This window comes from Dermacentor variabilis, chromosome 5 (assembly GCF_050947875.1).
Source record: "Dermacentor variabilis isolate Ectoservices chromosome 5, ASM5094787v1, whole genome shotgun sequence".
Lineage (NCBI taxonomy): Eukaryota > Metazoa > Arthropoda > Arachnida > Ixodida > Ixodidae > Dermacentor > Dermacentor variabilis.
Window position 1 is genome coordinate 6,573,370 of NC_134572.1, and position 144,179 is coordinate 6,717,548.

At 45.0% G+C, this 144,179-nt stretch overlaps 4 protein-coding genes, 1 non-coding gene and 1 pseudogene across 20 annotated transcripts; 4 read left to right on the forward strand and 2 right to left on the reverse strand.

Annotated features, from left to right (window-relative positions):
* Window positions 1-1,483: 1,483 nt before the first annotated feature.
* On the reverse strand, window positions 1,484-1,556 carry TRNAR-CCG (transfer RNA arginine (anticodon CCG)). The gene has a single exon. It is a non-coding gene; the product is annotated as a tRNA-Arg (tRNA).
* A 4,867-nt stretch (window positions 1,557-6,423) lies between these two features.
* On the forward strand, window positions 6,424-50,941 carry LOC142582212 (oligoribonuclease). Of its 4 annotated transcripts, none has more exons than XM_075691633.1 (7): window positions 6,424-6,629; window positions 7,981-8,064; window positions 15,021-15,098; window positions 24,889-25,109; window positions 29,307-29,363; window positions 35,699-35,763; window positions 39,316-40,186. In XM_075691633.1, exons 1-7 carry the CDS (start codon window positions 6,486-6,488, stop codon window positions 39,438-39,440), a joined length of 774 nt encoding a protein of 257 aa, XP_075547748.1. In that variant the 5' UTR covers window positions 6,424-6,485; the 3' UTR covers window positions 39,441-40,186. The 4 variants fall into 4 exon arrangements, with proteins under 4 accessions (XP_075547748.1, XP_075547750.1, XP_075547749.1 ...); XM_075691635.1 differs by lacking the exon at window positions 39,316-40,186 and adding an exon at window positions 40,762-50,941 and having other exon boundaries at window positions 6,425-6,629; XM_075691636.1 differs by lacking the exon at window positions 6,424-6,629 and adding an exon at window positions 6,636-6,760.
* LOC142582213 (uncharacterized) lies at window positions 39,305-69,833 on the reverse strand. Of its 10 annotated transcripts, none has more exons than XM_075691646.1 (8): window positions 69,674-69,833; window positions 68,857-68,902; window positions 66,732-66,801; window positions 65,160-65,266; window positions 60,143-60,268; window positions 50,858-50,941; window positions 46,730-46,787; window positions 39,305-39,500 (listed from the first exon to the last, which is right to left on the reverse strand). In XM_075691646.1, the coding sequence occupies exons 2-8, from the start codon at window positions 68,867-68,869 to the stop codon at window positions 39,437-39,439; spliced, it is 522 nt and encodes a 173-aa protein (XP_075547761.1). In that variant the 5' UTR covers window positions 68,870-68,902; window positions 69,674-69,833; the 3' UTR covers window positions 39,305-39,436. The 10 variants fall into 10 exon arrangements, 9 of the variants coding, with proteins under 9 accessions (XP_075547761.1, XP_075547760.1, XP_075547758.1 ...); XM_075691645.1 differs by having other exon boundaries at window positions 68,857-68,909; XM_075691643.1 differs by having other exon boundaries at window positions 68,857-68,909; window positions 69,637-69,833.
* Window positions 69,834-70,616: 783 nt separating this feature from the next.
* LOC142582211 (uncharacterized) lies at window positions 70,617-96,286 on the forward strand. Its single transcript, XM_075691632.1, has 2 exons — window positions 70,617-70,681; window positions 93,728-96,286. Exon 2 carries the CDS (start codon window positions 93,738-93,740, stop codon window positions 95,826-95,828), a length of 2,091 nt encoding a protein of 696 aa, XP_075547747.1. The 5' UTR covers window positions 70,617-70,681; window positions 93,728-93,737; the 3' UTR covers window positions 95,829-96,286.
* Window positions 80,285-80,460, forward strand: LOC142583823 (U2 spliceosomal RNA; annotated as a pseudogene).
* An 11,485-nt stretch (window positions 96,287-107,771) lies between the features above and the next one.
* LOC142582214 (uncharacterized) lies at window positions 107,772-134,533 on the forward strand. 4 transcript variants are annotated; one of them, XM_075691647.1, is made up of 4 exons: window positions 107,772-108,350; window positions 114,030-114,170; window positions 121,715-121,826; window positions 132,568-134,531. In XM_075691647.1, exons 1-4 carry the CDS (start codon window positions 108,098-108,100, stop codon window positions 132,671-132,673), a joined length of 612 nt encoding a protein of 203 aa, XP_075547762.1. In that variant the 5' UTR covers window positions 107,772-108,097; the 3' UTR covers window positions 132,674-134,531. The 4 variants fall into 4 exon arrangements, with proteins under 4 accessions (XP_075547762.1, XP_075547765.1, XP_075547763.1 ...); XM_075691650.1 differs by lacking the exon at window positions 114,030-114,170 and having other exon boundaries at window positions 107,772-108,642; window positions 132,568-134,532; XM_075691648.1 differs by lacking the exon at window positions 114,030-114,170 and having other exon boundaries at window positions 107,772-108,404.
* Window positions 134,534-144,179: the final 9,646 nt, after the last annotated feature.

Consider the following 144,179-nt stretch of genomic DNA (forward strand, 5'->3'; position numbering starts at 1 on the left):
CAACAATTTCGGCATCCATTTCTCGTAATACGAGCACATGTAACTGCCGCTACCTCTGTTTCAGCACGTAGCATGTTAAGCATAGTACATGTACAACAGACAACAAAGTTTCTTCATATTTTTTTCTTCCTTATTTTCATCTAGTCGGGATCTTGGTTCCCTTTGGTTCCCAGAGAACCCACGTACCACTATAAAAATAAATGCAAGAGAGTGAACACACAGTTTATCCACTTATCCTGTGAACATATCATTCATATAAGAATAAAAGCATTGAAAGCACACATTTTTCTGTGTTCTGTTTTATTTTTCCCATCTGTTCCACCAACGTAGCAGCAACAACCGCGTTGGCTTGAAGTATTCATCTAAGAGCCATGGACAATTGATAGTGTGAATTTAATTCGTTGAACTAATAATGCGATAAAGGACGGCAGATTATTCAACTCGTTTGAACAAATAATGAAAAAATTAAATGGAAACCAGCAGCTAGTTCCATTACGCCTTTGCACACAACGTGCCTAATTTGCGGATGTATAAACATAATTTATTTGACTCCATATTATTTAATTACTGTAAGAACGCGTTTATAATTTGTTTCATTTTCGTTTTTGTATTAAATATAGACTGCACACAAGGCGTTGCAAAGCAGCACATAAATGCTCTCGATAATTGAGATATTTTTTGCGCAGCAGCAAAATATTGTTGACAATTCTGTCTTAAGGCACGTCTTCTGCTTCTTTCATTCATTCCTCTCGTGGTTGCTAGCTCGAAGCTCGAAGACACGAGCCCGGAGCACTCGATCAGGTCAAAGAGGTTCAAGACAGTCACTTTTTACCAAGTCATGATTGAGACACGCGCAGATTACGAACACGGCCTTTATTAGTGTCTCAGTTATTAGTGAGGTTTAGCTTGTCCGGTATTCCGGTAAAACGCAGGCGGACGGGGCGTTGGGGCGAAGGCGTAAACGTTAGCGGTCTGCATGGTGCAGCTAGGTGGAAGCGCAGCGCTCAAGCAGACAGAAACAGCTAATATTGCATTAACCGAGAGCATTTTTCTCCACCGCTGGCGTAAGTTTTCGGCACTGGTGTAATCGTGTTACTGCAAAAATTTGCACCCGCAACAAAGTAAAATACACTTGGTTACCACAATATTAGCTGTTTCTGTATGTTTGAGCACTGCGCCACAAGGTGGCTGCACCATGCAGACCGCTCACGTTTACGCCTCCGCCGCAACGCCCCGTCCGCCTGCGTTTTACCGGAATACCGGACAAGCTAAACCTCTCTATTATGCATTTAGTATTCGCCGTGTAACATGCAACGCAACATGTTTAGTCCTGATTAGTGGCAGAGTAATACGTCACAATATTCACGCTGTCAATGAAGCCGTGCTGAGCTTTGAAGAAACTATATATATATATATATATACCAGCGAAGTAACACGTGATATAAATACATGCGCTGACTGGAAATAAAAAAGATCGCCGAGACGTCCACGACAGGACTCGAACCTGCAATCTTCTGATCCGGAATCAGACGCCTTATCCATTAGGCCACGCGGACGAGCTGCGCTGTACTTCTGCAGAAAGTGGAGTCATGCAGTAGTTATTTTTTTTTATTGAAATGTTTTATTTTTTTATATAGCATTTAGTCTCCTTACTGTAGAGGGCGCTACGCGCCATGCGTTCTATATATGTGGTTGTGGAATAAAGGTGTGGGCATTCGTTCGGTCAAGGGGCTCCGAGTCACTTGTGTAGACGCGGCTAGCGTCTGTCAGCACCCCACATCGTACATGGTGTCAGAAGTGGTCGCCGTTCGCTCTCTCTAATGGCGAACAAGCCGGACGCTGCGTTTGCCGGGGTACCTGGACTGCAGCAGCCATCGAGCTTCGACTTCGCCGACCCAAGTGCATGGTCTACCTGGATTGAGCAGTTCGAGGACTATGCCTACGCTACAGGATGGCACCAAGCTACCGACGAGGTTCGTGTACGAACGCTTCTTTATTGCATGGGTGTTCAAGGTCGACGCGTGCTGGCGTCTTTAAACTTGTCGGCCGAAGAAGTTCAGTCGTACAGCGTTGTTAAAAGCAAGTTCACCTCGTATTTCGTGCACCCGTTCGAGACCGATTTATTGTTGGTCTGCTGGATAGCAGGTTATCGGAGCAACTCTGCCGTACTTCTGACTTGACGCTCGATAAAACGCTTCTGCATGCACGGCTGCACGAAGATGCGGAACGAGAAAAACGTGAACGAGAAAGCCAGTTATCTGGGCCAGTCGCCGTTGACGTAGCGAAACACAGGCCAACGAGAAGGCCGTCACGTAATCAAGCGTCGGCAGCAAGAGAAACGCTCCTCGCCGGCGCGCACAGATCGTGTCACTTCTGCGGACGAGATGAGCATCAGCGGAAATTTTGTCCTGCCACAAAAGCTGTTTGCAAGTTTTGCAAAAAGAAAGGACACTTCGAAGCAGTTTGCTTAGCCAAACAGCGCACGCAAAGCCGACAGTCACATGCCATCGAGATGCATGCTGTCAAGAGCAGTCAAGAGGCAAAGGCTAAGTTTGTTTGGGTCCACGTGAATGGAGTTCCACTCAAATTCAAGGTCGACTCAAAAGCAGAAGTTACCGTCATTCCAAGCACTTTTTCAGGAGTACCGTCGCGACTCGAAAAACCGGAGGGTCTTCTCACCGGTCCAGGAAATTGCCCTTTGAAAGTAACAGGCCAATTCACAGCTACGTTGGAGTGGAAGAGCCGCACCTGTGTACAGTCAGTGTACGTCATGCCTTCGCAGTCTACACCTCTACTAGGCTACCCTGCTATCCTCGCATTGGGAGTCGTGAAGTTCATCGACGCCGTACAGCGACCTGAAAAGCAAGCTAGCTCTGCAAGCGACGCAACTCCTGGCCAGGACATCTTCGAAGGGCTTGGTACTGTAGGGGAGGAGTACACTATTCGACTCAAGCCAAATGCCAGGCCATTTGCTCTCAGTGTACCTCGCAGAATTCCCATTCCTCTGTACAACCAGGTAAAGGAGGAGCTGGACCAGATGGAAAAACAAGGTGTCATCAGGCGCATTACCGAGCCGACGCCATGGTGTGCCGGTCTGGTCGCAGTACCGAAGGCATCAGGCGGAATCCGAATATGTGTGGACTTAACGAAGCTCAACAAGGAAGTTCTCCGTGAAAAGCATGTGCTTCCAACGGTCGAATGGGTACTCGGGCAACTGGGTGACGCCAAAGTGTTCTCAAAGCTCGACGCGACAGCAGGATTTCACCAAGTGCGATTGTCCCGAGAATGCCAAGAGTATACCACATTCATCACACCATTTGGACGCTACTGCTACTGTCGTCTACCTTTTGGCTTGACTTCAGCACCAGAATATTTTCAGAGAGAAATGGCTCGAATTCTGGAGGGGCAACCAAACGTCGTCAACATGATAGATGACATTCTGGTTTTTGGCAAAGATCGAGAAGAGCACGACAAGCGACTTGCGGAGGTTCTTGAACGTCTAAAGACAGCCGGAGTTAAACTCAACAAGTCAAAATGCTGCTTCGGTCAAGACAAAGTAGAGTTTCTGGGTGTGGTGATCGACGCCAACGGTATCTCGCCAAGTCCCAGCAAACTCGAGGCACTGCGAAACTTGGAGCCACCTAAGGACGTCGCCGGGGTTAGGCGATTTCTCGGCATGGCTAATCATATTGGTCGCTTCCTGCCCAACCTTTCGCAAGCAACCGCCCCTATTCGCGCCTTGCTAGGTGAGAAAAATGAATGGCAATGGGGACCGCTTCAAGAGACCGCTTTTAATCAGGTAAAAGCGATGCTCACCTCGGACCTGTGCGTCGCTAAGTATCATCCCGGTCGTAATACCATTGTCTCATGCGACGCGAGCTCGTTTGGATTGGGCACGGTTCTTCTGCAGGAACAACCATCAGGCGAGCGACGCGCGGTAGCGTTCGCATCCAGGTCGCTTACTGAAGCGGAAAAGCGCTACAGTCAAACAGAGAAAGAAGCGCTGGCGGTAGCATGGGCAGTGTACCGTTTTGACCAATATGTGCGTGGCCTAAACTTCACGGTAGAAACCGATCACCAGCCGCTGGTAACACTACTTGGAAACGCTGACTTGGACACGATGCCCCCACGTATTCAACGGTTTCGCATCAAACTTATGCGCTACCAGTCTAGCGTGGTCTACGTTCCTGGCAAACAGCTAGCCACTGCGGATACTCTTTCTAGGGCTCCGGATGAGAAGCCGTCGATCAGTGTGGTGGATGTGGTAGAGGAGTTTGTTGAATTTCAAGTCGCTACTGTCACAGACACGAAGCTGGTTACCGTAGATGAGGTTCGCAGGCACCAAGAACTGGACTGGGAATGCAACCAGCTCGTCAAATACTGCACTCAAGGCTGGCCTCGTCGGGACAGGCTTCCGGAGCACCTCAAGAAGTACTGGAGCCATCGAGGTGATCTCTCTTTGTGCAACGGCATCCTGCTAAAAGGTAATCGCTTTGTCATCCCAGCTTTGCTGCAGAAGGATACACTCGAACTTATCCATGAAGGCCACCAGGGAATTAACCGATGCCGACTAAGGGCGAAGGATTCTGTGTGGTGGTATGGACTTTCGCAGCAAATACGTGATAGAGTCACCCGCTGCAGACAGTGTGCAGTCACAAGAGCGCAAAGAAGAGAGCCTTTGGTCGTAACGAAGACTCCAGAACAACCGTGGCAAGAAGTAGGAATGGACTTGTTTAGTTACAAGGGACACAACTATCTACTAGTAGTTGATTATCGTTCTCGATACCCTGAAGTCATCTACATGCGAAGCACGAACTCTGAGGCGGTCATCAATGCAGTCAAAAGCATTTTTGCTCGTTTTGGCATTCCCGCCGTAGTACGAAGTGATAATGGACCGCAATTTGCTTCACGAGCCTTTGCAGCTTTTGCGAAGTACTATGGCTTCCAACACATCACCTCAAGTCCAAACTACCCGCAGTCAAATGGGGAAGTGGAAAGGATGGTGCGTACGATCAAAGAGTTGTTTGCAAAAGCAGACGATCCTTTTTTGGCTCTTCTGTCGTACAGAGACACTGCAGGCGTCACAGGGTTCAGCCCAGCGCAGCTACTGTTGGGTCGCAGCTTGCGAACCAGGCTTCCCAAGACAGTCGACCGCCTGGAACCGAAGTGGCCTGCACCAGACGATGTGAAGTGCCAAGACGAAGAGGTGAGAGGGCGGCAGAAGAAAGACTTCGATCGCCGTCATGCTGCGACCGTACTTCCTCCGCTGCAACCGGGTGATACGGTGTGGGTTCGAGACATCAAGGATACGGCGTCTGTTCTCAGCCCAGCCTCCAAGCCGCGCTCGTACGTCGTCGAAACACCCAACGCGGTGCTTGTGCGTAATCGGATACATCTAGTGCCCTATTCAGACACAACGATGAGCCAGCTCAACGAGCCAGCTCGGAGTGAAAACCGTGAGGAGCATGAAGAGCAGACCACGGCAACAGACGCCACGGCAACAGCAACACCGCAAGTTTCCAAAGATTGTAGAGTGAGAGTCACCAGGTTTGGTCGTCGTGTCAAGACTCCGAGAAGACTTGACTTGTGAAATGTATGGTGTTTCTTGTGTGCATATCTCGGGGGAGAGATGTAGAGGGCGCTACGCGCCATGCGTTCTATATATGTGGTTGTGGAATAAAGGTGTGGGCATTCGTTCGGTCAAGGGGCTCCGAGTCACTTGTGTAGACGCGGCTAGCGTCTGTCAGCACCCCACATCGTACACTTACAATGGTCTGCACTGAGACAGTACGGAGCGCTGGCCACTGTATGGCATGGTATGTTTTATTTTAAAACATACCGTGCTGGTTTACAAGGGGCACTTTCGATCGCGATCGGGCCCGACCTGGTTCGAATTTCGCTATCGCGATTGGCTCCCTTCCTCAGCATGCGCAAATGAACCAATAACAATGGAGAAATTCAATCCCGATCGGGCTCGATCGCGATGGAAAGTGTCCCGTGTAACATCGCTATTCGCTATATCCATAGCTTGAGTTGTACACTCTACTTGACGCTTACATAAATGCGCCCTATCTTAAAGGGCATGCTTCATCATTCTACTCAAGGAGTAATACTTCTTTGTCAACTTTTAGCCGCTTCATCATTCTACTCGGGGAGTAGAATGATGAAGCAGCTAGAAGTTGACAAAGAAGTAGTCAAAATGCCGTCCCTGTCTTGACAATCCCCAACCGACACCGAACTTAGCGCCGTCTCACAGCCGAGGAGTCACTCTAGCTCACTCTACTTTCAGGGCGGGGGCAATGGAGCTGCGACCACAGGGAGGAACTCCACCACCACCATAGCTGCTCCAAGAGCGTGATCTGATGGATCTGGCAACCTGGCCACAAACGCCGAAACGGCAGAAACAAGGAGGCATTGGCCAAAAGCGATTTAGAATGAGCCGGAGCAATCCAAGTCACAGCCAGAGTTAACAGCAGTTGACGCTCATGATTCTAAGGCCGCTGCTTGCGCTTCACTTGCGGGGTATTAGATCAATCCTGTCCTGGGTTAGACCAGCTGCCACAAAGATGGAGAAAGGAGAAGGCGGCAAAGTGCTTTGCAGCGACGGGCTTGTTTGGATAGACATGGAAGTAAGCTTCAGTGCTTTTGCAGAGTTACAAAAACTGTGCTAGTTATGTAAAGTGGATGCGCCGGCGAAGCGGACTACTCGGCGCGTAGAAAGCTGCTACATTCGCTTTGAGCACCTTTGGGGCCTGCACAAGTAACGTATATGCCATCAGACGATATCCATAATAAAACCGTGCGCGTCCTTCCCATATCCCCACCCCATGCATGGAGTCGTCGTTGCTTGGCTTAGTCGTGTGTGTATTGCACAATCGCGCACAGTTCAAAATAATCTTATAAATCTGTGATCAGAAGAAAGAAAAATCGCTCCGTAGTTTCTTTCTTGCAGTGCGTTTTTCGTGACTTCGCCTCGACTGCATACCCTGCGAAACCGTTCGCAGAAACCGCGTGGTACTTTACTGCTGTCTGGTATAGCACGCGTTCACTATATTGCGGATAATGAAGTTCACGTCTCTGATTATACAACACGTAAATAGTACCTTTGAGTTTGTGTTCCATACGCGTTCCATAATAATGGCTTTACCGCAATACAGTTACCTAATTCTTATTTTTATTTTTTGAATACTGCAGTCAAAAAATGACCAAGCTGGAAAGGCAAGAGGTGTAGGACACAATGCGTGCACAATAACAGTTGAATATTATAAAAACGCTAGTAATGAAAGCGAAATTAATGCGCAATACGATGTTTCTGATACTCATGTGACATTTCATAACAGCCAGAGAGGGAAGAGAAAGTTTAGATACTACAATGGATTCTGAGGTCTCCGGAGAGTGAAGGCTTGCGTGTGTAAACTTGTTATATCCTGCAATGGTTCGGGGAAAATGGGAAAACTTGGAACAGTTTAGTTCTGGCAAAGCATAGACTTAAGGCCAAATGACTATGACAATTGTTGAGTTAATGGGGCTACATAAAAGGCAGGGTCCAGGATGAGTTTGTGATTGAACAGTAAGTATAAAAACTTCAGGCGTAAAAATTTCCTTCTATTCTGAAACAGACATCGCGGCTGTACCTTGATAAAATGAAACGCTGATGTTTTAGAATATAAGCCCCAAACGACACTTGAAAATTCCAGTTTTAGCATTATTAATTACATATAAGCTAACTCCTTTACATGGATGAGTCCTTCTTTAATGCCGCGAGTAAAGAAAGTGACAATTAGCACAAGTACTAATAGTTTCATGACCGCGTGTAATATATAGCTCGATCCCGGCATTCACAGTCCAAAATGGTGCACTATGCGATTTTTGACACTTCATTTTTATTTTTTTGATCATGTGGAGTAATCGACCACAGGTTTTGCGAGTCTATGAATGCATTACTCATCCTTTTTGCCATTGTTTCTTGGGAATTCACAGCTAACTGGCCTGAACCTGGAAAGAGACCATATCATGGAGGTGGCTTGTATGGTGACTGACAAGGATCTCAACCCAATCTCAGGGGTCAGTGGCCTCATTCTTCATACAGACCTGCATGCGAAGGCTGTACCAACACTACAGTCGAAATCCAAGCCATTTGGTTAAACATTATATTCACAGGGAGCTCACATCTCATCACTCGGTGTGTATTTGCTCCTTGGTCATATACCAATAGTTTCTTTACATGGGCCTTGTACTTTATTACAGGTTTAAGTAATACATCCCATGACACTCTAGCAGTTGCACACATTACATAAAGACCTACTGTATCGACCAATTTCTAGTGCAATCCTTTGTCCAAGTTGCCCAGAGGAAATGTAGCAGACTACACAATCAACGACCCGCCGGGGTTGCTCAGTGACTATGGTGTTGGGCTGCTGAGCATGTTGCAGGATCGAATCCCTGCCATGGCGGCTGCATTTCAAAGGGGGCATAATGTGAAAACACCTGTGTACTTTGATTTAGGTGCACGTTAAAGAACCACAGGTGGTCAAAATTTCTGGAGTCCTCCACTATGGCATGCCTCGTAATCAGAAAGTGGTTTTGGCACATAAAACCCCATAATTTTACACAATCGACAGTCAAAGAATTCAAAAATGGATTTCATTAAGGTGTCTCTGAAATTATTTAGACAAATTTTGTGGACGTGTAGGGTGCAGCTACAGTAAAACATTAGTGCCACAATTTAAGTGAAGCATCTCATATTAAAAGACTATGCATGATTACAAGTTACCCTCCTCCCTAACCATGCTTTTCCTCCCCAACTTATTCGCCAAGTGATCAGGGCTAACGTCCGCTTTCACTGGCTCTGCGTCATGGTTTGATTTCGTGTCGTCTACTTCCAGATGTCTTAGAGACAACGTGTGAACCCTCTCCAATCTCACTAGCCGCCTGGTCATCGGCCCCCACAAAAGCTATTCATGCAGTGTGCATTGCTAGCATTCTTTTACAGCGCTGAGCCTGTCAGGTATTCCGGTAGCCGCAGGCGAGCTAGGCGTTTTGGCAGACAGGCGGAGGCATAAAGTAAAGCCCCTCCATACTATTACCACTGTGATGAAGGGGCTTTAGCATAAATGCCAGTCGCCTGCATGGTGTAGCCACCTGGTGGCACAGAGCTTAACCAGCCAAACACAGAGGTGCTACTGCTGTAACCAAGTGTAAAACATTTCAAACATTTAAAAAGACAGTATGTTCACTATTGCACTCCTGCCGAAAAGTTACACCAGCAGCAAAGTAGAATAGACTTGTTTACTGCTATATTAGCTCTGCGTTTGTCTGGTTGAGTTCTGTGCCACCAGGTGGCTGCACCATGTAGGCCGTTCATGTTCGCACTTGCGTTTACCCGAATACCAGACATGCTAAAACTCTCTATTCTGGTGAAGTGACAGTGATTCTGGTGTGAAGTGACAGCCGCAAACATGTAGATCTGGGCACCAATCAGACACCAACAGTCCAATGCGCTGCAACCACTCCGGTCGTCTGCTGCCTTGCAGAGGAACATGATGCCGCAGCTTGACATATTGCCGATCGCTATGTTTGCAACCCACAACGCAACAAGAGTGAACCGTGGTGCTCGTGGAAAGAAAGCTCAAGACCAACACTGACTGTGCAGCTTGTGTCAGCACGGAGCACGTTATAACACAAGCAGGCGGCATTTGCTGTATACCAGAACTGCATGAGTGTAATGATAAATTGTCGCTGTGTATTCTCCTTCTGTTACATTGGTTTCTATAGAAACAAATTAACCACATTCCAACTATTACGAACAACATTTGTTCATCATAAGGTTGGAAGAATTATTGATTATGCAATGTTGGTCACCAGTCAGTAACCAATCGAACAGCTTGCCCAACTGAAGTCATTTGGGCTAAAGGTTTCAATTAGAATGGGGCTGCTGAAAACTCGGGGGAGCGGTGCGTCTGCAATCGGTAGCGATGCACATTTTTAAAACCTTATAATAAATTGCACACTTTATGCAGAGTGCTTAAAGGGACACTAAAGTGAAAATGATTTCTTCTGCATCAATAAATTACCATTCTACAACATCAAAAACACCACTCCTACAACGATAAGATGTTTGGTAAGCCAGAAAAAGCGAAAGAACGAAATACGGGTGGCGACGCCTACTTAACTTCCCGCACCTGGGGGCTGTGATGTCTTGGATTTTTATGGCATCCTCTAGAGCCTACTAATTATATATAGCGGTGCAGATTGCCTACATTGTGTTCTAAAGGAACCAAATATTAAACATGGCAAGTTTCGGGAGCCTTTATTCAGCCAACGCGGCCCAAATGCGAAAACATACTTTGGAATCTCTGACGTCACGGTGACGTACCGGTGCTGGGGTTACGGCGCGAAATTCAAATACTGATACTTGGACCTTCATTTTCTCATCTAATAATCAAACTATTTTTTTTTAAATGACTGCCTGCAGGGTTCTCAAACACTGCTTCATTAGTCTAAAGTGATTTATTGTTTTGCTTTAGTGTCCTTTTATATGTGTCTCCTAATGATCAGAAGGACCTACCCTAACAACTCAGTAGGTTTGTACAAAATCATCAAAATGGTTTCACGGTCCCTTTAAGGTTCAACAGAATACCCCAATAAAAAAAATATTACCATAATTATCAGGTTATAGATACCTATAAGGTACCTATAACGATACCTGTAAAGAAAGGGGTCAGACAAGGAGACACAATCTCTCCAATGCTATACACTGCTTGCTTGGAAGAAGTATTGAAGCTACTAAATTGGGACGGTTTGGGAGTAAGGATCGACCGCGAATATCTCGGCAACCTTCGGTGTGCAGGTGACATTGTCCTGTCGAGCAACAGTGGGGACGAGTTACAACAAATGATTGAGGACCTTAACAGAGAGAGTGTAAGAGCGGGGTTGAAGATTAATATCCGGAAAACGGGAAACAAAGATAATGATGAACAGCCAAACAAGGGAACAACAGTTCAGGATCGCCAGTCAGCCTCTAGAGCCTGCGAAGGAATACGTTTGCCTAGGTCAATTACTCACAGAGGATCCTGATTGTGAGAAGGAAATTCACAGAAGAATAAAATTGGGTTGGAGTACATAAGGCAGACGTGCTCAGATCGTTACTGGAAACTTACCATTATCGCTAAAAAGAAAGGTGTACAATCAGTGCATTCTACCAGTGCTAACATATGGGGCAGTAATTTGGAGACTGACAAAGAAGCTTGGAAACAAGGTAAGGATCGCACAAAGAGTGATGGAACGAAGAATGATAGGTGCAACATTAAGAGACAGGAAGAGAGCGGTGTGGATCAGAGACCAAACAGGCATAGCCGATATTCTAATTGATGTTAAGAGAAAAAAATGGCTCTAGGTAGGTCATGTAATGCGCCGATTAGATAACCGTTGCACCATTAGGGTGACAGAATGGGTTCCAAGAGAAGGGAAGTGCAGTAGAGGATGGCAGAAGACTAGGCGGTACGACGAAATTAAGGAAATTTGCGGGTGCTAGTTGGAATCGGTTGGCGCAGGACAGGGGTAATTTGAGATGGCAGGGAGAGGCCTTCGTCTTACAGTGGACATAAATTGGCTGATGATGATGATGATGATAAAGACTGATTAACCACTGCGCTGTGAAGCGCAATTACAGTGTGAAGACTGGAAATGTGAAGGCAACCATTGCTTCACCATGGTCATGAAGCCTATGCGTCATACAGCGATTTTCAGCCGCTGACATGTAGCTTTTGAATAATGAGCTCCATTCAAGAAGGCCAGTTTTCTAGTGATTTATCTAGCTTATAAGTTGCTAAACTGTTGCCGATTGGTTATTCAAGTCGCCAAAAAATGTCATTGGTCGCTAAATAGAAAAGTTTGTCGCTAAACAGACAAAGTCACTAAACCTAGCGACAAAATAGGATAAATAACAACACTGATTACAGATCCTTAAATTATTTTTAAAAATGCCAATTTTCATGGTGCTTAGGTTAGACGACCCCAACAAACACAGGATGATGCAAGCAGTAGAAGACGAAACTTCGTTTGGATCACCCGACAAGAGGCCTCCTTGGCAATGCAAGAGTACAAGGCGCGTTGCGCATACGGCTTGCACCGCGAAGAACCATACTCTGCTTAGCGCGGCCGGCTGAGGGCCATCTGCAAGACGGGAAAGGCAATCCTCGCTGACAAAGCAGGAAATACATTGTAAAAAAGCATACTTGCGGGGATACTATTCTGAAAGACAACTCTGTGGATGTTTTGTTGGACTTTCCAGTGTGCAGCTGACAATCACCGCTTTCGAAAGTGGGGGGAGGGGGGCCAAATGGCATACTTTGCCCCGCCCCACTTCTGATGGGAGGGCAGAATGTGCCCCCCTCCCGCCCCCCTTGATAAATACACTTTGATATAATAACGTGCTTTAATGAGAATTTGGGTGCTGTAAAGAATTTCCTTTTTCAATACTGCAATATCCCATAAATTTTGGCGATTGTCAAGTTTGATACCCAAAAATGAGGTAGATAGAGTGCAAGTTGATGTAGGACCATTATTGTGGATTTTAGAATGTGAGCTAAAGATCATAAATTTTGTTTTGCAGAGGCTAACTATATATACATATTTTTCACAACAACAGACAAAATAATTTATATCATGATGTAGCTTAACAAATGCTTTTACATTGCGACTTGAAGAGAATGTGGTCATGTCATCAGCGTAAATAATGCATTGTGTAAAAGGGGACAGGCAATTCAAAAGATGGTTAGCTAAACTAAAGCTAACTGTGGCCCAAGAATGGATCCCTGAAGAATGTCTATATTGTAATTGAGATGCTGGAGAGGTTGCTTGATGTACTTAGACATTTCTTGATTCAATGTGTAGCTTTTTATTAACTAAAATGGAGGACCTACTATACCACTTAACTGTGGCTAGAAAAATTATAAACACAGACCCAGCAAATTGCTTTCATCAATGCCTATTTTAATATTCGCTACTGAAGTAAGAGTAATTGGTGCCTAGGTTAGTTGAATATCCAGAACAGAAACCAAACTGCTCAGGAGTCTATGCGTTAAATTTTTGTATATGTGATGTGATTGGAGACGCAACTAGTTTTGCTGTAACCTTATTATGACAATTTTAATGTACCTCTATATTTGTGATAAAGTCCTATCCTATGTTTTGAATATTGGTCTTATTTTACTGTTACCTAATTCACTTGCGAACAAAACTGACATTTGGGCAAGTGGTTTAGCATCTGTCCTATCACTTCTTTAGCTCTTGCGCCTGTGTTGCACTGTTTAGACAAGACGATTTGAAACGAGCAGTTTAAAAGGTTAAGTTGATTGTGTACGTGGGTGCATCGGCTGAAATGTTTACTTCTTCGGTACGGCTAGATGGATCACCCGTCATGGTGGTTTAGCGGTTATGGTGTTGTGCTGCTAAGCACGAGGTTACAGGATCAAATCCCAGCTGCAGCGACCGCTTCTGGATGGGGGTGAAATTCAAAAACGACCATACATTGCGGACACCTTCAAGATTCCTTGGTAGTCAAAATGAATCTGGAGTCTCCCACTAGAGCGTGCCCCATAATCAAATTGTCATTTTGCCATGCAAAACCACAAAATTCATTCATTCAGTGGCTAGCTAGGATGTTATGCAATTTACCACTCGTGTTTTTAAAATTGAGAACAGTTGACATAGCTTGGGAAGGTGTAGTAGGTTAAAGTAAAAATGAATGGGATGCTAAGCATAGATAGTGACCACAAACTGAATACATTGCCGGTGTAAAAAAGTAAAAAAAAGAACTATTAAAGTCATCTGTAATTTCAGTTGAAAAAGAATAAACATAATCCATTGCACTTAGTTTTGTTTGTAGTACTCATGTTGGACTCTATGTATAGAAATTCAGTTTGCAAAATCCTCTCTTTGTACTGAAGTGTCACTTCGTTACACTCGTTTATAGGGTATTGCAAGATTTAATATATCTCATTTTTATGCATTGATTGTGATTGTAAAAAAAAGAAAGCATAATCTTCCTCAAACTTGTTGTGTGGTGGTTTGGAAGGTGTTATTTCCTTTCGGAGTATGTTGTATGTCATTTTTTTTAATGTACTGGAAATTTTGTTTTGTTGGAAATGTGCTAGATGCCTAACCTTGCAGCATTTGTGAAAATAAATGGAAAGGCCTTTTAGACTCTTTGAATATATTCCTGAATATATTTTTCCTAGGAACCTGGCCAGGTTATTGATTAGTGAGCAGTTAGTGGTGTTGCAGAAGAAAGGAAGTACATTTAGAAGGAAGGGACACATACATGATTTGTTTAAGTTCACCATAGGAACCGTTGGTTTAAGTGCCAGATTCGACCATCATCAAAAAAAAAGAAAATGGAAGGGGGAATTCATATGCTCACCTCTTGAACTAGTATATATGTGCCTTTGCAATACTGTGCCTGAGTATACTTGTCTGGTTGCCAGTGCACAGGCCTGGCCACGCCTGAGATAATTTGTGAACTTGAAACATCCACAACAGGCTGGTGGCGACATCTAAATGAGGAGTTGGTTAAGTTAAAATTTTATTGTAAGTTTAATTTTATACATCAGATGGTGTGCCAAGAGCTTATCAACTGTTAGTGTTCTTTGCGTCTCTATTTTTCTGACAAGGCAGACTGGCACAAAAAAAAAAAAAGTTGCTTTTCTTACATGAAAGAATTCAAGGAAATTTTATTAAACTCTGATTCAGAGGACTTTTGTGTTGATTATGAGACACCTCGTAATAAAATGAAAGTCCTCTGAATTACCAATAAATATCATTTGAATTGAAAGCCTGCTAATATCCAATAAAGCCTGCTAACGTGACTTGGGTAGGAACTGAATTTGTTGCACATTGGAAGAAGACCCGGCACCCAAAGGCTTACGCTAAGAGCTCATGGTTGTGAGAGTCGAACCTGTCCTTGTCCTCTCACTGTCTGGGGATGTTGAGTGCTCTTTCGTTTGTGTCAACACATGCAGGGGCTGAACCTGGTCTTGCACCAGCCAGACGACATTCTTGAGAAGATGGGGGACTGGTGCAAGGAGCATCATGGAAAGGTTGGCACACTGCTTGCTCTTCTCTCTGCTGGTGCTTTCTGCACTGGGCGGGCAGCAGCACATGGAGGTAGATACTAAAGAACTAAGTTGAACTGTTATTGTAAAGCATCCTTCCATACTGCCAGAAAAGCCACTCTTATTATGAAAGGAGTCATGGTAAACCAGGAAAAATGCAAGAACGAAGGACTGGTGGCGGCACTGGGCCTTTAGCTTCCCGCACCAACTAATTATGACATCATGAATTTTGACAGCATCTGCTCGGGCATAGTTGTCTTTCTTTTTGCTACAAAGTGGGCTGCACTGTATTCTAGAGAAGTCATAGGCTGAGCTTAGGTAGTACTGATAATTTCTACTGCATCACAATGGCATGAATATGTGATGTCACAGTGACCTAATGACCCTGGAGTTTCAGCACCAAGTTTTAAAAAATGGAAGCTTGGCCTTCATTTTCTTTTAGTAATCGGCCTCTTACCATTAAATTAATGAGAATAAAATTTTGAAAGAATATTTTATTAGCCTTAACTTATTTTGTCTTTCTCTTTAGTGTCCCTTTAAAGTGAAACTTCCAGTAATCTCTTCAGGTGTGCAGATATCAACAATATTTGTATTGTATGTTCTGCTGGCCTTTTCGGTCATGTACATCCTACATAACAAAGCTTGCTATTGTTTAAATAAACCATTATGAGGAAGATTTAGCTCGGGGGCTCATATCTAAATGCATGGGAAAGGAAAAGTGTTTTTTCTTGAGTTTTGTTGCATTTAAGAGAGAAAGTTAACATCTAGTGACTGTTGGGAACATATTTTTTATTTAGGCTGTCAATGTTTTAATAAAGATGGCTAAAAACTGACAATTTTTAGAAAACGAAACTATCAAATTAACAACTCTAACTGCAATGAAAAACGGTATCACAATTCTGTAAGTTTCATCTAATAGTACATTTAATGTGAACAAATTTGATATATTATACATGGCTCTCAAATACACCACTAATATGTGAGTAGAACTTCTGCAAAACCATTTTTAATTTAACAAACTCGCTTAAGATATATTTATATATCAAACTTGGCCGTCTTGGATGTTCTGATGGATGCAGTTTACAGAATTACGATATCTGTTCTTAGTGCAGAGTTAGGGATTTGTAAACTTGTTGCTTCTATTTTTGTCATAGTTAATAATTTGTGGCAATATTTGTAAAAAATTCAGGTCATAAACAGGGTTGCCAGGTTTGGCTACTATAGAAGGCTTGTGGCAGGAAAATTTTTGGGTTAGCTACTTGGCTACTTTCTGGTTAGACTTAAAATCGACATTTTCCTATAGTAACTACAGACAAACCAGACAAATTATTATAAATAAGTGGTATATGTAATTCGCTGTACTATGTCTCTTATGATATACACAATGTGCAGCGACCATCCTTACCTTGTGTATTTGAAAGGGAGGACGCAACCTCCACCTTGCAACCAACGAAATTAATTCAACAGGAACACCTCCTGGCCCATTCTATGGAATGTCTCCTTTTATAATTTATTGCTCAGAAGATTATAAGGATCGCTTGCATGCGTAATTTGCTGCAACTGTCATAATTAGTCCCCTGTCCATGATGTTCATCCACATATTGCCCATAACGCACCCTTTATATTGTCACGGCTTGCTTGAGACAAGAGCGAAGATCGGTATTCAATCGAGATAATTAGGACAAGCGCTCACTTCAGGCTTCTTCTCTAGCACCTCGCTTGCACACTCGGGGTCGCCGTCTTCGTCGTCAGCGTGACTGGGCACAAATGGCGTCATGGCATTTGCCCCTCACCAGGAGGAGCATCGTCCCGATGCTCAGCGGGTAGCACCCGGTGTCCAGCAAACCAGAGAGTGTCCATATCATTCAGAAAAATAAGGTTTCATGTAATGAGCAGGATGGGCTGTCAGGAATGACTTCATAGTTGACGTTGCTAAGGCATCGTAGAACCTTGTATGGTCCGAAGTATCGGCGTAGAAGTTTCTCCGTGAGGCCTCGGCGGCGTACTGGAGCCCAAACCCAGACTCCTTGGCCTTGCTGGTAGATGACACATTGATGGTGCTGACTGTAACGTCAGGCATCACGGTCTTGCTGGCTAGTTATGCGAATGTGCTCGAGCTCTCTTATTTCTTCGCCCGCTCTGTGAAATCTGTGGTGTCAGTGTCAGAATCGCTGGAATCATGAGAAGCATAGCATCCAGCATTGTAGTCACTTCTCGACCGTGGAGGAGACGGAATGGCGTCATTCTTGTTGTTTTTTGCCGAGCCGTATTATAAGCAAACGTTACGTAGGGTAATATTTGGTCCCAGTTCTTGTGTTCCACATCGACATACATGCACAGCATGTCTGCGAGAGTCTTGTTGAGGCGCTCCGTAAGTCCATTGCTTTGCGGGTGATAGGCTGTGGTCCTTCTGTGTGCCATGCCACTAAGGGTGAGTACAGTTCGTGAAAGTTCAGCCGTGAACGCGGTTCCCCTGTCGGTTACAATGACCGCTGGAGCACCGTGCCTCAGGACGACGTTTCTGATGAAGAACTGTGCGGCCTCGGCTGCTGTGCTGCTCGGAAGTGCCTTGGTTTCAGCATATCGCGTGAGGTAATCTGTCGCAACTATGATCCACTTATTTCCGGCAGCAGACATTGGGAATGCGCCCAAAAGGTCCATCCCAATTTGTGCAAACGGTGTTTCTGGCAGGCACTGGAACAGGATGTAATAGTCCAGCAGATTTCATAGGTGGCACTTTTCGTCGCTGACAGTCAAGCCACGTGCGAACATAGTGCTTCACCTGTGCTGCAAGCCGTGGCCAGTAGTACTTCTCTTTGTTCCGAGCTAATGTTCTTGCATAGCCTAGGTGGCCTGAGGTAGCTTCGTCGTGACAGATTTCATTGAGGAGAGTTTTAGGGACAACTAGTAGATATCTCTCCCCTCTTGAAGAGAAGATCCTCCTAAAAAGAACACTGTTGCGTATGCAGAATGATGACAGGTGCCTTGAGAACAATCCGGGCTTGTTTGTGGTGCAGCCTTCTAAGAAATCAATTAGTGAATTGAGCTCCTGGTCCTCTTGCTGTTGTAGAGATGGTGGCCACATCAATAACTCCTAAAGCACCTGCGGATTCGTCGTCATCTCCGCCTGACGACTCCATCGGCGATCTGGAAAGGCAGTCAGCGTCTAAGTGCTGCTTTCCCAATGTATAGACCACTGTCATGTCGTACTCTTGAAGCCATAGGCTCCAGCGTGCCAAACATGCAGATGGATCTTTCATGTTGGTCAACCAGCAGAGAGAATGGTGGTCACTTATGACTTGAAATGGGCGGCCGTATATGTACGGGCGGAACTTGGTAACTGCCCATACTACAGCCAAGCATTCCTTCTCTGTGGTGGAGCTCAGCGCCTTCTTGCCGCTGAACAGGGATGGTTCCTAGACCCACGTTGCTGGCATCGGTGTGGATCATTGTCAGCGCACCCATGTCAAAGTGGGCAAGAACAGGCGGAGTTTGTAGATGGTGCTGCAACTCATTAAATGCCGCCTCCTGCTCCTTGCCCCACACAAACGTGACATCTTCTTTGGTTAGGCAGGTGAGCGGTGAGGCGATGTGTGCAAAACCCACAATAAATTGCCGCTAATTTGTGCATAGGCCCAGGAAGTGTCTGACTGCCTTCTTGTATGTAGGCCTTGAAAACTTTGCGACTGCTGCGATTTTCTCAGGATCAGGTCTGGACACCTGTGTGACTTACAACGTGGCTCAAAAACTGTAGGTCTTCATAGCCAGAGCGGGCACTTTTCAGGTTTTAAGGTAAGCCCAGCGGACTGTATGGCTTGAAGAACTGACCGTAGCCATCTGAGATGTTTATCAAATGTGGCAGAATAAACAATGACATCATCTAGGTAGGCTAAGCAAGTCATCCACTTAAGGTTTGAGAGAAAAGTATCCATTAGCCTTTGGAACGTGGCTGGGCTGGAGCACAAACCAAAAGGGAGAACTTTGAATTCATAGAGCCCATCAGGCGTTACAAAAGCAGTCTTAGCGATCCCGCTCATTGACCTCTATGAGTCTATTTGCCAGTATCCACATTTTAAGTCCATCGATGAAAAGTAACATGCATGCCGTAGTCTGTCGAAGAAATTGTTAATGTGTGGTAAGGGATACACATCTTTTTTCGTAACCCGATTGAGCTTGCGATAATCTATGCAAATCCGCACGCTACCATCCTTTTTTTTAACAAGTACCACGGGCGATGCCCAAGGGCTTTTTGATGGCTGGATGACATCATCTTCTAGCATTTTCTTGACTTGCTGCTGTATTGCCTCACACACTTTCTCAGCCCCGTGATACGGATGCTGTCGGATGGGTATTGCTGTTGCCTCCGTAATGATGCAGTGTTTCGTCAGTGGTGTTTGACGCACTTGGGACGTTGTAGAGAAGCAGTCATTAAAATCGTCAAGCAGTTCGCTGAGACTTTGTTTCTGTTCCGACTCTAAACCTGGGTCAACGTCGACAACGGGTGCATGTGGCATCGTATCGGTGGTTGATTCCTCCTTTGGTCAATTTTGTCAAAGTATGCCACAGCGGTGCCTTTACTGATGTGCCAGCGTTCATTGGTGAAATTTGTCAGAAGTACTTCTGTGCAACCACCGATTAGGCTGACGATACCCCGAGCGATGGCAACACCCTGATGGAACAGAAGTGCACTTAATTGTTTGGCTACGCCATCCTTGTTCAAGTGTACTCCAGAACTGACGGAGACAAGATTGCATGATAGTGGTGGTGTGCAGACATCGTCGTCAGCGACACGTAACGATGTACGTCGGCGCTCTTCGTCGTGGCTCGTGTCTGTACTAGTTCACAAGGTTATCTCGCCGTCCCGCATGTTAACCACAGCGCCGTACTTTCACAAGAAGTCCATTCCAAGGATGAGTGATCTGCAGCACTCTTTTAAAGTCATAAAAGTGATCACAAAAGCTGCGTTTCCTATCTGGAGTCATGCAGTACATTTTCCTGTAGGTGTCATTATCTAGCCCCCGGCATTTCGAATATAAGGGCCCGTCCATTGCTTTTTTACTTTCTTAAGCCGATCTGCACGCTCAAAGCTAAAATAAAGAAACGTCTAAATTTACTCACGTATGTTATAAATTGAATTGCTTAGCTGCTTAGCTTACTAACCGCAGGCAATTCATTGTTATTGATACATACTCTTCTAGTGAACTTCCCCTAACTTCTGGTGTTTCTCAGGGTAGTTTTTAACATGCATTAATGACATTATTTATGCTGTTACTGTATGTTTAAAAATTAAATTGTTTGCTGATGACTGTTTGCTCCTTACTGAAATTACCTGTGTTCAAGACCAAATCCCATTAAATTACAGCCTTCAAAATATTCAGTCTTGGTGCACTCATTAAAATGTCGAACTTACCATAAGCAAAACAGTCTTCACGAAAATTACGAAAAAGATCAATAAGCTATCGTTTGCTTACTTCCTTGCGCCTCCTCAGCCACTTACTGAGGTTAGTGAATACAAATACCTGGGCGTTACATTAACGAATAACCTCAGCTGGAACTCCCACATTTCTTACTTATGTGACTCTGTTTTCCAAAAGCTTTGCCTGCTCAGACACAAATTAAAAGATGCTCCCTCTGAAACTCGTCTAATTGTTTATACGTCCCATGTCCATCGTAAACTGGAATATTCAGCTACAGTATGGGATCCTTGCACTAGAACTAACACTCATGGCCACACATGTCACTCTGTGTTACTGGCACCTTACATTGACAAAACTAACGTTTCAGGTATTCTTCCTTTTCTTGCACAGTAACATAGTGGAACAGTCCGCCCATTGAACAACTGATACGCACTGACTCGGTTGAACATATATCTAATTAAATTGGCTGAATTCTTCATGTTTAATTAACCTGTTGTTGGGCCTGCTGCTTAATGAACCTGTTACTGATATTGTTGCTGTTGTTTTTCTAGTTCAGTAATGACGTCTACTTTTAGCACTAGGAGCAGGGTTGCATAAAATGATTTTGTTGTATTGTTTGTATAATGTAAAATTTTGCTTACAGGTTGAGGAGAAGGCCTCTGTTGAAAAGAGAGTATTTGAAAAAAAGGCGACTTCACGCTCTACTGTGAGCCCCATGCGCCGCGCACAAGTGCAAAATTTGGCCGAGATACTCACTGTAGTTTAAGCTATCTTCAAAATATGTATTTTCACCAAGCCTGAGTGGTGGTTCAGGGCCCCTTTAACAGATTGTTGTGCTTTAGAGGTGCCTGTAAGCCGACATTATATGTGCAGGTTTTATGCGGAAAGTTATTTTTTGTTTTGCGGAATAGAGCTAGACATATGTGGTCAGCATACAAGGTTTATATGAGCCACTTTGTGGGTACCTTCATATAACTTTTGTATATATATGCATATACAAATATATCTGGCAAGCCAGCAGCCATGGTCAGAAAGTCTGGGATGGTTTGCAAAGAAAGCTTCATTTTAATATTCAATTGCATATTTGTTCCTAAAATATACTGTTAGAGCAAATATTGGGAGTCCACATTCATGGATGAAAAAAGAAAAAGAAAGCTGCTCAAAATGTATTCAAATTCTTAATCTGTTATGCTGATTTATAGTCTTAGGGATTCTGAAGACGAAGATAGTGTGCCAGAACAAAATTTTCAAGACAGACAATTAGTGCCTGAAGATGATTATTGTGTTGTGCTTATTTCCATATTTCTCTTAGTGATTAAGACAGACACAGAGACTTGGCATTCTTTACCACTGTTGCAGCTAGGGTGGTGTACAGGCCATGGAATCCACGAAGCCCAGCGACTACGACGTCAAGTTGTAGAAAATGAAGGAAAAAGGGTTTATTTAGCTTAGTTACACTACTCCAGTGCGGAATCCCACTCCATGCAGGAACAAGTTAACGTCTCAGTTCACATCAGGTCTGTCCTCATTCTCGAAAAGTATCTGCTTTTCAAACCGTCGTCTTCCGCAGGCGAGTCGACTAGGGAATCTGAAGACTGTCCAGCAGCAAATCACCATTGTCGACTCTGTTGCAATACCACGCCCATGCTATCCATAACCTGCAGTAACTCCACCTCGAAGAGACTGGTTTGGAATTTGTGGAAGAAAGAAATCATCCGGCGACACCTGGTTCGTTCGTCGTTGCCCACCCCGTTCTTCGCTCAGTCTGGTGGGTGAAGCACGGGCTGAGGGCCTTTCGTGGAATCCTGCAACAGCCGGCTTACACACTGTCTTTCTTCTTTGCTCAGTCGGCCAGGGAAAAGGCTGCTGAGGTCTTTTTGTAGAACCCTACAACAGCTGGTTCACATGCTGTCTTGACAGCTGGATAAGTGCCGAAGAATGGGTGGTGCTTTGACTCATCTAATTGACTGCGCTTATCCATTCGTTGTCGGGGTTCCCTCCCGTTCAGCCTTTTCTCCAGTTTCCAGGTAATGGTGGGGTGAGCGCTTGTAGTTGTCCACGCCGTGCTGACATCTGGTTAGGAGGTGGGGTGGTTTGACACATGGCAAACGTTCAATTAACACCCTTGGTGGTGTTGAGACGTAACGCCACAGAGGCTGAAATTTATGTAGTGGCGTGCATTACGCACAACACATGCATCTATGTTTTTCGCCAGCCTCTCGCACCAGTTTTTAAAACAGAAACAATTCGTATTACTGTGTGTGTTGATCTGTGTGCTGACTTTATGATTACAAATATTAAACAGAACTATAACTTGCGGCCGACTGTGTTCCATAGGGCGGCTTGTACAGTCATGGTTAAAATAGTTAGCACAAGTGACCAATATCTTCAGAGTTGAAGCTACAACATGCAGCGCTGCGATTCGTAAAAGCAGTGAGGGTGAAAGTGCCAAGCTCATGTCATTGTTACACATCTAGAGTGGTCACATACACCGTCATTATTTGAAATGATGCCTTCTCCATAAGTGGCCTGCTTCAGGTGACCGTAATTGATATGCTTCACAAGGTTAAATGAAGAGCTTGAGACAGGCAGAGGCCTTGGAAGTGTTCTTCAAATGTGGGGCTCAAAACATTTGTGGAGGTATGAGTTTTGGTTGGTTTACCTGTGGCATGCAAGTTCGCATCTCAGTGACCAGTGCGCTATGTCTGGAAACAGCAGGAAATGAAACAGTAATACAATGGTTCGGCGGAAAAGAAAACACACTCTTACCACTATTGAGTATAATATGAAAGAAAAACATGAAACAATGAATCAGAAACGAGAAATGCATCCTTCTGGAAATATGATTTTTAGGATCATAATATAATGAAACATAAGAAATTGGGGCATGCTCACAATCTTTATACGCTTTATTGCCGCATTTGTTGGGCAATCACTGGACATCCCCTGCAATGAGATTGCCTAAACAATCACAACTTCATACTAATTGTATTTTGTTTGAAAGTTAATGTAACAAATCGTCTGTACGCAAAACATCTTTTGTAAAGATCAAAAATGTCTAACTTCTGAACAAGACCTTTGTTGTATACAGTCACGAACACGTTAGTGCCATATACATAAAGCTAATACTTGCTGCATGTAAAAACTACATAGCATGACAGATGCAGTACTAAGCAACTAGGCTTAGAAATTTAAGCAGCAACTGTAATATAAAATCTCTACGATTTCAAAGAAGGCAGAATACATACTGTTGTCTCAAGTTTCATATGTTAGTGCGCTTACAGACATGGAAGATCGTCTTTAGAATTATCAGTAGAAAGAAAAAAGGAAACATAATAGTGCCATGATCTAACACAAGCTGAAAGTTGCTGTACGTACTGGCCCTTTGCCCATGAATTTGTTTGATAACGCTTCTGAAACACATCTTTCTCGTTTGCTGGTTGTGAGCATACAGCAGAAGAGGAGTTGTAAGACGGTTCTGCATCATTTGGCTGCGTAAGTCTGCAGGTCTTTATTCACCTCGGTGCACTGAAAGAGCGCTCCCTCAATGCCGTTGTCGCTGGTAGAGTTAAGAGAAGTTGCAGGAGCCTGACAACATGATCTAAGAGATGTACTGCAGTTTGAGAATCGGGCTTTAGCATTGCCGCATTGTCTTCAACAGAAGTCACGTTCCTGCTGGAAAGAACCTTTGGTAGAAGCACAAGTTCTGTCGATGAACTGTCAGGTCAAGATCACTGCTGTAGACACAAACCATGTTTATTTGTTCAAACCAGTGCTTTAATTCAGATGACACCAAGTCAATTGCTGCAAAAATTTATTTCTGAGGTTGGTCTTATCAAGCAAGACAGGAGCAGTATAGGAGTTCTTGTCTGCTCAAATCAGTCAGGCGGTATTATGATTCTTGTCCTAGACATCCTTTGTTCTAGTACTGGCTTGGCAGCAGCGTCTCATCTGTTCCCAAATTCTGTTCTGTTCTGAGCTCCAACATTGCATGACAGTGTTGCAACTGCTTGCTTTGTACAGTGATCACACAGTTGGTGTGGATATCGTGTCTGTTCTGTGTAAGCATAATGGGAGCTAAAGGTTGGGGAAGTGGGGGAGGCTCAGTCTCCTTGTTCCCATGGGCTGAGGGTCTCGAACCTCTCCTGCCAAGCCCCTGGAGACAGTAAACTAATTTTGCAAGCAATGGTTCTGTGTCAAACTACCACAGCTTCAAAATTTCAGTTCCGTACATTGTGAGTTGGCTACTCCAGTTGTCTGTCAGCTGTGCTAATATTTTAATGAGCGAAGGGTGCCTAATCTTTTACACCCTAAGCTGTTCTATCTCCCTTCATTATTTATTTTAATTGCTCACACAGTCGGGCCTGACCCAAAAATGCCGTGAGAGCCGTCTGACAATCAAGGAGGCGGAAGACCAGCTATGCGCGCATGTTGGGGGTCTGGTGGCACCCGGCCAGTGCCCACTCGCTGGCAGCACAGTTTACATGGACCGTCGCTTCTTGCAGCGAGACTTGCCTCGACTGGACGCCTTGCTCCACTATCGCATTGTGGACGTCAGCACTGTCAAGGAGCTTGCAAGGTGCTGTGGGGGAACCCCATCATATCTTCTGGATTGCAATTACACACACTCAGAAGTTTTGCACAGTGCAGACTATCTAGGGGTATGAACTGTATGTAATTTACTTTTTAAAGGACACTTGAAAAAACAAGGCCCAATTTCATCTCAAAATTTTCACTGTGCTAAATCACATTGTAAATTCAGCTCCACAAGATCATCGCTGCCCACAAACAATATTAGAGGGAATACAGCTCATGATGCTTAAAGTTGCTACTTTTCTATCCTGTGAGCACGCACACAAAACTTCGTTGAGTATATACAAATTAACAAATGTGCAAGCTTATAAACTGTGAATTAATGCCAAGAATGCCAGTATTTCTTTACAAGCGGTTGTTGTGGCACTGAAAAGGCAACTGCTGAAATGTTTCAGCTGAAATTTGTTCTTGCAGATTACATAACAGTGTGCTGACTGTATAAGGAAGAACTTTTTTCTAAGACCAAATTTGCCTCTTCGCACAAAATCCTCGCTGTGGACTACATTCTCTAAAATACGGTACTCGCACAAAGAAGAGACGGACTGCGTGACTGCATCACAAAATGTATCCTATATAGGTCCGCCTATAACGAGACCCCGGAACAGTGATTTGCATTTTTATTCTGACAACTTTTCTTTTTTTGAGAGTTTACACACTCTATGGACATAAATATTATTGGCAGGCACGATCTGTAGATGTGGCCTTTGTGAAACTTACATTGCAAAGGTTATTTCTCAAAGCAGAGAACAGTGATGAAAAAATGACCCAACGCAGTCATCTGGTTCTCTTTGCCTGTTCTTTGTTTACAAATATGCAGCTTCCCTATACAATTGTTTCAACCCTTATGTTTTCCATTCTTATAGCAACTTTAAAAGACATTGAGCTTATGGCTGCTTTGATCTTGCTCGAAATTTGTAACAAGATTACATTCTTTAGTCTGCATCATTCAGTGAAACACTGAGAATCATTGTATTGTCCAGTAAAACTTAGAAACCACCATTATCCCATCTCGTGCTTGCCTTACCATCAGGGAAGTCAGTTGTTAACAAAGGTGCAGACTGGTTTCACCATCTGCACCTAAGCACCCAAACAAGCCAGGCAAGTAGCAATGCCAAGGGCTTTAGAGATGCAGCTAGACCAAGAAATGCAATATTTTTGTAAAATTTGAGAGAAAGCAGAGCAGTAGTAAGTACAAATGCTTCTTTTAAAAGTGTTTGAATAAAAATACTGGCCACATTATTCTAGAGAAGCTGGCTTTCTGAGGCCTCAAACCATAAAGGCATGCATTGTCATGACATGATGGGTCCCTGCGCATAGCAGTAAAAGCCAAATATTGAGGAACAGGCTGGGTGACACAAATGAGCGTTTGTCCACTGTGGTCTCATTTTATGTATTTCTCCACTCGGCTCTACAATATTCGTCGCTTGTGATACAAGCCCCCAAATTGATTGTCTTGATCAATCAGGCACTTTCTTGAAGACAATAAAGATTGCTGAATAGGTCACAAATTTCAGTATGGGTGCAGTAATAAACAATGGGCATAGAAATAGGTGAAACCAGAAATTAGCCCTATGGAGCTGTTTAAGTAATAAAATGTGAGAACAGAGATAATTTAACAGACTAAATTATACTGCTAGTACCATTAACTTCATCTTTAGCTTCGAGAATATTTCTTCAGTTAATTTGACCTTGGCAGTACCATTACATTTAGCATAATATTGATTTGAATTATTTATGTTCAAATTAAAACAAAATGTTTAAGAATGCCTGGACTTTTTTTTTGTACATTCAAGTATTGTTAAAATAAAAGGTTGGTAGCCAACTGAACAATGCCTAGCCACCCTTCCTGCCTTTCCTTCCTCCCCTCTCTCTCCCTCTCTGAAGGGTGGATCAAATTACTGAACAAATATCGGCTGTATGAGTCTTTCTAGACAATTTATTGTCAGGTGACTTGATTATAGTTATCTAAACAAGACAGAAATTTACAAGAAGATGGAGGCTTAGGGTGATGAGCAGTAGTTGAACTAGGAACGTTGCTGCAGCCAATGTTTCAACAAGGGGACATTTTCGTCAGGGCGGCCTCGGGCCGTCAAGGCTTCCCTGACGAAGACAAGTCTCTTTGTTGAAACGTTGACTTCAGTGACATTCCCTGTTTAACTACTGGTTATAGTTAATGATTCAGTCATAGATATAGCCCTTTCTCTGAGTGCCAGAGAGGCCCATAATTGCTGCACTCGGGCATGAAGAGCAACAGAACAGAGGAAATAAGTAAGATGGTGCTGGACAAATTATCATGAAGACATTCTCAGGCACAAGTTGGCAACCATTCAGAGCAATGGGTCGAAAGCTAAAAGTTGGCTGTGAAACATTCTGGTTGGCAAGCCACAAGTTGAGTGGCCCATTAGAGAAGAATGAAACAATTACACAAAGTGTGTGCGCAAAGTGATAATGGCATACGAATGTAAAAGTGTGCTCATTTCCACGCATTTAATGCAATATACTCACCATCTCTTTTCTATGTACCTTTACCTTTCTAGAGCAAGCAGGCGTCATGCCCCTCCCGGTGGCAGTTGCCAGCTAGCTTTTTTTTCTGTGGTCGTTTTTACCTGCAGAAACCCAATAATAATAATAATAGTAATAATAATAATAATAATAATAATAGTAATAATAATAATAATAATAATAATAATAATAATAATAATAATAATAATAATAATAATTTGTGTAATAATATGTAACCATTTCAAATCTATTTGTAACAGTTGGAAGTTCCTAGGTCAGCTGCCTGCCACATGGCATTGCCCTGTGGCCATATCCGGCCTGCAATGCACTCATGCTCAGTGTGGCGCCTTCAAAGGAGACCAAAGAGAAAAATAAGTGGTGCTGTACTAGTATGTGAACCTTAAGCAGTACAAGAAAAAAAGTCAATCTTACCGTGAGAAAAGACTTAAAAGGGCCCTGAAACACTGGTTGAACATAGTAAGAAAATGTTGCCAATCTATACAGGAGGCTGCTGTGACCATATGCACAAAATATTATTGCATTGCATGCAACAGAAAATTTACAGCCTCATGTTGAAAACAGCAAAAATTACTTGCTCTCGCTTCCTCAATGCTGTCGTGCAGGGCCATCTTAAGCAGCTGGACCCACTAACATCTATTGGCTTATTTCGTGTTCGCAACAACATTCTCAGTAGTACATAACTGGTAATTTTCAGTTAAATAAATGAAGCATATATATATACATATGTCTGTGATCTCACAAAGACAGAAAAGTCATTTCATCTTTTCACCGCCAGCTGTCTACGCATGACTGCTGCGCTTAGCTGCATCTGCTGTTCATGGCCTCTCAGATAGCAGCTGCGCGCTGCATAGCGTAGTCTATTGCGGCCACCACGGGATGCCACCATGAGCTTTTTCGCTGCCAAGATGCTCAATTTTTGGGCGGGGCTTTCTCCCCAGTGGAGCTTCCAGTGCGCTAGCAGAGACAAAGAGAGAAAGCCACGTGTCGGTGCAGTAACTCCACTATACTTGAAGGATTCAGAAAAATTTTGTGGCATGAGATTCACGAGACAATGTCCTTTAATAGTGAGGCCATTCTGTAAATAGCTATAAAAGTGTTTCACGACTCCTTTAAGCCAGAAAAGATGCAATAACAAAACACGTACAGGTGGCCAAGATATTTGGAGTTCTCACATCAGCTTACCGTGACGTCATGGATTTTGATGGTTTCTTTGCTTTTGCGTAGTTGATTTTCTTTTGGTAAAAATGAACTGCATTGTACTTTAAGAAAGTGAATGACTGAACTTAGTAAGTTTCTAGCACGTTTACCGAGCCACAGCAGCTCAAATAGGAAAAAATATACTTTGAAATCCACGACGTCGCACTGACATACAGGTGCTGTTAAATAAAAAAAAAAGTTAAATTAAACAAATTTAACTTTCAGCTTCATTTTTTCTTTAATAAAGAACCTAACACTCCAAAGCTAAAGAAAGCCTAAACTGACCTAATGGTTCTCCTTTGTGTCCTTTCAAGCTGCTGCTCGCTAGTTTCTCTTCTGGGACATGGTAGTATGATTCATTGTCAGCCCACATGTCAAGTCAGATTGAGTTTCACAATTTCATAGTATGTAGGTTGACTATCAAAACAAGCTTAGTTTGACAAATTGCTTGTGTTTATTGCAGGCGGTGGTTCAGAGACGAGTATTACCAAGCCCTGAGGCTGAAAACAGCATCCCACAGGTAACGGATACTGCAGTAAAACACGATGTGGGGCTAGTCGGTGCATAGCTTTCAATAGAATAAGCACCAAAATTGACGGCGCGGAAGAAGAAATACAGACGGATACAGTTACTACAAACACATACTGTCATCAGTATTGATGACAGTATCAGAGCCCATAATTTTGCTCAAAGGGTCGCGTGACATTTGTTGCAGCTTTTCAAGACCTTCCTTGTTTTAAAGTGAAGCTTTCTTTGCCTCTTCCTTTGACTTTCCCACTGCTGCTGCTGCTGTGGGCTGCTGCCAAGCACACCCTATCAAGGGGGGGGGGGGGGGAGGGTGCTTCAGAGCTTGTATATATATGACAGGCTCGAGTCAGAGAGCAAAGGGAACAGAAGAAACTCGTTTTCACCCCACCGCGTCGAATGGGCACAATGCCCTCTGGAGCTCCCTGGCCTTTGCCACATTAGCTGCTTGAAAGCTGTAATTATTCGTGACTCCCCTCAGAAGCATTGCAGAAACTGCAGTGCTTTCCTTCCTGCTAATTTGGGAGGCCAGAGGGGATGCAGATAGAAATTTAGAGTGGAGAACAGGAGAAGCAGGAGAGGGAGGAGAAGAGGCAGTTCCTATGTAAGAGAGGTGGGGGAGGTGACGTCAGAAGGCAAGGAAACCCCACTACTATACAACAGCAGTTGCGGGGAAACAGGAGATGCATAAGAGGAAGCATTAGCTCGGACCCAACTCCGACGCGGCCTATTCAAATACATGTAAAACGCAAAAATGTTTCTCTGAGATAACCCCTTGACCGATTTTAATGAAATTTATTGTAATTGAGAGAGAAAGTTAAGTTCCAGTGACTGTTGGAAGCGGAATTTCGATTTAGGCTTTGAATTTTGTTGAAAGAATCTTCAAAAATTCAAGTTCGAAAGAAAATAGAAGTACGAAGTTTACAAATTCATAGCTCTGCATCAGGACAGATATCGTGCTTCTCTAAACGGCATCCATTAGACCATAAAAAAAGAACAAATTCGTCATGTAATTTTACATCTTATGTGAATTCGTTATGTTGTTTACAAGGGTTATGCAAAAGCTGAATTTCCATATTACTAAATTTTTTTAGAGAAAAGACGGGGAATGCGGGAGATGGCAACGATGAGCAAAACGTGAACAAGGTGAATGCAGGAGCCAACGTTTCGACAAGTGGACTTGTCTTCTTCAAGGCGACATATGCTTTCCTCGCCACAGTATATATAGGTGGGGTTCTTCTAAAGGAGATGGGGTGTGAGGCGGGAGCGCGTGGAAACGAGGGAAAGTGTGTTAGCGTGTCGAATTAGTAAAGGAACGCTGTGTACAAGGTCAAAGCCAGTACCCCCCCCCCTCACCCCAGTCTGTCAACCCACGCGCGTTAGCCGGCCTGTCAAGGGCATGACACGCCAGCTGACAAAAAAAAAAAAAAAAGAAGAAAAAGAAGGGAAGAAAAAGGAAAAGGGGGGATACGCCAAGAAATCAAACTAAGTGTTGTTGCCTATAGCTTGAGGTTTAGCATAGCGAATAGCGAATAGCATAGCATAGCATAGCATAGCATAGCATAGCATAGCGAATAGAATAGATAAACCTCAAGCTATAGGCAACAACACTTAGTTTGATTTCTTGGCGTATCCCCCCCCCTTTTCCTTTTTCTTCCCTTCTTTTTCTTCTTCTTTGTTTTTTTTTTGTTTTTTTTGTCAGCTGGCGTGTCAGACGCCCTTGACACGCCGGCTAAGGCGCGTGGGTTGACACACTGGGGTGAGGAGGGGGTCCTAGCTTTGACCTTGTACACAGCGTTCCTTTACTAATTCGACACGCTAACACCACTTTCCCTCGTTTCCACGCGCTCCCGCCTCACACCCCCTCCCCTTTAGAAGAACCCCACCTATATATACTGTGGCGAGGAAAGCATATGTCGCCTTGAAGAAGACAAGTCCACTTGTCGGAAACGTTGGCTCCTGCATTCACCTTGTTCACGTTTTGCTAAATTTTTTTAGATTCACGTGTAAGGCATCAATTTTGTCCGCTTTAGACGTACTATTAGATGCAATTTACAGAATTGTATTATCATTTTTCGTTGCTGAGTTACAGAGTTGTAAAATTGATACTTTCATTTTCTAAAAATTTTTGATTTTTGAAAATTTTTAATAAAATATTGAGGGCCTAAATCTAAAATTCGAAACCAACAGTCACTAGATTTCAAGTTTTTCTTTCAAATGCAACAAACCTTGTGAAATTTGGTGCCGTGGTTGCCAAGGAAAACGAATTCTCCTTTTACATGTATTTATATAGGAGCACCCGAGCTAAAGCTTCCTCTTAAGAGGAAGCTTTAGCTCGGGTGCTCCTATATAAATACATCTAAAAGGAGAATTCGTTTTTCTCGGCAACCAGTGCACCAAATTTGACAGGGTTTGCTGCATTTAAAAGAAAAACTTAATATCTAGTGACTGTTGGTTTCGAATTTTAGATTTATGTCGTCAATTTTTTATAAAAACTTGGCAAAAATCGCAAATTTTCAGAAAACGAAACTATCAAGTTTACAACTCCGTAACTCAGCAAGAAAAAATGATATCGCAATTCTGTGAATTGTGCCTGATAGCATATATAAAGTGGACACAATTGATATGTTACACATGAACCTCAAAAAATGGCGTAATGTGTAATTACAACTTTTGCAGAACCCTCGTAAACAACGTAACAAATTCACGTAAGATGTAAACTGACATATCAAATTTGTCCGCTTTGAATGGTCTAATGGATACCGTTTACAGAAACTCGATATCTCTTTTTGATGCAGCGCTATTAGTTTGTAAACTTCGTGCTTCTATTTTTTTCGAACGCCTGAATTTTTGAAAATCCTTCTAACAAAATTCAAGCCCTAAATCAAAATTCCGCTTCCAACAGTCACTAGAATTTAACTTTTTCTCTCAAATGCAACAAATTTCATTAAAATCGGTCCAGGGGTTATCTCAGAAAAACGTTTTTGCGTTTTTACATGTATTTGTATAGGCCGCGTCGGAGTTGGGCCCGAGCTAAAGCTTCCTCTTAAATTCAAGGTACGGTGCAGTACGTTTCTGCTATTTCTGAAAAATAAACGCCATGCAAATATGTCAAGCAGGCAATTTACGCATGGCGTGCAGAAGCAGAGCCGCATTAATTAAAGCGCACCGCAGGGTCCAGGAGGCACTGCAGAAGCGGTCGACCGTCAAATCAACACTTCTGTGCTGCCGCATTAGCTTTGCGGCTATAGCATTGCTAGAGGTTGTAGATTAGATCGCAGTCGCGGCAGCCACATTTCGTCGGGGCAAAATAGAAAATGCACATGCACTTAGATTTTGGGACACGTTAAAGAACATCACAGTGTCAAAATTAATCCAGAATCCGCCACTACGGCGTGCCTCATAATCAAAGTGTGGTTTTGTCATGTACAGCCTCATAATCCAAATCAAGTTTAATACTTCTGCGGCAATGCAATATGCCATGTGAGGAAATGACAACGTTTAACCTTCTTAGAGATTATAAAATATGGCGCACAACGACAACTCAAGCAAACACCTCTCCCTGTGTGTTCTGTATACTACGCAGACAAACAGCAGTGGTGCACGCAAGATAACGTTTAACATCAACTCACCACTCTCGTGCTAGCCGAAACGTTGAAGAAATTTAGCCGTCAGCATCACCACTAATTATCATCAATCAAAGCCTCCAGCGCGGAAAGTTTCGCTCACGTCTATTCCCACAGTACGTGGGATCTGCATTATTTTTTATTATCTTTTTTTACTTCTATGCAAGAGTTAGCAGAATGGCCACTGGGAGAACATTTTTTGACATCAGTCCTCCCCATGTAGTCAATGAACAAATAAGTAAACTTCAAATATCACAACTAAGGAGTGCCATTATGCAGTTTGAACAATGAATAAGCAGGCAAGGTTGCGTTTAAATGCTGATAAATAACTTCGTACAAACAAGGCACATAAAAAAAAAAATGGATGGACGCTTTGCAAGGAGATTCCTTTTACTAATACGAAGCTAATTCCATAACTTTGATAAAAGGCATTGCAGAGCCTCTTTAAAGTTGCCTTGAAATAATTTGTGCATTTCCTGTTTTCGAAACTTTTTAAAAAAACATTTGATCACTTGCGTTGTGTTGGGGTGTCTTGTGTTACGTTAGTAGATATGAAGGCCACCATTCATCAGCTTCCTTGGAGACAAGAATTAAGCAGATTTGATGATAAAATGAATAAACAGCCACAATGTTGTTTAGTCAGCCTATTGTTGCAGGCACCAGCCCCATCGTGCATGACTGACCCTATTTTCAGTGACAGGGCTTGAGAAAAGCCAAAGGGGTGGAGAAAGTGCAGCTTCAAAAAATATATGCAGTAGGCTGCCATTAAGACAAACTTGAAGGGACCAAGAAATTCTTTACATCTTATCAGAAGTTCGTCTTGAAATAACTCGTAGAAGAAAATAAATTCACTATTTTTGGTGCGTCCAAGTAATATAGGTAATCAAGACAGATGTGAAGGAAAGATTTCGCAAATCATTTATTGTGTTTTGAATTCAAAGCATTGGCTTACGCGCTTTTATTTGGGTGACTGAGTAACTTTTGCTTGCAGTCACTTTGGAAACATGTGTGCTATCCTGAAATTGGCTTTTCACCTAGCCTGCTTAAAAATCCTTCAGTCCCCTCATGCTGAAACAATGTGCCAGAGTATATGAGGCAATAATCATACTTACTAGGATTGCAGATTGGGCAAGCTGGTAGCAATCTATTATCAACAGCAACATTTGCAACAGGGACGAGCAGAGGGAACACAGGACACATGCCGACTACTAAATCAGTTTATTGCATCAGCCTATATATGCCACCACCTAACCTAACCTGCAACATGTGCCTGTGAACACACAGGCTATAACAAGAGATAAATAAATTGAGTTTAGTAGGCAGCACACATTGTATGTTCTCCCTATCATAAGTGGTGCTGTTGAAGATGGGCAATATCAGCTGCACCATACATGTGAGCACCACTTGTTATTACTTGGCAGTGTCTTTATCATCGTTATCAGACAGCAAAAGCAACTCAAGTGACATCAACTAATGTTACCATGGTGCCAGCCTTGCATGTTTCCACACCATTGTAGACACTGTTGTAGTCTACATGTATGTCATACGCTTTTGTTGGAGCTTTGCTTTTTGCTGGAGCAAGAGCTCACTCCAGGCCTTTTGCTAAGCCAACTAGCAAACATAACATGGCCACAGAAGTTCAGCTTAAATGAATAGACAGTTCATGTTAAGCATTTTTTTCTTTTTGTGGCACTCTACTACATGCAATGTACCCCTCAGCATATACAAGAGACTGTCAGTTCTGCAATACGCCAAACACCCTTTACCACATGGTCTGGGAGTGCAAAAAGAACCCACAGACAACACCCATCCAAACGCCAACAGAAGACTAGTGGGAGGCCCAGCTGACAAGCCCAAGACCTGAGGACAAACTACGGCTGGTGAACAGGACTAGGCTATCATCACAGGGTCACGGCTACCTGGAATAGGGTGGCCACCCACCTTTGGCTATTAACAGCTTGGTCTCCATCAAAGTTTATTTACTCACTCCATGGAGCCTATGAGACACGAACTAACAATTGAGACATGAACATGCACACTGTTTGCCATATCTGGAGGTTTGGCTTAACATGGTTCGTCTTAAAAGGAGTCTGCTGTGTTCTGGGATCTTTAATGCAACTCGACTGCTTAATTCTGCATTTGATGTTCCGAGCAGCCACATGCTGATCAAGTGGGTTGCAAGAATGCTGATGTACTATGTTCTGGGTGACTGCCAGGTGCTCAATATTAACCTGGAGCCTTCCACTAAAGCATCTCAGTATCCCAGGTTGCTTTGGGAAATTAAGCACAATTAATTAATTAATTAATTAATTAGTCAATTGCTGTCTTAACTTCCCTCATGGCTGCATCATACTGCATAGTTGCTAAATGCCATGCTCCTTGTGAAGAAGTTGAGCATAACACTAAACTCTGGTGAATGGAGGCAAGTAAGCTTGATCACCATAGGAAGGTATTGATTAACAAGTTTGAATCCCTCTGCTCACTGTTTGTGAAGTGTATCACGCAATAAAGCTGGCATACCTTCCAGTGACGGCACAGCAGTGTCAACCCATTCATAGAATAAGTGGTGTTGTGGTTGCTATATCGGAGAGTATTCAGAGTTTTGCAGCATGCAAGAGATACTTGTAAAAAGCATTGCAAACTAATGTTTCTGCAGCCTCATTGTGAGAGAGTATACAACATTTTACACTCATCTGCATTTCAGGGCCATGCCGGACATCCTGGAAAGCATAGAAGAGCTAAGGTTCTACCGGAAGAAGATCTTCCTGGGTAAAGAGCCCAGTAGTGCCAGCAAAATAGAAGCAAATGTTTCTAGCTAACAAATCATAATGCCATTCATTGTGTAGAAGGGCTGTATTGAACAGCCTCTTCCACCTGTGCATTAGCTTTTATGTGCCACATCATCAAGCATTCTCCTTTTGTTGAACATGCACTAATGTCAAGTTCTCTCTGCCAGTGGGTTAGTGCACTCAAGAACTGTGCAGTGCGAAAATACCCAACACTAATTAGTTGTGTGCTTACCCACAGATAGGACATGTCTTGAAATCGTGCATTAGTTTAAAGCATTCGGTGCACATTGGACATGTTATTCCCAAAAATTATAGTTGTTCAGTACAGCCTGTGTGACAGGTATCCAAAAATTATATATATATATTTTTTTTGCTGCAACTTTAGACAAAACCAACAGCTGCAACAGCTATGTGAAGTCAATCTGCGCACGCTAGTGAACAGGTTGGACAGGCATCAGTACACACGTAATTGACAGTGCACTACCCTTTAACTTCAGTGCATTAATTAACCCCTAACTACCATCTTTAGGTGGAGTCTATATGACAGATATTTTAGTCATATTTAGTGATACTAGAATAATGTTATTGAAAATAACGTGCGAGGGTCTACAGGGCCTGTGAGGTATTTGAGGACACGCTTTCAATTTGCCATATACATTTACATTCTGATTCAGTCTATCTAGGTGCTTAACTTTGCCTTCACCATCTCCTCTGCCATCTATTTAGTATAGTTATTCCAGCTTAGCAGCCTGCAGTCTGCGTAGGATTTCTAGTTCCATTACACACTGGTCACAGCAACTTGGAGATTGCCACCTTCTTGAATGTGGCGAAATTCTTTGCTTTCAAGGTGAGGCATGAGCTCATGGCCGATTCTCACCTGTGGCAAAAAGAAGTTAAGCATTGCCAATGGCTGGATGTAATTCAGGCAGTTGAGTTTCTAGGTGGAGGCCATCGTGAGTGAGAACCCTGAAAAGCCAATAATGGCCTTTGCTGAGCTACTTTAGCCAGCAGAGTCGACAGCCAGGCTTTCTATGCATGAGGACGTTAGGTGCTACTCATAAGCAACGGATTCCCGCATGGCCTGCACAGCCCAAGAGTGGCTGGCTGTGAACTTCTGTTGGCACATCACCTTCAGTGCAGTGTCCCAGTTCCCGATATTTAAGTATGCTACATTGCTATGTACGGAGGGTGTCACTGAGATGGAGACTAACAGACAGCCACATAGTTAAAAACTAACCATAGGCGTCTGTTGTGCAAGCACTGGTCAACGTTGGCAAGCACCATCCGATCCTAGCACGTAGCTGTTATCAAAGCTGAATTGAGCCAGTTGTTGAAGCTAGAAGATCGTTTTATTTAACCATCTCAGGAAACAGTAGTAAAATAAACAAGGCAGGAAATTTGGAACAAATGTATCTATAATATCCGAAATATTGTCACTATTCTGAAAAGTCATCCTCAAATACCTTGCAAAGTCTCTGAACAATGTGTCCATCCTACAGCCTTTTCAATTATGATGCATGCACTGGTCATCTTGTGATGTATAACATTCGCACATTATCTGCTGCGGTGGCCCAGTGCCTATGGTGCTCCACTGCTGGGCTCGAAGTCGCGGGTTAGATATCGGCCGCCGTGGCCTCATTTCGATAGGAGTGAAATGCCATATACGTACTAGAATATTACAAAATTTCGAATATTATGGAATATTATATTTTTAGTAATCGTAATCAATCCAAAAGCTAGATATATGGAAAATTTCGAATGTTCAGTTGCATACAAATATTTGAAACAAATAGAATGTATTGTTGGCTGTGTGGGAGCAAGCACAGTTTTTAGCATTTGCTTATATCTAAGAGTATGTGTCTGGTTTTGCGTTTAATTTTGTAATTCCGTGCTGCTGTCACAATTTCGCCTGCAAAGCAGGCTGCAAGCTTGAGGCAAAGCCAGCCAGGGTGCACTCTTTTGCAGCGCCACTCCCAACCTGAGCATATAGCTTGACAGCAAATGCGATGAGTGACGGCTGGCGCGGGTTCAAGTGCCCCCAAGTTTACAGCCATTTGATGTTGCATAACAAGGTACAGGGTAACAAGACAGACAATTAGTTGGAATTACTCAATTTTCTAAGTTAACAAAAGCCAAATACACAATCTTTTAGAATGGCTTACTAGCCTAATTTTTTACCATTGACAATGTAATTTCACTGTTCCAACATGTTAAAATAACCAAACTTTACAATAAATGCATGTGCATATCATTATTCGACATTCTATTCAACATTCAAGGCTAAGCATTCATATTCAGAAATTTTCATATTCGCACACCCCCAGCAAAAATGCTTGTGTACCATGCTTTTTCGAATATAAGGTGAGGTTCTTTTTCCCCAGAATAACCAATTGGTTATTGTTTAAATATGGCAGCAGCACTGCCACATTTCTCCAGAAGGAAAATTAGGAATTTAATTCATGGTAGCGCAGCGGCACCATCTTGTGGCGGAGTACACCACAGTGCTGATACTGTGACCTCTGAGATGGCCGGCACAGAGGGATATTCCTGTGTTCCATTTCATACATAGTAGGCAATACTGGGAAAGCTAGGGAGTCTTATCCCACTGCTTGCATTCGCAACCAAAAAATAGTGTGTTTGATATGAAAGAAATATTATATATAAAGATGTGTTGTACTATTCATTGTAACAGTAGGTCTCATACATTTATGTCACAAACTATGATGCAATTATTGCGTGCAAGGTGTCGCAGACGTGACTTGTTTCTGCAAGTGGCAGCCACAGTCGATCGAGTGCACTCAAAACATTATGCTGCAATCTGTAAGCACAAAGGTGCCCAAATAAAAGACTGCTTGATGTCTTCAAACTGTAAAAAGAGAGAGAGAAAATTAATGATATCTGAATAGGTTAGCCTAGTGACAGGCCTGGCATGCTACTCAAGCTGAGATGAAGAATGAAAGAAAGGCAATGAGATAAAAACGAAAAGCATGTGTGCACTAATACGTACACTGACACAAATGCACAAGTTATTTTCAGTTTCCTTGAGGCCTGTATCCCTCGGGAATGAATGCTGTAAGCACTGTAGTGGGGCGCAATTCAGATCCTCGGCACTGCCACTGTTCACTTAAACAACAGGAATAGTAATAATGAAGTTAATGATTAAAGTTATCAAAACTTATTGTTGACATTCAACAATCTGGCACAATATTTTTGGCTATCACTATCTGTTAAGAAATCCTTGTGCACAGTTTGACTATGAAATGCTGCCAAATGGCAGGAGTATGCCTTTTTGTTTTTCCAGCTATATAACATGCCGAGTTTGTTTATATTTTTTACGTAGAGTAAATGAGTCCTTCGGTGAACTTGACTAAACTTATACACAAGAAAGAAAATATTTTAATTAACTTGGCAGTGTCCCTTTGCTAAGTGAACCAAAGCGGATGAAAGACAGACATGTGGATGTTCTCGTTGCTTGGAAGGGCATGTGTGCAGTGCGACTGAACTGCAAAAGGGTTGATCTGTTCAATTTCAGCAAACTTTTATGCCAGTGTTGAGTGGAGAACTACACTTCCGGTATGGTTTCCTCTGGCTTGCTCATCGCTGTCTCCTGTCCCAGTCAAGGTTCCATGTGCATCACTTCGGTTGTTCTGGGGTTAGAAGTGCTTCTTTGCTGATGGCCACTTGGTGCACAGTTTTTGTTTGGCTTTCTGCTTTGACCTGAATTGAAGAAAAAAAAGAACCTCGGTTTGTGTTAACTGCATTAACATAGTAGGAATTACACCTTAATAGAGATCGTAACATAATTATGTTCTTAATTTTGCTCAAATAAAGACACCAAAGCATTCGGGGAATGCTTCAGAAGTCTTGGCCTAGTTTATGTTTATTGAACATTTATTGAGTAATTGCTACTAAAACGATAAGCACAGGAACAAAAATGATGACATTGGCAGGTTGTGTCGATCTCGTTCCTCTGTACATTTAGTTTTTATAGAGGTAATTATTCATTCTATCATGCTTATAAGTTTGCTAGAACACGCCAGGCATTAAGTGTATTGACACCATCATGTTGTACAGACAGTTTTCTATTTCAAAACAACTCTTGAAATGTGCACAGTCAGCAAATTGACAAAGTGTTGGTAGGAGAGGATGTGTCTTTGTCAAGAATCTACTTCATAAATAATCAGAATTGTGTTGCTGTATTTTGGAGTCTTTGCCTAGTGGCAGCCTCGCCTGGACATACTAGAGAACTTGAAGTCTGAATTTGAGAATATATATATAGAATTCATTTCTGGAACGGAAGCGGGATATGAACAAAGAGAAGCAAGAACACAGGGCAGGTGTTCATTCTCTTCGTTGTAGTTTGTGTTGTACTGATGTTTGCAGAATGGACTGTTGTCAACTAGCGTGACTGTTTTCTTTAGAATCCTCCTGAACTGCAAACTTACTGCCATATAACCAACTTTGTACAAATATTTTATTAGTTGGCTCAGCATGCTTTACTTTGCTGTCTTAAAGGTGGTAGAGGAGGTGAAAACTGCCATCTTGGCACTAGTTGATACTGCAGCGCGCACTGATGCCACAACTTGGAGGCGCTAAAGTTGGTGCTTTCACACGGCACCTGCTTCTCCAAAGCAAACCCGCAGGTTTGCCATCTCCTGAGGTGGCGAATGTTATCGGTGCACCTCTGGGCGATGCCTTGTGCCAACAACTTAAGCAGAGTATTTTTAGACCACACCCTGGCATCTGAGAGCATATATTGCAAGGAATTCTATGTCTGAGAGTACGCACCTCCAGCAGAGTAGTGGGAGTCTGTGCTGCTCAGCGAATGCGCGGAGGACTGGGCAGTCCGGCTGGCCACCGCCAAGACTCAAGGTCTGGCTGTCGCCTGATGAAGGGGGCTCCGGTGGTACTAGTCTCCCTGCCCCCCGCCTCCCTTGACCCCAGCAAGGACATTTAATAAAGTTTTGTCTCTCTCCAGCACCTCCTAACCTCTGAGGACCTTGGAGATCGCCACCCCTGCCAGTTGCTCAACAGCATGCGGTAGCTCCTGGGCACAAGCAACACCGCTCGAACGACACGCTATTGAGGAAGCTCTTCCTGAAGCACTTGTTGCAGTCCACCTGCCTTGTCTTGGCCGCTGCAGGGGACTTGACCCTTGACCACCTCGCCCAGCTTGCTGATAAGAGTCCATGACACAACTTGTCCTTTGGTTTCCGCCCTCTCTTCAGCACCAGAGAGCTCTCAATCATGTCCAGCTTGCAGTACCGGATCAACCAGCTCGCCATTTCCATCAAAGCCCTATGGATGTCCTCTCATGATCAGCCCGACTCCTCCTCACGTCCTAGCTGCCATTCCGTCTTCCCCAAATGGTCCCCACCCGAGCAGTCCTCGAAGCCTGCCTATTTGCATAGGTGCAAGGGGGGCTCATCATCGTCCCCACATGCTATAATAGAAGACTTCTGCCAGCCACACTAAGCAGTTAAGGGTTACCATACTTTGCGGTTCAAGACGCCTGCGGGACATGCTTAGCAAGCCTGAGCTGGGGCAGGAGGGGAGGGGGCAAAGTAGGCCATTTGACTCCCCCACTTTTGAAAGCTGGGAATATGGTGCCTGGAGTCCCGACCAAGATCACTCGAGTCCACAGGAAGCCGCTTGAGGCTCAGATAATGGAGGCTTGGCCTCTCCACCAGCTGTACGCGGAGCCTCGGCCACATTGGTTCTTCAGGGCACTCATCACCAATATGTATGTAGCACACAGGGTCTACTTGGTTCCAGCTGGTAAATTCCCCACATCTGCATGTCTGTAGTATAGTCTTTCAAGTCTTGATCTAGGCACTGATTCAGGCTACTTGGTCTGTCAATAGCGCAACTGAACCTCAATAGTGAAAATGAGATTCCCAGTACTTTCAGGAGTGCTTTCAGTTATTGACTATGTAAGGTGCTCACATGGTGAAACTGAGGCAGCACGAAGCGTTCACTTCTCGCTGTCAGCGCTCTTCATTGTGACGAGTGCACTCAAGGTTATCGAGTGATGTGTGTTTATATTTGCCTGTGCGTACGTTACACTATGCTTGTCATAGGAGTATCTATCGGTTTTGGGGGAAGCATGCACCTTCCCCCATAGTAATAAGTGAAAGGGAAAGCGCCCCCCCCCCCCTAAACAAACAAACTTCTGAAAGCAGGTACTGTCTGCTGCACACTGACAAATCTAACAAAACAACAGCTGGTGCCAAGTTTTCTCTCAGAATTACGCCCACAAAGGTACAATTTCTTTATTACGTATCCGCTGCTTGGGCAGCTAGGATTGTCTTTCGAGCATCGCCGCCACATGCTATAATAGAAGACTTCGGCCAGCCACACTAAGCAGTTAAGGGTTACCATACCTTGCGGTGCAAGGCGCTGGCGGGATGTGCTTTGCATGCCTGAATTGCTGAGAAAGCTGTCACTGGGCAATCCAAAACAGGTTTGTTCTACCATCCCTTGCATCATCCCCCGTTTGCTGGGGCTGTCTAACCTAATCATCTTTGAAAACACGAAATCAGGTTTGCTTCTTATAATTTACTGATATTTAATCAGTGTTTCTATTTTAGTGATCTTGTCACTAGATTTTGTGACTTTTTTGTCTGTCTACAGCGAAGTTTTCTATTTAGCAATCAGCTACTTTCTGTTAGTGACATGAATCAGCAATTGGCAATATTTTAACAGTTAGAAAGGTTACTTGAAAAATAGCCTTCTAGAATGCAGTTTAATATTCAAAAAGTACATGTAAGTGGCCAAAACTTGCTGTACGATGCATAGGCTCCGTGACAATGATGAACCAACGGTTGCCTTCACATTGTGATTCTACTTTAGAGCATAGTGGCCATCATAGCCATCATAGTGTTCACAATATTGAAGTTTATTATTTACAAAACCTATATTAATGCATTTAAATGTTGCGGGTTCACTGGTGTCACTAACTCCATTAGATTGGTAGATGTGTGCAGGCATGTCAGGGAGCTAATTTACCGAAACCAAATTGAATAAATTTTATGTTCAGATTTAGAATATGGCAGGTGAATAAGACATATCAACTGTATAAAAGAAGGCGTTAATATTGGAGTGGCTAAGCTCGTTCACGCATGTATGAAAGCTTTCCAAGAACAACCGTTGCTTGTGTTCTTTTGAACCGTGCTGTATTTGTAAATTTCCAATCTGAAGGTAACAAAAAACTTAAGCTGTCCTAATACGTTATGTAAATATTAGAGTAGGCGTCTGTGACGTACAAATGAAAGACGGTATTGCAATATCGACTGTGCATACATATCCAGGCACACCCAATTGTGATACCGAGAAGTTTATGACCACGCATTCTGCATGGGTTTGCCGCGATGACACTACTTCTGTGATCATCGTTGTGGAGACTTCAGTGTGGACATTTCAAAAGCACACAAGAAATGGTTCACTCAGTTTATGTGAGAATTTGGTATGAAGTGGGTTCGGTTCCCACCTGTGGCAAGTTGTTTTTTCATCCACTTTAATTTCCATTAATTTATCGTTTCTTTATTTCATTTATTAAGCACAAGTAATTACCCCTATGTTGTCCTTGGTGTCAGTGTTTGTTGGCTTCTTATGATAACACCAATCCAAGTCACTCAACTACTCGACAACAATCTTGTATAGATTCCAATCAATGTATATCACAGTAATCACAAAGCTATTGTCACTGCCATTATCAAATGATGAATATAAATACATCTGCCCTTGTCTCACCCCGTGCGATGTGCTGCCGCAGCTTCCCTGGTCAGACACCTTCACAGGGTGGAATGGCTCCTCAATTTTTCTCAAAATGTGAGTCGAATGTGAATAACCATTGAATCTAGAATAGAATATTGAATATGCAAATGCAAATGTACATATTTAAAGCAGGAATATTTATTTGCTACCTTAACACTGGATCTCGTACTGTCCTGTGACTGGCACAGCATGGCCTTAGTCGCTTTTACACCATTAGACTTGAATTAACTAACTTATTTCGGTACAATTACGAACATGCTAGTACTAAATAGACAGTCAACTATCAGGGACAATTAGGATAGCTTTAAACACCACATCACTGCAGCCGCAATGAAAAGAACTGAGCGAATAAGCCGCTTCACACCTTTAGAGGCCGGTGGCAAACAAGCTTTCCAAGAAGGACAGGCTGCTGTATGACCAACTTTCCAAAAACACAAAATAAATAGTTGTTGAAGAAATATCGGAAGTTATGGAAAAGGAAAAGAAAAAGCTAGTGAGGTATTTGTGTGCCCTAGACACAATAAAGAGCCTGTTGCAAGGAAAACATCATTCGTAATATAAAAGATAAAACTGCTACATGACTAGACTGCAAGAAAGTAATTGGTAGGCTAAAAGCAAAAAGAGCTGGTTGCCAAGTATTAGATGAAAAGAAGGGGAAACGAAGGGCCCTGTTTTGTATGGGCACCGTATTTGTAAGATACACTCGCACATATTTGTTAGCCAGGACTATATGAAACCAACAGACAATGAAGAAAAGAAAGCTTAGGGGAAATTATTTGTAGATATTAATTGAAGCATAAAAATGAGAAATTAAAGGTAAATGTAGAAAAAGAAACTTGCTGATGGTGAGAGCAGAAACCACAACCTCCACATTATGCATGTGTTGCACTACCAATTCTTCTGCGGCGACGATGGCAGTTCCCACATTCCTGCATTCTTGGGTATTTATGTGTGTGTACAAGATCTAACCCAAGGACTGTTAATGAGCGTCATACTTTGACCGCAAAACTGAAAACAAAGCTTGCATTGCCGATATTATTTCTGCATCGCGTCAAAAACTTTGTAGCTGTTTTACTTCTGATTATTACAATTTGCAATACTTTGTTCAGCAGGTGACGGTTGTGACGAAATATTTGGTTAGGTTTGATATTCGAAAGTACCAAATAGTTAATTTTCGAGTACAAATAAAATATTACACACCAATTATTCGTACTCAAAACTTGGAATATTTGTCCACCCTATAGTAAATACATTAGTGAAGCTAAAGCCCTCTATACCCTGCTGGTAAATTCACTGTTTTTCCTTCAGCTTCAACATGACATGTCTAGGTAAATGATTTATTTAACATTAGCTTATACTAGTGTGTTTCAAAATACCTTTGTTCTTAAAATCCACTTCTTGTCTTGTCTCACTTAAGCGACACACTTCAGAAAATATTGGCAACACTAGACTGTAATGGTTCAGATTGCGTGATTGAAAACCAGATCTGCAGATGGCAAAGATAACTTTCACTGACGCATTTTTCAACCTTTGTTACTGCAACAGAAATCAGAAAATCCGCAAGGTAGGCGATCCTCACAGCACATGCCACCTGGGCCTGCTCTCAGTATGCTTTGCGCTGTCGTGAACATGAACTCCTGAACAACCTCCAATTAATATTTTACAATAAATCAACATGTCATTAATACATTAAATAAAAGAATGTGTCACCGTCTATTTGGCTGCGGCCGCCAAAGCACCATCTACCTAACCCCCCGCCCCCCATCCCACCCACGCTGCACGCCAGCTCCCTCTGCTCCCCTTGGCAGGAGCCCTCCGTGTCGAGCTTTGTGGTAAAGCATACGAAAAACGAACATTTACCGCACAAGTCAAAAGGGAAGCTATATACAGGTTTACAGTAGTGCAGCTTCCGTTGCTAGCGTGGCGTCCGTGCCAACAGGAAAGCGGTGGTAGAGCAATGCCAGGCGGGACGTTCTGCAAAGATCACTTTCCAATTCATAAGCTCTCTCCCTCTGTGTAATATATATATATATATATATATATATATAGTGAGGTGACATTTAGGCTGTCAGACTCTTCTTTATTCTCTCTCGAGAGAGCCCCACAACACAGTCCCAAAACGGTGTGTATGTACAGATGAGAAGAAGAATCATATTAATAATGCTAATACTAATTTCCCTGTACGTGCAAGTGGCGAGCCAGACCATGGCTTAGCCAGGAAGGAAACGCCGAATAAGCCGTTTGAGGTGCCAAACGTGAACAATCTCCGAATGACAGTAACGACGGTCTAAAGAAACCTCAACGGGAATAATATAATAGTTCACTGGGAATGTTTGCTCAGTAATAACGTAGGGTGCAAGGAAGCATGATTTGAACTTCTCACGCAATCCAAGTGTATGAACGGGCATCCAAAAGAGCACTTCCTCTCCAGGACAGAAGGAGACGTCTTGACGAGAGATGTCATAACATTGCTTGTGATCTAGGTGACTGACTTGTGTGTTTAGGCGAGCACATTGGCAACATTCGTCAAGTCTTGAGGCGAACTGTTTGGGTATTCTGGCTGAGGTGTTAGCTGGGTCATTTAAGAAAGCGGTGTCGATGGTGAATGTCTGCGAACAGCCGTAAATGAAGTAGAAAGGTGAGTACCGAATAGTTTGTTTGAGAGTGATGTTATGAGCAAACATCACAAAAGGTAAAAGCTTGTCCCAGTTGTTGTGGTTTGGCCTGATATACATAAATATTATATGTTAGTGTGCGATGAAATCGCTCTGTTAAGCCATTTGTTTGAGGGTGGTATGCGGATATCGTCATATGAACTGTGCCACGAGCTCTGAGTACTTCTTCTATCATTGTTGACATGAAAGTCTTGCCGCAATCATTCAACAGTACACAAGGTGCACCATGACGCAGCATAATGGCATGCAGAACGAAGGTGGCAACACCTGTAGCCGAACTGTAGCGCAGAGGAGCAGTCTCTGCGTACCATGTGATATGGCCATGAGAGGTAGTCTCATTAGACTGCCTCAAACCGGCCAACGTTGAGACGCCTCTCACGGTGCTACCCGCAGATGTCACCGGCGTATCCACTAATCCGCACGTCATTCCCTCTATACCTGTTTGATGCATGCGTTTTGCCGTTACGGCTGCATAGGGGGCTCTGTAGCACCCACCAATGTCGCAGCGCAGGGACACTAAGGTCGGCGCTCTCAGCCGGTGCTTTGGTGCCGCCTGTGAAAGAGAGGAAAATAAAGATGGGCAGCACATGCTCTATGTGCAAGCACGTCACGAACAGCTCTGTTCTAGAAGCCTGCTACTATGGTCTTCTTGTTCTGATGCCCCAATGTGACCCCTCTGTTCCCAACAAAGCCATACACTGTCCTGCAGCCTGAGTGAGCAGACAAGCCTTGGACAGTGGTGTGCCTTGTATCTGGACAATCTCAGAAGAAAACAAAAAGGAGAAAATGGGGGTGAAATTTGTGTCAAAATTGGGAGCCCACACCAATGCCACCTGACACATACAGATCCATGATGAAAACTCATAACATGCTGGGCATGATCATTAAAATGATGTAATTATCTGTAGCTTAGAAATATGCACATAGTTCCTGAGTGTCTCATGTAACATGAACCCATCTTCAAGAAGTGGCACACTTCTTAGGTAAGAGAATTCGTAATTGTCTTGAGCTACTCAGACTATTTCTCAAAGTGTGATTAGGTTATGTTCAGTTATGCAAAATATTATTCATATTCAGCTGTTGGCAATGTTAGGCAAGCACATCTGACTTTAGACAATGTTTCACATGCACCACCACCACCACAAACGACGTACGTCATGCACACATGCACATGTGTGGAAATGCAGCATACATCCTCATTATTCTAGGCTCTGTGCCAAGTGCAAGTACATTATTGAACTAAATGAGTGTTTAGAAGTAATTGTGTCAGAAAATGCATAAAGTACAACTTGCACACAAGCTGAAGACTTGATAGCTTCGGACTGTTATTTGAATATACGAGAAAACATAAATCTGTTATGCGGTAACTGAAAGACAAAGCCCTTCTTCAGCTGCTGTTTGAGGTCTGTCTGAGTAGCCCCAGCCACTAGTTGGCGGTACCATCAGCACAGCATGCATCCTCATTCTTGTAGGCCTTCTGCCTACCGCAAGTGAGTTATTGAACCAATTGAATTTGTCAAAGTAAAATGCATCAGAAAATTCACAAAGTATGACTTACAACCTGCAGACATGACAGCTTTGAACTGTAATTCAAATGTACGAGAAAATACAATTCTGTTACGCAGAAACTCAAACACAAAGCCTTCCAGCTGCCATTTGTTTCTGGTGAGCATGCCACGGAAAATTCCAACCAACTAGAGGCTAACAGCTTCGCTGCAATACTCCACAAAATATGAAACAGAAAAATGACCTCACTGAGCCCTTGTACATTTGGGTTGCAGTGCTCTCAACCATGTTTTCAAAGAAGGATGCCTACATGCCTGTCGCAAAAAAGAAAAAGGGAGACCGGCCACAGCGTCAAGCATAATTTTCATGCAGCCATGCCACTATGCCATTGGTCTCGTTTACCTAAGATGTTCCATTTTCTTTTTTAAGTTTGGTTGACATTACACTTCAGTGCTTACTTGCCTGCTTGTACACACATTTATACACTATCACACACATGCTGCAGTTAACGCATGCCGAACTGTAAATGAACTATGTGCATTCTTTGCGAATTCAGACACCTCACTGTTCTTCTCTGTCCTGAGCATCTAAGACTACTTCTTTGTGTTCAGCTGAGTTGTTAACAAAACTTAGTTAACAACTTCTAAAGTATTGATTCAAATGAAGAACTTCCACTGAAGACACAGAACATATTGAAAGTTTGATTATATGGAAAAAAATTGGCCTTCACCTAGCGGTAGCATGAAGCTACAGAGAAATATGACAAACTAAGAAGATTTATTTCTTTGAAACCCATATGGGTTTCTTTGTAGTTTTATGCTATTGTCGGGTGAATGACAATTTTCCCCTTTCATGATAATTTTCCCTATTCCCTGCAGAATTATAGGAAATTCTTCAATAGAACATCAGTTTTCATAAGTTTTTTCCATGAAGATAGTTGCCAAGGTTTTCATTCCTTGGGGCTCCATTTGTTTCTCAATGCGCTTTTTAACTTTTGTATTGAAGGTTTTATATATAAGTAAACAATTAGAGATATGGTTAATGAATAGTATTTGCTAATTGGTAAATAAGGTGCATCGTAAAAAAAATTGCCCGGGTTGCTCCATAAAACGGAACGATACTGGGTTGATTGCGTTTGCATAGTGCGAACCTGCTTTTTCTAGGGCTTGGCATCAGTTGGCTGAAGTACCATTTATTGTCAACCAGATTATGCTACAATGCTTTGTTACATGACATTTATGCACATGTAATTCTTCAGCCATGCTATTCATACTAACCTGTAATTATTCCATGTTAACAATTTGTTGAAACTGTTGTAATTTGTGTTTTATTACATTTACTTTGTAAATGAGGTCCTATTGCAGTCTTGGACTTTGGAACCTCCTTCTGTATATTAACATCTTGTAATCTTTCTGAACATCTCGATAAAAACCGATTCTGATTCTAGTGAGGAACACTAACACCACAGACACTATGCACTATTAAAAAAAAAAAAGGCTGTTGGCGAAATCATAGCTTGCACACTCTTGGTTTCGGTTCAAACTGACCCATATCGCAAGATGTTTTGTTTGCTAATAAACACTGTTCTCACTAATCAAAATATTTGTTGACTTTAAGCATGTGTTGCAACTGCTCAAGTAAAACTGGTTAAGAAGTGCGTCAAATTCAGTTAACAGAAATCCTAAAATTGGCAGAAATACTCAGATATATGTCATACAAATTTATGTCCTAGCATCTGTGCTTTCTAGCTTTGTTCAGCTGAAATGTTAGAATATAGCCATTCTCTACAAATCTGTCTCCTGAGAAGTGAAACCAGGTGGTTGATACATCACTTATTTCACTGCCTGTCGGGGAGCAACAATAGTCAGAGGGTGAAAAATGGTCACCGAAAAAATTTAATGTATGTATGTCAATACATCTGTCACAAAGGAAGAATCAACCTACTTGATTGACGACTTTAAGCAATCTGAGGGAAAGTATTGAAAGTGTCATTTTATCCCCCCATTTAATTGGCTACAGCAATGCAGGACACTCTTAAATTTACCCAGCACAAAACAGTGAAAGAATAGTAGTGCCCAGCCAAAGTGCTGTTGTTTTTTATGCTGCCCATTTCAGATTTCCTGAACAGATCACGGCACTGGTAATACTGGGTTTATTTATTTATTCATTTATTTATTTATTATTTTGTTGCTCTGAATTTGCTAGCAGCATTGATGGCAAGCACCATAGAGTTTCTCACTATATTATCTAGAGGGAAATCTGGCGCTGCTGCGCTGTGGTATACATTGACAGGGGAATGCCGGCATATTGCGACTTCGGATTGGCACCGTTCTTGAAGAGGCAGGACACCTTAAAGGCAAGCACCGTTCCGTCTGTCCCAGTGATTCATTTTCTACTAAAACAGCATGGGAAAAACTGTTTTAGCCTTATTATTGCACAAAAACATGTTTTGTTTAATTATGAGAACTTATTTCAAGTATAATTATATGAAACGTAAAAAGCATCAGGTGGCTGCTAAAGTTGGAGGATACATGACAAGATTCGCGCTTGTATGGAACAGTTTGTCGTCTGTTCTTGCTTTTCTTCACTTGGTTATGCATTGTAGGTGAGTAAACTTTGTTGGAAGATGTGGTATAAGTGAACAAAAACCTTTCATGAAGATTTTACTTTAAGAATGCGTCATTTGTGTAGACATATCCACGTTTTAGACAAAACCTCTTACAACGCCAGCCTACACAAGTCTCACAGACGCATCGTCATTCTCATGATTCCCATGACAGAACAGTGCCACTTAGGAAACTCCCATAGACTGTGGCACCAGATTTCCCTCTAGGTGTTATCATGAGAAAATTAATGCAAGCACTAACAAGATACATAGATATTTATATACACTTCCAATTGTGCTCTTTTCTGTTGCTTGCCATGATATCAAAACAATGATGATACCAGTTGCCTTCTGTGAATGCTGCGCCTATTTCAGTGTGCCACCATTACATATTGTTGTAACTGTCACATGGAGATGCTGTTTCATCGCACTATTCTGAAGCGCTGAACAAAGTGCTTTAAGTTAAGTAAATGGTGGCATGCCAATATAGGTGTTCTGTGGCATGCCTTTACCTGTACTCCATGTCTTCCTTCTTGTGGCAAACTTCCTTGACAGTAAATCATGCTTTTTCTGAGCAGTAAGACCTTTTGCCGTTGCTGCAAGAAGCATAGAAACACCCTTTAAAACTATTCAGGCTAGCGAGAACGTGACTATTCAAAGCTAACCCTGAGCTTGTATGGTAGTGCTCTAATATCCCCAGCACTAATGTCTCGAAACACAGAGTCAGTTACTTTACAAGGAGAAATTAGCATTTGTCGGTGTTGTATATTTTATACTGGGATACAGCTATTTAGTCACGTATAGGTACAGAATCACGATTGGCCGTGCGCCAGCCTCCATGGCTGGAATGTGTCTCACACGCGGGAGCGGAGTCACGCTGGTGGTGTTCTGTGGTGTGGTGCCGCCTTATAGGGGCGCCGATAAACATACAGGGTCCTGAATATTTCGCTGCGCACATTCTAAAAAAAGATTTTGCACATACCAATGCACTGTTCTTGCTAAAATTTTGCAGAACGATCGCATTTTGGCATCGACTTTGTTTACTATAACACTTGGCACAGTTAATTGCCTGGTTTTTAAGAATAAAATGCAAATTTGCCTGCGCTTATGGGGATGCAAGCTGCTGCGGCGACGGCGCAAGCATAAACTTGTGTCGCCGCCTGCCGTCGGCTGCAGACCTCAGCGTTTCAGGTGGCGCTGCCGCATGTTGCTGAAACAGGCGGCTGCCCTTTGAACGTCATGTTGCTGAAACAGGCGACTGCCCTCTGAACACGAGACATTCATTTGAGGGATCGCCAGTTGTTTGTGCGCAGGCGCAAGTAAGACAGGCGCGAGAGAGAAAATCTGCGGACCTTTGCTCCTTGAATATACGACTCTGCCTAGGTACTACGGAAGAGGTTTCTTAGTGCGTGTTGTAGGCGTTTGTCCCTAGGCGTTCCGGCATTGTGGAGTGGGGTCGAGTTGTTTACGCTCCGACGCTGGCTGCCAGCGCGGTAAAATGGTGAAGCAGCAGGCACTGACGCCCGATTTGGCGACCGCTGTGTCGGACAGACGGTCTCGCACCTCCTGCGCTCGTGCTAAGTCAGCCGTGGCGGATCATAGCTCTCTCTCGCCTTACGGCAATGTACCTTGTAAAGAATTTCACAGATGTTTTTGTGGAAGCAGTAGCGACCGTATAGTAGAGACCGGGCCGCATAGATTGAAAATCTAGAAGGCAGAGTACCTTAGCAATCGCGGTTGAATGCAAGTGGCTGAAAGGCAGCCGGTGACGATGACTACTGACTCAGCACCAGCGCCACAGGCGCGAGAAAGTCTGTCCGATGTACCTTCAGAGGCAAAGTTCTGACTGGTGTTGCAGAAGCCACGGGGTGTGGTACTGCTGAACTTAGTGTCATGAGTTGGCGGTTGGACGTAATTATATTTATTCAATTGTGTTCTTTTACTGATTGTAACAACATGTCGTTATTTCACGTTATTGGTGGCGCGTCCAGGACACCAATGCGGCAACGGGGACACCAAAGCTAGAACCCAAACTGGTCCGTGGGTTGGTGCTCACCAAGGCCTGTGCATGCCAGGGGTGTATAAGATCGGCTGCCAATTTTTATGTGAATGGCCCCTGGCACGCTTCGGCCTCCGCGGCCCCAACCCATGGGCCACCCTGCTTCCAGCTTTGATCCCCCCGCTACCTGTTGGGTGCCTTGGAGATCCTGCGCCACCTGCTTTATTATAACCTCAGGTGCTCTCCTGAGGCCTCCATTTGCCGGCTACATGTGCCCTCCTGGAGCAGTGCTTGTAAAAAATCCGATCTATCGTCGCGACGAAAAAAGTGACCCGTGACCTACACCAGTCAGAACCTTGCCCCTTCAGGCATAGCCATCACCAAATGGGGCGTCTGTGCCCACTGCCTCACCGCGCGGGCAGCCACCGGCGGAGCGAAACAAACTCGACCGCACTCCGCAATGCCAGCATGTCTAGGGGGCAAACGCATACAACACGTGCTAAGAAAGCTCCTCCGTAGTGCCTAGGCAGAGTCATATATTCAAGGAGCAAAAGCCCCCAGATTTTCTCTCTCACGCCCGCTCTTACTCGCGCCTATGCACAAAGGGCTGGCGATCCCTCAAATGAAAGTCTCATACTGCACTCCTTCCTCCATGGTTGATGGGCATGAGTAGGGATGTGAGTGCTGATGAGCGAGAGTGCACATGAATATGAGCGAGCACATTGCCTACAAAAATATTGGTGAGTATGAGTGAATATCTACTTATTTTGCCGATCTATGAAAATTAGTGCCAAATGCATGTAAAAGAAATCTATATACATATGTGCTCACATAATGTGTACTCACACACATTTCTGTTCACTCTATTGCTGTCCACCCTGATTGCGGATTTTTCTGCTTTGGTTTTTATAAAAGTAGCACAAGCGATGGTCTTCTTCATGAAAGTTAAATTTATGGAAGCAAAATCGCTCACACAAACATGTACTAATGGCAGAAGGAGCTGCTCGCAAATTATATGATAAATTATCTCGACAAATTCTCATTGTCAGGCATTTTTAACTCAGTTTAAAGAAACCGCACTGACAAAAACAACAAAGACACATGGGCTTGTCAAACCTTTCCTTACATTGTTCTCTACCCTTCTTTAACACAGAAAAAAAAGTACAAAATGCAATGCGTGAAGGCGTGCTTCGCTGCAGATATGATGCTTTTCCTTATATTACAAGCGGTTATCGATGTAGATATATGCATTGGGAGAATTTCTGTGCCCATCTCAGAGGAGGGGGGTGACCTGTCAAGCTAATTCATCCTTGTCTGTTGTTTTGCTTTGCTTTGTCCCAATACACTATCTTGCAACAAAAGTATTGGAACACCAACTAGACAAATCAGTCACACTTCTTTGAACATAGAGTAGTTAGGTAAACATCATCTCGAAGTCACAGCTACCATTTGCAATGCACAGCAATGTTAGTGCTGCACTAATTGGCTTCGTAGTGCATTACGGCTGTTTACATTATGTGATGTGCGGAAAATACAATGTAATCTGCCATTGACATATTAGTTCTGCGGAAACCCGCAAGGTGAAGAGAAGTCATTAATAAAGGGAAAGTGAGACATCCACCCAAAACGTAGCTAAGTGCTACATAGAAAACTCATATGGGTTCCTCGAGAGAAAAGCTTCGCAGGTGAAAAAAAATCGTGCTGGTCTGGAACTCAAACCCGGGACCACCGCCTTTCCGGGGCAGCCGCTCTACCATCTGAGCTAACCAGCTGGCTAGCAGAGGGCATGAGTTTGACGTAGTAGTTCTGCGGAAACCCGCAAGGTGTAGAGAAATAATTAATAAAGGGAAAGTGAGACATCCACCAAGCATAAATTCGACTTCGCCTGCCATCTGCTAGCCACCTGATTAGCTCAGATGGTAGAGCGACTGCCCCTTAAAGGTGGTGGTCCCGGGTTCGAGTCCAGGACCAGGACAAATTTTTCTTTAACTGCGAAGCTTTCTTTTCGAGGAACCCGTATGGGTTTCTTAGTACCACCTAGCTACATTTGGGTGGATGTCTCGCTTTCCCTTTATTAATCTGCCATTGTAGTATTGATTTAAATGCGACTATTAAAAAGCTACAAGCTTTTGTTCAGTGAAGGCTGGCACGCACTGTGTATATTATACTTTATACAGCACTCTTCCTGTATCCTTCTAACTCTGTGTATTCCGTTGTTTTCATGCTGATTAATAAGTATGTATACTTTCATATATGCTTGTTTTCACTTCAGTGTTAAGCAAGAAAGAAGCATCTGCCATATTCATATAATAATAATAATTTTTAATAATACTAATTAATAGAAATAAATATGATATATCCTGACTACCTTCATTACTCTTGCAACACCAATTTATTATTATTCTTTGCAAATGGGCAAAATTCGGGGAGATATCGGGTTTAACTTGATTTTTATAAATTTTGTTCTAAGTGCGAAGATCAAGCATTATCGGATTTTGCCCCCCAAAAAAAGGACCCTGCTTATATGCTGCACTTCAGTGCATGTCCTTCATTCTGTGATCTCGTATGAGATTGGCAGTATTGCTAAATAAAACTAATAATAGAATAGCAGCCGTTGTGGCCCCTCCATGCGGCCCTGCAACAGATTTGGTGATGCTGCAGAGCTCCATGATCTAGGGCACTATTCCATAGTCCCTGTGGCATGGGAGTACGCATAGCCATCAGCTCTGCTTACCAAATCATAAAGGCCACATGACAACTTTAATTTCTGGCCAGAGATGTGGGGCATTTTTTCGTGATTTGTCCTTATGTTTACTTGTGAGCAAAAATTAACCTCACAATAAAAAACATGTTCAGCACCATCTGTGTCGCAAACAGCTAACATAGCTCATTTTTAGTACAGCAAAGGCTGTAGTTTTGTACATAAGTCCATGATATGTGAGCATCTGTAAAACAAAAGAAAATATTAAGTTGAGGTTGAGTAGTAGAGAACATTAGAACAACAGAAAGCTGAGCTAGTTGGTAAGGATTCATTATGCAACAAAGGTGAGGCGTGCAGACAGGACACAAGAGAAGAGAAGTGGACAACACACACGCCATTCGTGTTGTCCATTTCTTTTTTCTTGTGTCCTATCTGCACGACTCACCTTTGTTGCATAATAGTAGAGAACACTCATTTATTGCATAACTTCCTTGACAATAATCACGTGATGTGGAAATTAAATTCTTGCACTAGATCCTATGACATTAGAAGTTGAGACAACTTAGGATGGGTTAGACAAGTATGTTTTACTAATTATATTAAATACATTTTATGTACATTACTCCCACATGGCTCACTCAATTACCCAATGGCCCTCGGTCCCCAGCAGCTGCGGAGAACCTGACAAAGGCGGCGGTCAGACCTGTAACGCAGCAGAAGGTGCTAAGAATTTCTGGATCCGGAGAGGCCGCCAATGGAAACTGACCCTTGCAACGTTTAACACCTGAACCCCCTCGAGTGAGGCTAGCTTAGCAGAACTCTTTGAGGAATTATTAGACATTGTTTGGGATATCATCGGCCTTAGTAAGATTAGAACTGGTGAGGCTTATACATTGCTGAATAACGGACATGTCCTCTGCTATAGAGGTCTCTTAGATAAGAAGCAATATGAGGTAGGATTCCTAATCCATAAGGACATAGGGGGCAACATTGACGAATTCTACAACATTAATGAGAGCGTAGCTGTAGTTGTAATCAAGCTTAATACGAGGTATAGATTAAAGGTAGCACAAGCTTATGCTCCAACATCCAGTCACAATGATGAGGAAGTAGATCAGTTTTATCAAGATGTTGAATTAGCGATGAGAAAAGTGCAAACTCAGTATACTGTAGTAATGGGCGACTTCAATGCAAAAGTGGGGAACAAGCAATTGGAAACTACGGCGTCGCTTCTAGGAACGCTAGAGGAGGGATGCTGGTGGAATTCGCAGAAAGGAATAAGCTTCGCATAATGAACACCTTTTTCAGGTGGCGTAGCAACAGAAAGTGGACCTGGAAAAGCCCTAATTGTGAAACAAGAAATGAAATTGACTTCATACTTTCTGCTGATCCAAGCATAGTGCAGGATGTAGAAGTGATAGGTAGGGTAAAGTGCAGTGATCATAAGTAAGTGAGGGCTAGGATTCACCTCAATTTGAAGAGAGAAAGAGTAAAATTGGTCAAAAAGAAACAGGTCAACCTAGAGGCAGTAAGGGTAAAAGCAGACAAGCAGACTTATGATGTTCCTCATGAGGCCCTGCAGGTTGCTGAAAGGCCACCAAGATTGCCACCACAGTACAACTCTTCACAGCTATGTGACTGGACACTAACACATCTAAAGAAAAAGGACCATTCCAAAAGAACACATATTACAAGAGTTCCTAGCTATTCAAATATAAAAACTATGCAGATCTAAAACACAAGAATACGTAAGTGCTGGGATCATAACGAAACATATAGAATATAGCATTCGGATAAATAATTTTCCTTCAGTCTTTACCGCCGAAGTTTATGCGATATGGACGGCAGTAAAAAAAAATCACCACCAACAAGCAGATGAATGCCAACATTATACCAATTCGGTGAGTGCACTCACAGCTCTAAGCCTTAACTCAGCGTCTGAACCCCTGCTTGGCGATAACCTAAATATGGTGGCTTATAATAAATACAGGAGGACCATACGATTCTGCTGGGTCCCAAGTGATGTTGGGATGCCAGGGAATGGAGCAGTAGATAGATGCATGTTCATGGCAGCGCACGAAGGCATAACACAAACAACACTTCCATACAGAGACAGTATTCGAGCGATTCATATAGCCCTGGCATCAAAGTGGCAACTAGAATGGGACTCTTGCATAAATAACAAATTACACACAATAAAACCCCTGCTTAGTGAGTGGAAGTCATGCAGTTACAAGCAACGATTCTATGAGGTGATCCTATGTAGACTCCGAATAGGACATACACACCTGACACACAGTTTTCTACTTCAACACGAAAACCCGCCAACTTGCGAGAAGTGCCATGAACCACTCACACTAATGCACATTATTATGACATGTCCACATATTGAAACACAGAGACAGAAGATTTACAGGATCTCTATAACTTGCACATACCTTTACACACTGCCTCAATACTTGGAGATGAACCGCTAGTGCCCTTCACTGACTTGTACAGCTTTCTAGAAGAAACCGGTTTTTTACACAGAATCTAAAGTAACGCAGCTTTTGCTGCTTTAACATCCGATTTCTTAATATCTTGTGGCTGGCGCAGCATGGCCTGAGTCACTTTTATGCCATTAAACCTGAATTAACTAACTAACTTGAAGAGAGAAAGATGTAAATTGGTCAAGAAGAAACAAATCCATCAGAACAGAGAGATGATGATGACATAGAGCTAATGAATGAAACCGTAACTAGGTTGGCTTCAGAATCAGCAATTGAAGTGGGAGGCAAGGCACCAAGGCAACCAGTAGGCAAGCTCTCCCAAGTAACAAAGGACCTAATAAACAAACAACAAAGAATGAAACTGTCCAACTCAAGAGATAAGATGGAATTTTCAAAACTCTCAAAATTGATCAAGAAGGCGAAAATGAGTGATATTCGAAACTATAACATGAGAAAGACTGAAGAAGCCATAAAAAATGGACGCAGTTTAAGATCAGTGAGAAAGAAACTTGGCATAGGACAAACCAAGATGTATGCACTGAAAGATAAGCAGGGTAATATCATCAGCAATCTCAAAGATATAGTAAAAGAAGCGGAAGAATTCTATACTGACCTGTACAATACCCAAAGTCGGGATACCTCCATTAGAAACAGTAATGAACAGGATACAGAAACTCCTCCTACAACTAGCAATGAGGACAGAAGGGCCTTGAAAGACACGAAACGAGGAAAAGCGGCAGGAGAAGATGGAATAACAAGTTGATTTAATCAAATATGGAGGATAAATAATGCTTGGAAAACTGGCGACTCTTCATACGAAGTGTCTGCCAACTGCAAGGGTCCCAGAAAACTGGAAGAATGCAAACATTATGCTAATCCACAAAAAGGGAGACATTAAAGAATTGAAAAATTATAGGCCCATTAGCTTACTTCCAGTATTATATAAAATATTTACCAAAATAATGACCAATAGAACAAGCGCAACACTGGACTTAGTCAGCCAAGGGAACAGGCTGGCTTCAGGAAGAGATACTTTACAATGGATCACATCCATGTCATTAATCAGGCAATCGAGAAATCTGCAGAGTACAATAAGCATCTCTATATGGCTTTCATAGATTACGAAAAGGCATTTGATTCAGTAGAGATACCAACAGTCAAAGCGGCATTACGTAATCAAGGAGTACAGAACGCTTACATAAATACCTTGGAAAACATCTACGGAGGTTCTACAGCTACCTTAATTCTACACAAGAAAAGCCGGAAGATACCTATAAAAAAAGGGGTCCGACTGGGAGACACAATCTCTCCAATGCTATTCACTGCATGCTTGGAGGAAGTATTCAAGCTATTAAACTGGGAAGGCTTAGGAGTAAGCATCGGCGGCGAATATATCTGCAGCCTTCGCTTTGCCGATGGCGTTGTTCTATTCAGCAACAATGCAGACGAGTTGCAACAAATGATTGAGGACCTTAACAGAGAGAGTGTAAGAGTGGGATTGAAGATTAATATGCAGAAGACAAAGATAATGATAAATAGCCGGGCAAAGGAACAAGAGTTCAGGATCACAAGTCGGCCTCTAGAGTCTGTGAAGGAATACGTTTACTTAGGTCAATTAATCACAGGGAACCCTGATCATGAGAAGGAAATTCACAGAAGAAAAAGAATAGGTTGGATCGCATATGGCAGACATTGCCAGCTCCTGTCTGGAAGCTTACCATTATCATTGAAAAGGAAGACGTACAATCAGTGCATTTTACCAGTGCTGACATATGGGGCAGAGACTTGGGAGACTGACAATGATGCTCGAGAACAAGTTAAGGACCGCGCAGAGAGCGATGGAACGAAGATTGCTAGGCATAGCGTTAAGCGACAGAAAGAGAGCGGTTTGGATCAGAGAGAAAATGGGTATAGACGATATTCTAATTGACATCAAGAGAAAAAAATGGAGCTGGGCAGGTCATGCGATGCACAGGTTAGATAACCGCTGGAACATTAGGGTTACAGAATGGGTCCCAAGAGAAGGCAAACACAATCGAGAACAACAGAAGACTAGGTGGAGCGATGAAATTAGGAAATTCGAGGGGCGCTAGTTGGAATCGGTTGGCGCAGGACAGAGATAATTGGAGATCGCAGGGAGAGGCCGTCTTGCAGTGGACATAAAACAGGCAGATGATGATGATGATGACTCTCCATTTCAATGTAATCGAGAGTAAACCTGCCAATACTTATTAATACTATTGTGCAAAAAGAACTAAAACAGCATAACATACAGAACGCCATGTTGACAACATCTGGCCTGCAATTAGAACATGAATTTAAAATGGGAACATTGGCCTTCATTTCGTGCACTGACAAGCAGTCATTTTTCGTAGAGCAAATGCACACAGAATAGCGAAAGAGTAATATACCAGTGTGTATCCTGAGCTTTTAGTGACTCGAATTTTGGCAGTGATAGGGAAATGACTTTGATAACTGTATGATATTTTTGTGAAGTATAGCACAACAATAAATCCAACAAACAGCATTCAAGGTTCATTATTTCAGCCGTTAGTTGTTACAACCTCCTGTGCTGCCTTTTTCGTATTGTGGTATCATTCATACTTACATTTTTGGTTCATCGGGGTCTTTCTCTTGTCCTTTACTGTAGCATCAGGACCGGAACCACCAGAAGCACTCTCTCCATTTGAGCTGGTGTCAGTGGTCTTTACAGCTGCTCTTTGTCCAGCTTGGGCTGCAAAGCAAGATAATATGGTGTCCTAAAATGTTTTTGACACAGTTTGGCACGTCCAGAATAAATAAGCATGAATTGCTTATTCTCTATTTCAAAGCTGTATAACTTGGTGCACAAATCATGAGCCACATTGTCTTTCTGAGCAATTCATTAGTTTCCTGCACTACTATAAGCAACACCAGCTTAAGTTCATGTGCCAACAAAACAATCATTTCTTACTAGAAAAGCCCGACGGGGTCTACCTGACTTCCTGAGAAATATAAACAGCAGAGGGAACTTGGGCAATGGCTGTACAGTTATACAAGATAGCATGCACTAGTAGGCATAGATCAGCATTGCTAACTTTCTTACTGACACTGAAGAATGTCAGTACTGCAGCGAAACAGAGGAACAAGAATGCATGCTTGTTTATTTATGGACCTGTACCCACCTTTGCATCATTCTGGAGTTGCGTATGCATCTTGTAGGCTTGTATATTCATATTATGGCTAATTATTCTGAATACGAGATCACTGTAACTGTGGAATATAATTCAAAGCATTCTTTCCCATACCAGCCACATTTCAGTAAGCAGGAATGCGGGTTCCCGTCTCATATCTTTTTGGGCCTCTTCAATAAAAACAAATATGTGTCTGATGGCGAGGTTCAACACCAGTCTCTCAGCACAATATCCTAATGCTCTACCTATAAGGCCACAGACACATGTGTGTTTCTCTTGTGCCAATGCCAACTATATAGTGGTTTGAGGCAACTGGAACCATATGTAGCAATGATTTCTTAAATGAATTGGCACTTTTGCCTGAAGGCAAAGCGTTGAAAGCGATAGCAAGTGCTTGTCTTTGTCTCCCCTTCAAGTGAGTGTGTTTTTCGTTATGCTAATTTCCCTCGCAAGCGATAGCAAGGTTTAGCATTACATGCAACATATTATTTTGTAGTTGTATTAAAAAACACCTAAAGGCCCTTACAGCGAGCATATTGCATAGGTGGGTGGAAAAAATTACCTGACAAATTAGAGAAAAGAAATAGACCACATATCCAATACATGGCCGAAAAACAACACTCAGTGAAGCATAATGAAAGAACTCAACATAATAAACAGTACGAAGCAGAACTAGAAGAAAAACTATGGATTGCCTTCTTTTTTTTTTTAGAAGTTCATGAAAATTAGTTGCATTCACTTCAGTTTCGATTGCAGGAGGCAACTGGTTCCACTCAATAATGGTTTTGGGTATGAACGATTCGGCAAAAGTTGAATTGCGGCATGTGATGCGTTTGATCTTAAAAGGATGGTCATGGCATGGAAAGACGGCTGAAGGTGAGTAAAGAAGTAGTTGTGAAGCAATGGACGACGATAAATTTTGCGAGAAAGACTTAAAGGGACACTAAAGGTTACTATTAAGTCAACGTGGACTGTTGAAATACCATCCCAGAAACCTCGAAACGCTCGTTTCATGCCAAGGAGAGACTTATTTTAAGAGAAAATGCGTTCTGAAGCATCCGCGTACCTCTAGCGCAGTTCAAATCGCCCGCCCTCCGATCGAGGAGTACTGACATCATGGTCTCATAGTGACGTTGCGCCATCGGTGAGTAGAACGGCGTCCGCAGACGGCGCTACGGATTTTCTGCGCAAAACGCAAACGCGCGGCCAGAAACAGAGCCAAGGCAGAGCCGACAGCAGAGCGAAAGCGGGAGTATGGTGGCTAGCGGAAGGAGAAACGCGCGACCATAAGCTGGTACTTCATTCTATGACGCAAACTTCGACGCTCGTCACAATAGACTCTGACAACGACAGATTGGCTCGCGATGGTGGGCTCAACTCCAGCGATTTGAGTACCGACGAGCGCGACCTCCTGCTGAGGGCTCGCGCTGCCGGCGTCGTTGCGTACTGCGACGGCGGCCTCGACACCTGCTCTCCGGAGCGGGAAAGCAACGAGGGCTTCCCACAACATCACATGGACGTGGCATTCTCGCTGCTTCTTCCAAATGAAAGTTTCGCGAGCCAGCAGAACCCTCACAGCACGACGCAATAATGAAACTACTGAAACTCCAAAGTGTGCCCGGTGCAGAGTCCAGCGTGCAGAGTCGAGCGAAAACGAAACCTTTCGACCACACATATTACTGAAGGGTAACGTCAAAACGTTATTTTTTCTTAGAATCGAATAGACGTAGACAAGTGGCATTTTTTTCCGTCTTATATCGAATGAAATGATATTTTTAATACGAGTAGTTGAGTATTAGTAACACAAATTATGAGGAGTGCTTTCGTCATCGGGGTAGTACCGGAATGTTGCTGGGGGGTCTCAAATCGTGTCATGCATTTACGTCAATTTCTCGCTTACTAAAGCTCTGTTCGCAATTATATTGACGCCTTAGACGTTCTAGAACATTGCTCTACCACTTTAACATGAGTTTCTGGTAACCTTTAGTGTCCCTTTAAGTGAGCAATTATGCCAGGCATCTGTCATGGCACAGCGCAGCACGTGAGACAACTAGCTGCTGCTTCACCACAGGAACAGTGAGTGCCCTTATAGATACCAGGTATAACTTTGTCATAACGCTGGCACAATGACGAACGTGAGCAGCAATGTGTTACGGGCTTTGCCCCTCGATGGAGCACGAGATGACAGGCCAACCAAAAACCATCAGCATTTGTAAGAGCACAATGAATGAATTCGATAGATTTAGCTTTACAGTTACTGCCCATTCTGCTGACCAGTGTTTACACCACGGCATGGTATGCCCACGCTGCAGCTGCTCAGTAGGAACGCCAATAAAGAGATTTAGGTTAGGGGACGCAAGCTGCACCTTAAACATTATGGGATGCAAACTCCACTGTGGCCCCTTTTGTGCTCGTTTCGGGTTCTTCTGTACACCTCGTGGTTTGTGTCCCCCTACGCTAGGCTGCGGTTGTGTCCCCTAACCTAAAACTTTCTAATAAGTGCTTGCGCACAGCGCTCATGCCAGCAGTGGAAGCCAGAACACTGACCTGAACGTGATCGTTTGCCTCAAGCACCCATATAATTGAATAAATAAAAAGCGAGCACACGTGTGTGCACATATGTGAATAATTGTCAACCTTGCCACTGTCCTATGCATATGCATCACATCACACAGCAACTAGATAAATGTAAGCACATCAGTTTCCCTATACTGCAACACATTCAGGATTGCTCGAAATCATAATGGGCGAGGTTTCAGCATCTCTTTGTTGGAATACAATAAATGAGTGGTCATGCCATCATTGTCGTACTATCATCGTCTTGATACTGTTGTCACAAACGCACTCATGTCATGCACACAATTGCTTGTCTTACACAAACATGCTGGTCCAGCTGTTAAATGTTTCCATGACCCTAAATGATGCTTCATAGCCTGTGAAATGCTTCGCATAACATTCATTCCTACAATGCATAGGATCTGTATAATTTTCTCATTTGTGGTTAAAGTGACAGCACGCAGGCACACATTCGAGTGTTCTTGCTAAATGTAATGGTCTCTGGTACTTTTCATATTTATGGTGATAATTAAGGTTCTGTAAAAAAATTCAGTGGCCATTGAGCAATAAATGCTAGAGGAATGTGTGAGCATTATGTCGTACCTCTTTGAGGTTCCAGATCCATGATTTAAACTGCATCCACCACACCGCAGCATGTTATTCAGAAGCTCACTTGACACATGCCCTGCCTCTTCGAGGAGCAAAATGCAACTGGCGATGTTCTGTAGCCATAGAGTTTCTTAATGTCCACAGCAGGCATTGTCCCAGGATTTTTTCTGGGGGGGGAGGGCAACCTAAGTTAATGTTTCTATGCAAATGAGGGGGAGGGAGGTACCTTTGCTAGTACAAATGTACCAAATCGATGACAAAACTGGCCTTCACACCCCAGGAAATGCCGATAACTACCGCCATCCAAAAAAATAAAGTGAAAAAATTGACAACCATTCCACTCGGTGAAGATGCAATGGCAGCAAGAGCTGACAACAGTCAAAGCTCTCAAACGAAAAGCAAACTGCTTCACCTCCGCAGTGGGCCGGCCCGAAGGTACAGGCCTGACCCGTGGCAAAAGTGACGCAGGTGTTGAGCACTCCCCATATGTAGGCCGATCCCGACGGCATTCCTATGCCGGGCCGACCCACGGCAGAGGTCAAGCAGGCATTAGGCACTCCCCATACGTAGGCCGATCCCGAAGATAGTGCAATACCACGCCCACCCGCGGCGGAGGTGAAGCAGGCGTTCAGCGCTCCGCATATATATGTGGGTCCATCAATGAAGGTAGTGCAATGTCGGGCCGACCCGCGGCGGAGATGAAGCAGGCACTCCTCCCCATATGTGGGGCCATGCCGAAGATTTCGAAGGGTGCATTACAAGTCCCCGAGCGCACAGGGGTATGTGCCATTGAGCTCAAACCCTTTCTGCACCATCACCAGGATCAGCCCCCGCGATGATTTTTTCTGTTAACAGATGCCGAAAAACCTACGGAAGGTTAGTCATATACAGCTATCACTGCAAAAGGCAGCAAAATGTTGCCTGCCGAATAGACTGATTTATCGACATTTTAGGAATGTTTGTGAAGAGTGGTGGCGTGTACACACACACACACACACACACACACACACACACACACACACACACACACACACACACACACACACACACACACACACACACACACACATCACTTTCTTCCACTTTGACACTCCTAATGCATTAAAAAGTGATGGTGCACGAAACTTCACCGGCAACCTGAATCTGTAGTGATGATAGGAGTCGATTTTAGAGGTGTGAGAAACATCAAGAGGCTCATTGCAGGCTCGTGGTGAAGGCTGCCTTTGTCTGTGTGTCTTCACGTCACATAAAAATCAGATACAAATTAATTTTGATAGGTTGACTTACCCTCTGATGATTTCATGGCAACAGCAAAGGCAAAGTCTGCGAAGAACACTAGCACTATCGGCACCACAAGCAACAAAACCAAGGTGGTTGGTGAAGAGCTGGAGGCTCTGTGGAAAAAAGTTTTGCATGTAGTTGTGAGGTTTCCCTTATTTAGCGATCCTTGCCACTTTGGTTTATATACTGCTTACAAAATTTCATCATCATAAACAGCCACTGCTGGGCCCTATCCCATGCAGACATTTCTAATTACCTCGGTCTTGTGTCAACTCAGCACAATCCTATACCTCTGCAATTTTTGCGTCTTATCGCTCTGCCATTCATGACTACATTTCTCTCCACTTGATACTTCTTTTGTTACCATAATAAGCAGCCTCTTCCAGGCAGAAGTGTTGAATTGTGCTGATTTGCACATTTTCAGACTTGAAGGTAGCAGTGCCAGAAACAGGATCATGACAACAATATACAAACAAGGTTCTCACTAACAACTGATTTTTTTTATTGCATATGGACATCAATATATGTTTTCTTTTTTTATTGTTAACAGGATTTTAAAAATCACCTGTGGCATATAGCATGTTCCTACTTGAGCTAGATAACTCTCAGAAGCGAACATTAATTGCACAATAAATTGAAACGATTACTTGGCTCATTAACAAAGTTTCACTAATTAGCTTCGAGATTAATTACTTTGCGGCCCAGATTACAATTTACAAAATGTAGCTGGCGACTTCAAAAGACACATTCACGTGGATCGATTTCCGAGGACCACACCAGCGTCAAGCTATGCATTCCCAATGTTTGAGACGAAATGCTTTGGGGTTCCAGTAATTGTTTAGCTTAATTGTACAAAAAGGCATTTCCTAAAAAATTAAGGAGAACAGTGCATTTTTATCACAAGTTTGACAGCACTTAGCTCCAAATTAGTGCTAGTTACAAAATTCGTTCCAAGTTCTCCTGCCTTGTGAAATCATTGGCTTCATGTATTGAAATATATATGATAAAGTAAAACGTGGATAAGTGAAATTTTGTCATTTAGTCAATTACGCATTTTGATTTCCAGTGTAAGTAAAGTCCACCTATTGAAGTAATCTAGCTCAATAAGTAGATTTGTACTATATGACGGAGGTGATTTTTAAAAATTACCTTAATGTTGAAAAGATTAAAAATGATTAAACAAAAGATTAAATGTCAAAAGGAACGAGGACATAAAACATCGACATTACGTCACAATGTCATGTGCTGCACAAATACATTACTTCTTAATTTGTGGTGTAGTATAGCAGCAAAAGCACAGTGACACAATTTTCATTACTGTGACGGATGATGAAAGTTTCAGAAATTTTGCGTTCGTGTTGCTCATGGTATCTACGTGAATTTGCACACTCAACAAGCATTGGATCACGATTACATCTCTTGCAGTGTTTGCCTAGATGGCTGCTTACAAAACCTCTAATAAGTACACATTCTCTTCAATACTTTAATAAACTGTATTGTATCCCATGCCAGACATATCTTGGTTGAACGAACAAAAACAACATATTAATTGGAGATATTTCTGTTCACTCTACTTACCTTTCTTTAAGTTCGCCAGCATTACGAGCCAGCAACGCTGGGTGTTGTACTAACTGTTCAGAATCCTTTGCTGCAAGGAAAAAAGTTTACATTATGTTTGGCTCCACAGCACCTTATCATCCTGCTACATTCATGCAGCTTGAGCTAAGCACAAGATTACTGTTGTGGCTTGACAATTCATGGTTATATTGCGCTCAGTTTTACAAACACGATATTAAGGAAGGACAGGACGTGGACGGATGCAGCGCAAACTACCAACTGTACCAACTACCAAACAGTTGGTAGTTTGCGCTGCGTCCGTCCACGTCCTGTCCTTCCTTAATATCGTGTTTGTAAAACTGAGCACAATATAACCATGAACGTTCACCAACTAGCCCCCTTCATTGCTTTACTAAAAAGTGGCTTGACAAGGTGAATGCAGAGATATTTGATGTCTAAACAGTCAGATGAGTGTATCTGTTTATTCAGTTTCCAAAAAGAATTTGTGTTAAAAGTGTGGTTGACCTTTAGTTACATTGCACATGCAACTGGCCTTTAATGGCAAGCAGGAAGTAGGAAAACTTGGTGTTACAGTGTAAATACCTCTTTACATTTGCAAGTTATGCAAAAGGTCCTGCCTTTTTACAGGCATTCTTATTCTTTCCTTCATGCTGATGGGCAATTTGCCATATAGCATTAGAGTGTTGTCTATCTTCAGCACATGGCAGCCACATAGATGTCAGGCACACTGATCATTTACCTAACCTCATCCATATAGAACTACCTGCCTATTAATATAAAACTGATGCGAGCAGTTGGAATTGAAATTGCTTTCACGCAAATGAAATTGTACCACAAGATGAAAAAAAAGCTCACTGTACAACTTATGCCAGAAAACTATGCTAGTTCAGACAGCAAAAGAAGACAGGACAGGGAGGATGCCAGCGTCCTCCCTGTCCCATTCTCTTTTATTCTTTGAATTTTCCTGCCTTTTTGGAAGCACTGGAAATGCATCAGTCAATAACAAATTAAATTTTGGGATTTCACCTACAAGAACTACAATATGTTTATGATGCATGCCATAATGGGGGACTCTGGATTAAGTTTGACCAACTGCAGTTCTTTAACGTGCGCCCAATGCCCAGTGCATGGGCAATACAAATCCACGAAATTTGAGCTCCGTGTGACCGAGCACTTGAGTGCAGCGACTTTAGTGGCCTCAAACATGCTTCGAATGAATCATCGCTGCAACACACAAAGAGATGAATGAATAGGCAGCAAGCCATGGCTTGGCAATGATGCACACTGTGTCTATTGAAGTGATGCAGCCACACGAGGTAGCGATAAACAGTACATGGCAAACCTTGGGACTGTGAAAACAATAAGGTGGTCGTGGACAGTGATGCATCTGAGGCGACTCATGTTGGCCACTGCCATGGAATCATTGTAACTGCTTGTGCCCTATTCATTCATTCAGTTTAGGTGCTTTTGAAGCTAGTTTGGAGGCACTAATATCACCATGTGCAACTGCACTGAGCTACACTGCACTTTTTCAGGTCTTGTGTGCTTTCCTTGGATCTCAGCAAAATATAAAATTGCAATAGTTGCCTTCAGTGTGTTGAAAACAAATCATTTCAGTGTTTCTCAATATGCTCCAAAATTAATTGAAAGCTTTTCATTTACACAAACACAATTTAAAATATATGAATTCTGCTGATCACAAAATATAATATTAGGACAACAAACAAACCAAGTCGGTTGAAATCATGTACTGTGCACTTGCTCGAAATAATGAAATGATTTTTCTAATACTTGACAGAACTATAAAATAATTATGAGGCAACTGCAAAACATTGCTGCGGCACGACACATTAGTTATGCCTGACAGTACTCGTACGCGATGAAAAGTGGGAAGCACGCATTGCAATTTCAGAAATCTACTATGCATGAGCAACTTCTTTTGAGAGTATACCAATTATACCTTACGAAAGGCAGCTTATGGAGAGGAACACTGCAATGTGCTTGTGAGAATTCAGAACACAAATGGAAAAGAGCTGCAATTAAAGCTTACAAGTCCCCATGGCCAGTTAATGTTCTGTTGATAATTAAGTGAACAGAAGTTAAATAAAAGCTGCCTTGTGCTTACATTGTGTGGCCATTTCTGCACGATTTCGTCCTCTTCTTCTTTGATGCTATGTTCTCACGAACAAAGAAAAGTAGAGAAAATGAGAAAAAATTATTTGCAGAAAAGTGAGTGAGATTGGCCAAAGCAGTAGTGTTCTGGTCCGATATAATCTCGGCGCTCTCGCGAAGCGATCACAAAAGCGTTACATGGGTGGCACTGGAGAAGAGGCAGTTTTGTACACATTACAAAGAGAGAGAAACGGGCGGCGATAATTATATTTCTCAAACATCTGATTACATTTGTGACGTTAGCTCACATGAATCAAATCAATCAAACAGTTACAACGAATTAAGCAAACAGGTTACTTTTGCGTCGATTTCTCGGCACCATGCACGTTAGATAGAATTTCGCAAAAAACGCGAAAAATGTGCTGGTCAAGCCTTATTACAATATTTTTTTTTATTACATCACTTATATACTTAAATTCAGGTGCACCCAAAGGTGCAGCTGAATAACCTACTGCACAGTTTCGGGACGTTGAGCTCCACAATTTCATTAGCACGTTTGATAGTCTTGAACCCTTTGGAAGTCTAATATATATATATATATATATAAACATTCGTGAGCCTTTTATATATGTTTGCACCAAAGTGGATCATGGCTAGTGTGTTCGATCAAATTCGAAAAATGGTGTGAGTGTGCGTAACACTGCTAGTTTTCTAGAATATCGAATATACCCGCGGCTGGTAACTTCAGCCAAGCACAACTCAGAAGAGAGAGAACTTGGAATACAATAGTTACATTATCCCGGATCAAGATGCGGTAACTAGTTTCACACCCATTTCCCTGCACGAAGTGAAAGCGCACTCGTAAGCCGTCACAGAACCAATAAGCGTTCCACAATTAACGTCTTCGAATATGTACTGAAGTTATAAAAGCTACGTAAACCCAACGCCACACATTTGCGCTTCCCTCCCGCTACCAGCCCGCTGCTCAGGGTTGCCAGGTTTTGGGGAAAAAAAGTAGCCGAAAAAATCCAAAAGGTAACCAAGAACGTTGCCAACTGCGGCGAAAGCTTTAATTGGTAGCCAGAAAAGTAGCAATAAAGTCGCTGCACGCCGTCCTTGCACAACTATACTTCACTTCAAACGCTCCCGTGCGAACTGTATGACGTCACACACTCCTTATCTTTCTTATCGCCCACTCCATGAGAGCCCAAAGCTCTCGTGGCCTGCAGGCCCTTGAATAAAGTTGATTTCCTTCCTTCCTTTCTGGTATTTCTGATAAGCAGTCGCGTATTCTCAGGCATTTACATCTATAACGTCATGGCTGCCATGCCGCATTTTCGGTTGTTGCAGTCGTCTCTGGCGCCAAGAGCCATGATACTCGAGATTCTCCATAAAGGTAATTAACCGTCGCTGGGGGTTATATTACGACACCAGCTATTGCTCCCATCGTGCGAAGGACGCCAAATAATTTCCTTTAAGATTATGATTCAGAGAGAGCTGCTTAATTTGTTGAATTATCCATCCACGACAATACCGGACGCGCGTTTCCATCACGGTGTAAGAATATTATCGCGTAGTATTCTTTACACCGTGGTTTCTATTTACACCCAAGCTATAGCCACCATACCCAAGCCCAGTGCTTTACCACTGCGCCGCCATGCGCCGCCCGCGGGTACCACATTTCTAGGTACTTTTAAAGCCCCTTGCTACTTTTTCGCTGAAGCGCCACGGCACGCGCCCTAGATCCTTCTAGGTATATTTGGTTTAGCGTCCCTGGCTGTGCCTGGGCGCGCAGGATACTCGGGCCAGCCTGCATTCGCAGAGTTTAGGCAGTGTAGGTAAGTTTCAGTTTTGAATACGTAAGCGTTTGTATGCTGACCCAACTGGAAAACCGTTCCTTCGTCCGTCCCGTAATAAGACGACCGCTTTCGAGATAGCGTCCGCAGCAGCGAGCGAATTTGGCTTTGCGCTGCCCGCTTCAACGCCAACGATGCGAAAACACAGTGCTGACGGTGCTCTCGGCAAACCCCTCACTCTGCCACTTTCGCAGATCGCTTTCAAGTTACAGGCGCTCGCGTTTCTTCAACCCGTAAGCGGCGAGAACACTGCGCGCGAAGCTATGAGCAGTCGGCACTCTTTGTGGGCATCGCAGATCACTTTCAAGCTGCGGCCCGCGCGGCAGTGCTATAAGAAGCCGCCGCCTGAGTACGTTCACGGTTCAGTTGTGGTTCGGCGCGGATGGATAAGACGCGCTAAAAAGCGATAACAGCTTATAATGTTCGGAACGTCATCAGCGCACCTGGTGCGTCTACCTGCAGCACGGAGGAACCTGCACTACTTTGCTTGCGTCGCTCCTTGCGCCGCCGTTGGCACCAGTTCGCGTCGCCACTCAGCTGTCGTTAGTACTGGCCTAATCAAGTTTCACAACCTTAGTAATGACACTGAACTGCGTGGAGATGAGCAAGGGGCATAATGCTTACGCATACTTAGTCTAACTCCCACAGGAGTTCCTGCGTGATATTATTTTTTTTTTTTCCTGGACGTCGCGCGATAGTTTAATATGGGTCGCGCGTAGCGGCAGCGCCTTGCTATTTCGGCTGGAAGAGAGATAGTAGTGATGTCAAGAAGGAAAGGACGCTTGAGCGCAGCGATGATGCGGCTCATGGTGCGAGAACCCCCCCATGCCCCAAGATTATCCCATTTTTGTCGATCGAAGCGCCTCGCACACCACGACAAACTTCTTATCACATCCCTTTATCCCCTTATCCCAGTCTGAAAAATTTCGTCCAGTGTTACTTCAGCTTCTGCGCGCAATTCTTATTTCGAAATAGCCTAGGCGGCGTGTTTTGAAAAACCTATTTTTTCTTAGCGACGGCTGGGCGAGCAGATTGTATACGCCCTGCCACGACCTACTGTGCCCTGGCTAAGCCACCATACCCTGGCATAACATCGCCCCAGCCTCGCCAAGTACGTACAAAGATGTAGGGCGCTCGCAGTGTCGCTTTGGGGAAAAAGTACCTAAAGTATCTAGAAACGTGGTGCACGCGAACGGCGCATGGTAGCGCAGCGGTCGAGCACTGGGCTTGGGCGTAAATAGAAACACACGTCCCGGACTGGCCAAAACGTTTATCTCGCGCCTATGTGCTCATGTCCTGGAAAGCCCAGAATAAGTCGAATAGGCCCACTGACCATACGGGGGATATGATACATTCTCAGCTACCGAATTTGCTTTCGGAGCTTGCAAGACACAAGAGCATGGCTTTCAAGATGCGGCGTTTGGGGCTGTTGCTTTGAGGGAGCCGTCGGGAAAAGTTCGATTTACCACCGCGAAAAGTAGCCAGAAAGTAGTCAAGCCACCAAGCACAATTTTCAATTGCCAGGAGCTTGTAAAAGTGGCCAATTTGGCGAGAAATCGCCAAACGTGGCAACCCTGCCGCTGTTACGTATGAAACGTGTGGCGTACTGAAATGGGGCAGTGTATCGTCCGTACAGCAAAATAACAGAACAGGGGACGCTTCTGCGATGACGCCACCAGTAGGACGCTGCGATCGACCGGCGTGCCTAGCGCGCGAAATTGAAACATGTGCAAAACTTTCTGCATTTATGAACTAAAACGCTCTCAAAACCATTGAAATTAACGTAATTAAAAAAAAAATAAACACATCAAACTGTTCGGATATATTAAAACGGCATCTAAGCTTGCACGTTTCCAACCACAGATCATGCAGTGTTCCTGATCGTCTGCTCAATGTTTCGGTTGCAGAAGACAAACAAACACACGTCTACTCGTTCCATTCGGTAAGCACGCATGTGTTGATTTTTTATTATTATTTCGAATCACACGACGATAAGAAGCCCGGAAGGAGTACCTGCACTGTGCCTGGTGGGTTTCATGGGATTCCTTTCATGTTGCATCAGCCAGAAAGGCAGTTGCCAGGTTTCACAGAAGAAACGCACGTACACACAGAAATAATAGAGAGTACTAGCGTACGTACGTAAGAGCTCCAGCAGCGTTTACGTATAGCGCATGCGCAGTGTGGTGCACGCAACGCCAACGCTAACTCTTTGCGTTTGCTGCTTTACGCTATACTAAAACTGTCTTCTAGAATGCAGCTCTTACCGTGCACATAAAGAGCGTGCAAACGCGGCAGAAAAAACGACAACAAGCAATCAGCGAGCTCCGCACGTACACGCATGACCTCCGCGACCACCGTAACTGCCAATCCCGGAGGCCCTGTGTTGCACCATTTATTTCTCTCTTTACAGCAACGACTCCAAGCTGCAGCGACAGGTGGTGCTGCAGTAGACCGGCGCGCTTTTTCTTTTTTATTGTTTGACCTAGGCGGTCATTGAGCAGCATAATAGCAAAAGCTTGGTGGCGCAACCCACCGCCCCGATTCATAGGGGAAGCTCATAGCATCCATCCGTGCTCCAGCACACCCGGCCGTCATTGGGCCGTCATCGCAAAAAGAGGCACGTTTTCGCCGCCGGACGAGACACTACCCTATTCCAGTACACAATAGCTGTTACGTCTCTCGGCAAGCACAAGTATAGAGGTTAGAAAGGTAACCTTCTAGCCTCTATAGCATAAGAGTGTATGTTATTTTTCAGGCATCCCAGTATCCAGTTTCTTCAGAGAATCTAAAAACAGTGATTCAGAGAGAGGCCGGTAAGGGCAGTGTCGAGTAACACAAAACCAGGAGTATTGTCAATCAAGACAAAATAATGACGCGTTCTTTTGTTTCAGGTTGGATCCAAACCATTTCGTTGGCGAGTTTGGCGCATGCAATCGAAAACCGAAACTTGACCATCTCGCAAGCACTGCGTAGCTATTTTGCGCCGCAGTTGTGTTGCTGGTCTTTTCGTGAAGTATACACTTGGTTCTTTATTCCATGAAGTATAGCGGAAATGGTCGTGCCATGCTGGCAACGTTCTGTAGTCTCGCATCCCTGTGATACTGTATTCAAAGAGTCCCCCCCCCCCCCATTTTTTTCTTTTTTTGGCTGAGCAGTCGCATCGTCATTCACAACCGGGATTGTTCTAAACGGTAAGGAACCACCATGCGAGCCACTGCCGGGCTACCATGCGGGCTACTTACAAGGCGCACTTAGGTCCTAGATGCAGACTCATTCGCGAGCTCATTCTGTAATGTCTCCATTTCCTACTAATTTGGTTTGAGTGTTGGCTATCGGCTGTAGAACTATATCGGCTCGCGCCGGCCGTCACAGCCAACGTTGTGATAGCCTTCACGAAAGCGCACGAGTTTCGAACACCTTTTCAAATCCGCTTCTTTCTCCATATTTATTTGGTGAGCAGTATTACAGCAGGTGCATCTCTGTTTCATGTTGGCTTTGTGTGTTGCTTTGGAACACCCGTCGCGAAAGAACAAATAAGGCCACTTCGAACCAAAGTGTTTTTATTACAGTACATCAATTTTCAATGGAAACTGACCCTATCAACCTTTAACAGCCGAACACTGTCGAGTGAGGCTAGCTTAGCAGAACTCTTTGAGGAACTATCGGCCTTAGTGAGATTAGAATTGGTGAGGCTTATACATTGCTGATTAACGGCCATGTCCTCTGCTATAGAGGTATCCGAGATCAGCAGTACGGGGTAGGATTCCTAGTCCATAAGGGCATAGCGCGCAACATTTACGAATTCTACAGCATTAATGAGAGGGCAGCAATAGTCGTAATCCAACTTAATAAGAAGCATAGATTGAAGGTAGTACAAGCCTACGCTCCAACATCCAGTCGCGATGATGATGAAGTAGATCAGTCTTATGAAGACGTTGAATTAGCGATGAGAAAAGTGCAAACTCAGTATACTGTAGTAATGGGCGACTTCAATGCAAAAGTGGGGAACAAGCAATTGGAAACTACGGCGTCGCTTCTAGGAACGCTAGAGGAGGGATGCTGGTGGAATTCGCAGAAAGGAATAAGCTTCGCATAATGAACACCTTTTTCAGGTGGCGTAGCAACGGAAAGTGGACCTGCAAAAGCCCTAATAGTGAAACAAGAAATGATATTAATTTCATAACTTCCGCCAACCCCAGCATAGTGCAGTATGTAGAAGTGATACGTAGGGTAAAGTGGAGTGATCATAGGTTCATGAGAGGTAGGATTTACCTCAATTTGAAGCGAGAAAGAGTAAAATTGGTCAAGAAGAAACAGGTCAACCTAAAGGCAGTAAGGGTAAAATCAGACAAATTCAGGCTGGTGCTTGCAAACAAATATGCAGCCTTAGAACAGAGAGATGAAGATAACATAGAGCTAATGAATGAAACCGTAACTAGGTTGGCTTCAGAGTCAGCAATTGAAGTGGGAGGCAAGGCACCAAGGCAACCAGTAGGCAAGCTGTCCCAAGTGACAAAGGACCTAATAAACAAACAACAAAGAATGAAACTGTCCAACTCAAGAGATACGATAGAATTTTCAAAACTCTCAAAACTGATCAAGAAGGCAAAAATGAGTGATATTCGAAACTATAACATGAGAAAGACTGAAGAAGCCATAAAAAATGGACGCAGTTTAAGATCAGTGAGAAAGAAACTTGGCATAGGACAAACCAAGATGTATGCACTGAAAGATAAGCAGGGTAATATCATCAGCAATCTCAAAGATATAGTAAAAGAAGCGGAAGAATTCTATGCTGACCTGTACAATACCCAGAGTCGGGATACCTCCATTAGAAACAGTAATGAACAGGATACAGAAACTCCTCCTACAACTAGCAATGAGGACAGAAGGGCCTTGAAAGACACGAAACGAGGAAGAGCGGCAGGAGAAGATGGAATAACAAGTTGATTTAATCAAATATGGAGGATACATAATGCTTGGAAAACTGGCGACTCTTCATACGAAGTGTCTGCCAACTGCAAGGGTCCTAGAAAACTGGAAGAATGCAAACATTATACTAATCCACAAAAATGGAGACGTTAAAAAATTGAAAAATTATAGGCCCATTAACTTACTCGCAGTATTATGTAATATATTTACCAAAATAATATCCAATAGAACAAGCGCAACACTGGACTTTAGTCAGCCAAGGGAAGGGGGCTGGCTTCAGGAAGAGATACCTTACAATGGATCACATCCATGTCATTAGTCAGGCAATTGAGAAATCCGCAGAGTACAATAAGCCTCTCTATATGGCTTTCATATATTACGAAAAGACATTTGATTGAGTAGAGATACCAGCAGTCACAGAGGCATTACGCAACCAAGGAGTACAGACCGCTTACGTAAATACCCTGGGAAATATCTACAGAAATTCCACAGCTACCTTAATTCTACACAAAAAGAAGTAGAAAGGTATACCTATAAAGAAAGGTGTCAGACAGGGAGACACAACCTCTCCAAGGCTATTCACTGCGTGTTTGGAAAAAATATTCAAGCTTTTAAGCTGGGAAGGCTTAGCAGTAAGGATCGACGGCGAATATCTCAGCAACGTTCGGTTTGCCGATGACATTGTTCTATTCAGCAACACTGCAGACGAGTTGCAACAAATGATTGAAGACCTTAACAGAGAGAGTGTAAGAGTGGGATTGAAGATTAATATGCAGAAGACAAAGATAATGATGAATAGCCGTTAAAGAGAACAAGAGTTCAGGATCGCCAGTCAGCCTCTAGAGTCTGTGAAGGAGTACGTTTACCTAGGTCAACTAATCACAGGGAACCCTGATCATGAGAAGGAAATTCAAAGAATAAAAATGGGTTGGATCGCATACGGCAGACATTGCCAGCTCCTGACTGGAAGCTTACCATTACCATCGAAAAGGAAGGTGTACAATCAGTGCACTTCACCGGTGCTGACATATGGAGCAGAGACTTGGAGATTGACGAAGAAACTTGAGACCAAGTTAAGGATCGCGCGAAAAGTGATGAAACGAAGAATGCTAGGCATAACGTTAAGAGACAGAAAGAGAGCGGTTTGAATCGCAGAGCAAACAGGTATAGCCGATATTGAGGTATTAATGAACATTAATGAACAATAAGAGGAAAAAAATGGAGCTGTGCAGGTTGTGTAATGCGCAGGTATGATAACCGTTGGACCATTGGGGTTACAGAATGGGTACCAAGAGAAGGGAAATAGTCGAGGGCGGCATAAGACTAGGTGGCGCCATGAAATTAGCAAATTCGCGGGCGCTAGTTGGAATCGGTTGGCGCAGGACAGGGGTAATTGAAGATCGCAGGGAGAGGCCTTCGTCCTGCAGTGAACAGAAAATATGATGATGGTGGTGATGATGATGACAGTTTTTATCGAAGCGTTTACGGTCCGCTCCGCTTAGACCGGCGCATCATACCAGTTTGCACACAGCCGCTCAGCAAAACGCTATACAGAGAACATTGATGCGCGTGCGCACAACGCACGTAGCGGCAGCGGATCGTAGAACGCTTCTTGCGTTCCGCTACGAACGCGATTTAGCGGAGCGTCAGGGTGCGTCGAGCTGCTTCCGTAATCATTTGACGGCCAAGCTGAGAGCACGTCGCCTCTGGGAGACGCACTTGTTAGATAAGGGAAATCAATGCACTCTAAGCATCCACCGGCGCGCGTGAAACGTGTGCGGAGCGGAGCGTAAGCAAACGCCCTACTAAAACTGTCAATAATGTGACACAGCAGAGCCCTAGCTTGTGTCACCGCGTGTCCATTTCAAATCCAGTGTTCGTTTCGTGCCTGTGGCGTCTTATAGCATTTAGCGAAAGAAAAATGAACACACACCAACTAGCCCAATTCATAACTCTTCTAAATGAACCAAAGCACTCCACACGGAGTGAAGATATACCGGCGCATTCGATCAACAGCTATTTCTTGTTTCACAAACGTCGATGGCTGAACTTGCAGGAAGCATGCAGTCGCACGACAATTATAGGGCAGCAGCGAAACTTTGGCTAGCGGTAGCGATGAAGGTCGTCATATTTGGGCTTGATGGTATTGACCAGAGCCTATAGGCGGCCGCCATGTCTTGATGCGAAAACGACAAATGGCTCATTGAGGGACAAAGCCGGCGTCTGTCGTCTGTACAAGCGAAAAAAATTCGGTGCCATTCCACTGCGTCAAGCGCCGTATGCACATAAATGGACGATGTTGAGCCTGGGAAGATGATAAGGCGCTCATGTATTGTTGCAGAATGCGGCACGACGCCTTTTACTAACTGATCCCGGCACGTATATAGAAAAGACACGCGCCTCACGGCACTCCGAGGGCATACACTGCCTCACCGAGCCAACACTACCCGCGAGCTCTCCCGGAAATTTCTGTAAGTACTTTAGAAACGAGAGAAATTTTTTACTGTCTAAATAATAATCTTGGGCAAACTGAAAGCACAGAATCATTTACAGACGTTATCTCATTACCGAATACGTACAGTGAACGCCACTGCGCGCGGTCACCGCGATGGAGTCTCCCGAACCGGCTTCTTGCGTGAAAGATAGGTAAACGCTGAGAGCAAACTATGTGAAATATGTTCTTATAGTGTTTGTATAACTAGATGGAGCGTAATAGAATGAAGCCTCAATGCAGCGATCGCACAGGTTCGCAGCGACCGACTGCGCGTCTGCATGCTTGTCCGCGCACTGTTTCGTTTTCGACGCGTGAGCGTTTTCGCACCGTGCCATAAGCTTTGAGCCGCAGAATATGAGCATTTGACAGTATACAAGCAACCATTGTTGCGTGGGCGCTATCAAAGCTGTTCAAAAATAATTTCATTGTAGAGACTTCGACGCCTACGGAGACTATGATGTGCCGTCGCAACGATTCAATCTTTCCTTTTTCTTCTAAATTCTTGGATGTTTCAATATTATGCGAAGCATATTAACGTAGGTTTCGGGCCTTCGCGCGACGCCCGGCGGTGGCCACAATTGACCTTCAAGTGACCTTCAAGTAGGTCACGTGACATGACGTCACGTGATGACGTCACGCCGGCTGCAGATGGGGCCTCATATCGCGCCGTCGGTCGCCTCCCGGCGGTGGCCACCATTGACTCTGAAGTGAGATCACATGATGTAACGTCACGTGATGACGTCACACCGGCTGCAGATGGGGCCTCATATCGCGCCGTCGGACGTCGCCCGGCGGAGGCCTCCACGCTTCGGTTCGCGCCGTCGCGCTCGACGCGGCGGCGGCGCCACCATCGCTGCATCACGTGATATGTGACGTCACGCCAGGGATGAAGCGGCGCGCGCCCGCCGTCGCGTCAGTCTCTGTGCCCGCAACCGCGCCGGCGTCTTTGCGCCGGGCGTGTATGCGGTCAAGATGCCTCCAAACGCTAAGGATACGCTAAGGTTAAGCCCAGTGGATGCGAAGCATCCACTGGGCTTAACCTTGATAAGCCTCCAATTTTTATTTCTCGAGTTGCGTCGCACTGTATGTTTGTCGGTGTTCTCAGCGTGCGATTTCCCGCTGCTTCATTTTTGTAATCCAGTGTATTAATTCATAACACAAACATGACCATATGCCATGCTTTTTTATGTGCTTCTTACCGCTCCCTTTCCACTCCAGTGAACTTGCCAGTATCTGTAGTATCGACAAGTTCATAGAACAAACCGTCATGACATTAGTCGGGCAGCGGACTCGGGCGAGCGTCTCAGTGAGCGTTTTAGGAACATCGCAGACCCGGCGCCGTAGCAGAAATCTTCCTCGCGTCTGTGCTTGCTGCATACCCGAGTTATAGCCGATGGCTGTTTGCCGGTTTTATGCTTCGCGAGGCAAGATTCACGCAGCTTCTTGTCCTGCGGCCACGTGTGAATAAGGTTGACAGCGGGCTCCGTTACGTACGTCCGGCACTGCGGCACCGAACAGTAGCCTACCATGTTGCGCGCCTTCAAAGGCAGCCACTACCTATTGTAGTGCTCTCAAGCGTTGTAAAGGAGACACTCGAAGCGGGAAAATCTCGCCACTAAATGAGGACCGCAGCGCACGAAGGAATATAAACTCTCGTTTTCAGCTCGCTTCGGCGCTCCAGAAGCAGCCGACGCGGCCGGTATTTCCACGTGATCCCTAATAGCACGTCACGCCGACGGTGGCGCCAGCTTTTCCAGTGGTGGAGCTCGAGGCCAATACTCACGGACAACTTTCTATGGTAATGAAGGGAAAGCTACGGGCGCGTGGCCGCTGCACCTGTGTTAGGGCGCCAAGTAGTCCGCCAGCGTTTGACAGTGCTTCTGGTTGCATGCTCGGAACAGACGCTGAATCGACGCAGCTGCACGTGCGACGGTTTCGAGTTTGCCCAGATACGGAAGGAAAAAACCGCAAAATAAGTAAACTTTTACATTTAGTTGTGTGTTTTATCTTATAGAACCGTTACTAATAAGGTGTTTGTTTTCTCTTGCGCAGCTTAGACGAACGTGAATGAAAACACGGGACTATTTTCAGAAGCGCTCTCACTTGTGCGCACTTTGCCATCGTAGCTTTCCCTTAATTGCCACAGAAAGTTGTCCGCAATTTCTTTTTATACAGTGGTATCTGTTCGTATCAGCTTAATATCTGATACAGGTTGTATTTGGACCTAAAGTATATTAAACCTATTTTTACAAATTGACGGAGTGCTTAAAGCCTGCTTCACCTCCGCCGCTGGTCGGCTCGGTATTGGACTATCTTCGGGATCGGCCCACGGACGGGGAGAAACTCTTCATTACACCGCTCGACAGGCGCACACAAGTTTTACAGAGTAGCTGTTAGCCTCTAGTTGATCTGTATTTTTCGTGTCCGTCAGCAAAGGAAAAAGAATGTACCGAAAAAACTGCATATATACTGCATATCTCCTTTAGAATCAGCCATACAACACACAGCTGATTTATTTCAATAAAGAAAAGCACAAAACAAGCGTCAAAACCGCATGATGGGTGACAAGGCGCCTCTGAACAATGCGAGGCCTGCATGTTCCTTCTCCCCGCGTGTGTTTCCCGGTAAAGGTTACGGTTAAACAAGCTGTTTCAGTGGAAAGGCGCAACAGCAGCATACGAATCAGGGAGTGACGTTACCAAACTTCGTATATAAAAGGGAGACCTGCCTAGCAACTCATTCAGTTCATTGCAAGACCGCTATGGGTAGACCACGCAAAGTTAAGACTCCCGAAGAGCAGCGTGAATACGATGAGCGTCAAAGAGTGCGAAATCCTAATGTTCAACAACGGTGTCGTGCTAAAACTAGGAAGAATAAAGCATTCATATCCCCACGAGGGCACTTGGGTGGTTTTCTAACAGCTTCGCTGGCCATCCACTTTCGCAGGGTCGGGATGGCGAGTCATTTTTTTTTTTTGCAGAACCTAGCCATGTACAGCTGCGCTGTAAAACGGCACCAAAATTCCCATTGGCTTCGACGCCACATCACGAGCGTGCCTCGACGGAGCAGAGCGAGCGAAAGGGAACACCTGGATAGCGCGCTCCAGGTGTTGCGTGAGAGGAGGGGGCATATCGCCGCGACACCTTCGCTCTCGGAAGCCTGTCTCATCCGCACGAGATCTCGCTTGCGTTCTACTGCGCCTCGGTAATCGCTATAAATAAATTCGCGTAAACAGAACAAATTGGAAAGGAAAAAGAAAAAAAAAACGTACGCAGCTTGCGCTAGTCGTGCAAGGCTGGAGTCAACAGCGGAGCTTGTGATCACCTAGCTTTTACGTGGCTTGCCTAAGTAGTTTGTATGTTTTGCTAGGTTATGCTAGGTTTTGGTAAGTCGTTATCTCGGCAGGCTTGACGCTGGAAGTTTTCGAGCAGTCGCAGGCTAGGATCGCTTTCTCGGCGACGTCCAGTGTTCAGGCACCGACTCTCGCGTTCCCTGGACTGAAACTCGGAATCCTCTACTCGGCGTGTCCTCTTCTCTGCCGCAGCTTCGGCGCAGTGTTCCGGATCAGCTCAGTGGCGACGCATCGTTTCTCGCTTGTCAGTATGGCACTCTTCCTGGTAAGCCGCTTCAGGCGTCCGGACTTCCTTCGGTTTTGCCATGGTAGCAGCACGTACGCACGGAATATAGGAGGCGAAAGGTGTGTCGCCGCGCCGGCTGTTTGCATGTGTCACTCGCCTGAGACACCACGACTCCGCCCTACGCGCGTGTGTTGCGAGGAGGTTACGTCGGTGCTCTCGCAGATGGTTGCTAGGCAACGCGAGACGGTGCACTAAAATCCCTTAAACTTCGTAAAGGAGCGACACTCTCCTCCTCCACCTTCACTCCTCCTCGCTTCTCCTCTCCTTTACGCTCTATCCTCGACCGTGGTGCCGCCTACCCTGCTCGAGCGTAGCAACGGCGCCAGCATGTGCTCCTTGCCATTCCGTAGACGCTTCTCGAGCAAAAGTGGCGCTGATGCACGGCGCGAGTTCCCACGTGATGCTATTAGGCCAATAGCGACGCGGCGCAGAGCGCGCGAGGAGGAGGCGGCATTCTTCAAAACGTGGCACTACTTTACGAAGTTTAAGGGGATTTACGGAGCACAGCTGGGCTGAGTTTTCTGGTAACGCTCCACGGCGGAACGAAAGCTTAAACAGCTCCGCTGTTAAAACGTTGGCGGCGGTGAGTTTCTAATACGACCCCACGCTCAGAAGCCGAGTGTACTGGGCTGAGCTGGCCAAGCGTCTCAGCGTGCTCGCTTGCCCTTGAGAAGTTCATAATTCGAAGGACCGCTCAGCGCCGTTCAATTGGACATTAATACTTTCGCATTCACAACTCATAAAACGTGATTAGGTATCCGCGGATTTTTTAAATGCGAAAGCTGACGCTGGGGGCGTGACGAGGAGCACCGCCAGTGGCGTTGCAGACGTCGCAGCTCGATTCTGCTCAAGATGAAGCCGAAGGTAAACCGTCGGCGTCCGGCGAAATATTAGGGCTATTTAAATATTTTTTACTTACACTTCGTGCATGATCGTGTACATGAGTGTAATGCCGGACAGAGGCTACGATGTCGTCGGCTGCACTTGGCTGGCTTGGCTTTATGTAGCCAATCAGAGAAGGGTGAGTGTCCTCTTCTGCATCAGCACAAGGAAAGCGCCTGACTTCGCACTTAATTGCTGCGTATATGCACTTGCCTGAAAATAAATGCTAATGTACGAGTTTCCTTTCATTAACAAATCTACAGAAACTGCACATAAATACATCGTGAATGCACAGTGCACGAAGACAACTTCTCAATGCGTATAATACCGCGCGGAATCTGAAACAGCCTGTACATCCGTGAGTATAATATGATTTTTTTTTTCTTGAAGAGTTTTTAGCTGGGCTTTTGGTGCGTCTTAACTTTTGGGCGAACTGCGCGAAGACGGGACAAGGATGGAAGCAAACATGAGCGCAGACTATCAACATGTTATTTCTTTGAACGTACACAGAGCTCATAAAAAGGTCATATGTGCGTCAAACGGGGAACAGTTTCAAGTCGCAAGTTTGCCGGCTACGATCAGCAAGCTTCCCGGAATCTTGGTGCGCAGCATTGCCGAGGAGCTTGTACAAGAAAGCATACTGGACCAACAGTGCGCCCTATCACCAATGACAAGCGGAAGACGGCTGTCATGCCAGATTCACAAGATTTCACATCGCATCGAGAAAATCGTTGGAAGGGCCGGAGCGCGTGTTCTTTTCTCGGCGCCCAACGAACGTTAATCCTGGCTGGGCAACCGAGACAATGCGACGACCCAAAGGTGTACAAAAAACATGTAAAAAAAATTCGCGGATTGTGGCAGCCATGTTGTGTGAAACGTCCATCTGTCATGTGGTCTCTCGTATATCGGTCAGGCGGGGCTTTGTGGTAATGACCGCCGCAGAGAGCATTCATGCCCGCTCAGAGCCGGCCAAGGATGTAAAGCCATGGGTAGAGTCAAAACAAAATACACTATACTGATGGGCGACTTCAATGCCAGGGTAGGCAAGATGCAGGCTGGAGACAAGTCAGTGGGGTAATATGGCATAGGCACTAGGAATAACAGGGGAGAGTTATTAGTAGACCTTGCAGAACAGAATGATATGCGGATAATGAATACCTTCTTCCGCAAGCGGGATAGACGAACGTGGACGTGGAAGAGCCCGAATGACGAGACTAGAAATGAAATAGACTTTATACTCTGCGCTAACCCTGGCATCATACAAGATGTGGACGTGCTCGGCAAGGTGCGCTGCAGTGACCATCGGATGGTAAGAACTCGAATTAGCCTAGACTTGCGGAAGGAACGGAAGAAACTGGTACATAAGAAGCCGATCAATGAGTTAGCGGTGAGACGGAAAATAGAGGAATTTCAGGTCAAGCTACAGAACCGGTATTCGGCTTTAATTGAGGATGAGGACCTTAGTGTTGAAACAATGAACGACAATCTTATGGGCATCATTAACGAGTGTGAAATAGAAGTCGGTGGTGACTCCATTAGACAGAATACCAGTAAGCTATCGCAGGAGACGAAAGATCTAATCAAGAAACGCCAATGTATGAAAGCTTCTAACCCGACAGCTAGAATAGAACTGGCAGAACTTTCGAAGCTAATCAACAAGCGTAAGACAGCTGACATAAGGAAGTATAATATGGATAGAATTGAACATGCTCTCAGGAACGGAGGAAGTCCCCCCCCCTCCCAAAAAAAAAAAAAGACAGTGAAGAAGAACTAGAAATTTGCAAGAATCAGGTGTATGCGTTAAGAGACAAAGCCGGCAATATCATTACTAATATGGATGAGATAGTCCATGTGGCTGAGGAGTTCTATAAAGATTTATACAGTACCAGTGGCACCCACGATGATAACGGAAGAGAGAATAATCTAGAGGAACGAAATCCCACAAGTGACGCCGGAAGAAGTAAAGAAAGCCTTGAGAGCTATGCAAAGGGGAAGGCAGCTGGTGAGGATCATGTAACAGCAGATTTGTTGAAGGATGGGGGGCAGATTGTTCTAGAAAGGCTGGCCACCCTGTATACGCAATGCCTCATGACTTAAAGCGTACCGGAATCTTGGAAGAACGCTAACATATTCCTAATCCATAACAAATGGGACGCCAAAGACTAAAAATTATAGACCGATCAGCTTACTGTCCATTGCCTACAAAGTATTTACTAAGGTAATTGCAAATAGAATCAGGAACACTTTAGACTTCTGTCAACCAAAGGACCAGGCAGGATTCCGTAAAGGCTACTCAACAATAGACCATATTCACACTATCAGTCATGTGATAGAGAAATGTGCGGAATATAGCCAACCCTTATATGCAGCTTTCATTGATTACGAGAAAGCGTTTGATTCAGTCGAAACCTCAGCAGTTATGGAAGCATTACGGAATCGGGGAGTAGATGACCCGTATGTAAAAATACTGAAAGATATCTATGGCGGCTCCACAGCCACCGTAGTCATTCATAACGAACAACAAAATCCCAATAAAGAAAGGCTTCAGGCAGGGAGATACGACTTCTCCAATGCTATTCACAGCGTGTTTACAGGAGAAGGAAGAGTAGATTTTAATGATGAGAAAGGAGGAGAGGTCGGCCTGGAGAGCGTGTCTCTAGCCTGCTACTCCTCACTGGGGAAAGGGGAAGTGGGAAATACAGGGAAAGGTAGGTGGCGGGTGATTATGTTATGGTACAATGAGATATTATATACACGTTGTCCAATATGCGGATGCGCACTGTAGACGCAATACACGTAAGAGTAATCTTGTCCATACAAAAAGTAATCTTGTCACAAAAAGTTATTGCGCAAACACATTTCGCACTGACTGCACGTCTGACAGCTTCTAGAGGCGATCGTCTAAACCAGTCTCACTTAAAAAGTTCAAAAGTGATTTTATGGCACGTTGGGCACAGTGAACACTCCTCCACGCGCCCAAAAGTTACAGGAGGTATTCAGAGACCTGGATTGGGAAAAATTGGGGATAAGAGTTAATGGCGAATACCTTAGTAACTTGCGATTCGCTGATGATATTGCCTTGCTTAGTAACTCAGGGGACCAATTGCAATGCATGCTCACTGACCTGGAGAGGCAAAGCAGAAGGGTGGGTCCAAAAATTAATCTGCAAAAAACTAAAGTAATGTTTAACAGTCTCGGGAAGGGAACAGCCTTTTACGATAGGTAGCGAGGCATTGGAAGTGGTAAGGGAATACATCTACTTAGGGCAAGTACTTAGGGCATCTACTTACGTAATTCATTTAAAACTTAGAAATAAAATGTTGCGGAAATTTAGACTATAAAAAGTGCAACGGTCCTGACGGAATCCCGAACTGTTTCCTGAACCGTTATGCCGAGCCTGTAAGCAAATACTTATGCCTCATTTACAATAAATCTATCTCCGAACAATGTATCCCAGCAGAATGGAAAATTGCTAAAATAACGTGCCCGTATACAAATCGGGCAATATTTCTTGTCAGTAAAACTATAGGCCTATTTCTCTCACATGCACATGCTGTAAAATCTTGGAACATATTATCTTAAAATGCGTTACACAGTTCATTGAGGCAAACAATGTGCTCCATCCATGCCAACATGCCCTCAGGACTTGTCTGCCTACCGTTACGCAACTCGTTGAGATACTACACGATTTCGCCAAAGCAATTAACGACCAGAAACAAATAGATGTAATTTATCTAGACTTCTCAAAGGCCTTTGATCGTGTCTGCCATGCTAAAATACTTCTAAAGCTTAAACATATACTAGGAGATGGGCCAATTTTTCGTTGGATTAGCAGTTACTTATCTGACCGCCCCCAGTTTGTTCAGTTAGGATCCCACGCTTCTGAAACTGTACGAGTACTTTCTGGTGTACCCCAGGGTTCCGTTTTGGCCCCTATCCTGTTTCTTTTCTTCATAAATGACATAACTAATCAGATTGAATCCAAAATTAGGTTATTTGCAGAAAGAAGAAAGTATGGGGTTGTACATGCCAAAACCACTTTCTAATTATGAGGCACGCCGTAGGGGAGGGCTTCGGAAATTTCGACCCCCTGGGGTTCTTTAACGTGCACCTAAATATCAGTACACGGATGTTTTCGCATTTCGTCCCTATCGAAATGCGGCCGCCGTGGCCGGGATTCGATCCCGCGACCTCGTGCTCAGCAGCCGAACACCATAGCCAGTGAGCAACCACGGCGGGTTAGGTTATTTGCAGACGATTGCGTCCTGTATAGAGAAGTTAAACCGGCAAGACCAAATTAGTCTTAACAAGGATTTTTCCTTGATAGTCCAATGGTGTGAAAACTGGCAAATGGCCATGAACTTCAATAAAACAATTTCAATGTCGGTAACAAAAAAGAAATCCAAGCTAACTTTTTCATACGGCTGTGATAATACTATACTTAACACTGTCACTCAGTACAAGTACCTGGGCGTTATCATATCATGAGACTTAGGATGGTCGGCTCATGTAGAGCACGTAGCAAGCAAATCGATGCGAAAGCTTGTTTTTTTAAAACGGGCCCTGCGATACTCTACGAAGGAAGCCAAGCTCTTGGCCTATGTTACAATCATACGTCCTGTCTTAGAATATGCGAACGTGGCGTGGTTTCCCTTCGCCCAAAATCAAGTCGCTACTCTTGAGGCTGTCCATCGAAAAGCCACGCAGTTTATCTGTAACCGATTTCAGCGCACCGACTCGCCTACTCAGATGCTATCCGAGATCGGCCTTCACACACTAAGCAGTCGTGCGATGCTGTACCGACTCAAATTTTTGTATCTCATCCTGCATAATAAGGTTCATGTGGATTTTAACACCTATATTTCCTATAACACATCCAGAGAAACCCGTCACAAGCATCACCTTACACTCCAAGAGTATTCTTCCACTAACAATACATTCAGCTTTTCGTTCTTCCCGCGAGCTGTTCGCGATTGAAATGCTTTAGCCCAGACGGTAGTCGCACAACCTACTGTTGACAAATTTGTTGAATTTGTTGGCCCAACAGTACTGTCAATCACAACTACATGATGTTATCAACATTGTCTTTATTTGTGTATTAATTACCAAATGTTTTTGGAAATGTGTGATGTGAAATGATGTATGATGCTATCCATTGTATAACCATATGCTTATCCTCCTTTTCTTCCTTTTTGTCTCTTTGCAAAACATCATATGTAATTGAAATAAGCTCTTTGTGCGTTATGTTTTTGCCATACTTATTGCTGTTAACATAGGTCCATGAAACTCTACACTTACTAAGTACCGTTTTGTATTCTTATGTAAATGCTTGTACTACAATGTCTACAGACCATTCTAACCCACTCCTGTAAAAATCCCTGATGGGATTGACAGTGTCACAAAATAAATAAATAAAAATATAGTGGCCGCTGATCCGGATCATGAGACTGACATAATCAGAAGAATAAGAATGGGCTGGGGTACGTTTGGCAAGCGTTCTCAGATCACGAACAGCAGGTTGCCATTATCCTTCAAGAGAAAAGTGTACAACAGCTGTGTCTTACCAGTACTCACGTACGGGGCAGAAACCTGGAGGCTTACGAAAAGGGTTCTACTTAAATTGAGGACGACGCAACGAGCTATGGAAAGAAGAATGATGGGTGTAACGTTAAGGGATAAGAAAAGAGCAGATTGGCTGAGGGAACAAACGCGAAATAATAATATCTTAATTGAAATCAAGAAAAAGAAATAGGCATGGGCAGGACATGTAATGAGGAGGGAAGATAATCGATGGTCATTAAGGGTTACGGACTGGATTCCAAGGGAAGGGAAGCGTAGCAGAGGGCGGCAGAAAGTTAGGTGGGCGGATGAGATTAAGAAGTTTGCAGGGACAACATGGCCACAATTAGTATATGACCGGGGTAGTTGGAGAACTATGGGAGAGGCCTTTGCCCTGCAATGGGCGTAACCAGGCTGATGACGATGATGATGACCATATTGAAGACATACAAGAGTCGCCTCACACGTGAGAAACTTGAGGCCCACGCAATCCACCGAAGGGACACTTGCGTCCGCATCCCATCAATCGATCAGACAGATAAGGAGCTTGACTACCTTGGTTAACAGATGTACACTCATCCATCGACTAACCACGTGCGCATTCGCGTCAGTATATACGCTCTGTGTATTTTCAAGTAAATCATATGTTGCTAGTCTGCGCTCGTGCTTGTTTCCTTCCTTGTCCCGTCTTCGCGCAATTCACCCAAAAGTTAATTTTGTCTTAGAAAATTAGCTCACCTTCCTTAGTGACACATGGTCACGCTGGCACTTCGCTACACCTTTGCAGCGAACATTCACTATCGTCGCTATATCAGCGCCGATGGTATCAGACAAAATGGCGCCAAGCGTTCGCAACGCCAGCCTGATGTTTTGTTGTCTGCTGCCTACACTCATCGAAATCGCACTGTAGAAAGTAGCTTTCATGCTACACTACAGCTATAAAAGGCTTCGTTTAGGTGGGTGGAGCTACACTTTTCTACACCAAGTAAAAAAGAAAGAAAAAGGCGACTGGCTATCACTCGTGTAGCCGGTGTAGGTAAAAAAAAAATAGCCCTACAGTATACAGCGTTAGCTTGATGTTCACTCTCCGTTCCGCTCAGACCTGTGCATAGGCACAACATCTCAGCAATAACGCTAGGGTGCTTATAATGCGGTCGTACTATGCTCATGCTTGCAGTGGATGAAAAAAAAATTCACTGACGATATTCACGATACTTCCTAATGCAAAATTTGAGCGCAGCTCTATCGACCCTTTTCGCGGCGATCCCGTGGGCGCTGCCGTGTTTGATCGCGTGGTGACGAGTCTGTCGCTGATACCTCGACTGCCTCCCGGTTGCCTCCGCGTTTACAATGGGTGTGTGTGACGCCAGTGCGGCTTAGCAAACCTCTGTTTCGGGAGATATCGTAGACGGTGACTGGTTGGACTTGACGAAGCTTTGGCCACAGCTTCAGAGAACACGCAAATTGCTGATTAAGCCATGTAAATACCGTGCGAGCAGCGTATATGATGCTTGTTTTAAAATCGAGGCTAAACATGTATTCCAAGCTATTCAAACTTACCGCTCATGAATTGAACCAGGATTAGTGTGTTTTGCTCTTCGTTCTTGGCAAATATTTTGAAGCTGCGGCTTGTCACGTTTCTGATTCAGTAAGTTTCCTTGGTGCGGGCACTATCTGATTATTTCTGCCTAATTGCTCGCGGTTGTGCTCAGTTTCAATAGATTTGTTCTTGCTTCGCGCAAGGCTTGAAACATTGTACATTGTAATACATTGTGGCAAATATGTATTTAACTCGCTTACTCTTGTGGGCCGTCACGAAACATTCAGCCTCGACCGTTCTTGCGCTATCGCTGTAGTCCGTCATTAGAGGGTTTTAGAATAGGGGACCCAAAGAAAAAGCGTCAAAGCCACTGCGCATGCGCGAGACGCAAACTGTATTTAGGTTTTGCGTTGGGCACGCTATTTCACTGATTTAGCGGGGAGCCTCAAAAATTGCCCCAAAAGATTTGCGTAAACAAACATAGTGGCACCCATCAAAGCGACGGCTCTGACCTAGCACCAAACTGGGTTCGATTTGTGGTAACGCGTGACGTTCACGAGCTAGGAGAAGTGACTGCGGTTATTGCTTTCTCTCAACTAGCGTGTGTTATGATGATTGATGCATTAGACGCCGCTGATTTCGAATTCGATTGTGGATTTTATGGCTCGTAGGCCTAACACGGCTTAGCTTGGCTGGTGAAGGCACGTAAAGTTGGTTGCTCAAAACTAAGGGCAACTAATTGTTTGCTGCTTACAGAATAACCTCTAAATTGTAATTAAACGCGAATGCACGAAAGTCAAAAGTACTATTCTTATCACAAAATGGTATATTTTATTTAATTATTGATAATAGCTTTTGTTTGACGCCGTAGTGCCGCTGTCAGCGCAAGACGCTATCCGCAAATCTTCACTCCTGCGTGCCCCAACGCTAACACCTACAAAGCTCTTCGGGGCCCTAAACTACTTGGGCCCCTATTCTAAAGCTCTCTATTTTGCGTATATTGTACGCATATATTCAAGTGTGCGCCCATTAACTTGTTGACATGTTGGCGACAGAGTGGGCGTAAGATTCCGCGCCAGTTCGCGTAGGTGGGTGTAGACACTGTGCGCGAAACGTGCTATGACAGGAAGCGGCGCTACTCTCTTTGTAGTTGTTTAACGAGCGGTAGTCACTCTTGCCGACGTTCCGGGGCCGAAGCACTTTCTTTGAAGGTTAGCAATACAACGCTGGTGAATGAGCAAATTTCTGTATCCTCGAAGAAAGCCGTACATCTCGAAGTGCCGGTAACACGTACGGACAGTTGCAGCAACGGTCCGAAAACTTGGCTACGCAGGTTCATTCCATTCATTAATATGCCAGTCACTATTTTTGCAGCCAACTACTGCACACGTCTTCAATCCACATGATTCGATCTCGCATGAATGGAGCACAGTGCGTTAGCGAAAACCCAGTTGCATTTCCGACAGCTGAACGCACAGAAGCAAGGTGGAAGCGGTAACGGTTTCGTATTCGTGCGCTGTCGCTGAGGCGACATGCGGTGCGCCGCCGAAAGTGCCATCTCGTTTCTCTTGAACAAACTGCTCCACGAAAAGGGTCAATACGTGTTTCATTTCGCGATACACTCTAAAGAAGTTTGCACCCTTTGGGGTGTACATCTACCACACAACAATAATCGTCATCTGCCTTGCTTGCGTTTCCTTTCTTGAAAACGCCGCGCCCGCTACTTTCCTGCCAGGAATGCTATGTCATGTTGATAACGCGCATGCCGTTCGTTACTGGGAAGTACCGGGCTCGCAGCGTTAAAGAAAGGCAATGCGGACAAGACAGGTGACGTTTATTGTTGTGTTGCAAGATACGACTCAAAGGGTGTAAACTTTTCTTAGAGTGTATATTGGTTGACGCGGACAATCTGTCTCGCGCGGCACGTTGCAAACGGAGCGAAGCGTTGCTAAACAAGTAGCTCTCAAGCACAACCATAGCGGTGAGCAGAGTCGGCGATCGTCGAAAATCTGATCTGCGGGTCAACTGCGTCGGCTATTGTACATGACTCGTCGAAGGTTCCAGTGTAGTCACATGACTTCCAGAAAGTACTACACAATTCGCGTTTCGCATACGATCAGATTACGAATGCTATGGCGCCATCTCGTAGTCTCGTGCGGCACTCTACGTTACTCACCCTTTCGCCATACTCTCCTCCTCCGCTTTCCGCGTCATGCTTTCACTGCAGCCCCTTCCTCCACTTTCCTCCTCGTGATCTCTTCTTTTCAACTCCCGCTGCCCTCCGCGTTGCCTTTCATCTTTCGCTGTGATCGTTCGCTCGGTTACGCCGAGGCACGACGCCGAGGCACGACGCCGAGGCACGCCGGCGCTCAACGCAGGAACGGGCGCTTAAGAGTTGCGCTCTAAAAACGCTGCCCTTCATCCGAGGCGATCGAGCGTAACATTCACTGTGCGTTCGCTTCGCCTTTCTTTTTTTTTTGTGCAGCCAAACGCACTTCGCGTCGCTGAGGGCTGAGGGGTGGTTTTGCCTCAGCGCGCGAGCCGCGCATGCGCTGTCGGCGAGACAGGACGACAACGGCTGCCGCTGCTGACAACGTCAGCTCTTGGGTCGGGGTCCTGTTGCTTCCGATATGGATAGCTATACCGGACCAGACAAGATGCCAAACAATCGAGAAACTTTTTATACGTGATACGTGACTTGCGTAACTTTTTCTTTCACTCAGGGCGAGTGAGCTTCTCAATCCCGCGCTAAAGCTTCGGTGCTTGAGTGGGCTGGATATTTAATTTTGTAAATATGTAATATATAATATGAATGACTGAAAAAAGATTTGCTATTGCAAGTGACATGCCGAGAACACAGGAGAGCCCCTTCCCACAGAGGTGTGCTGTGCCGTGCCTCCTATGTCCACGGAGCTGTGTTCGGTTCGGTTTTGTATTCCTTTGATTCTGTGTATTAAAGGTGCATCATTGTCCTTTGACGAATAATGGAATGCCTGAATGTCTTCATGCGCGTTCGCGAACGGCTGTGGTTTAAGAGAAACCGAAAATGAGCAAGACTGGTGTAAAGATTATTTTTGCTCGATCCTTTTAGCACTTTGTTTTAGCGCTTACGACTAGGAGTATACGAATGGTAATTTAGACCAAATCGAATAGACTCTCAAAGATGAGTAAAATCAAATATCTTGGAATAATGAACAACCGTTTTCAAAATCAATATAAAATGTCGACATCCTATAGTATTCATAACGTTAGGAAGTTTCTGTCATTACATGACACGTTATGAAGCGTTGTTTATTAACAGCACAAATTGAGCGTTAGGAACTAATAAATTATATTTCGCATGCTTAGGACTCTTCAGAGAGCGCGACTGATCACTGTATAAACGGTAAAGTCTGGCTCTCTGAACTACGTAGCCCGATCCACTACGTAAGTTCCCATGAAATTTATCAAGCTATTGCTCCAATTTTATGTTTAATGGCAGGCAATTGACGTTGTGGAATATTCGAAAAATATTCGTATTTATTCGAAGGCCGTATCGAATAGGATACTATATTATTCGGTCTTCGAATTCATTGTTTGAAATTTGGAGTAGTCGCACACTCTTGCTTACAGATCGATCGGGGTGATAGCGTGCACCCGTGAGCAAAGGTATACGTACCACAGGGTCGCCGAAAAAACAGGATTTCCTCGTAGTTAACACGCATAAACGGAAACTGACGAGTGCATTAGAAAATTCGCAATGCCAAGTTTGGACTGCAATTTTTACTTTCAAGTTGCATTCACAGACACAGGAAAAAATTAGTTTTATCGCGCAATCCCTGGTCAGTATACTTTTGTTCATGGGTGTACATGCGGAGCGCTACTCGGACTACTCGAGAAGCGTGAAATAGAAGATAATTGGAATGTAGCCATTACATTATCTCGGCTAAAATTATAACACTCGGAAACGTGTCCTCATCGCAATTTTTCCTTTCTATTTGCAGTGCATCTACAATGGCCGCACGATGTCCCATTCCGGAATCAGAGATAAGAAAGTACGCGGAAGCGAGCCCCTGCCTCGACGTGCAGTGGAAACTGTCAGTGTTGCACCGTTTCCTGGCGAAGTTGAAGGCCAGCGGTGCTAACCTGCTCCTGCCTTGCGGAAAGACCGAAGGCGACGATCTGCCGGACTGCTGGATTGGATCGAATGTGGTCGCTCTTAACAGCGTGCTCCTGAATGCCTCTTTGGAACTGCGCGAGGACAAACCGGGTGTACTGTCGCTGGTCACTTTAGTGGCGAGACGCAGAGCCGAGCTTCCTGATGCAGCACTGTCTGACGCAGCTTTTCTTGTGTACTGGCTCTTATGCTACCACCGCTGTGTGCGAACGGTTCACCTGGAGCTCGACACAGTCCTTTGTCTTTGTGCGCCAACTGTCGTCGCTGGGGCACTGCGACGCGGATCCAGCGTGGTGTGTCTCAGGCTCCGCATAGGCAGCGTGGCGAAGAGAACACAGGCACAACCAGTTTTGACGTCTGTGCTTGAGTCCATGGTCAATGTGGAAGTACTGGACCTGTCTGGAGTGACTCTAAACGACGCAACCGTGGATGGCGTCGTAGCAGTACTGAAGAGTGGCCGCCTGCGTACTTTGGTCCTCGGTACCTGCCCACAGGGTAAGAAGGTTGCCCACAGGCTTTCACGCGCCGTGCGGAAATGCGCAGGACTTGCTTCGCTTGCCGTAAACGGCAGAGTAAGAAGCTTCCCTGAAATCCCGTCCCTTCTGCAGGCAAACACTACCCTGAGGAGCGTATCGCTGTCAGGGGTGACAGGGGAACTCGTGGGCGAAATCTTGCTTTGCTTGGCGCGCAACGATACCCTCGAAGAACTCTGCCTCAGCGACGCCGCCTTGGGTGATTTTCCGGTGACAATTGAACACATCTACAGGTTCGCCGAGAACCGGCACCTTAGGGTCCTGAAATTGACACGCCTCGAACTCGGCGACGCTGCTGCCATGGCGTTCGCAGAGTTGCTCCGCGAGAACGTGACTTTGGAAGAAGTGGACTTCTCTGGTAGCTGCGTAGGAGATTTCGGCGCGCATGCATTGGCCGAAGCCCTAACAGTGAACAGGTCGTTGAAGACACTGTGGTTGGAGCAGAGCCAACTCACCGACCGCGCAGTAGAAACGTTTGCTAGAGCTCTCTCGCTGAATGAGTGCGTCGAGAGGGTTAGCTTGGGGATTGTGGCCTTACCCGAAGAATGGTGTCTGCCTGCGGACGTCTGCGACTTCAACAAGCTTTGCGGGCGCTTGGAAGTGACGTGGAACACGTGGGGACTCGAACGGATGAGCAGCTGCTTGAGCAGTGTGAGCAGGGAGCACCCGTTACGCGCCAGGGCGCGACCGATTAAGCTGTGCTGGACTCGCCAAGCAACCATTGGCGGTGTTCGCGCCCTTTTCGCCACTGCGTCCAGTTTAACCTTTCTTAACGAGCTAGTCGTTGGGAATATGCACTCCGATGAGCAGGGCTTCGCAGAAGCCATTGCCAAGTTACTGGTCTCGACCAATGCGCTCAAGAAGCTAGAGATACGCGAGTTGAACGGCGCCAACAACATCGTGCGAGTTATTCTGAATGCTTTGGCGCGAAATTCTACTGTATGCTACGCTTGTTTTTCTTGTAGTTTGGGTACCGTCTGCGTCGCCAACGCTTTGAAGGCGGTGCTAAATACCAACGTCACTCTTCACTGTATTAGGTTTCGGAGCCTTTATATGCATGGCATACCTTTGGCCAGATTCGTTCAGGGTATTAGAGGCAACAACGTCCTCACCGATTTCTCGTTCGACACCGTGCCAAATAAAGAAGACGTGCAAGATTTGTGGAGCTTGCTGTGGCGGAACAGGTGCCTCCTCAGTCGAGCTGTGAAACACGCTCGGGGTATGTCAGTGGACATGGAGGCATTCAGTACGCTCGCGGGCCGAGACTCTCTGATCTGTGCGCTTATCGAGGCTACCGGTAAGACGTCGGCCGAGTGCAAGGACATTGTGAGCCGGGTGCTATGCAAAGAGGAAAAGACAACGCAAATGGAAATAACGAGTGTATACCATCGCTGACTCATTTTCAGGGCCTCGTGCTACGGCCAGTGTTATCACTCCTGCACCGAAATTTTTCATAGCAGAACTCTACGGCTTGCAAATAGTGCTTTGTCATATCCTTCGTTACCGTGTCCCCTCGCTTCTCTCCATCTGGGTTTTGTGCTTCGGACGACGAACGTGTTGGATGCCTCGATTGCGCGCGTGTCATCGTACCCTGCACTTACATCGAGATCCCTTACACGATTGCGCGTTGTCTGCCACCGTCCGCAGAGCACTGTGACTCGTTCCTTCGCCTCCGAAATGGCTCCATCTTGGGTGGTTCCATCGATATCGTTTTTGACTGCGGTGGAAGAACGCCTTGCGGTTGAAATCGGAGGATGCATATCTGTCAAGCGTAACTATGCATGAGCGGCTTTTTCTCTTTTTTTTTACTTTGATGGAAATAAACAGTTGAGTTTTTCATATTATGGCGCCTACGTGCTTGTCTCGTGTCCCCTTCTTCGTGTGTTGTATTCGGCGCCGTCTTTGTAATGATATTATGGCGGCGACGGCTGCGAAGAGGTTATCAGCTGGCAACTCATGTAGTGACATGAGAAGGGTGACACGAAACCGGTTCGTGCAATAAAAATTGCGATTCCTGTAGACATTAACATGTTGAGAATCCGCAACAAGGAAAATTTATCAAAATGCTTGCATCTAAATGTGAGATCACTACTTACTGCACAAGAAGGATGAAGTCACGGTGTAACACAATGTTTGACTCTGAACATTATGTACTGCCATGATATAGGATCATTTCTTTGAAAACCACAACTGAACCAGTAACGGTTTCCGTAAAAAAATCACAGTGCAATTGCGCGCATGGCTGGCATGACAGGTAAAGCAGGCTCATGCCACAACTGTTCTGGAACAATTAGCAAAGCCAAGTTACCACAACGCTCAGAAAGACTCGGTCCAGACGCAAGTGTACACACGGCACAGCGCTGACACGAATGGCTAAACTTATACCACAGAGTCCAAGAGGCCATACATTCGTTTCGATATAGACGCTCACACTAGCGTCGCCCAGTAAAGGTACAGTGGCGGTGAAAACATTTATTGATTCTTGAGCCTTATGATTACAGCCTACTGATGGGTTGGCCCGATATCGCGTAGGGTGGCAGCACATTGCCCGTCATTGCAGCTGCTTCTGGCGGTCTTTCTTGGGCTGAACTCCTCGCTGTGAATTGTATTAAGTGGGACACCGATAATACACCCAGTTAACAGTATTTCACTGCTGCGACGTAAGGAGCTACGTAAACACTAGCACAGGTGCACAACACAGTTTCAGTTTGGTGACACTTCCATTAGAAGTCGAAGGTTCCGTCACGATACCGCGAACCAGTGGTAAAAAGAAAATGGGCGGGCTCAACTTTCGCGTTACTGTGCGCGCGGCTTGTGGACATCGTCTTCGGGAGTCGCCGACGGTTACTGTGGCGAAGAAGGGTGGACACTTGCAGTGCCAGGGGAATGGAGGACGATGGCAGCGGGAAAGGGCCGGTTCCTGGTCAATTGGAATGTCAGCAACGCTGGAACGTCAACACCAACTCCCAAAGCAGCCGGGTCCTTGCGGAGAATCATGTTGAACAGGTTTGGAATGCGAATGGCCATGTCCACTGGCATGTTGTCGTCGGCGTCGCGGCTGTGCCTAGCCCGCTCTTGCTGCGGGGACGGCGCCGCGGCAGCATAGGTCGCAGCTAGTATAAGCGCGAGAGCTGTCACTACACTAGGGCGCATGATTCTGTTCCGTCGGCGTTGCTCCTTGCTAAGCAAGTGCGTGGATGGAGCTAGAAGGCTGGTACTTAAGCGGTCGGGCGGCGGCATACACACATACCAAATGGTCGAGTTAATCAGCATCAGAGTTATAGCGATAACAATATGGCTCAATGAACTGGCTTTCGTGGCACCGTCCTGACACATCTGTTCCTTGAACTATCAAACAGTGATTAAATCATGCGGCCCTTGATCGATGATATGAAGAGAACAAAACCTTCCTGGCTTGTCATGCGTCGCTATCAGTTCTTCTGTTTTTCACGGCATCTTTCCGGAAAGCGCGTTAGCGAGTAATCTCAAGCAGATACCGATTCGTTTTAGAGACTTAGAGACAGCGATACACTCATTAGGCCGCGATATATTCGACTTCTGCGTCACGTCTGAGTAAACATGAGCAGTGGGTAAAGTAGGTCGAGGAAACGAGAAAAGTGCTGATCAAAAGTGACGCTTCTCTTTCGCTGAGGGTTAAGTGCTCCGAACTAAGTCGTCTACAAACGTTATCTGGAACATGTATGACAAAGGCAGTTCAGACAAACATCTGTAACGATGCGCCTGTTGAAAATACTATATTAATAATTTATATTGATTTTTTCCATGCTTTTAAAGGCGGCAGCGGATGCAATGAATCGCAACATGAATTATAACAAAAACAAGTGAGACAACGTACTGATAAAAGGCGAATAGATGCGCGCAGCACGAAACTCATTTTTAATGCACACTGGGCATTCCCATAGTAACAGCACGATAACATGTCAGAGCGCCACAATGCGTGTCACAGCAAACTGCGGCATTGTAACAAAAGTTTACGCTTTGAGAAAAATACAGTTCACTCGGCCGGTAGAAAGTTGAAAAGTAAATGACGGTTCAGAAGATTTAATTAAAGGAGTGCGAGTACTTGAGGTGTCGAACACGAATCGAGTAGTCACTGTCATTCGATTCGTATTCGATTGGGGATTTCACTTTTCGAAGATGTTGTATATTCGTTTCATCCTAGTATATAAGAGACAAAAGTCTCGAGGGAGACAGAGCGGTGGATGGAAGGATTGTTCCGAATGATTCTGCTGCAGGATAGGAGCTGTTCTAGCGCAAGGACACTAATTCCTGAGTAATAAATGTGTGCTCAATCATTTCCAGTCAATCTATAAGTGTGGCGCGCTTTTAGGCAGCCTAGGTACGAATATGTGCTGATTTGTTATTTGGCCAGCCTCATCGTGTTTGCATCCTTTTAAAAGAATGCGCGGGGCCGTATCCAATATCAGGCTTCTGTTCTTCACCGAACGCAACAGCTTGCGTATATCTGTAGCATGCAGTTCCCTTGTTTCAGTACTGTCATTACCATGGTGGGTCAGATACTTGAAAGCCATTGCTTATCATTTACAAGCTCTTCAGTTCTTCGAGCGTCTAATCGTGAACGGTATTACGTGCATGTGTCAATGTATATAAGCACGATTTCTATTTTTACCAAATGGTCTCCGCGCAAACTTCATGCCCTCACGTTGCTTTAGAATGAATAAAATATTCGAATTCGATTCGGTCATGGTCCATCGAGTGAGCACCATGCTTCTCATTAGGTAGATGTGAACTGCATTTGAGTCTGCCAAATTGCAAGTGTGCGTCTGACCAACGGAAACAAAAAACGGCAACTTCTTTGAAAGGCCGTACATACACGTCCGCCCGCAGGCCCTGTTCCTCAAGCGTTTAGGATTTATTGCCGATTGATTCTAATCGTTACTTCAGTTTTTCGGTGATGAAGTTAACTTATTTCTTCAGGAAAATATATTTTTTTATAAGAACACATCTCTGCAGACTTGCCCAGTTGCAAAGCGCGTAAACATCAGTTTCCATGGCTTTGTTCAGAGCAAAGCCTTCGCGCTGAACTTTCTAGTAATTTGCTCATCACTGACTGCACAGATGACGCAGGAGCCAGCCACTGCACTTAAAAGGACTAATTTTTGCAAATGGCTGGTCAGGATATTTGCAACGAATATTTTCTTGCAAGATGTTCTGCTGTTTAACACAAGCTTGTTATGTACGCGGCTTTCATTGGGGTAGTTCACGCCAGATGTTTGGAAGCGGGTGTAATTCGGCGCGAAAGGCGCCAATTGTGTGATTTGCTAAGGCAGACCACGGCTTGCATAACTATTCTAAATCACTGAAAGTATCGTTAAACGTTGTCGATTGCATGCTTCCTCAAATGTCGTGGACCCTTTTTTTTTGAGTCTGTCGCGCGATTCCTGGCTCGTTTGCTTAAACAGCCGTGGCTGCTAATATGCATTTTGCGTGTTTACTTATCCATTTTCAATATCCTCAAGACACGTGTGAATACCTTAGAGAGGGAAGAGGCGAAAAAAAAAGAAAACAGCAAATATAACACACATATAGGAATGCATATTTAGAAGCAGTAGATTACGCAATAAAATCTCAAGAATACACAAGATACATTAAAACACCCAGAACATGGTGAAAAGGTAAACAGGCATCATTAGAAATAAATAAAATACTCTTGTGCAAAAACAAAGAATGAATCAGTGTTAAATAATGTTATTCAATGCATTTTTAAAGAGAAGGGGGCCTCTAATGTTAAATATTGATGCGGGTAGATTATTCAATTCATTGTATTTTCGTGGAAAAAATGACTGTGAACGAGTGATACTGTTATATCGAGGCGCATTGATCACTGGTGGTCTCGACGGGCTGAAAGAAATTGCGCTGGGTGAATTCGTATGGATCGAGGAGCTGCGTTAATATAGTATATCTTGTGGGAAATAGAAATTCAGGATTGCTTGTGACGAACAGAACGTAATGGAACGCCAAGGGAGTCCTTCATTTGTGTGACAGTTGCTGCTCGATGGTAATTCGGCGAGATGAAGTGAACGGAGCGATTCTGATGAAGCGTATTCCAGTTGTGGACGGACGTGTGTGGTGTATGGTTGTAGTTTTAACAAATATGGACCGAGGTAAACATTTCTTCTTAAGTAGCCTGAGGTACGGTTTGCTTTTACGTGGATGCCACGGTAACGGTACGATGTTACAGACTGCAGTGAGAAATCATTCAGCACGTAGGTTGGGCAGGCTGTGTTAGTACGGGAGATTCACGTAGCTTTTCATTTGTTAACGTTAAGTTCCACCTGCCAAGTTCGACACCAGTCACAGATGTTATTTCAATCAGCCTGCAGTCACATATGACATCAGAAGTCTTTGTTATCTTGCGATAAATAACTCAGTCATCTGCGAATAAACAAAACTGTGAATATTTGTTATTAGGCAAGTCATTTATGTATATTAAGAATATAAGCGCCTGTGCGCTTTCACTGTGCGAACTTTATGCGCGAGGCGAGGGAGTGCTCAATTTACGTGACCCTTTCCAATATTCAGTGGCGTAACGAAGCAGAATGCGGAAAACGATCTCAATTGCGGACAATCCACTTCCGACTGTTCACCTCTTACGAGCGAGCTCGGCAAATTTATGCGCGGAAAGACTAACAATCCAGAAACATGCGCACTATTCATTGCTTCCACCCGCTTTCTGTCGCAGTCCGTCACCATTTGTGCTTTCAGCCACCCCCGGCACGCGACTCAGCTGGCCAGCTCACCCACTCGCGTTGCTTTGCTCCGACAAACAGAGAAAGCGAAATGAAGGAAACGGGCCAGCTGTTCAAGCCGCCGCCTCGATCAGCCAAGCACGACGCGGGCTGCAGCGGCCGACTCTCCCCGGGGCTCGTCACGGTCGGTGGCACGCGCTTGCCCGCTTTTCATTGTTTCGCCCACAGCACACGCTGAGCGAAGACGTGTACTGGAATACGAGAGGCTTTGCAAAGTCTGCTGGTTCTCTTGAGCTCGAGTTGGCATTCGATGGCATTGCGTATCGACAGACAAATCTAGGGCCTTCGAACCGTTCGTCGCTTCTCATGCACGAACCTTCTCGTCTTCAATGAAAACAGGCCTCTTCACCGGAAAATACTTAACTGGAATTCGTTGCTGAATCTCCCCAGTGACCCAGCTCTACGGGGCAGCCACAGCAAAGAAAACTGCATTTAGAAGAAAAACAAGTTTTCTTTTTTACGAACTTCTTTTATCCCTTTTTAAATTTTTTGTATTGCCACACCTTCCTGAATACGCTTCCGGGTCAGGAAAATTACCGGAAGGTCCACCGTTCTTTGTTCCCCCCCCCTCTCTCTCTCTGAGGTCCCTGTGCTGCTTCCTCCGCGCCAACGCAAATTCCACTCAGTTCACTCAGCATGCGAGCTAGTTCAGTTGCCGAGCTCGCGAGAGCCGCACTAGTGGCAGCGGCCCTTCTGCTGCAGATGGCCGGCGATCGTGCGGCGGCCGAAGCCGAAGAAGGTTCCTACACGGCGCAGAAAGAATCGAGGTACTTTGGCTTGGCGCCGTTCAACTTGGGTATCAACATTCCCTACATCTTCAACATGAAGCTCCTGACGTCCCCCACAAACACGGGTCTGGGCCTCAGTGTGCCCGCCATCTTCAACATGCAGCTGGATACCGGAGGACCGCACCAGCTGCGTCCCACGGGCTTGCGGCTCAACTTCTTCGGCGCGGGACGCAACGGAGAAAAGGCTCGCCGAAGGCGCCCCAGCATCTTCAGGCTTGCAGGGAACGACCAGCTCATCGGTGCCAGGACTACGTCGAAAACGCAGTCACAGACTGAGGCGTCGTCGTGAAAAACACGTTACGCTCCGTGGCATACTAGTTTAACACGACTTGGATCTCCTATTCGCTTGTGGCTTCTCGGTGATATTTTACTAAAACTTGACAACCTTACTGGTCTATACCCAGCCTTGGCATCCTGAGTGCAGTAAAGGTATTGTTGAAAGGGTGTGTACCGTTCTTGTTTTTCTAAACGTTGATTTTGTCATTGCTGTAGCAGTGAAGTGTCGCGGGTGAGGGAGCATGCATGCACAGTCCCGTCCTCTCGGGACAGCTTTATATGCTTTGAGCAAATAGACTGACTACCCAAGCTTTGTGCGTGTAATATCCAGAAGAGTGCGAATAGTAATTTTTGAGACCGAATCGAATACGAATGGAATAGTGCCAGAAGCAAGTCAAATCGAAAACTTTTCGAATATTTTTTCAAATAATGAACAGTTGATGATTCTGAAATATTCGAAAACTATTCGAAAAGCTTTCGTATTTATGAAATAATGATTCTTCTATTCGAAGAACGAGTCGCACAATATTCGATTTGTTATTCGAAAGTTTCCCATATGCGCACAGAATTTTAACAAAAAACAAACGCGTGCAGGTTTTCGTAGCGTATAACGTACGCACGCGCACGCACGCATGCACGCACGCACGCGCACACACACACGCGCGCACACACACACACACACACACACACACACACACACACACACACACACACACACACACACACACACACACACACACACACACACACACACACACACACACACACACACACACACACACACACACACACACACACACACACACACACACACACACACACACACACACACACACACACACACACACACACACACACACACACACACACACACACACACACACACACACACACACAACAAAGTTCCTGGAGGCCATAAATTGTCCCGATCCTTTACATTTTATCATCCGTCGCGAGGAGTGGCTCATTGCGGCGATAACGGCGGTGCGACTTTGCCGGAGCGAATGATGAAGAGCGAAAATAAGTGAAATTAGTCGTTACGAAGTTAGGGCCCAATTTTCAATAATTTGAAAATGCGTCCCGCTATTCGCGCACCGTTTATTCAAAAAGCGGAACGCCGCTGTACATGCCGAGTTCGGGATGCGCAGCCTGGCGCGACACGAGTGTTATCATCGCTCGAGAATCGACCGATCCAACAACGGCGCCGTTGGAGCTTATTTCATGCTTTTTCGACGCCAAAAGTTACTCATTATCCTATCTTCCGCACGCTGTTTCATAGCGGAACTTATCGCATCCGAAAAAAAAAAAAACCTCACACTTGCTTTTGAAGGTTAGAGGATCTCCGTCTCAGTCCATCTGGGTCAAGCTGAAATCATCGTAGGCTTGGTCACGTTTGCTGATACGTTGTCAGTGCCCTTTAGTGCTCCTTGAAAGAACCCAAATTTCTCGTTAGCTACTGGCAGCTACTGGCTACTTAATTAGCCTGGGAGCGAACCTGTTAGATCTCAGGGAATATTTTTCTTGTCACGCTGTCATTGCATGAACAGTGAAAACCTTCACTCACTCGCCGTCTTACAAATTTCCTTGCCCGAGAAGGATGAGGGCGGCCTTTACGTTGATGCGACAGCAATGCAAGAAGGTGGGTGCACGGATATTCAGCAGCAAACCATGTGCTGCTACTTTATAACTTCGATTGTTGCATGGGGTGTTTGGCCCAAGGGCCAGGAATAGCCAAAGAGCGTCAAGAAATGGTATGGGATAGTCAATGACGCTGTGAATGAAAGTGTCAGATGTAACGAGGCTGTATGGAGGTCTAAAATGTTCCTTGTAAGGCACGTAAAATGTAAACATATTGAAATAATGCGAAGAACGAGTAATGTGAGCGATGACCATAAAATATATCCTACAGAGAGATAATACGATAAAATGCGTAGCGTTCTAGTAGCACTAGTGCGTCACTGATACCCTTTAACACAAGTGCCTGGAAGCACGTACTCTATAAAACAGTTCACGCCCACCGCAATACCCTCTAGATAGAGGTACGGCTATGACTTTCTCAGGCTAGTAACACGTAGCACAATATCACTTAAAAAGTTAAGCACTGCTTTGATCTCAAAGAAAGGTTCTGGGCCAAGAAATAATGTCGGATGTAAGAGAATACGCAGTTTGTATGCTAGAGGAAAGTGCTTTTTTCTGTTCTGCTTCTACTTCACGACGTGGAGTACGGTCTGCCTCTCACCACATCTACCACAGAAGGGAGGTTCAGCGCCAGTCAAAAGGTATGAATAGGTACTATATGTATTCCCTATTCTGAGGCGGCATAAGAGGACGTCAGATGGTCGTGATTTTGTTATTGATGGCCAGTTCCCTAAAGTGGGTTATTTACATGGAGCCTATTTAATGTTTGCTCAGTAGCTCCTGAGTTTTTTGCGTTGGAATGGCTTTACGTCTGTGGCAGGAACGGATATGGACGGATTGATAGGTTTCGTTGCTATCGAAGTTGCCATTTCATCTGCAAGCTCGTTGCCCTCTATACACCCGTACCCAGGCACCCAAGATATTATGACCTGTTGGCTGGATGCATACGTATTTCAGAGCATTGAATAGAGGCCGTTGATTACAGGATTTTTATGTTTTTGTAGCCATAGTAAAGCTTTGACGACGCCTGAGGAATCTGTGAATATAATGAACTTTGGGAGCTCTCTTTTCCTAATGTGTTTAGTAGCCAACAGTATTGCACAGGCCTCTGCCGTGATGATACTGGTTTCAGGGCGCAGAACGTCGGATTCCGAAAACAATGGGCCGACAGCTGCGTAAGAGATGCCGGCTTGTGACTTTGTTGCATCTGTGTAAAACTCTGGGCAGGCGTACTTCGACTGAAGCTCCAGAAAGTTCATATGTATGTGCACATGTGGCGCGTGTTTTGTTACATCAATAAATGAAATGTCACATTAAATGAGTTGGCATTGCCACGGCGGTAACAGCTTTACTGGAGCCATTAAGCAATGTTTGGTTAGATAACGGTACATGCATTTATTTTCATCATTTGGTAATGGTAGTTGCGATAACTGATTACTGTGTTTCGCTAGAATAGCAGCTTGGGCTTCTTGGTTTTCCATTTTGGCGTTAACAACACAAAACGTAGACGAGACACGAGACGAGAAGACGACACCACAAGCGCTGCCAACAACGTTTACTTGAAAGAAACACGGCTTCTTATACCATTGCCCACACGTGTCGCAATCACGTGATCTCACATCATGTGAAACACGCACTTTCTTTTTTTTTTTGGCACTCAAGATAGTGGTTGTACGTGCAAAAGCTCAAGTTCTTTTTTGTCAGTAACAAGGACGGCGTGCTAACGCATTGGTCACGTAGTCTAGCAATCTCGGCGGCCTCAATTATCTCCCGGACCAGCTGGTCATTGGGTTTCTTCAGCACTTCACAGCGCCTAAATTCTGCAGTGCAAGCTTTAGAGCACTTGTGGTGTCGTCTTCTCGTCTTGTGTCTCGTCTACGTTTTGCGCTGTTAACACCAGGATGATTACTGTGATATCCACTGATTGGTTCGGTTACAACATTAGACAGAATTTTAGCCAAAGTTAGATCCATACACGACTGTTGTTGACTGGTTGAGTGACTTGGATCGGCGCGACACTTAAACTAAACGCTTCTAACACAAACTGAGTGAGCCATTTCTTGTCTGGTTTCGAAATGTCCACATTGAAGAGAGGGACAGCAAATGATGAATGAAAGGTAGGGAGGTTAACCAGGACTGAGCCCGGTTGGCTACCCTTCACTGGGGAAAGAGAAAAGGAGACGGAAACATTAAAAGAAGGAGAGAAAGTCCACTGGGGATATCATTCGGTCACTCAGTCCGTGTCACAGACGGTGACTCAATCCGGTCGCTTTCAAATATCGCAGCAGCGCTTTTGTGGCTTTTTGTAGCTGCGATATGCGAGGCCATGGTCCCAAGATCTTGTTCAAAGTGAACGGTTTTCTATCTAACTGATCCAAGAATGATCACAGGAGTATTGGGATCACGGCTAACCTATGCAAAATGCGTGGTCATGAACTTCTCTATATCACACTTGGGTGTGCCTGGAGATATATGCACAGCAAATATCACAATTCCGTCTTTCGTTTGTACGGCCCAGACATCACAGTCGGCGGCATTGTCATTTTGCTATCCATGGGTGTATGGACATACATCTTGTGCTTTGCATATATATCGCAATGCCCCCTGCTTGCGAATCCATGTGCTGCTGACAAACGAGTCAAGTATGCCCATCGACTTGAAACAATGTATGTTTATTTATTTATTTATTTATTTATTTATTTATTCATTTATTTTATTATTTATTTATTTATTTTATTATTATTGGGGGCGGGGTGCTTGAAGCCTACTTCACCGCCGCCAGGGGGTCGGACCGGTATTTTACTAACTCCGGGATCGGCCAACGCTCACTTTCTTATTGTTGACGCGAAACCACGAAAAATACATGGAAATCTTGATTTATTTATTTAATGGATTATTAGATATTCGTATTATTAGGAGTGGAGTGTTTTAAGCCTGCTTGACCACCTCCGCCGCGAGTCGGACCGGTACTGCACTACCTCCGGGACCAGCCCACATTTTCTGCCCACGGACACGACATATGCATTCAGGGGGGGGGGGGGGGGGGTAGAGGTATACAGGTTCGCCGCAATACATGTCGTAATCGAACATATTTTAGTCATTTGTGGTTGATGTTAATAGCAAGCGTGACATCCAGAACGAACGAGACTTCTGCTGCCTTCTGATAACAAAAAAAGAAAAAAAATTTCAGTAATGCTGGAAAAGAATGACTCGTCACTACAGCTTTGAAGAACATACGTGGCCTTCCCATAGCGCGATCAGCCTTCAAGAGTAGAACTTTGCTAGGACTCCGGTTGAACAGCCATTGTTTCGGGGTTTACACGACACACTGTAGGAGTCACTAAAGCTTTTGCTTGCATAAAGTTTTGCTCTTCCAAGTCTGCGCCCAAAAACAAACACACTAGGCGAAGTCAGAACCATGCATTAACGCTTGCTGCGCTCTTCGATCCTGAATTATCGTTCCGGTTTCTTTGCTCTCCCGACGACAGTTGGGCGCAGACAGCACGCCTTGTCTTCCGAATCAACACTAAGCCTAGCGGAACGCGTCTGGCAAGAGGCCTTTTCACTGACGCACTCTAACATACCGGGCATCGCGCCATCTGCCGGACGGCTGTTGCTGACCGCCGCTTTCGTCAGCTGCTCGAATTTTCAAGCGAAAAGGTTACTGGCCGTGAACTTGCGATTTCGCTGTGGCGGTGCTCAGATGAGGCACATGACGTCATAACGTGCGCCTCGCCGCGGATATTTCTCTCTCTTTCGCTCTCTAGTCACCACTGCACATGCGCCAGTAGTAGCACCGAGCCACAGGTGTTCCGCTGCTGTGCAGCACCGCGCCTTTCCGCCGCCGCCGTTTGGTAGGACGTCACACCGCGTTCCTCGTCGTTGCGCTTGCCACCGCTCGCTTCGCCAGCTGCGTCGCACGCCTGATAACATGTCGGAGGATTGTAAAGGAGAGCTCACGTGCGCCGCAACCACAGTTGAGGCGGCAGTACGGACGACGACAATTCTGATAAGCAGGAGGAGGCCTGGAATCGACATCGGAACGAGATGAAGAGGAAGCGAATCGCCCAGGAAACAGAAAAACAGTGCGCCGAACGACTGGCTAACGCCGCAACATAGCGGGACAACCAAACTAACCTGGATTTGCAATCACGATTAACCAAGGCTAACCATGCTATGCCTGCTACGTATAGCCTGGCATAGCCGAGCTAAGCCACTGGCAATTTTTCTCTGCGCTGGCGTTGATGGGCCGAGAGCCGCAACAGCACAGCGTGCACAACGGAACGATGCCACTGGCTTCCGGGGACGACGGACGTGGTGGACGTGCAAAGCGCCATTCCCTGTTTCATCGGGTGGCTTCCCGGTTGGCTCCGGAGTCTCGCTGGGAGAGCTTCAGAACACCCGCCGGTGGCCCGTGCCGGGAGGTGGATACCAAGGAAACGGCCCATCCTGTGAAAGCGCGGGACGTACTATATCAGGTTCGAAGCGAGTAGCCAGGTGGTTCGACAGTGCGAGTCCGAATTGCGACTCCCTTATACTGCTGCTTCTCGTGATTCGCAGTTCGTGTCGGTTACCTGTGGCCCGTTCACTTGAGGCAACAGCAGGTACTCCAGCTTGCGTTTAGGTGACAGCGCAGGATAATTGTACCGTAAGTGGCGAAAATGTCCAAGAATCGACATCTTGCCAATTCAACATTTCACTTGCGCATTGATGAAGGTAAGTGCTTTAAAGGCACAATAACCTTTTGAACCAATTGCTGCTAGGCTTAATACGAAATATAAAACGATATGTTGCCCTAAAGGAGGCGATGATATTGCTTATAGGGTCCGTAGCCGTGCCGGCAATAAGGGCCCCAAGCTCGTGAGCGTGAATTCTTATTAAGAAGTTTATAATAGCGGCCAGCTGCGACGACACATCGTTCACTTAGTATAGGGGGAGGGGGTGGAAGACCTGTCCGAGCAGCGACTTCAATTTGCTAGAAATCTCATTGCGGCAATATGGACGTTCCCGTCTCGTTTTCCTTCAAAGTGTGTGTGCTCGGATACAACCATATATACATACAGTAGACTTCTGTTAATTCGACCCGACTAAATTGATCGAATTATTCGGTGGGTCAAATTAAACAATAGGCAGAAAAAAACATAGAAACACACAGGTGATATATTCGGCCGTATTTAGCGATTCTAACAAGCCACCCGAATTAACGCGTGGCTGGTATCTATGTGTCCAAAGGAGAAAACTGAAGTAGAGATAATATTAAAGTTCCAAAGCAAAGTAGAAATCTAACGCGCACCCTATTTGTTAAAGAAGAAGAAGAAGAATAGGCAAGGATCTAAGTTACGTTGTACAGCGGCGGCTTGTTAAAAGTCAGCTTCGCGGCGATAAAGTATTGTTATGCAGAAAAGCATAAAATGCCGCGAAGGCGGTTTTCGGATCAAATTTATTGTGGAAAAAGAGGTGCGCGTTATAATCGGTTAAATAAATGCCTTGATCGAGCATTGTGAGCTACCCGCATTGCTTAAAAAATCTTGCTAGGGCAGGCAACAAATGGGTGCTTTCGACGGTAGATGCCATGTGTTCAACGCATTCGCTGTCCTCTAAGCTCTGCCGAGAGCGCCAGTCGCTGTTGGGGTCATCATAGCGATCAGGTGCGTGCATGCTGGCTGGTCTAGTTCGAATTAGTCAACGAAGTGCAAGTTTAGGAAACGAAATAACGGATGCTTGGGCCCATAGAAAAAATGCATGGACGCTGGCCGGAACCTTCAGTCTTGAGCAAATTAATCGAAAAATCCAATGAACCGGAGTCGATTTAAGAGGAAGCTTTAGCTCAAGTGCTCCTATCTAAATACATGTAAAAGGAGAATTCGTTTTTCTCGTCAACCACTGCACAAAATTTGACGAGGTTTGTTGCATTTAAAAGACAAACTTAAAATCTAGTGACTGTTGGTTTCGAATTTTCGAGTTAGATTGTCAATTTTTTGTTAAAAATTGGCAAAAATCGGGAAAATTTTCAAAAAACGAAACTATCAAGTTTACAACTCTGTAACTTAACCACTAAAAATGATAATACAATTCTGTGAATTGCATCTAATAGTACATCTAAAGCGGACAAAATTGATATGTTACACATGAATATAAAAAAATTTAATAATAGAGAAATACAACTTTTGCAAAACCGTTGTAACCAACGTAACAAATTCACGTAAGATGTAAAATGACATATTGAATTTGTCCCCTTTGAATGATCTAATGGATGCCGTTTACAGAACCGCGATATCGGTTCTTGATGCAGAGCTATGAATTTATAAACTTCGTGCTTCTATTTTTTTCAAACGGTCAAATATTTGAAAATCGTTTTAAGAAAATTCAAGCCCTAAATTGAAATTCCGCTTCCAACAGTCACTAGAATTTAACTTTCTCTTTCAAATGCGACAAATTTCATCAAAATCGGTCCAGGGGTTATCTCATAAAAACGTTATTGCGTTTTACATGTATTTGAATAGGCCGCGTCGGAGTTGGGCCCGAGCTAAAGCTTCCTCTTAACGAAAGACTACTGTATATATGTAATGGTACTATATATAAAAAAGAACTACATTTTCGTTACCAGCTTCTGGTTCTTCTCAGTTTTTATCGGTATTTACGTTGTTGTTTGTCTCAAATATCCCTCGCTAGCAATTACTCCTTTTGTTTAATTACACATGGCTCGGCAACCAGCAAGTTTCTATGTACAGAAACTCAGTCTACGCTGGCTGCATGCGATGTGTTGAATAAGCAACTCCTTGCATTCTTACTTGGTTCGTTGGGCTACGGTGCCCCCTAGAGGAAGAAAATAAATCACGATGGCGATGATGATCACGTACACTAGGCGCCTTCAAAAATACAAAACAAGGACCAGACGAATAGCGTTTTTTTTTTCTACAGCCAAGGTCGCGTGCTACGCGCCCGCCTTTCCCAGCATTTCAGGCGCCACCTCACAACTTGTGCGAAAACTGGATACCTCCGACAGCCCATGTCAAGACTAAGATAAGCGACCTTATGGAGCTTAATTACCAGAGAGGCGGATACAATCCGACTTCTCTAATGGCATTTGTTCAACTTAATTCATCATTCACAACGACGTTTAGTCACTTGCTTTGGTCTGCAACCGTATAATTTGCAAGGGCTGAACAAGGGACCCCCGAGCCGCCACGTGCCCCACTTTCCGCTTCCACTCGAAGCCGCGCAAACAGCGGCAGCGCGTGTTTCGAAAGTAGTGCAACGAGCTCGTGCTTTGAATATGCAATCTAGAAGGCTGGAGCAAAGCCTGCCCCGGTGGCGCGTTCTTGCGTGAAAAGAACTCTAGTTCCACATTTAACCAAGGTGTGTCGTCAGTAGTCCGTTCTGATGCAGGTAACAAAAATTTGTCTTGATTGGTCCTTTCGGTGAAGCAAAAGAAAAATAAGCATGTTGGCAGATTGTGAGGAGGAGAGGAAGCGATTTTCTAGGCTTATACGTTACTCTAGAGTCCTGCGGCGAAGTGAACAATGGAATTTCAGTGAAAGTAAGCTATAATGATTATTTACTAAATTGAATAGGTTATTGTGTTATCGTGAAATTGTCTTATTGTGAAATCGTGTTATCTTGTTCTTACGAAAATGTTAATTCTTACGCTAGATATTGCACAAGGTGCGAGAATGCGACTTTCTTTCAAAACACATAATTATTATCTCACAAATGCAAAAAAAAAGAACATTGCTGCATAAGAACGTTGCTAAGGAGCATAGAAAAACTGACGTTGTCGCTAGAACTTCAGCCACAGTTATCGACAACTTCACGCTTGCGTGCAATAGCCAGTAAGCTGGAAAAATGCGTAGCTCTGCAGCTGAGGCCTCCGAGGTAATTTAAGTGCAAGCGCCCGTTTTTTTACGAAGATGCCCAGAGATACGAATCTATTAAAGTAACCTCACTGAACAAGAATTATTCGTTGGCACTTAGAAGGGTGTGCGTGGCACGTCGCGCATACTTTCGTACATAATTTTAACATAAAAAATATCTATATCGATGACGGGCTGCTGACTGCAGTGTGTGCTGGTGCCGCCGGCACATGCGGCCGTTCGAGAACCATTAAATTAAGTTATGGGGTTTTACGTGCCAAAACCACTTTCTGATAATGAGGCACGCCGTAGTGGGGGACTCCGGAAATTTCGACCACCTGGGGTTCTTTAACGTGCGCCTAAATCTAAGTACACGGGTGTTTTCGCCCCCATCGAAATGCGGCCGCCGTGACTGGGATTCGATCCCGCGACCTCGTGCTCAGCAGCCCAACACCATAGCCACTGAGCAACCACGGCGGGTGTTCGAGAACCATTAAGATCACAGACGAAAAAAACGAAAGAGCAGACGGGAGAGATCCGGCGTTCGAGGCGCGTGCTCAGCCGTGTCGGCTGGTCGCGAGAGGTACGTGCGTTGCTGCAGGCGCAAGCAGGCATCTTGCACGCCGCTGTTGGTCGCCTCGCCAGAGCGCCGCCATCTTGAGATAGTATACTAGTTATGTAAGGCACACGACGCGCACATGTTCAAGAAGTGCGCTCGGGTTCGCCTCGTTGATGCCGAATAATAGCGGTGCGGAGGGGTGAACGGGAAAGGCCATAGCGTTTTCCGGAAAGCATCAAGTGCGAGCAATCTCGCCTGCGGCAAGCGGCGCCAGGGCTTTCGCGTTCGCACGTCGCCTACAAGCCACTCGCGAACGACGACTTTGAGAGACGTCTCGCAAGGTGTTGCCGGTATGAGGGCAGCAAATAGGCGCTGAAGCTGGCGTGACCGTGATTCATTATTTCAAGTCGATGTGTTTTACTTTAAAGAGCAGCGTAAGATATTTCTAAAGGTCTTGCAGTAGGTTCTTAGCCTTGCGCGTATCAAAATTTAATCATTTGCTAGCTCCGTGCGACAATCGGTAGTGCTTGACTGATGTACAGGCGCCCAAATCTTTAACTGGTGTGCGCGAGCGGCGACTTTTCCGTGCGTCGGCGCCGTATGACGGGGCGAGGCTGGAAACAGCTTAGCAGACGATGGGCCCAGCTGAGCGCGCTTTGTCCGCATGCGCCTAGCCTCAGACTCTTTCCAGCCGCGCCCCGTCATACGGCGCTGACGCACGGTAAAGTCGCCGCTCGCGCACGCCAGTTAAAGATTTGGGCTCCTGTACCTATCGGCGTTCTGTGGATGTAGTACATCCAGTCCCGGCGTCGCGCTATTGGCTAATCGCTCATAGCACTTCCGGGCGATGAATTCTAGGTTTCCAGAACCGAGCGACAAGAATGAGCGACCTGTTCGCGCGGCGGCCCGTTTCGTCGCTCAAAGTGTCGGTGTCTGGGCGTGGCCCCCATCCGCTCACACAAACAGCTACGTCACGCGACAGCCTTCAATCCCTGTTATTTTCCTTGTTGGCGGCACACGCAAACTACAGATACGTTTTGTTCATCTTACGAGTTCGTGCATTCGAATTTATATGCTAACAACTTTGGGCAAGCCGAAACATGTAAGAGAAGAAGAAGTTAGCTGTCGCTGTTTTCAAGGTGAGAAACGCTGTTACCTTTCATCGTAACTCTTTTTCAACCACTTATCGCTCAGCGGTATGAGTAAGCCCATTTAGCAGCTAGAGGCGCTTTATATCTGATAACGTGTGATCAGATACATGATATTTTCACGAGTTCCGCTGGTGAGGCCGTCAGCCTAATTGTTTGAAGAGGCACTACTGGCAGAATATCCTTCCTCTAAAGTTTCCAGCACATAAACGATGTTTCGTTTTTAAGTGGATAAATATTCGGCGCTTTTCACAACTAGAAGAAAGATATTAGAGAGGCGCACAGCTCCACAACTTCCCCCTGTCATCCAGCGAACTCATTTCGGGCTGACCGCTGATACACTTAGTTGCACGCTAGTGCGAGCCCCACAGTATCTTCTTAGTCCCAAATGTGGGACAAACATTTTTTTCAGAGATAACGCTTGTAAGAAAAAATAAAAGAAAGGCCCTCCACTTGGCTTTGATTCGAGGTTAATTCAAACACGAATGTGAGCAGCTTACACGTGCGTGTCCGTGTACATTGTGCAACTTGCACCAATTACAGTCTTTCTTCCCGGAGCGGTGAAGTTCCCCTTATCGGCGATGACTACGAGGCTGCTGTGCTTGGCAACCGTTTTCCTTGCCATCGTATTTGGGAGAAGTGAAAGCCGCTTTCTGCCATGGCAGCACACCGGTGCCTTAACCCGTGAGTTGAGCTGTGCCTTTCACGTTTGCTAAAACAATTCCTCATACTTTCTGTTTATGTAAACGACCAACGGTTGCCTTTTTAATGGGAATGCCATGGACAAGCTTCTTTTTTTCGTATCCACCTATCACTGGTTGGAAACCGTATAGGCTATGAAAATTAGTAATTAGGGCGGTCTTCAGTCCACTTCCGATAACATATATAACTGAGTACTTCTTTATTTGCTTATTTGGCACATGCTTTCGCATGCCAGAGGTAGAAGCTATCCTAATCTGAGGCAGTTTCTTTTTCTGTGAGTTTTCTGTCAAGAATTAAAGAAGGGAAAAACTCGCGGATGTGCAGTTAGGTCGGCGTGGAGGCTCCGTACAGGCTCCGGACAGGCCGCCGTTGGAATCTGAACCTGGCAACGTTTAACGTTAGAACGTCATCTAATGAGGCGAGTCTAGCAGTGTTATTGGAGGAATTAGAGGGTAGTAAATGGGTTATAATAGGGCTCAGTGAGGTTAGGAGGACAAAAGAATCATATACAGTGCTAAAATATGGGCACGTACTGTGGTACCAGGGCTTAGCGGAGAGCCTAGAATTAGGAGTCGGATTCCTGATTAATAAGGATATAGCTGGTAACATACAGGAATTCTATAGCATTAACGAGAGGGTGGCAGGCCTTGTTGTGAAACTTAATAAGAGGTACAAATTGAAGGTAGCACAGGTCTACGCCCCTACATTCAGTCATGATGACCAGGAAGTCGAAAGCTTTTATAAAGACGTGGATTCGGCGATGGGTAAAGCCAAACAAAATACAATATACTGATGGGCGACTTCAATGCCAAGGTACGCAAGAAGCAGGCTGGAGACAAGTCAGTGGGGGAATATGCAGTGGCGTAGCTAGGTCGTCTGGCACCCGGGGCCCACAGGTCTTCTGTCATCACCCCCCCCCCCCCTCGGGTGTAGTCGAGGAAGGCGAGGATATCGGCAATTTCCGGGTTTCAGCACCAGTACAGCCGCCTTGGACACCGCGCACGTCCCCCGGGTCCCCCTCTCCTTCGCTTTCTTTCCCAGAGGTCGCGAATGCAGCAGTTATTGGCGGCGAGGAGTTACGGAGTGGCCATCTATCGGAAGCGCCTCGCTGGCGTAGTATGAGGGATCACGCGGCGCGCTCCTCATAGGTTTTGCTGTGAGCGCTCACTGAAAACACCGCGCGGGAGTTCTTCCGGAAATTTCTGTAAGTACTTTCGAAACGAGAGAAGTTTTTACTGTCTAAATAATAATCTTGGGCAAACTGAGAGCACAGAATCGTTTACAGACGCTATCTCTTTACCGAATACGTACAGTAAACGCCACTGTGCGCGGTCGCCGCGATTTAGTCTCCCGAACCGGCTTCTTGCGTGAAAGGTAGGCAAACGCCGAGACCAAACTATGTGAAATATGGTCTTATAGTGTTTGTATATCTAAATGGAGCGTAATGGAATGAAGCCTCAATGCAGCGATCGCACAGCTTCGCAGCGACCGACTGCGCGTCTGCATACTTGTCCGCGCACTGTTTCGCTTTCGCCGCGTGCGCGTTTTCGCACCGTGTCATGAGCTTTAGGCTGTAGAATATGAGCATTTGACAGTATACAAGCAACCAATGTTGCGTAGGCGCTATCAGAGCTGTTCAAAAATAATTTCATTGTAGACTTCGACGCCTACGGGGACTGATGTGCCGGACGTCGCGACGATTCAATATTTTTTTTTCTAAATTCTTGGACGTTTCAATATTATTTCTCGAGTTGCGTCGCACTATATGTTTATCGGTGTTCTCAGCGTGCGATTTCCCGCTGCTTCTTTTTTTTGTAATCCAGTGCATTAATTCATAACACAAACATGACCATATGCCATGCGTTCTTTTTTTTTTGTGCTTCTTACCGCTCCCTACCCACTCCAGTGCACTTGCCAGTATATATAGCATCGGCAAGTTCATAGACCAAACCGTCATGACATTAGTCGGGCAGCGGACTCGGGCGAGCGTCTCAGTGCGCGTTTTTCAAACATTGCAGACCCGGGGCTGAAGCAGAAATCTTGCTCGCGTCTGTGCTTGCTGCATACCCGAGTTGTAGCCGATGACTGTTTGCCGGTTTTGTTTCGCGAGCCACGCTTCACGCAGCTTCTTGTCCTGCGGCTACGTATGAATAAGGCTGACACCGGGCTCCGTTGCGTATGTCCGGCACTGCGGCACCGAGCTTTAGCCTACCATGTTGCGCACCTTCAAAGGCGGCCACTACCTATTCTAGTGCTTTCAATCGTTGTAAAGGAGACACTGGAAGCGGGAAAATCCCGCCAATAAATGAGGACCGCAGCGTACGAGGGTACTTAAACTTTCCTTTTCAGCTCGCTTCGGTGCTCCCGAAGCTAGCTGCCGACGCGGCCGCTATGTCCACATGATCCCTAATAGCACGTTACGCCGATGGTGACGCCAGCTTTTCCAGTGGTGGAGCTATACCATAGTGGTGCTCGAGGCCAATACACGCTGGTTTTTTTCTGCGCCAAATAACACAGTGTGCTGCACTGATAACTTGTGATAAGCGCATGTGCACATCTTCTGTCAGACTGTAAGGCTTGGCAACCAATACAAATGCGGCATCGTGGCAAATACGGCTCACGTCACAAGTAAATAAAAATTATAAAGTTTTAATGACCAATTTTAGCGGCAACATTGAATTTGCAAAATTGAAGGCCGACATTCATATCTTGCCCAACAACAACTTCACGAAAATCGTCGTAGGTTCTATGGCCCGCAGTATTTTGGCTGTGGGCAGCCTTGAACGAAAACGAAAATTAAATTGTGTCTCAGTGACGCTGATCTCCCCACCATATTAGAAAAACGGAAAACGCCACCTGCCTCCCTGCTGCGCGGGCGCCAATGTTATGACAATTACTGCTCTTTATTGTGATTAATAAAGCCTTGTTCTTATTTACTGCTATACGCACAAACGTGATTATCCTAGCTGCGGTACCACCAAAAGATTGGGAACATAATAGAGCACGCTTCGTGTCGATTCTTGGCGTCACCATAAAAAAAAAGGTCCTCGATGAAGCCCGTGCCAGCAAAACCTGTTGGTCTGCATTCGCAATGGAGAGGGTTGAGGGATCAACCTCACTGGTCCACTATTTCATATTTCTTTCGCTACTGCCATACTAGGCGCCGCCCGCAGTGCCAAAGTACTGTAGGTTGTAGCACCCAAAACGTTTAAGAAGTTTTTGTTGAGTTAATAATGTGACTTTGAATCCTCAATTCTGGAATTGAAGTACTTCCTCTATAAGTACTAATTAGGGGAATATTAAGGATATGGTTATTACTTACCTGCCATATTTTTCACGCTACCGAGTTCCTAGTAATCACAGACACATAACTTCATAGAATATCCGGAAGTATCCTTACAAAATGCACGTTTTTTTTAATTCTGTGCAGCTGACGCAGACACTGTACTTGACATGAAGTCACACAATAACAACAGTTTTCTGAAACTTTCGAGGGTAAGAAGGAAAGCGTGAAACATAACGGCAGGTTTCGCAGCGGCTTCTCGGAGCGAGCGGGAAGTAAACGCGAGCTGATAGTCGCGGCGCCCGCGACTATATACAGCCTGTCGAGTCATACGCCGCCAAACTCTTCGGCCGCACCGAGTCTGAAGACGATCCAGAGAATCCCATTCGCGACTTTTGACGGCCGCACTTATGCAACGTCGCTCTCAACGAACGCTTCGCCGTAAACGAGAGCGCCGGGTGCGCTCGTTGACCGCCCTCTTCCTGCTGTCTTTGTTCGTCTTCGCTGCGCGTTCTGAACGGAAGAGGGACCCAAGAGCCTCAACGCCTTACTGTATGTTTAGCGACTCCTGCTCCCAGTATGAACGCACGGCACACTCCACATGAAACATTCCGCTAAGGCGAATAGTTAAGCGACCATTTTGGGAATTAAATTTCTTAGCCCGCACATTCGTGCAATTATTCCATGGGGTGTTCATAGAGCTGCAGCCGACAATTCTGCGGCGCAACGCATCGGGTACATGAGCTCGGGCTACTGGATACCGGAGCATTCTTTGCCATTTGCGCCCAGTCAAGTCGGCGGAAAAAGAGGTCTCTTCAGGTATATGACCCCCCCCCCCTCCCACTGGCCCCTTGCACCCGGGGCCCACGGCCCCCCGCCCCCCCCTGTTGCTACGCCACTGGGAATATGGCATAGGCTCTAGGAATAGCAGGAGAGAGTTATTAGTAGAGTTTGCATAACAGAATAATATGCGGATAATGAATACCTTCTTCCGCAAGCGGGTTAGCCGAAAGTGGACGTGGAGGAGCCCAAATGGCGAGACTAGAAATGAAAGACTTCATACTCTGCGCTGACCCTGGCATCATAAAAGATGTGGACGTGCTCGGCAAGGTGCGCTACAGTGACCATAGGATTGTAAGAACTCGAATTAGCCTAGACTTGAGGAGGGAACGGAAGAAACTGGTACATAAGAAGCCAATCAATGAGTTAGCGGTAAGAGGGAAACTAGAGGAATTCCGGATCAAGCTACAGAACAGGTATTCGACTTTAACTCAGGAAGAGGACCTTAGTATTGAAGCAATGAACGACAATCTTGTGGGCATCATTAAGGAGTGTGCAATGGAAGTCGGGGGTAACTCCGCTAGGCAGGATACCAGCAAACTATCGCAGGAGACGAAAGATCTGATCAAGAAACGCCAATGTATGAAAGCCTCTAACCCTACAGCTAGAATAGAACTGGCAGAACTTTCTAAGTTAATCAACAAGCGTGAGACAGCGGACATAAGGAACTATAATATGGATAGAATTGAACAGGCTCTCAGGAACGAAGGAAGCCTAAAAGCAGTGAAGAAGAAACTAGGAATAGGCAAGAATCAGATGTATCCGTTAAGAGACAAAGCCGCCAATATCTTTACTAATATGGGTGAGATAGTTCAAGTGGCTGAGGAGTTCTATAGAGATTTATACAGTACCAGTAGCACCCGCGACGATAAGTTGATAGAGAATAGTCTAGAGGAAGTTGAAAGTAAAGAACGCCTTGGGAGCTATGCAAAGGGTGAAGGCAGCTGGGGAGGATCACGTAACCGCAGATTTGTTGAAGGATGGTGGGAACATTGTTATAGAAAGACTGGCCACCCTATATACACAATGCCTCATGACCTTGAGCGTACCGGAATCTTGGAAGAACGCTAGCATAATCCTAATCCATAAGAAAGAAAACACCAAAGACTTGACAAATTATAGACCGATCAGCTTACTGTCTGTTGCCTACAAAGTATTTACTAAGGTAATCGCAAATATAATCAGGAACACCTTAGACTTTTGTCAACCAAAGGATCAGGCAGGATTCCGTAAAGGCTACTCAAACAATGACCATATTCACACTATCCATCAGGTGATAGAGATATGTGCGGAATATAACCAACCCTTATATATAGATTTCATTGATTACGAAAAAGCGTTTGATTCAGTCGAAACCTCAGCAGTCATGGAGGCATTACGGAATCAGTGTGTAGATGAGCCATATGTAAAAATACTGAAAGATATCTATAGCGGCTCCACAGCCACCGTAGTCCTCCATAAAGAAAGCAATAAAATCTCAATAAAGAAGGGCGTCAGACAGGGAGATATGATCTCTCCAATGATATTCACAGCGTGTTTACAGGAGGTATTCAGAGACCTGGAGTGGGAAGAATTGGGGATGAAAGTTGATGGAGAATACCTTAGCAACTTGCGATTCGCTGATGATATTGCCTTGCTTAGTACCTCAGGAGACCAATTGCAATACATGCTCACTGACCTGGAGAGGAAAAGCAGAAGGGTGGGTCTAAAAATTCATCTGCAAAAAACTAAATTAATGGTTAACAATCTCGGGAAGAGAGAACAGCAGTATAGGTAGCAAGGCACTGGAAGTGGCAAGGGAATACATATACTTAGGGCAGGTAATGACCACGGATCCGGATCATGAGACTGAAATAACCAGAAGAATAAGAATGGTCTGGGGTGCGTTTGCAGGCATTCTCAAATCATGAACAGCAGGTTGCCACTATCCCTCAAGAGAAAAGTGTATAACAGCTGTGTCTTACCAGTACTCACGTATGGGGCAGAAATCTGGAGGCTTACGAAAAGGGTTCTGCTTAAATTGAGGACGACGCAAAGAGCTATGGAAAGAAGAATGATAGGTGTAACGTTAAGGGATAAGAAAAGAGCTGATTGGGTGAGGGAACAAACGCGAGTTAATGACATCTTAGTTGAAATCAAGAAAAAGAAATTGGGGGGGGGGGCATGGGCAGGACATATAATGAATAGGGGAGATAACCGATGGTCATTAAGGGTTACGGACTGGATTCCAAGGAAAGGGAAACGTAGCAGGGGGCGGCAGAATGTTATGTGGGCGGATGACATTAAGAAGTTTGCTGGGACAACATGGCCACAATTAGTACATGACCGATGTAGTTGGAGAAGTATGGGAGAGGCCTTTGCCCTGCAGTGGGCATAACCAGGATGATGATGATAATGATGATGATGATGATGATGGAGGCTCCGTATCAGCTGCAGTGGAAGGATGGCTCGCACATGTGCAGATGCTTCCTCACGGTAACGGATCGCAATCACGGTATGCTACAACTGTCTATTATCTGAAACGAATTTCCTTGCTCATAATGTTGTTTTTGTCGTATTAGATTACGTTTAGGATGTCGGAGTGTATGTGTAGTGTATGTGTTGCCCTAAATTTATACATACAAACCGAGTGCGCGCTGGACTTCCGCCATTCAGAGCTGCACAGATTGTAGGTTGCCATTCGTGCTGCACAACTCTTAATGCTATCACTGAATTGCAAGCAACGCGCGTGTTGTGTTGCCCACAACCATTAGATAATGTAATTCTTCATACAAGACTCCTGTAGAGAAATGCCGTGGTTGAACGCGGTTAAACCAAGTTTGTCGAGCAATACCACGGTTTTGCTTGCTAGGACACAGTCGCTGCTCGGTGCTGTAATCAACTACCGCATCTACACTCGCACCACAACACAACACGCAGGCGCTGCTCGGCGCGGCAGCAGCAGCGAGCGAATTGACCTTCATGCTGCGTCTGGCTTCAGCGCGAACTAAGCGTTGAAAGCACAACGCATACGAAGTTAACAGCGCTCGGCGCACTTTGTGCACGTCGCAGATCACTTTGAAGATGCCCGCGTGACCGCGCACTTTGTCTACATCGCAGGTGGCTTTTAAGATATGGGCGCTCACGCGGCGTACACAGCAGCCGCTAGTAGGGGCAGGCTAAGTACCAGTTTTATCTCGGCCGAGCTCGAAGGTCAGATTTATGGAACCAGGCGTTTTCTGGGTTTGTGGCTAAAGCAGTAGAGCTATCGCTTTAAAAATCACCTGGAAAGACGAGTAAAGTGCTGTTATTGGCTGCACCTTACGCCAGATTATACCAAGACTCGTTCGTCGCGCTGCTCACACCATTAATTTTGGTGTTGTAGTAGATACTGTCGATTAATGATTCGCTTTTTTCTCAATAGCAAGCGGATGTGTGGACCCAACCGGTCATCTCGTCAACGAAGGCTTCAGCATCTCGAGAACACGTCCATGCCAGCTCGAGACTTGCCGCAATGGCACGTGGGATATAGCCAGGTGGGCAGCGGTACACTCTGAGTTACCTTGGCCGTACAAGTTCGTAAGGTCTTGCGCCGTAGTACGTCAGTCACCACAAAAGCGAGGTGTACTGCGTCCCCCTTCGCGGCCCTCTGTCGGCCGCAGTGGTGGTGCGGCGCACGTGCACTGCTTTGCGCGGTGGCTTTTTTTTTTTTGAAATCGGCCACCTTCGTCTGCATGCTGGAAAGTCCAACAAAAAACAGCTGAAGCTGAATTTTCTTTCTTGATAGAAAGACGGAGAAAGAGAGAGAAGCCATAAGGGAAAGGCAGAGCCACCGCATAATACTTTACTACGCATCCGCTGCTTGGACAGCGGGGGTTTTTTGTGCCTTCTCGGGACCCCCTGGAGCGAACGACGCGTGGGATTGGCCATACACGTTCGCGTTACGGAGAACGCCTCGCGCTGGGCAGTTCCCGCCGTAACAAATGTCAGCTTGCGCAACTTGCATCGTGCCCAGTTTTTTGGGACCGCTATGTCCGTATTCGAATCAGCTTGCTACATTTAACCTGCGGGCGAGGGGGAGGTTCGGATAAAGCACCATAAATAGCCGCGCCCAGTGATTGTGTGCCTTACGGCATGAAATCATAAGATTATCAAATGCTGAAACTATTTATTTCTGTTCACAGATAGCCTACAAAGTGTTGCATTGTCAGTATGTTATCATCATGAAAAGTCTAATCAATCTCTTACAGGCATAACTGTCGAAATCAATTGTGTTATCACAACTTATCGTAGATAGGCTCGTGAAAATGACCTTAGTCTAACGTGCAGAGCCGTTTGAGTACCAATTTTTTTCTAAAGGCAAGTGTCGCTTCTTACTTTGACGGTTTAATTTTCAGGTGGTTTCTAGATAAGAGTTGCACTATTACATGTTTCCCGGCAGGAGGAAGAAAAGCAGATATTTAGTATTTTGGAAAAATGAAGGCTACTTTTTGGTGACGCGTACTGAAAATTTGCACTGTGTAGGTTGCTTATGAGCTCTGAAAACAGTTACTGAATAATCGATTTCTACCACTTTTTATGCGTTATACATATAATTTAGTTTTCTCCCCGGTATCCTCGGTAAAATTTTTGGGGCACAGTGTCTTCGAAGTACGAAGCAATGTTCTGATAGGCCAGCGAGATATTAGGTTATTAAATTAAAATTAAGAGTATTAGGTTCATTACAGCCTTTGTAGAAATTTACTCATTGAAGCGTTCAAGGGCGTCGGAATGCCGCTAATAGAAATGTGTTCCAGACACATTTCCAGACTCCCGCTCCTGAGTACAGGGACCAGCTGTTAACCTACAACGAAATCATGAAGCACTATTACTTAGGGCGCAGGGCATTCCCCCTGCCACATTCTAAATTAAATAGGCCACAGGCGGCTACATTAAGGCTTCTGCAGACACGTACGTACCCTAACCCGGTCATCATGAATAAAATTAATCCGGACTGCGGGGTTCCACTCTATTGTAGTAAGTGTGGGGGTTTGCTCGATTTAGAACACATGCTTTGGCGCTGCTTGGCGTTGGCCGGTGATGGTTCTCGAGGTGAACAGTGGTGGCAGCGGATGCTGCACAGTGAAGTGCTGGCGGACCAACTCAGGGCTGTCCAGAGGGCCCGTGTGACGGCAGAGGGGCTCGGCTTCTCTGTACCGACGTGGGAGCGGCCCGCATCAGTCCCAGACTGATCCCTCAGGAACTAAATAAAGTTATTCATACCATACCATACCATGCCTAAAACAACAGCACAAAAAATGGTTGAATTCCCTTGAAAATAGGGGGAATTTTAAGCGCAACGCGTTGCGAATCTTTCGCTTTCCTGCTTTAAATGCAAATGCTGCGGATAATTACTCGTTTTTTTCATGTACTAACAGATTCGTAGTTCATCTACATATATATATATATTTCGGGGAAATGAGGGGCACAGTATGGCCAATGTGCAGGCAATGATCCAAATGGGTGAGTTAAATGCACATTCGCTAGCAGAATATGTGTGCAAGTGGTCCATAGCGTTATCAGTCTGTTTTTCGAAAGCTGTAAAGCTTAGACGGCTACGATGCATAATTACATCTACAACTGAGGTGAAATTTTACGAACATAAGGGGAATAATACGCCAACTTTATTTGCGATGGTAAATGAGTGTTGATCAACTACAAGGTTAAAAGAAATTGTAAGCAAGTGTTCGAAAGTATCATGCTGCTACTATAGCTAGGTTTCCCAAATTAATAATGTCCCAAGAAAACTTTGTGTTTCAGATATTTTATACATTGAAGAAATAGGCAGCATTTTAAGTGCAATGTGTCGCGTAGTTTTAACTTTTTTTTACTTATTTAGAAGCGTTACGAACAATTATTGGACCCTCACCTTTGTTCTTCATATTTTTTCATGCGTGATATACTAGTTCCGCATGGTGTCCTCATTGAACTAAAGGAGGCAGCTTCGTTATGTTTGGGGACTGCAAGTACAGGTTAATGGGTGATGTGGAGGTGAAATTCAAAATGGATGGTGTAATTGGGGCTTTCACAATAAATTACGTATGCTAGCACTCCAGAATGTTTGAGCGTGTCTGACAAGCGGGAAACAATTGAGACCATTGCCCTGGCAGAACTGTAAAAGCCGCCAAGGTCAAATTTAACGAAAATTGGTGGTACACTATGGAAACTATTCGTGCGAAGTTAAATGCGGTTGGATCAAACACAGATTTTGTAGAAAAATCTTATTCAAGTGTGAGAGCGCGTGATATGGGCCGCTATCATCTATGCTACCTAATGTCCCGACATAGCTGTTGGACACAACAAGGTTGGATACAACAGGTTTATATATATTGTGGAAAAAGGATGGGGGGCATGGTAACTGCAATATGTGGGAAAATTTTTACGTTCCTGCACCTCTCAGAATCGTGGCAAATAATTACTATGCCATTGTCTTTCTTTCCCCATTTTCAGGCGTCATACCACGTTCCGTCTTGGTTTGAGCGATGTCTTCGTAGAACTAAACAAGAAATTTTGCTTATATTTGGCAAAACTAAAGGGCGCGTTATGAGCAACATGTAGGTAAACTTCAACGACATGGACTAATTATGACATTTAGAGTAATTTACTCATGCAAGCGGTCTAGAACTTTATGAATGTGTTTGGCGAATAAAGGATTTATGCCGTTGCCTTGAGGAACTGAACTCAACCAATATCAAATCTAGCGGGAATTGAGTCGGGTGGGGGCAGGGAGGAACGAAGGACGCCATGGTAAATCATCAAGCCAGCAACGAACTAGCCCTTCTGAGTCTCTTAACTATGGAAATGTCATGGCGATGTAACATAAGTGTTGATGATTTACTGGAGTTCTAAAAATTTCCCACAAGAAGTGCTCCAAAGCATTTCTTGTTTTAAACGGGACATTCATATATATATATATACGGGTAACCTTTAATGTATGCGATATAACTACTAGAAACTCAAACGTTTATTGCGGCTGTTTGAAAGAAACATCTTCGCGGGGGGAAGTCGGGTTGTAGTTATTCATCGTCGCACCCATCTGCTGTATTTTTTTTTTGTTGTGAATATTGCAAGTAATTTATGTTGATAGTACTTCGTTGCGTATAACCTCAGCGATACTATTACCGAAACTACCGATGAATTTATGCTGTAGACATAAACACCAAGTACAATTCCTTGCTTAATTATTAAATTTGCTTATCACAAACGTCCATTTTTCACCTGTGCTGTACTGTTGCTACTGGGCGGGATCCGGGGACTCTCTGAGGCACTCGCTGCCTTTTGTTCCTGCATCTTCTTAAGAGATTCTATACACCTGCAAAAAATAAATCAAAATTCAAATTATTTTTCGGGCCTCCATAGTTCACCATGTGTGATTTATAAATACGTCTATATCTGTTAAATATAAACAAAAGTGACAGAAGCATTTCCAGGCCTTTTCACTTACTTTTCTGACAGCAATTACATGGACGCTCCAGGCGCATTTCTGTTGTCGTCGCCTTCGACGTTGTGTTCCGTATGAAGTCCAAGGGAGATAACACTGTCGCCTTGTGCTGTATGCTGTAGGTGCCAGCGAAAGTGTGCGAGGCTCAGCCGACGATCGCGGCTCAATCGCGCGTGCGCGAGGGAGGAATGCGGGGAGGAAGCGCGCCATCTTCCGTCGCGTGCGAAGAACCGGTGGGACGGGCGGTACGGGGTGCGTTGGTACTTCGGTAGCAACTGCATGCGTATAGGCCGCACTTCCTCACGCTAGCGATTTGACTCCGCGAGTGTCCGCGGTCATTTAGTGCGATGTGTGCGTGCTTGCCTGTGCGCGCTGACACCATGCTTGGTAATTTTGTTACTAAGCGAGTTCTTACAAGTTTATGCGGCCGGTAAAATTACTGTACTTACTTATGCTGTGTACTAATTTGCTATTTGCTATAGCAATCGATGCTTCGCCTCTCGGGCGAAACTGCGACATTTATAAATAGTAATTCGCGATATATATATATATATATATATAGATATATATATATATATCGAGAAGTAGTTGGTACGCCAGTGAATTGTTGTGCTGCTTCTGATCACGCACCACTACCAATTGGACCCGCCGCTCGCTCGTCACTCTTAATGCCTTGCTCAGATCCCACTCAGCAACGGCCGGGTCGGCATAATGTGACAGTGCATTTTGCTCGGGTCCACTGCTTTGTTATCATCCCCCTCTCACGACCTTGTGATAGCGTGTAGCGGATGACAAGCGCAAGCAGGAAAAGAGTTGAAACGCAATCGCTACATTATCCTCCTGGCCCAAGCTTGTGGACCTGCATGTTTTGAAGGTCAGCCGAACGATGGCGGCCGCTGTTTGTCGCGGCTTTATCGGTGACGCCATGCATCGCCATTTGCCCTGAAGCACGCGCGATGCCTGTTCGGTTGCAAGTTCTCAGAGGTAACTATGGAGAAACAGTGGTGCCGCCGCTAAAATGGGCTGACGAAGAGAACGCATTCTCTTTTGACGTTTGCACAGTGCGCTTAAATTGCAGCAACAATATGTCTAAATATATGTCATCATCATCCCTCATGACACCTTTATGTCCCTGTTCCCTCTCCGCCTGTGCAGATTAGCAGGCTAGAGCGTGTTAGCTCAGGCCGACCTCTATGCCTTCATTCAAATAAATTATCTCTATCTATTTGTCTAATGTTCATAATGGATTTATAACATGATTTTAGTAGATTAAATAAATGAGGGTTGCTTATGTGGGTGCCATCCCGACAGTAATAATGACCGTGCATAAATTGTTTTGATACTTTGAGCAATTCGTCTTGCAGTAAGTCCTAAGAAACCAGCCGAACTGTAGTACTGAAGAGCTGACGTATAAAACTGATCTGTAATGATTTCATCCTAAATTTAAAACGTAGTCTTTGTGACTGGTCTAAGACCGTGCTCGGCTACCAGGTTCTCGCAATGGCCACAAGCCGTCGTAAAGCAGCGGACTCATGTGTGAACCAGCGCTGAATTAAGGGGGGGGGGAGGTGGCTAAGGGGGCTGCAGCCCAGGGCCTCACCTCGGACAGTAGTAGCAGAAAGGGGCTTATTTATTCTAACCTGCGTCGCATATGGAACCATGCGCAACGGAACTTCGAGTGACATGTGTGAAGCGAGAAAACCAGAACGAGCAGACGGGGCCCCCCGCCTAATGTAACAGCATGCGTTTAGCCTGATCATTTGGGGAGAGCTTGTCGAGCTGCAAAAATAGGAATCCCCCGCCACCTCGGCGGGGCCCGCTTTCTTACGAAGCGAGGTGCGTTTGCTTGGAAAAGTCTTCGTGGTTTTCTGTTAGCCCGTCTGTCCAATGCTGTCTGGAGAGGAGAAGCAAGGGGGAAACAGCTAAAACATGTAATGTGGGATGAGGACTTAAATCTCCCTTGCCCCTCGTCACCACCACGCTACCCTCCACCTCTCAAATAGTTCCGCCGCTGTTCGTCTCATAGAAAGGATGTGCTGCAGTACCCAACAGTGCCTCCAATTCGACTTTTCTTTACCTTGATGGTAATTTGGGCGTGGGAGGATGAGTCCACTAGCAGATGATGATGAGTCTGATGGCAGAGTCTAGGCAGGAAAGGAAAGAAGACGTTACACGTGCTTCTGTCCGCGTGCCGTGGGGCATGGAATGTTCACTCTTCGGGCTAGGGTTGCGGAAGAGTGAAGGGGGAAGCTGGAGAGCTGGACACAAAGGCCTGTCTCTAGGGCCCATTCCTGCCTAGTGGCTGCGCGCCCTCGCGTGAGCTCGACGGAAGAAGTGTCAGACTGGCCGCCGAACTTTCCAGAAAGAAGTAGAGAAAGATGACTCAGAGGCGACGGAGGGCGCGTAACTTCGCCCGCGCTAGGAGTCGCCCTCTCCCCTTCGTTCTCGCGCTCGGCGTCGACGGGGCGAAAGAAAAATCGAGAGCTTCCCATAACAGACGATTGCCCCTACCCAATAGGAAGACGAGACCGGAACGGGAGAAGGAATGCGTTTGTACGGAGAAGGAGGGAATTTGTACAAGGAACTCTATGCGTGTGTGAACCCCTGTTTTGGCACTAGTAACAGACAGACGCTGCGCACGTCTATAAAAGAAAGTTGATCGCGGGCTGAGATTCAGCCCCAAGCCGCCGGTTAAGCTTGCATAAGCCCACCCGCTGAGGAGCTCCCGGGGGACGCACCACTCTCGGCCAGCCACGGACCATCCAGGCAGCGTGCGCCAGTCATCGAGACGGCCAGCATTGGACATCTGCGGTCGTGTCGGACTGACGAAGTGCCCGTTGAACAATTAGCATCCATTCATGCGAAAATGCTCGGTCGGAAGCATCAAAGCGGTGCGTCTAAACAAAAGGCGAAGTTAGAAAGAGAAGAACGTGAAAAGAAGCTACCAATGATGACAAAGTACCTACTGAATGCAGCTTCCGCAGAGCAGTATGATCGCTCTATCCAGAGTCCGTGTCAAACTCCCAATATTACCGACTGTGCTTTTGTGGAGGACTTGCCAACTCCATCACCATTTCCTGGCAGGAAGGAAGATTTGACTCATCTTGGTTGGTTGTCTGGATACTGTGAAAACGATGCCAACCTTGGTCGCCCATATTTCTGAGCAACTGACGCTAACCGAACCTTGTCCTGTTCCTGAGTCAGTAACGTCTATGCTACTCGGCCGGGCCCCTGCCACAGAGCTCCAGGTGTCCGGTTCGCCACGCCCGATTTCTACTACTGCTGATCAACAGGTGTCAAACCTCCCCGATGAGCCTCCTTCTACTGACGAGCGCCAGGAAACAACACTCCAAGAACCGACTCACTTGTTTCCTGTTAGTTTGGCTTCAAGTAATCATGCTCCCACCCACAAAGTGTGCCTCGAGAGGACGAATGAGACGGCTTCTCATTGCGGCAACAGAGAAGTACAGACACCCCCGCAGCAAGTGATACGTTGCGAGATTCTCCGAAGTGACCCTGCTGAGTGGCCGGACGTCATTACTGACAGCTTTCCGAGTGTATGTCTTGAGAAAAGGGCATTGTATTTTCAAAGTCGGGCAGAAAATTTTCCGTCGTTCGAAAAGCAATACAAAACTCAGAAACGCTATATGTCACCTCATCTTTTAGTGCGAAAGGCTGTAAATGGGGAGGCGTACGAGCGACACTGGTTAATGTACTCAAAGTCCAAAGGTTCCGTTTACTGTTTGATGTGCAAACTATTTTCGATTTCAAGCAACCCCAGTGCTTTCACCCCGCACGGCTTTTCTGATTGGAAAAGAGCAGAAGAAAAGGTTTGCGCACATGAAAATAGCGTCGAGCACCGGAACTATACGTGGCAGCATGGCTCGCCCGCTCTAACTCGAGCAGCACAATTGACAAGGAGCTGGTTAAGCATCTTGTCACTGAGACCGCTTACTGGACAGAGATGTTGAAGTCGTTGTAGTCGTTGTCGTTAAGCTTCTAGCTGAGCGCAACCTAGCGTTTAGGGACAGTGAGGAGATTTTTGGCTCACCGAGAAATGGCAATTATATAGGAGTGCTTGAGGCCAGTGCCAAGTTTGCTCCCTTTCTAGAGGAGCACATCAAACGCTACGGGAACAAAGGAAAAGGTCACCCATCGTATCTGTCAAAAACCATTTGTGATGAATTTATCGAGCATATGGCAAAGGCAGTCAAGGAACGTCTCGTTGACGAAGTGAAACGCGCAAATACTTCTCTTTAATAGTTGATTCCACTGCAGACCTTACTCACGTTGATCAGCTGTCAGTTGTTTTACGATACTATTTAAATGGGAAAGTGTACGAACGCTTTCTTGGATTTGTTTCAATTGAATCGCATACATGCTTGTATCTTTTCGTTACCGTGATGTCCCTCTTGACGCCCAATGGTATCTCAATTGATGATTGTAGGGGCCAAGCTAATGATAACGCGAGTAATATGTCAGGAAAATACGACAGACTGCAAGCTCAAATCAAACACCTGAACGAATTGGAAGTCTACGTCACATGTGCTGGTCATTGACTGAACTTTGTTGGCGCGTGTAGCGTTGACAGTTGCCTTGAGGCAGTCAAATTTTTCACTGCAATCCAGAGACTGTATGTGTTCTTTGCTGCCTCACCTAAGCGATGGAGGTATCTTTTGGACAGCATGGGTGGAACTGGCCAGCAGCTTGTTTTGAAAAGTCTATCTGAGACCAGGTGGTCAAGACACGTTGAATCATGTAAGGCTATTCTGAAAAATTTAAATGCAGTCTTGCGTTGCCTTGAAGCTATATCAAAGAACGAGGAAGAAAACGGGGACACTAGGAACGAAGCGCACTCTCTCTTCAAAAAAATGACAAAACTAGAGACTGCATTCATGGCGATTTTCTGGAGTGAAATCTTGGAGCGCTTTGACAAAACGAGCGTAGCACTTCAGAAACCACGCCCAGATATTTCAACTGCTGTAGACCTGCTGAACTCCCTAGAATGCTTTGTTAATTCTTTGCGACCTCTCTTTGATACCTTCGAAGAGAGAGCACGCACGCTAAGCACCAATCAATGTTATCAGGATGAGGGCAAACGCATCGTTTTGAGTAAGCACCCGGACGGAAAAAGCGATAGTGCACTACAAGGTAGAAAAAAAAAGTTTATCGTACAGACCTACAATACTGTACTTGACAGTCTAGGCTCTGCTTTGCGAGTGCGAAAGGCTGCCTACACTGAACTCTGCGAAAGGTTCGGATTCTTAAAATTGCTGACAGAAGTTGGGAGCGAGGCCTCTCTGGCTCAGCAGGCTGAGAAGTTGGTGAAAACCTACAAAAATGATTTGGAGCCAGCATTTTCCACTGACATCGTTCAGTTTGCGGACTTTCTGCACAACTCTGTGTGCCAGGACACGAGTCCTCTGGGAACCATGAAGTTGCTGCACGAAAGAAAGCTTATTGATGTGTTTCCAAACCTTTCTATTGCTTTCCGAACGTACTTAAACATACCCGTGGCAAACTGTGAGACCAAACGATCGCTTTCCAAGTTGTTGATAAAAAATCGCCTTCGTTCAAGCCTCCTTGACGACAAGGTGAACTCGCTTGCTATCATGTCCATTGAAAGTGGCCTCCTCCGCGATCTATCCTTCGAACAGACTATATCTGATTTCGCCAAAGTGAAGGCGCGAAAGATGGCATTTTAAGAGGACTGTTTGCGCTATACATGAATAGTTCTGATAAGTTCGTTGTGTCGCCTCCCAGCCTCCACGTTCCCAATGAAACGCTGAGCAGTGTAATTCAAGATATGCAAATCTTCGTTGTTCGTCTCTTGTTTGTTATTGTGAATTTAGCGTGCTTATAAAGAACTGTATTTTTGTTGTTTATATAGTGCCACGCTTATTTGGTGTCGTCCTTGCTTGTCTTACCTTTAACGAAAATATTTTCAAATGATGTTTTGTAATTGCAGTTGGTAATTTTCATCTGTATTTTAGTGCATTTTTATGGTGTTTGTATTGCCTTAAGTATAGTATATATCTATTGCATATTTATAGAGTAACGTGTATAACGTTTACTGCAGTCTGATGCTTGAATTTTAACCCGCCGTGGTTGCTCAGTGGCTATGGTGTTGGGCTGCTGAGCACGAGGTCGCGGGATCGAATCCCGGCCACGGCGGCCGCATTTCGATGGTGGCGAAATGCGAAAACACCCGTGTGCTTAGATTTAGGTGCACGTTAAAGAACCCCAGGTGGTCAAAATTTCCGGAGTCCTCCACTACGGCGTGCCTCATAATCAGAAAGGGGTTTTGGCACGTAAAACACCAAATATTATTATTATTATGCTTGAATTTTAATAAACAATTTTTTGATCAAACCATGCGTCTCCTCACGGGATCAAATTTAGTGATGCTAACAAAGCCTAGCTTCAGAAGGATCGACATCTGAGCTGTGTGGTGTTTTCTACGTTCTTGTTCGTCTTGAATGCACTAAACTTTTCCTTAGCGCCTAGCTTTTGCTGAAAACAGAATGCAGATTAATCACATTACAACAGCACGCGTTTCAAGCAAGTTTTGTTGTTTTCCTTATAACAATAACAATAATAATAATCCCGTTGATCCCACTTCATTTTTTTTATTTGGTGGAATTAAAATGAGACATGGCATATTTCCACTAGCGTAGCAGGCGACAGGGGGGGGGGGGGGTGGTATAGAGAAAGGGGGTCTGCATGCGCATTAGCCGAGGGACCCCATTTTTCTTAATCTGGCCCTGGTGTGAACACATGGCTTTCCTTGGTGACAGGTGCATCGAGGACGTGGACCCGAAGTGCAAGGGGCAACTGGGGACCAGGGGACCGGGACCGTACCCGGACTGCTGTGCACTTGCTGTGTACTGCGCCGGACACTGAGGCTCGGCCAAGGACAGCGCCGCAGCTCTCGAGAAACCGTGCTGTAACTGCGTCACCTTTCTTAAAATCTCGTTCGAGGACTCCAAGACGACATGTAAACGATTTTTTCCCATCCGCCCGCTTTAAATTTTCTGCGGCAGCTCGTACGGGTTACCGATATCAACCATATGCTTTTAAGAAAAATGCCCGTCGGCCGAAGATGCAGTTCCAATCACGCTGTGCGCTAGCTAAACGCGCTATTGGGCTCGGACAACTGCTTCAAGCGCGTCGTGTAAATTGAAAAGACGCTGCAGGCATCCTTCGCGCCCTCTAGTGCACTGGGTCAGCATCAGTTCAGACGTGTTGGCCGAATGTAAAACACGTAAAGCAAGAAAAAAAAACGAAAAGAAAAACGTTGTCGACTCCATTTTCATTTGTCGTCAGCCATCCGTGTAAATTTGGTGGAGAATTCCCAAAGGGTTGTTTTCCATTGGCCCGTCACCTTCGCTGATAAATACAACATCAAGATTGGCTGGCAGCTGCTTTTACGAGTACGATTGCTGGTGTCTGAAATGACCAACATTTACCACATAGAAAGGCATAAATGCATTAAGTTGAAGAAAAGGAACGTTCCTGGCCATAAGGCTGCAGCTATCGCAACAAATGCCATTCTTTTTCCTATACAGAGTGGATTCCCGAGCGCATCACCTGATAAAAAGCACACACCATTCTGTCTCGTTTACTTTTTGTCCAATGTCTTAAGTGTTAAGTGTTTTTATAAGCGTCTGACAGCTGAAAACTACATTTATTTTCGAATATTAACAGACGTACACTGCGCAGTCTCTATCCTGGCTGATCCAAAGATAGACTGCCGCGTTTTCCAAATGTTTCCTTGCGAGGCTCGAGCCACGTTATCACGAATCTTCGAATTTCGAGCGATTGTTTCTCAAATCTACGCTTAAACATGTTTTAACGGGGCAACTAGCACTCGTTTAGGAGCCAGTAATTATTGCATTCTAACTATACATTTGGAGGCACCAAATGGAGGACAGGTTGCGGGCGCCAAAGTCACGATACAAATGATTGGTCGCACCACTAGGGACACTGTCTCGAAATCGTCGGAACAGCAGAGTGCCCGGGACAACGGCTCGCGCTGCGTGCACGGTGCGAGTTTTGCGCTCGGCTCTTTCATATAGACTGCACAGGCGGGAACCGCTTTCAACATACTCCAGCGGCGACGTCAGTGCCAGGTGAAACCGTCGATCGTCAGTTCACGCCCGAGTTCGGCGCTCCTTCGCAACCACTCCTTGCTGCGGACGCGTCGAAAATATCCGTCACGCAAGCTGCAGGCACGGCATAACATGCTTTGGTGAAGGCGTTGTCTTTGAAGCTCTCACGGGTTAGCTCATCGGTCGCCCAAACACTTCTATTGGGCTGCCTGATGTCTGGAACTACTGTTGCGCCAGTGCTAAGGGCTGGGAGCTGCGACAGCGCAGTGTGACGCGGACGCTAGTGGCAGCCGCGTGGGACGTGGCCGACGGCGCCTTCCCGGGCTCCCCGTGGCTCCTTCCTGGTCGGCTGGAGCTCGTCGTGCAGCCTCACTTCGGAGACCAGAGGCAGCTGCTTCGGAAGGCCAACGCGCTGGGAGTCGTAACGGCATTTCGTAAGAGAACCGAACGCCGGGATGGTCGCAGGCGTAGCGGTCTTCGAAGGAGGAGGTACAGTTCGATTCCAGCTAGATGCTGTTGGCTTGTTTATGTTGTTCATGATGATGCTTTATTTAATGGCACAAATACACTCTGGGGTATAGGCCCCGAACCGGGTGGTAATACAATAAAACAATAATAATTTCGATTCTAACAGCGTCTCCCTTTGCTTCTTCTTATGACGCAGGCGTGTGTCGGTTCTCGCGCGGCGCGTTGACTTCAGGCTTCAGGAACGTGTTGCTGCCTGCATGCAGTGGGCAGAGAAAAGAACTGAGCTGCAAAAGTTGAGGAGTCGCCATAAATTTAGCAAGGACATTAACATTTGTCTCAAAAGGAATCAACATGAACAAGATCAGGGTACATGACTAATCTCACAGATAATTCGAATCTAGATTTCCCACCAGATACCGACAGATCGTCCCCTCTGAGACCAAACAGGTGCGTCGTACCAAGCTCAGAGGTCATGTACAAATATGCGACTTCTAGAGGGGACACAGTCGGCAGTGGTGTCGCTTACTAAGAGGACAAAGCACACATCCGAAATCGCTGGTATCCTGTCTTGCTCTGCTTCACAGCATCCGCCCTCCGGAATAAGCACGGATATGTCTGTAATGTTATATAGAAAACTTCAGAATAAGGATCTATTAGTCTTTTGATGTAAGTCTGTAGCTCAATTCGGCACACGGTCAGGATTTTCTTCTTCTTCCTCCTCTTGTTTTCTTTTTTTGTTGGCAGCTGTTTGGGACAGGGCCGAATATTCGCCCAGCTTTAATGCACAGTATTAAGTCACTGAAGTAGCAACAAAAACTAAAAATGGGAAAAAAGGAAACAAAGCGGAAAATTATTCAAACAACTATTATTTTGGCCAATCCCCGAGAGTGGGCAAGTGCTAGTAGATCACAACGATTTACATCTACATATTTGATAAGCAAGCAGGCGAACCGTAACAACAGCGACAAGAAGTGATGACGTGTAAAATATTGCATTGCATTGAATGTCTCTGTCAAACCACATATTCACCGAACGTCGTCGCGCTTGCCCATTACTACCGGTTATTAACAAAGGGTATATCTGAGCTAGTTGGTTCGTGATTACCCTAGAGTGCAGCCTAAACTTAGAAACAGGAGAAAAAGGAGGCAACATATGGCATACAGCTGACAGCTATGTGTCATGTTGCTTCCTTTATGTCCTGTTTGTAAATTTAAACTGTTTGCTACAGTAAAGTGTCGGTTATGGAGGCACTCTCCAGCTCATAGTTAGACATCATTTTTGTAGCGAAATAATTCAGAACAGGAAATACCACTAAAAGGAAAGAGCAGACAGAGGGACAGGCGCTACACTGTGTTCCGAAGCTAACCCTGCTACATATACCGGGTGTTTCTACGGAGACAGTAATGTTTCGTTCGTTCTCTGTTGTCCTCGCTTCTCTGTTGGAACTTGAAGCTTCTCGGACGATGATCGGCAGTTGTTGATTAAACGCAGACAGGAAGCGATGCAGATCAGATGTACAAGAAATATTTATAGGTAAACTTTTCTATATACATGACAGGTAAAACAAATACATTACAAACTTGAACAACTGAGAACCAAAGTCTCACTCTTCGACTGTCTCAATGACTGTTAGAGCCCAGACTCGTTTTAACGTACATAGTACGGAGGCTCACTGATCTATCAGCAATCCTGATTTCAGCCAAGTCTGAGGGACAGTATGTCGTCCCGATTTTTATAGCCCAAATATACAAAGAAAACAAGGCGGTAGGGCCGTTGGCCCGTCCCACAAGTTCAGTTGTCAATCAGAGTCAACCGTTTGTTAAGCCATAATCCCAAGGGGATGGGCTTACTCTTAAAAATAAACATGTTGGAAAACAAAGCTCTTTCCCTTCTTTCCTAAAACTCCGTTGCTCTCTCATTTCTCCGTAGTTAGTGACGGGCTCAGCAAAACACGCCAGGCCCGAACAAGTTACCGCTAGGCCGCCTCAAATCCCAAGGGCGTCTCTAGGCCGCAAATGTCTCGGAAGCAGGGGCATCGATACCACGTAGTGCGGCCGTACTCAAAGTTTGTCCGCGTGGGAGACTGATGGCCCTCCTTGTCCTTCAAACTTATTGTCTACAAGACAAAGTTCTCCGAGTGCGTGTTTCCAAGACGCCGCCGTCCGAATGCACTCTTCACGTGTGCACCGCATCCCTACAGCGTGCACTGTAAGCTGGCCTTCGACACCACACAGGTAGTCGCACCCAACAACAAGGCTGGCGATTGCGTTCCGGACGCGTAGAAGAATAGGTCCCTGCTCAGTACATGCGGCACGGGGTCAAAGTTGCTAAGCCCTTCTTAACCTCGGCGGCGCCTCCAATTAGTCAGGTACTCGGGAGCCAGACCCACAATACCGTGTACAGCGGTCCCTTTCAAGGCTGGTCTGTGTGGACTCGTGTGACCGTCGGCGGACTGCCAACACCGTGAGCACAATACCGACTTCCCGGAATCGGCACTCGCCCTCCTGGCGCCTGCCGCGACGCGTCACCCAACACCGCGCGGTGCCTGTGACCCCACATAACACAGCAACTGTTGCCCCGCTGACATGGGGGGAAGTGAACCCCCTCTCTATACACAAAGCACGTGGCCGATTCGTGACACTTAAGAACACGAACCATCAGAGCGACCTTACAGAGACTTTAACTAATATTTAAAAACAGCCGTTTTGAAATAAGAGGGCGGCTTCTTCGGTGCCGACCATGGGGGTACGGTAATTACTAACTAATTAACAAAAATCAAACAATTACAGTTTAAACGTTTCTGTTTAAGCGGGTTCATCGCAATTAAGAAATTGACGCAAAGCCTCCGTTCAAGCTATGTCAACTTCTCGATCTGGAAAGATGCGATTACCCGCGGAACCGGGGCACGACGAACGTCGGCTATCGGAGCGCGCGAAACAGTAACTGGGAGGCTGCAGCGAGCGCGCGCCCCTCGAGGCCGCTTGCGTCACCCAGCAGCGGGCAGTGCATGCACCACGCCACATTTGAGCTTCCAGGGTAGCCTGCTAGCTTTTCTCAAAATATTGTCCCAATAGAGTCGGGCCGGCTGTTCCAAACTATGATTGCGCCAGGAAAAACAGAACAGGGCATGGTAGATATGCGGTCTTTGACGCTGGTTATGAGATGACTGTTGCTGCCATTGGGACCATCTTAGAGGTTCTTTTAAGAGTGTATGCTATGCGTTATAATAAACTTTGGGTTATAATAAAAGGGACGCAAGAGGCAAAGTGCTGAAATAGAGCGGTGTGAGACGAGCGACGGTAGATCAAGTGATTGCTGTATATAGGAATGTGGACTCTGGTTTCTCTAGCATAATTTGATGGGATAAAACTTATTCGCCGTATTGAATTGCCTTAGGCCAGATATGAAACAGTCTCGAGACGGGCGCCAAATTGCAGACATGTGCCCTGGTTTATAACCCAGTTGGCAGTTGTGTGGTGCGGACGCTTGTTTCGGTGCTCTTCGGATTACGCGTGGTGAGCGGGACCGGATGGACGGACGACTGCGAGAACTCAAATAGATGAGTTCTTTCCTTTAATATTTTGAATATTTAGATTTAGGCTAGTTTTTATATCTAGGCTAGTGAGGTGAAGTGCTTGCGAAAGAGCAGGTCAGTGACCTAACGGCCGGGTCTTTTCCGGCCGGCAGCTATAGATCTGCAGGGCTCATTTATGAGTTAACTAGTTTAGACAGGCAGTTAGTATTTCTTTACTAGGTGATCGGCTTTTTGCGGTAGGCAGAATTTTATTTTCGCACGTGGTTGCAAGTGGTTTTTTTTTCTAGCTTTCGTGGTAGCGATAATAGAGTGCTGCTAAGATGGTCAAGCAACTGAAGGTTAAATGCAAGGAGTGTGAGGCGTCGGTGAATTGGAAGAAAACGTGGTTCGAATCTGTAGAGGAGGCCGAAGGCGCGGATTTTATGTGCAAATTCTGCGTATTAAGTGCACGCCTGGTCAGGGCTGACGAAGCGAACACCAGCCTAGCGTTACGTATGAATGCTCTAGAAAAGGAGCTACAGGTAGAGAGGGCAGAGAAGCGCAAACTCTAAGAGCAGCTTAGTGAATTGTTGGAGGAAAAAATGGCTGACACCGCCATGCGAAGTCACATTGGCGGACTCCCCAGCGCTAGCCACGTGGATTGGGCCTGCACACTGGCATGTACAGCGACAGGAAAGAAGGTCAGGCAGGTTCAGACAGGAATAGCTACGCACACGTGGCAACTAGGAAATCAGGAGGTGATGGAGAGGAGGCGAACAAGCTACCGAGGAATGAGGTCACAGTCAATGATAAGAGGCAGCAAAATCTGGAAATTAGGAGGGAGGAAGCGAGAACCCTAGTGCTTATCGGTGGTGACTCAAATATAGGTAGGTGCAAAAGAACTATAATGGAACGTGTAAAGGTTGATAAGCGGGTAGCAGGCGGGGCGTTCTCAGGCAGGACGCAGTACTAGGAGAGACAAAAAGCGAACTTTCTAAGAATGTTGCAGAGCGCAATTTGCTAGTAGTCGCGGCGGGACTAAACGATGTCCTGAATGGTGAAGTCGCCAAAGTAGTGGAAAGATTAGCGGAGGGAGTTGACGATTTAAGGGCGATAGCATAGCAAGTCCAGAACGTGGTTTGCACAGTGCCGGAGGTGCAAGGACGGAACATAGAAATTGCCAAGGACGATGTGGCTGTTATTCTGGAGATAAGAAAGCTAAGCCAGGAAAAAGGGTTTGAAGTGGCAGACATAAACAAGACATGAAAACTGTTTACAGCGCAAACACATGCAACCACAAAGTATAAGGACAGGACACAGCGCTTGTGTCCTGTCCCTTATACTTTGTGGTTGCATGTGTTTGCGCTGTAAACAGTTTTCATGTCAAGTATGCACCAACTCGCCCAGAAAGAAGTTTTAATAAAGACATAAACAAAGATGTGCATAGCTTTGCTGGAGGCTTTACACGAGATGGCATCCAGTTTAATGGAAGGCTAGGAACCGAGATCGGCTGGCGCCTGGCAGGCCGGGCAGCAGCTTTTTTTAGGAGGTCCACTGCGGCTCAGGGCGTAGGGGTAGGTAGAAACAATGTAGAAAGTGCAACAAGAGAGGCTGACGCCAATAAAATGCCCACTAGAAGGTCTAGGAAGAAAACTACAAAAAAGAAATTTAGCACCAGGATCAGGTACATAAACATGCAAGGAGGTAGAAAGAGAGCGAAGTGGTTAGAAATAGAACAGCAGTTAAAGGACGAAGAAGTAGGTGCATACGTGCTATGCGAAATACTTCTCAGTGATCTAGAAGATTCACCATTTATTCAGGGCTTCGTCTGGGAAGGGGGCAACAGAACAACAACGGAGAGGAAAGGAGGAGCAGTAGGCATGCTGTTACATCAAGGAACAAATTGGCAAAGAATAAAGCCAACTTGCAAAGAACATGTCTGGTATCAGGTACAATTGCCGGTAAAAAGACATGGCTAGGAGTAGCTTTTTAGGGACAGGGGACAAATGCAGGCAAGAGGACAAGGATCTAGTGAAGTGTCTCCATGACGATATAAAGCAGTTTGGAAAAGGTGCCGATATTATTCTGCTGGGTGACATGAATGACCACATTGAGGATCTGGATGGATACACAGATTGTGACGGGAAGGTGATGATAGACTTCTGTGAGCAACACAACCTAGTTATAGTAAATAGAGAAACTAAGTGTGAGGGACAAATCACGTGGGAATCCCGTAACAAGCTAACGATCATTGACAACTGCTTAATGCTGGCAGCAACTGCTGTGGGCGTGGCAGCACCGTGCTCGGACGTATGCTCATGCATTTCTGCTTCTTAGTCCAGATTGCCCTTTTGCGGGCGGATGCCATGGCGGGACCGACGGAGGTTCTTTCACTGCAAGACAGATTTGTCGCGTCTGCGCCGGAATGTCCCCTCGATGGAGCACCGTCATGGAAAGCCGCGCCTCAAGTGCTGTTCCGACACGACCTCGTCAGTAGTGCGACGTCAACGGACACTTCCCAGCTCGAGCATAAAAGCCGCAGCCATCTCCAGCAGCCTTTCAGTGGGCTTGGCAGCACCGTGCTCGGACGGATGCTCATGCATTTCTGCTTTTTCGTCCAGATTGGTGACAAGTATTTTGTCTACTCTATTCGGGACGATTCACTTACATTGACAGTGCTGCCAAGCCCACAGTGCCTGCTTGTTTCTCTGTGCGATTGTTTGCATCTTATTAGACTGCTCTTGTTGACATCAGGGGATGTGGAGCCTAACCCTGGACCGTCCTCAGAGTCAGAATGCGAGGCGACTCTAAATAGCCAGCTTCTCAGGCAAATCCTAAAAGAGCAAACAAAGACCAATAAGACGCTCAACATGCTCTCCGCCAACATGAAGCAACTGGAATTAACGGTAGGCAACGTTCAAGAAAGGCTATCTTCAATGGAGAAAGAGCTTGGGCGATTAGAAAAATGTGAAAAGAAGCTGGCTGAGTACGAAGTAAACTACAAAGAGACGAGGGAGCTAGTGAATGAGTTATCGAATGCGGTTGATGATCTTGAAAACCATAGTCGAAGAAATAATGTGATCATTTATGGATTAAGTGAAGAAACAAAAGAGGATAATACATCCTTGCAAGACAGAGTCAAACAAGATATATTTAAGGAGTTGCTTGACACCGAAGTGAATTCAATTGAGCGCATTCACAGGGTTGGTTATAAACATGCTGGGAAATGCCGACCAGTTATGCTGAGGCTCTTTGATTTTTCTGAGAAAGCTAGAATAATGTCATCATGCTATAAGCTAAAAGGAACGCAGATTTCAATATCAGAGGACTTTTCTAAAAGAATTCGCTACTTGCGCGGTAGACTGTGGCGTTCTGCAGCTGTGGAAAAGGCCAATGGAGCAAAAGTTTCGCTTGTTTTTGATAAATTGAAAATAGATGATAAAGTTTATATCTGGGATCAGCTTCGAAACCGCCGAGTGGAAATCACACGATCTGATGCGCAGACGCAGCGTGATTCCGATCACCCTGCTTCTGCCCGTGTGACCACACGAAGTCGCGATAAAAAATGACAATCTTCAAGCAAAGTTCTCCGAGTTGTATCGCTCAATGCGCGCAGCGTCGTAAATAAATCCGGTTCCCTCGAAGATGTAATCTCCTGTTATCATCCGCATGTCTTAGTAATTACTGAAACATGGTTACATGCTCATGTACAGGATTCGGAAGTCGTACCTTCTACTTATAGGCTTGTCCGTAAAGACAGAGAGTCACGAGGTGGTGGAGTAGCTATCACGATTAAAAATAATATTGCATTCACACTAATGGATGGGATTAATAACCATGAATGCATATGGTGCAAACTTAAATTTCGGGGCAAAAGTATACTTCTAGGGGGTGTGTACCGACCCCCAAATGCTTCACCGGAATATGTGGAAGCCATGCACGACTACCTTGCAGATAATACGAATTCCCGGTCGAACATTATAATAACGGGAGACTTTAATCTGCCGGGAATAGACTGGTCTAATTTTTCTCACGATGGCAAAGATTCTAAAAGTGCTCATGCATTGCTCACGACTACATTCAACTTTTGTTTACACCAACTAGTTTCCGACAATACCAGGGTCAATAATTCATCATCTTCACTCCTTGATTTAGCACTTGTTAGCAGCTCTCCTCAAGGCTGTACGGTTAGTGTTGAAGACGGCATATCTGACCATAAGTTGCTTGCTCTGTCATGTCCGGTTGTGGGAAGGCGTTCTTTCACTAAGCCTTCAGATACTTTCGTCAGAGATTACACACACGCCGACGATATCGCTGTTTTAAGCTATTTGGAATTACGCTTTGCTAACTTCAAGAAAATCAGTGATGTTAATAAAATGTGGTCATGCTTTAAAGAAGCTCTTCTTTTTTGCGAGCAAGAATATGTCCCGTTAAAAAAGAAACGCACCAATAGGGAATACCCGTGGTTCACGCGAGAAATGATTCATTTAAAACGTAAAATTAAGCGACGACTTAAACGCGGTAATACAAATGACCTTTAAAGCCTTATTTTTAATCTGCGGGAGCAAACAAGGTTGGCGAAAGAACGTTTCTTTTTCAGTCACTTTGCAGTCATTTATGAACAAAGAACCCCAGAAGTTCTGGCGCTATCTATCAAAGGATAAACGGTGTATATCAGAGATAAAAGTTTCAGGTGAAAGTATTGTTGACTCGACTGTCATTTCTAACAAATTTAATGCATTTCTCCAATCCGTGTTCACGCGTACAGTTTCGCATGCACTGTTACTATCATATGGCTATGATTGTCCTATGCCCGAGGTAGAGATAACAGAGGACGGTGTTCTGGGCCTCTTGCATAGGCTAGATGAGAAGAAATCACCTGGTCTTGACCAACTCTTCAATACCTTTTTGAGTAGATATGCTGTATGGGTGGCCAAATATTTACATCCTATTTTCGTTATATCGTTAAGCACTGCAGTAATTCCCGATGATTGGCGCTCGGCAAAAATCATTCCGGTGCATAAATCGGGCTCTACTCTTGAAATTAACAACTACAGGCCCGTCTCTTTAACTAGCACCTGTTGTAAAATGTTCGAACACATTATCTTTAAGGCCATTGTTAATTACTTAGAAAATAATAATTTGCTTTATCCGCAACAGCATGGCTTTAGATCTGGTTTATCTACTGTAACCCAACTTGCGGAAATAACTGATGAATTAATTGGTACACTCAATATAAAAGGCCAAACGGACGCTATATTCTTGGATTTTTCAAAGGTGTTTGATGTTGTTCCTCATAAAGATTTATTAACAAAACTAAATGCAATTGGCATTGAACAGAAAGTAGTGGCATGGATTGAATCTTACTTAAGAGATAGAAAGCAGTGTGTTGCCGTAAATGGGAGTGTCTCCGAAGATGTGGATGTGTACTCTGGTGTTCCGCAGGGCTCGGTCCTCGGGCCTCTCCTTTTCTTGGTATACATTAACGATATTCATCTTTGCGTCGAACCACCAATCCAGATTAAACTATTTGCAGACGACTGTGTTGTATACACAGCCATAAATAACCGAGATGACCAAATTAAATTGAACAATTCTTTACGCTCCATTGATGCATGGTGCGCAAGGTGGGGCTTAAGAATGAACACTTCCAAAACAGCTTCTATTACGTTTAGCAACAAAAAGAAGCCCCTTGACTTTACTTACTCTTTAGGTAACGTTACCATCACAAGAACTGACAAAGTTAAATATTTAGGCATCACACTTACCAGTAATTTGAATTGGGAGCCGCATGTTGAAATCGTCTGTCGGGGTGCACTACAGAAATTGTCGTTTTTGAAAAGGAAACTGCGAAATACCCCTCCTGCAGTAAAACTAAATGCATACAAAGCGCTAACACGACCAAAACTGGAGTATGCATCGGTTATTTGGAGCCCTTGCCAACAATACTTGATTAACAAAATCGAAAGAGTACAGAATTTAGCTTTGCGTTTTATTTATTCTGTTTACTCCCGTCACTCTACTGTCAGCAACTTACGTAATAGGGCCAACCTAGAAAAACTTGAGCAGCGCAGGATAATATCTAGATTAACATTTATTTACCAACTTTATCATGAGAACTTTAAGCTATCACGGGAACGATATCTTCAGGATCCTTTCAAACGATCAGAGCGAACGCACCACAGTAAAACTATTAGACAGCCAGTCAGCCACATCAATGTTCACAAGTTCTCTTTATTTCCTCGCGCAATTTATTATTGGAATACGTTATCTGAGGAGGCAGTGAACTCCGCTTCGCTGGAATCATTTGTTGAAT

Excerpts from the sequence above, each read along its gene's own strand:
- LOC142582212 (XM_075691633.1), top strand. The coding sequence starts at position 6,486 with ATGATTCTAAGGCCGCTGCTTGCGCTTCACTTGCGGGGTATTAGATCA. Across the intron at positions 29,364-35,698 it reads CTGAAAACAGCATCCCACAG|GGCCATGCCGGACATCCTGG; the intron begins GTAACGGATACT and ends TCTGCATTTCAG. Across the intron at positions 35,764-39,315 it reads CCGGAAGAAGATCTTCCTGG|CAAACTTTTATGCCAGTGTT; the intron begins GTAAAGAGCCCA and ends GTTCAATTTCAG.
- LOC142582213 (XM_075691637.1), bottom strand. The coding sequence starts at position 69,454 with ATGTTTATATATATATATATATATATTAGACTTCCAAAGGGTTCAAGA. Across the intron at positions 66,802-68,856 it reads TGCAGAAATGGCCACACAAT|CAAAGGATTCTGAACAGTTA; the intron begins GTAAGCACAAGG and ends TTTTCCTTGCAG. Across the intron at positions 65,267-66,731 it reads GCTGGCGAACTTAAAGAAAG|AGCCTCCAGCTCTTCACCAA; the intron begins GTAAGTAGAGTG and ends TTTTTTCCACAG.
- LOC142582211 (XM_075691632.1), top strand. The coding sequence starts at position 93,738 with ATGGCCGCACGATGTCCCATTCCGGAATCAGAGATAAGAAAGTACGCG.
- LOC142582214 (XM_075691647.1), top strand. The coding sequence starts at position 108,098 with ATGCTATGCCTGCTACGTATAGCCTGGCATAGCCGAGCTAAGCCACTG. Across the intron at positions 108,351-114,029 it reads CCGGTGGCCCGTGCCGGGAG|TCTTTCTTCCCGGAGCGGTG; the intron begins GTGGATACCAAG and ends CACCAATTACAG. Across the intron at positions 121,827-132,567 it reads GGCACGTGGGATATAGCCAG|GTGCATCGAGGACGTGGACC; the intron begins GTGGGCAGCGGT and ends CCTTGGTGACAG.